This window comes from Oncorhynchus kisutch, linkage group LG5, assembly GCF_002021735.2.
Source record: "Oncorhynchus kisutch isolate 150728-3 linkage group LG5, Okis_V2, whole genome shotgun sequence".
NCBI lineage: Eukaryota > Metazoa > Chordata > Actinopteri > Salmoniformes > Salmonidae > Oncorhynchus > Oncorhynchus kisutch.
In genome coordinates, this window is record NC_034178.2 from 62,525,179 (window position 1) to 62,669,357 (window position 144,179).

The 144,179-nt window shown below is 43.4% G+C and overlaps 2 protein-coding genes across 2 annotated transcripts; both read right to left on the minus strand.

Moving 5' to 3' along the window:
• Positions 1–1,002: 1,002 nt before the first annotated feature.
• LOC109890292 (V-set and transmembrane domain-containing protein 2-like protein) lies at positions 1,003–60,915 on the minus strand. The gene is made up of 4 exons (XM_020482273.2): positions 60,557–60,915; positions 4,591–4,757; positions 3,139–3,180; positions 1,003–2,986 (listed from the first exon to the last, which is right to left on the minus strand). Exons 1-4 carry the CDS (start codon positions 60,672–60,674, stop codon positions 2,672–2,674), a joined length of 642 nt encoding a protein of 213 aa, XP_020337862.1. The 5' UTR covers positions 60,675–60,915; the 3' UTR covers positions 1,003–2,671.
• A 70,350-nt stretch (positions 60,916–131,265) lies between these two features.
• Positions 131,266–132,365, minus strand: LOC109890293 (CD209 antigen-like protein E). Its single transcript, XM_020482274.2, has one exon. The coding sequence runs from the start codon at positions 132,283–132,285 to the stop codon at positions 131,473–131,475; it is 813 nt and encodes a 270-aa protein (XP_020337863.1). The 5' UTR covers positions 132,286–132,365; the 3' UTR covers positions 131,266–131,472.
• Between the last annotated feature and the right edge of the window lie 11,814 nt (positions 132,366–144,179).

Sequence of the window (144,179 nt, forward strand, 5' to 3'; positions counted from 1 at the left end):
CGGACCTCTATTGTATAAACAAGGAAGTGCAATGAAGCAGGCTGAGGAGCACTGGTCATTGTAATTCATTGTTAGGACTGTGTGTGGCAGTAGTGCACTGCAAATAGAGGATAAGAAGATAGGAAGAGTGAAAAAGGGGGATGTGTAACACTTTATATTCTGTTGTTGTGTCCTCAAACCAACATAGACCAATTGAAGGGACCAAGTATATATATTAATAAATATGACAGGAATAGTTCCATATATTTCCTAAAATATTTCGCAATGGCAGCATAACATTGATGATGTTGCATTCCACATCCCATCTTTCCTTTTAAATGTATATAACCATCACCTTACCTTCCAATGATATGTAATGAATGGTTTAACTTAAAAAAAAACATAGAACTCTGTCCTTCAGTGTACAGTGACAACTTCATTGTCCTCCAAAGCTACTTTTAAGAGAAGTGTAAAAAAAACAATCAATTGATCCACACCTCGTATATTTGGATGCACTAATTGTAAGTCGCTCTGGGTAAGAGTGGGTGCTAATTGTCTAAAATGTCATTGGATTGTACAGTTAATATATCATTCATGGATTATTCAGGGTTTTGTTAAATATGTACCTGTCCGTTTATCTTGTAAATACTAACAGGTGGTACATAGTCTGTCCTAAAATCTCAAAACACTGCAATAATGAAGCTTCTATTTTCCTTACATGTAATTCATGACAACCATATCTGACAGATGCTTCAAAAGGTGTTTGCTGGTGTATTCCTGATCACAGCAAAGCAGATGAAGAATAATACAAGCATCCAGGGTCCTGTTGTGCATTTAAGACCTCTCTTTTCTTCGCACATTTCAAACAGCGCACTCCGCCTATTGAGAATCAACTGTTTCATCAACCATCAAGTTCAAATGTTTTGATTTCTGTGAATTACTTTTTTTCCTCTGACAGGAGAACACGCAGACATAACAGTACTTTAACTGAAACAATAAAATAAATCATCTAAAGACCAAAGGTTTCCCATCAAATGAATGTATTTAACAGAATAGATATCAAACAGCAGCATTTAGATTGAAGAACAAACACTGTCAAGAAGACCAACATGAAAAGAGTTGAAAAAAACATACCTTAACTGTCATTTTAACTCTACTGATGAAATAGTTGCACAAAAAAGCCCAACACTAGTTGGAAATAGAATGACAAAAAAGCAAGGATTAACATACTCTGGGGAGGTTTCTCTGACACAGATTAAGCCTAGTCCAGGACTAAAAATCAATCTCAATGGGGAATTTCCATTGAAAGTGCATTTTCGTCCAGCACAGGCTTAATCTGGGTCCAGAAAGCCAACCCACTATGTGCCATATGATTCATTTGGTTACTTAGCACTGAATAAATTGTGTGGTGTTGATAGGAAAAGTGTGTGTGTGTGTGTATTGTGAAGACAATATTATACCATTTATTCCAAGTAATGAAGGCATACATGTATGTTTGGATTTCCATTAGACATTCTAGAAGTGGTTTAAATAGTTCCATTTTGCTTTATCGAAAGGGTGTAAGTACAAACCAAAAAAACAACTCTCAAAAGTACTTTCACGGACCTTGATAAAATACAAAGTGTAGTTTGCATGTAAATACTGTAGCTTTTTTTGGCATACATTTCCATAAAACACCACTGAGGAACGAGGCATTTCAATGTATACATCACTGAGAGCAAAATCTCCCTATCCAATCAATCTATCATGGGGTGTGTTTCTCTCCTTGTCTCCTTTACTTTATAAATACAGATAGGGAAAGATCTGGATTGGTTCCTACTATATTGCCTTGTCCCTTTCCAGTCATTTCATATCAGTGCTTAAGAAGGAAAGGAGACAAGGGAAGGAAGAAAATTCAGACTTTTGAGACACAGGCCTTACCTCCATCTCCTCTCCAGCCAACAATATCCTCATCTTCACCCATCACAATCCCAGAGTCAGAAATCATGGACAAAGCATTTAAAGGTCAAATATAGACATATTTATCTCAATGTCAAATCATTTTTGGGTAACAATTAAGTACCTTATTGTGATAGTTTCCAAATAAAATTGTAAAAAATAAACAAAAATAGTTTCTTAGCAAAGAGCAATTTCTAAACCAAGAATGTTGATAGGACTGTCTGGGAGTGGTCCGAGTGGGGAGGGGAAACTATCTGCCAGAGAGGTCTGGAACTCTTTCTTATCGGTCCATTATGATGTCACAAGGCAGGCCAAACTCCATCCCACCGAAACAGGCAGAAATTTCAGTCAATCTTTTCAAACAGCTATTACACTAAAAGGGCACAATCATCATTTTGACAATTTCACAGTATTAATCAAACCTCATGGTGTGGAAACATATATAAAACACAGGAAAACACGTTTTTGACTGCACTGGGGCTTTAACGAAAGCAGCGAGAAATAACATTACATTGAGAACCAAGATAACGTACGATCATGCCCTCTGGTGGTCTCTGACAATCCTAATCCAAACAATCATAAATAAATGTAAGACAAACAAACAAGCCAAACAAATCGATTCATAAATGAACATATAAATTAAGCAGAAAGAGGCCTGTTTTTGTCCAGGCCTCTCTGTGGGTGTTAACAATCATCCTTCTTATGATAATCGGGAACATGCACTCCTGTTCTTCCCATCTGGACACAATAACCTCTAGAGCACACAGCTCTCAGTGCAGTCCGTGGTGCTGTCATCGGCCGAACGCCTCTTCAGTTCCCGGCCCTCTGTTTGGTGTAGGTCCGACTGGCTCCCCTGTCCCCTGTGCCGAGGCTCCTGAGGCAGGGTGTCTGCCGAGATGTGGCCCAGGCTTCGTTCAGCCTCCACCTGCAGGTAGGCTCGGACGCGGTGGTGTTGCGCCACGCTGCCGCTGAAGTCGATGACACGGCACTCGTACGTGCCCTCGTCCGACCGCTTGATGTTGGAGAGACGAAGCTTGTGGGAGATGTTGCTCCCGGCCACTTTTACCACCTGTGGCAGAAGATAATGTATTTGTAAATCTTAAGCATATTAATCCTATTCCTCGGTATCAATAGTATGTACGTTGACAATGAGTTAATCATGTTTAGCTTACAGTCAATTTAGTTTCCAGTGCAGTACTGTACACTGATGTGTCTACTCACACTTATTTTGGCGGCATCTTTAGACATCTCCATGGGAACCACCTATAAGGAATTTATGGAAAGAAGTCAGGCACATGGCTGAAATAACAATAGCAAGTGACATACAGTATCAGTATAGATAAGAATCAAATATCACTTGAAATATGTCGACCCTTTCAAATATGTTACACGTCAGATCATCAACAAATGAAAATGTGTTACAGTCCACCACCTAAAAATGGTATGTAGTACTGTGTACATATTCACACATCTGCAATTCGTAACCTTTAGTACTGTGATTAAATAAACAATTTCCTATCCACACGGGGAAGTCCAATATCTTGGTTGTTATGTCACTGGGTAGCCAAATATCTTGGTTGTTATGTCACTGGGTAGCTTAATATCTTGGTTGTTATGTCACTGGGTAGCTTAATATCTTGGTTGTTATGTCACTGGGTAGCCTAATATCTTGGTTGTTATGTCACTGAGTAGCCTAATATCTTGGTTGTTTTTATGTCACTGGGTAGTCTTATATCTTGGTTGTTTTTATGTCACTGGGTAGCTTAATATCTTGGTTGTTATGTCACTGGATAGCCTAATATCTTGGCTGTTTTTATGTCACTGGGTAGCCTAATATCTTGGTTGTTTTTATGTCACTGGGTAGTCTTGTATCTTGGTTGCTGTTGTGTCTGATAGCTAGCTATTTCGGGGCATCAAGTGAATAAAATATCTGGGAAAGTTGGGGAGGGGAAGGAATTATTTTGGGGCATAGGTATGCATTATGCATCGAACAGAGATGTGGAAAATCTATTTCTTCCTTTGTGCCAATTATAGTGTCTAGTACCACAGCAGGAGCTCTAAGTTTCCCTAAGTTAGAGAAGTCAACCTGCTCCCACAGTGCTAGAAAAATGCTAATCAGCAATTATCTATTCTTTCCTGTGCCAAGGGCTGCAGCTAATGTTTTCCTCTGCCTGCTGTATTGTAGGCTAATGTGGATTCAGTCAATTCAGTTCTGTCCACAGTCATGTACATTATCTCTTTGTATGGTAATAGTGCGTTAACAAAGTCTATGTGGGCTTAATGAATGTTTTTTGCATGATGATGATAATCAGATACAGGGCTCCTCTTTTAAGAAACAAGCACATAAGTCAAGTGAATAATGCATTGACCTGTAAGGGAGGAGGTTATACACATGCCGACAAACATATCTCAAATAAGGATTTAGGGCTTCATTTGTAACCTTTCAACAGACAAACCAGGGTTGACAGTTACTAATCTCTTAGTGGCTAGGTCTACATTGTTTCATTGTGCTCATCAAGTCCTGAGCAAACACAAGCACTGCTACTCTATGTCGAGCAGAATCACAGACAGTTACTCGGATTCAATAACTCATCGATGTCACCCCCGGGCCAATAAAACTCTCCCTTGAATAAAATTCTCCCTGCGACCATGACATTTCTCTCAGCGGCTCACCTGATTGGTGGTCCAGGTGGGTTTCTCTGGCCAGTCTCTGTGGTTCTTCATGTACCACCACTGGATCTCCAGGGAGTAGGAGGGGCCCGCCCCCCGGAACGAACAGGCCATCTCCACGTCCTGACCGCTCTGCGTCGTGATGTCATGAGGAACCTCCGTGAAGACAGCTGAGTGAAGAGAGGGAATGAAAAGAGAGAGAATAGTATTTATGCACCTGAAAAGTGACTAAAAAATGTGACCGACCAATCAAGCAATCAATGAAACAAATGACTCTAACATCTGTACAATCTGTAACTTTCCTTCCCAGTGAAGAAAAGCCCCCAAAGCTTACAAACAGGTGATGGCGTACCACTGGAAATAACGGTTATAGATCAAAGGTTAAAAATCCAAATCTTTCTCCTGAGACGGCCTCTGAATGTTAAATGTTGCCAAACATTTTGCTACAGAAAATGAAAAAGACTGTTTCTTATTGGACAAGTCCGGGTAGTCCCTTCATATTTCAGTCCCATTTCTTCAATTTGGTGCCTAATGAATAGGACCCAGCTCTGTTGACTCAGACAACGTCATGTGTGGGCTTTTTTTGTTTTCCGTTCCTAATCCTTCAGGGGGCCAAAGTAGCCTGGGACATTTCTCAAACGAAAACATCACTCCCCCATATCCCTTATCTATCCTCACACATCTAGCTATTAGGCTAAGTCCTCTTGCCAGTTCTGTTTAAAACACATTGCTAATTCAAGAGACTAATCCTCCTTTATAACTTCACCACCACAGAGACTTCCTCCACCGAGAGCTTCAGTCTTATAGACACGTCTATGAAAGATAAAGTAGTCAATGGTATTTTGTTTAAGCGATGTGCTGTTGTTTAAGATGCACCATCTGCCGACTATTACGAGGATAAAACTTCAGCAAGAAACAACAGGCGGATGAAGATAATTAAGTTGAAGGGCACTTTGGGGATTTTAGGGAGGATTTGTTTTTGCATGTGGTTGGGAGATGTGTCTTCAAGAAAGGGAGATATGTTTTGTGTGTCTTAGTTCATTTGTATAGACATTGGAAATGTATCAGACAAATGTTACTTTACTGGATAATGTAATTATATTTTTGAATCATGCTTCTTATGGATGTTGTCCTTCAGGTAATGAGAAGCATGAGTACAAAATGTATCATAATACATAACTACTTCCATAGATTGTGAGAGGTGGTGTCAGAGGAAGGCCCTAAAAATGGTCAAAGACCCCCGACACCCCACTCATAGACTGTTATCTCTACTGCCGCATGGCCAGCGGTACCAGAGTGCCAAGTCTAGGACAAAAAGTTTTTACCCCCAAGCCATAAGACTCCTGAACCGGTAATCAAATGGCTACCCGGACTATTTGCATTGTGTCCCCCCCCAACCGCTCTTTTTACACTGCTGCTACTCTCTGTTAATCATATATGCATAGTCATTTTAACTATAAATTCATGTACATACTACCTCAATTGGCCCGAACAACCAGTGCTCCCGCACATTGGCTAACCGGGCTATCTGCATTGTGTCCCATCTCCCACCCGCCAACCCCTCTTTTATGCTACTGCTACTCTCTGTTCATCATATATGCATAGTCACTTTAACCATATCTACATGTACATACTACCTCAATCAGCCTGACTAACCGGTGTCTGCATGTAGCCTCGCTACTTCTATAGCCTCGCTCTGTCTTTTTACTGTTGTTTTAATTTTTTTACTTACCTATTGTTCACCTAATACCTTTTTTGCACTATTGTTTCGAGCCTGTAAGTAACAGTCTACACCTGTTGTATTCGGCGCACGTGACAAATAAACCTTGATTTGAGATGTGTCTTATCTAAAAGATATAGCATGATCGAAGTGTTACATCGCACAATCCTTCTCCTTGAAAGCCTATTGTTTTCCTAACTGTCATACAGCTACCCCTTGTGTTAGAACATGTAAGGAAACATTATACCTGTCATATAGCATCCTTCCACACAGTATCACTGTATCAGGCCTCTATCAATTCAAGGTATTTTCCAGGGGTCTCCAAATCTCATCCAGGGTGTGCAGGCTTTTACTCCAGCCCAGCATAACACACCGGTTTCAAATATTCAATTAATCATGATCTTCGATGTGGACCATGATTAGGTGAATTAATTGAGTTAGTGTTGGGCTGAAACAAAAGCTTGCACACCCAGTAGCTCTCCAGGGCTGGACTTAAGAGTTCCCTGGTCTATGCAACGCCATGCAGGGAAAACGGTTAATTTTGTGCCACATCCATCATGTTGATCTATTATCATACTGTACTAATGCAAGTGGTTAACAATGTGTGGTGAAACTATATGCATGTTCAGTACATTCAGTTCCTCATCTACAAAGTGTAGAAGTTGAGCCTGAGGTCATGTGGTGGTAATCTCATCACACCCCATTGAGTCTCACATTTTAGACTGTAAATGTCTCTCTCTCCCTCTTTCACCATATTGATTTTATATGACTATGTACTTGCAGTGGTGAAGTATTGTGGAAGTGAGTGTTTTGTCCTGTATAAGTGGGTCTCTCCTATTTGTTCACCTTATACTCTTGCACAAATGTTGTTTTTCATTAAAGAGACCTTGCAGAGTAGCTCTAAGCAAATAACATTTTGCAAAGGACACAAAAGGAGGACAAAAGTAAAAGGTCTGTAAGCTAAAACGTACATAACCACTGCTGTACTTCAAAAGCCAAATGTTTTAATCCTGAGAGGAAAGCATGTGTTCTGAATTCCATGTCCATCTGGGACCATAAAACAGACAAGTGTGAGAGCGCCACAGCAGCAGCCAATGTGTGGTGTTCAAATTAGGCCTACATTCCATGAGACTTTTGAAAAAGAACATGTAGTGATTGACATTAACCTGTTTATCCACTTGTCCGTCAGACAAGGAGGTGACTGAAAATGTTGTGTTGTTTGATGCAAGTAACCACTTTACAAAATAAAGTTAATTAGTATTCCCATACAATTATTACAGAGAAACAGGCAAATTATGCTACCCTCTGCCTATTGGCTACTTAGCTTATTCAAGCCTGTCACAAAATACAACACTGACCCTTTAAGACAGAAAAGAAGCTCTTTACCTGACTTCTTTTTCAAAGATGGCTAAAAAAGAACACGTTTTGTGCTCTTGTAGGAAGCAATCACTCCCCCATTGTTGACTAGACATTAGCTATAACTGGGCTAATAACTCACTTACTAGCAAAGAATATGAACAAATGTGCAAACATGGCTACATGCAGCTCTCACTTTGATTTCAAAACAAGACCACTCATGCTATAAACATTGTCCAGTTCATAGTGAATGGCACAGATCCATATATGGCAATGGTCTATTTGTATATAGGGATACTGCAGCTCTGATTGGTTATGGTGCACCGGTCTCTGTAGATTATGGGCCTGTCATGCCTGTCAATGCAATAGAATCTTATTCCAATGCACTCTGCATACAAGAAAATCTCTTGCATAGTTCGTTTTTATTTCGGTATGTTACATTGAAAGTTGATTCAATCACAATTCCCACAGTAGAGGGAAACATTTATAGTGTTAACTAAAGAGGACAACTAGAAAGTTCAATCTCATGCTTCTCTGTGCAGGCTGATATTTCATCTGCGCACGCGCAGCTTGGAGGGGACATTGCTCCACATATCTCTATTGGGGTACCACAGTGTTCAATCCTCTGGCCGACTCTTTTTTCTGTATATATCAATGATGTTGCTCTTGTTGCGGGCGATTCCCTGATCCACCTCTACGCGGACAACACCATTCTGTATACTTCTGGCCCTTCCTTGGACACTGTGCTATCTAACCTCCAAATGAGCATCAATGCCATACAACACTCCTTCCGTGGCCTCCAACTGCTCTTAAACGCTAGTAAAACCAAATGCATGCTTTTCAAACGTTCGCTGCCTGCACCCGCACGCCCGACTAGCATCACCACCCTGGATGGTTCCGACCTAGAATATGTGGACATCTATAAGTACCTAGGTGTCTGGCTAGACTGCAAACTCTCCTTCCAGACTCATAACATATCCAAAATCAAATCTAGAATCGGCTTTCTATTTTGCAACAAAGTCTCCTTCACTCAAGCCGCCAAACTTACCCTCGTAAAACTGTCTATCCTACCGATCCTCGACTTCGGCGATGTCATCTACAAAATAGCTTCCAATACTCTACTCAGCAAACTGGATGCAGTTTATCACATCCGTTTTGTTACTAAAGCACCGTATACCACCCACCACTGCGACCTGTATGCTCTAGTCGGCTGGCCCTCGCTACATATTCGTCGCCAGACCCCCTGGCTCCAGGTCATCTACAAGTCCATGCTAGGTAAAGCTCCGTCTTATCTCAGTTCACTGGTCACGATGGCAACACCCACCCGTAGCACGCGCTCCAGCAGGTGTATCTCACTGATCATCCCTAAAGCCAACACCTCATTTGGCCGCCTTTCCTTCCAGTTCTCTGCTGCCTGTGACTGGAACGAATTGCAAAAATCGCTGAAGTTGGAGACTTTTATTTCCTCACCAACTTAAAAAATCTACTATCTGAGCAGCTAACCGATCGCTGCAGCTGTACATCTGTAAATAGCCCACCCAGTTTACCTACCTCATCCCCATACTGTTTTTATTTATTTACTTTTCTGCTCTTTTGCACACCAGTATCTCTACCTGCACATGACCATCTGATCATTTATCACTCCAGTGTTAATCTGCTAAATTGTAATTATTCGCCTACCTCCTCATGCCTTTTGCACACAATGTATATAGACTTTTTTTATACTGTGTTATTGACTTGTTTATTGTTTACTCCATGTGTAACTCTGAGTTGTTGTCTGTTTACACTGCTATGCTTTATCTTGGCCAGGTCGCATTTGTAAATGAGAACTTGTTCTCAACTAGCCTACCTGGTTAAATTTAGGTGAAAAAAATAATAAAATAATCCTCAGACCCTATTGGAGGAGAAGGTCAGAGGGGCGGGACCTCTGGCTTTCTCATCCGATGGCATTTGAGAAGGAGATGAGGAGAGAGGGCTCGAGGAGTATGCAACTGAGATCTTGGCCTTGACCTCAAACCAAACCCTCACGCGTTTATGAAAGAGAAGTGAAGTTTGAAATGTGAAATTCTGTTAGCCTGCTGCTGTTAGCTAATTGGTGATAATTAAGTTTGCTAATTGGTGTTAGCTAAGTTGTTTGCTAATTGGCATTATCAAAGTTTGCTAATTGACGCTAGTCATTCAAAATAATTGCATTACCCATGCAATTAGATCACTACAGATGCTAGTATTATGAAGCTGTAATGATGGTTATTTTTTGGTGCATATAATTTCTGTTCCGTAATTAAGACAATTAGGACATGCTTGTTTGCCAGCTGTATTTTATACAGGCATAATCAAGAGCAGGCATAATCAACATGACACTGAATCAAGGTTGAGACAAGCAGTTTCTTAACTTGATGTTAAAATATCTAGTGTTACGATATAAAAATGTTAATTTGTTCGCCATTTAGAAAGAATTTTAGCAGCAATCAGGTCTTCAGAAAGGGATTGATCTATGGACACACCAATATAAGTTACAATTAGTTTAGATTCAATCTCCTTGCCTGCACAGTTTATCTTCATCTTGTGAGCCCTAAGCAATCTACGTTTTGTTCCAAACAAAATCGATTCAGTTTTTCCTAAATGTAGCAACAATTTGTTGTCAGAACCAATCTGTAACAAAACCCAATTCCTTACTCAGGGTCTCCTCTATGTAAACTGTATCCTTCCCTGATATGCCTTTGCATTTGCATTTTAAAGTCTGATGTTACTGAATAGAGTCTTTTTATGTAGCCATTTCATAACCTGATCAAATTTAGGACACACATTCCACCCCACGTGCACTTATTAAGGTGCACTTATTTTATTATGTCTGTTAACTGAGAGTAAGTACCATGTCATAAACAGCAACAATCGGGGGAAGAGTTGCTGGGGAGTGGAGAGAATTTGAATGAGCCAACTTGAAGCTATGGATGATTAGAAGGCCATAGTAAGTGAGTGGTCAGTTTCTGAGTTTCAGACAGGTAGATCTTGACATGCATTACAACAAAAATATATAGGCCATATATAGGCCTTAATCCCCAAATGAATGGGAGAGCTTGGCACCATCTAATAACATGGCAATAAGAATGAAAGTTTGGCTCCAGTATGGTCCACTATAGTTAAGTTATAGGTGTATAAACATCAGACAAACTCAGATTTTGGGGTGCACTTCCCCTTTAAAATGACAAACTGTATATTTAAAGGTGATTAGAGGGGTGGTGAATCAGGACAGCTGTATTTCTCATCCTCATTCTCATCAATAATAATCTTTCTGAGAGCCTCTGCTGATCAAAAACACTAGAATCTTTAGGCTGCGGGAGAGAGAGAGAAAGGCCCAAATGTGTAATTGATATTCCATCAGGCCTGTGGATCTGTGACACAGCTGGGAGGGAGGGAGTTAAAGAAAGAAGGAAAGAGAAAGGGGGGGGTGAGGACTGACTGAGGTCCCACGAGTCGTGCCCTGGATGCTCCACTGCTCACGGCCAGGCAGTGGCCTCATTTGTGAGGAGAGAGAGAGGGAAAGGGACAGAGGGCGAGGAGAGTGGGAAAGATGAGATACACCCAACAACACTTACTGAGGGCATTGTACACAACGATTGTATAAAACTGTGTGAAAACGGCTCACACATGAATAAGGGCTGCCTACACACACTGGACATACTCCAAAGGGTGTATAACACCGTGACACTATCATTCTCGTCTTCTGAATCATGAGCAGTGTGCAGGCAGGTACCTTCCTTTTGAAAAGTTGTTTAGCGGGACATCCAAATTCATGTGTAGCCTAAACCCAAGATAGGAACAGTGATTGTGGCAGTCTACTGACAAGAGCGTTTGTTACACAATACAGACAATTGTAGGCTTAGCATATCCATTTCACTAACTGGCTGTAAGCTAAACATTAACATGAATAAACAGGTGAAGGATGGTGGTTGATTGAAAGAGAAGATTAACAATAATCATCATAGCAAAGACAGACACAGTGTATAACATATTTTTAAACAACAAACTACATCTTGGGTTCGTGATCATTTTCATATGAGCAGAGAAACAAAAGCAATGAATGTAGTTTTGATCGGATTTCAGAAATCGGATAGAATTAAATGCATAGAAATATCATGAATTGAAAGGACGTACCATTGACTTGAATTGGGACGCCCGTTCTATTGACATATTTCTATGCATTTCATCCTATCCGATTACCGAAACCCGATCAGATCACTTTTGAAAAACTGGACCCTGGCGGTATAGCCTAACAGATAAAACCCTAAATCAAGGTAATCTCAAGGACAGCGCTATACATGGAGCCCTGTGTGAGGCTTAGATATGGGATTCCGCACCACAGTAGGATGGTCTTATAAGATCCTGTACTTTCAATTCCCACCGCCCAAAAGAGACGTACTAAAAAGACTCATTCTGCAGACTCAAGCTTTTTCACTCTCTTTCCCCTCCCTTCCTCTCTCTCGCTTCCCATCTTTCACTCTCTTTCCCCTTCCTCCCTCTCTCTCACTTCCTATCTTTCACTCTCTTCCCCTCCCTCCCTCTCTCTCGCTTCCTATCTTTCACTCTCTTTTCCCCTTCCTCCCTCTCTCCTCGCTTCCTATCTTTCACTCTCTTTCCCCTCCCTCCCTCTCTCTCGCTTCCTATCTTTCACTCTCTTTCCCCTCCCTCCCTCTCTCTCGCTTCCTATCTTTCACTCTCTTCCCCTCCCTCTCTCTCGCTTCCTATTTTTACTCTCTTTCCCCTCCCTCTCTCTCTCGCTTCCTATCTTTCACTCTCTTTCCCCTCCCTCTCTCTCTCTCGCTTCCTTTCTTTCACTCTCTTTCCCCTCCCTCTCTCTCTCTCGCTTCCTATCTTTCACTCTCTTTCCCCTCCCTCTCTCTCTCTCGCTTCCCATCTTTCACTCTCTTTCCCCTCCCTCTCTCTCTCTCTCGCTTCCCATCTTTCACTCTTTCCCCTCCCTCTCTCTCTCGCTTCCTATCTTTCACTCTCTTTCCCCTCCCTCCCTCTCTCTCGCTTCCCATCTTTCACTCTCTTTCCCCTCCCTCTCTCTCTCTCGCTTCCTATCTTTCACTCTCTTTCCCCTCCCTCCCTCCCTCTCTCTCGCTTCCTATCTTTCACTCTCTTTCCCCTCCCTCTCTCGCTTCCCATCTTTCACTCTCTTTCCCCTCCCTCTCTCTCTCTCTCGCTTCCCATCTTTCACTCTCTTTCCCCTCCCTCTCTCGTTTCCCTATCTTTCACTCTCTTTCCCCTCCCTCTCTCGCTTCCCATCTTTCACTCTCTTTCCCCTCCCTCTCCCTCGCTCGCTTCCCATCTTTCACTCTCTTTCCCCTCCCTCTCTCTCTCTCGCTTCCCATCTTTCACTCTCTTTCCCCTCCCTCTCTCTCTCTCGCTTCCCATCTTTCACTCTCTTTCCCCTCCCTCTCTCTCCTCTCGCTTCCTATCTTTCACTCTCTTCCCTCCCTCTCTCGCTTCCCATCTTTCACTCTCTTTCCCCTCCCTCTCTCGCTTCCCATCTTTCACTCTCTTTCCCCTCCCTCTCTCTCTCTCGCTTCCCATCTTTCACTCTCTTTCCCCTCCCTCCCTCTCTCTCTCACTTCCTATCTTTCACTCTCTTTCCCTCCCTCTCTCTCTCTCGCTTCCCATCTTTCACTCTCTTTCCCCTCCCTCCCTCTCTCTCGCTTCCTATCTTTCACTCTCTTTCCCCTCCCTCCCTCTCTCTCACTTCCTATCTTTCACTCTCTTTCCCCTCCCTCCCTCTCTCTCGCTTCCCATCTTTCACTCTCTTTCCCCTCCCTCTCTCTCTCTCGCTTCCTATCTTTCACTCTCTTTCCCTCCCTCTCTCCTCTCTCGCTTCCCATCTTTCACTCTCTTTCCCCTCCCTCTCTCTCTCTCGCTTCCTATCTTTCACTCTCTTTCCCCTCCCTCCCTCTCTCTCGCTTCCTATCTTTCACTCTCTTTCCCCTCCCTCTCTCTCTCTTGCTTCCCATCTTTCACTCTCTTTCCCTCCCTCCCTCTCTCTCTATCTTTCACTCTCTTTCCCCTCCCTCCCTCTCTCTCGCTTCCTATCTTTCACTCTCTTTCCCCTCCCTCTCTCTCTCTTCCTATTTTTCACTCTCTTTCCCCTCCCTCCTCTCTCGCATCCTATCTTTCACTCTCTTCCCCTCCCTCTCTCTCTCTCGCTTCCTATCTTTCAACTCTCTTTCCCCTCCCTCTCTCTCTCTCGCTTCCTATCTTTCACTCTCTTTCCCCCCTCCCTCTCTCTCTCTCGCTTCCCAACTTTCACTCTTTCCCCTCCCTCTCTCCTCTCTCGCTTCCTATCTTTCACTCTCTCCCTCGCTTCCCATCTTTCACGTCTCTTTCCCCTCCCTCTCCTCTCTCTCGCTTCCTATGTTTCACTCTCTTTCCCCTCCCCTCCCTCTCTCATCGCTTCCTATCTTTCACTCTCTTTCCCCTCCCTCTCTCTCTCTCTCTCGCTTCCCATCTTTCACTCTCTTCCCCTCCCTCCCCTCTCTCTCGCTTCCTATCTTTCACTCTCTTTCCCCTCCCTCTCTCCGCTTCCCATCTTTCACTCTCTTTCCCCTCCCTCTCTCTCTCTCGCTTCCCCATCTTTCACTCTCTTTCCCTCCCTCTCTCTCTCTCTCGTTTCCTATCTTTCACTCTCTTTCCCCTCCCTCTCTCGCTTCCCAATCTTTCACTCTCTTTCCCCTCCCTCTCCCTCGCTCGCTTCCCATCTTTCACTCTCTTTCCCCTCCCTCTCTCTCTCTCGCTTCCCATCTTTTCACTCTCTTTCCCCTCCCTCTCTCTCTCTCGCTTCCCATCTTTCACTCTCTTTCCCTCCCTCCTCTCTCTCCTCGCTTCCTATCTTTCACTCTCTTTCCCCTCCCTCTCTCGCTTCCCATCTTTCACTCTCTTTCCCCTCCCTCTCTCGCTTCCCATCTTTCACTCTCTTTCCCCTCCCTCTCTCTCTCTCGCTTCCCCATCTTTCACTCTCTTTCCCCTCCCTCCCTCTCTCTCACTTCCTATCTTTCACTCTCTTTCCCTCCCTCTCTCTCTCTCGCTTCCTATCTTTCACTCTCTCTCGCTTCCCCATCTTTCACTCTCTTTTCCGCCTCCTCTCTCTCTCTCTCGCTTCCTATTTTTCACATCTCTTTCCCCTCCCTCCCTCTCTCTAGCTTTCCTATCTTTCACTCTCTTTCCCTCCCTCTCTCGCGCTCTCTCTCGCTTCCCATCTTTCACTCTCTTTCCCCTCCCTCTCTCGCTTCCCATCTTTCACTCTCTTCCCCTCCCTCTCTCTCTCCTCGCTTCCCATCTTTCACTCTCTTTCCCCTCCCTCTCTCTCTCTCGCTTCCTATCTTTCACTCTCTTTCCCCTCCCTCTCTCGCTTCCCATCTTTCACTCTCTTCCCCTCCCTCTCCTCGCTCGCGGTCCCATCTTTCACTCTCTTTCCCCTCCCTCTCTCTCTCTCGCTTCCCATCTTTCCACTCGCTTACCCCTCCTCTCTCTCGCTCCGCTTCCTACTTCACTCTCTTCCCCTCCCTCCCTCTCTCTCGCTTCCTATCTTTCACTCTCTTTCCCTCCTCTCTCTCGCTTCCTATTTTTTACTCTCTTTCCCCTCCCTCTCTCCTCGCTTCCTTCTTTCACTGCTCTTTCCCCTCCCTCTCTCTCTCTCTCTCGCTTCCTATCTTTCACTCTCGTTGCTTCCCATCTTTCACTCTCTTTCCCCCTCCCTCTCTCTCTCTCGCTTCCCATCTTTCACTCTCTTCCCCTCCCTCTCTCTCTCTCGCTTGCTATCTTTCACTCTCTTCCTCCTCCCTCTCTCTCTCTCGCTTCCTATCTTTCACTCTCTTTCCCCTCCCTCTCTCTCATCTCTCGCTTCCCATCTTTCACTCTCTTCCTTTCCCCTCCCTCTCTCTCTCTCTCGCTTCCTATCTTTCACTCTCTTTCCCCTCCCTCTCTCGCTTTCCCATCTTTCACTCTCTTTCCCTCCCTCTCTCTCTCTCGCTTCCCATCTTTCACTCTCTTTCCCCTCCCTCTCCTCGCTTCCCATCTTTCACTCTCTTTCCCCTTCCCTCCTCTCGCATCGCTCGCTTCCATCTTTACTCTCTTTCCCCTCCCTCTCTCTCTCTCGCTTCCCCATCTTTCACTCTCTTTCCCCTCCCTCCCTCTCGTCTCGCTTCCTATCTTTCACTCTCTTTCCCCTCCTCCCTCTCGCTCGCTTCCCATCTTTCACTCTCTTTCCCCTCCCTCTCTCTCTCCTCGCTTGCCTATCTTTCACTCTCTTTCCCCCTCCCTCCCTCTCTCCTCGCTTCTATCTTTTCACTCTCTTTCCCTTCCTCTCTCTCTCTCTCTCTCTCGCTTCCCATCTTTCACTCTCTTTCCCCTCCCTCTCTCCTCTCGTCGCTTCCCATCTTTCACTCTTTCCCCTCCCTCCTCTCGCTTCCATATCTTTCACTCTCTTTCCCCTCCCTCCCTCTCTCGCTTCCCATCTTTCACTCTCTTTCACTCTCGTTCACCTCCCTCTCTCTCTCCTCGCTTCCTATCTTTCACTCTCTTTCTCCCCCTCCCTCCCTCTCTCCTCGCTTCCTATCTTTCACTCTCTTTCCCCTCCTCTCTCGCTTCCCATCTTTCACTCTCTTTCCCCTCCCTCTCTCTCTCTCGCTTCCCATCTTTCACTCTCTTTCCCCTCCCTCTCTCTCTCTNCTCTCGCTTCCCATCTTTCACTCTCTTTCCCTCCCTCTCGCTCTCCTCGCTTGCTATCTTTCACTCTCTTTCACCGACCTCTCTCTCTCTCGCTTCCCATCTTTCACTCTCTTTCCCTCCCTCCTCTCTCTTCCCATCTTTCACTTCTTCCCCTCCTCCCTCTCTCTCACTTCCTATCTTTCACTCTCTTTCCCTCCCTCTCTCTCTCTCGCTTCCCATCTTTCACTCTCTTTCCCCTCCTCCTCTCTCTCGCTTCCTATCTTTCACTCTCTTTCCTCCCTCCTCTCTCTCGCTTCCTATCTTTCACTCTCTTTCCCCTCCCTCCCTCTCTCTCGCTTCCCATCTTTCCTCTCTTCCCCTCCCTCTCTCTCTCCGCTTCCTATCTTTCACTCTCTTCCCCTCCCTCTCTCTCCTCTCGCTCCATCTTTCACTCTCTTTCCCCTCCTCTCTCTCTCTCGTTTCCTATCTTTCACTCTCTTTCCCCTCCCTCTCTCTCTCGCTTCCCATCTTTCACTCTCTTCCCCTCCCTCTCTCTCTCGTTCCCATCTCACTCTCTTTCCCTCCCTCTCTCGCTTGCTATCTTTCACTCTCTTCCCCTCCCTCTCTCTCTCTCGCTTCATCTTTCACTCTCTTTCCCCTCTCCCTCTCTCTCTCTCACTTCCTATCTTTCACTCTCTTTCCCCTCCCTCTCTCTCTCTCGCTTCCCATCTTTCACTCTCTTTCCCCTCCCTCCTCTCTCTCACTTCCTATCTTTCACTCTCTTTCCCCTCCCTCTTTCTCTCTCGCTTCTATCTTTCACTCTCTTTCCCCTCCCTCCTCTCTCTCGCTTCCTATCTTTCACTCTCTTTCCCTCCTCCCTCTCTCTCGCTTCCCATCTTTCACTCTCTTCCCCTCCCTCTCTCTCTCTCGCTTCCTATCTTTCACTCTCTTTCCCCTCCCTCTCTCTCTCTCGCTTCCCATCTTTCACTCTCTTTCCCCTCCCTTTCTCTCTCTCGCTTCCCATCTCACTCTCTTTCCCCTCCCTCCCTCTCTCTCGCTTCCCATCTTTCACTCTCTCATTCTGTGTATCCTTTTCTTGTTCTGATCAATTTTTTCCCTCTCCCCTTTCTCTCTCTCTCTCTCTTCCTCTATCCCTACCCTAAAAGTTTAAAAAATCACACGCGTTGATGTCTCCTCTCAAAAAGACCTCATCGTTCTCTTCTTGGTTCCCCTCCCTTCTCGCTTCGCATCTTTCACTCTCTTTCCCCTCCCTCTCTCTCTCTCGCTTCCATCTTTCACTCTCTTTCCCCTCCCTCCTTCTCTCGCTTCCCATCTTTCACTCTCTTTCCCCTCCCTCTCTCTCTTCTCGCTTCCTATCTTTCACTCTCTTTCCCTCCTCCTCTCTCTCTCTCGCTTCCATCTTTCACTCTCTTCCCCTCCTCTCTCTCTCTCGTTCCTTCCCATCTTTCACTCTCTTTCCCCTCCCTCTCCCTCTCTCTCGCTTGCTATCTTTCACTCTCTTTCCCCGACCTCTCTCTCTCTCGCTTCCCATCTTTCACTCTCTTTCCCCTCCCTCTCTCTCTCTCGCTTCCCATCTTTCACTCTTTCCCCTCCTCCTCTCTCTCGCTTCCCATCTTTCACTCTCTTTCCCCTCCCTCCCTCTCTCTCGCTTCCCATCTTTCACTCTCTTTCCCTCCCTCTCTCTCTCTCGCTTCCTCTCTTTCACTCTTTCCCCTCCTCTCTCGCTTCCCATCTTTCACTCTCTTTCCCCTCTCTCTCCTCGCTCGCTTCCATCTTTCACTCTCTTTCCCTCCCTCTCTCTCTCTCACTTCCCATCTTTCACTCTCTTTCCCTCCCTCTCTCTCTCTCGCTTCCCATCTTTCACTCTCTTTCCCCTCCTCTCTCTCTCTCGCTTCCTATCTTCCACTCTCTTTCCCCTCCCTCTCTCGCTTCCATCTTTCACTCTCTTTCCCCTCCTCTCTCTCTCTCGCTTCCCATCTTTCACTCTCTTCCCTCCTCTCTCTCTCTCGCTTCCCATCTTTCACTCTCTTTCCCCTCCCTCTCTCGCTTCCATTCTTTCACTCTCTTTCCCCTCCCTCTCTCTCTTCACTTCCTCTTTCACTCTTTCCCCTCCCTTCTCTCTCTCGCTTCCCATCTTTCACTCTCTTTCCCCTCCCTCCCTCTCTCTCGCTTCCTATCTTTCACTCTCTTCCCCTCCTCCCTCTCTCTCGCTTCCTATCTTTCACTCTCTTTCCCTCCCCCCTCTCTCTCTCTTCCCATCTTTCACTCTCTTTCCCTCCCTCTCTTCTCTCGCTTCCTATCTTTCACTCTCTTTCCCCTCCCTCTCTCTCTCTCGCTTCCCATCTTTTCACTCTCTTTCCCCTCTCTCTCTCTCTCTCGTTTCCTATCTTTCACTCTCTTTCCCCTCCTCTCTCTCTCTCGCTTCCCATCTTTCACTCTCTTTCCCCTCCCTCTCTCTCTCTCGCTTCCATCTTTCACTCTCTTCCCTCCTCTCTCTCTCTCGCTTCCCATCTTTCACTCTCTTTCCCCTCCTCTCTCTCTTCGCTTGCTATCTTTCACTCTCTTTCCCCTCCCTCTCTCTCTCTCGCTTCCCATCTTTCACTCTCTTTCCCCTCCCTCCCTCTCTCTCGCTTCTATCTTTCACTCTCTTTCCCCTCCCCCTCTCTCTCGCTTCCTATCTTTCACTCTCTTTCCCCTCCCTCCCTCTCTCTCTTTCCCATCTTTCACTCTTTCCCCTCCCTCTCTCTCTTCGCTTCCTATCTTTCACTCTCTTTCCCATCCCTCTCTCTCTCTCGCTTCCCATCTTTCACTCTCTTTCCCTCCCTCTCTCTCCTCGTCGCTTACTATCTTTCACTCTCTTTCCCTCCCTCTCTCTCTCTCGCTTCCATCTTTCACTCTCTTTCCCTCCCTCTCTCTCTCGCTTCCCATCTTCACTCTTTCCACTCCCTCTCTCTCTCTCGCTTCCCATCTTTCACTCTCTTTCCCCTCCTCTCTCTCTCTCCTCGCTTGCTATCTTTCACTCTCTTTCCCCTCCTCTCTCCTCTCTCGCTTCCCATCTTTCACTCTCTTTCCCCTCCCTCTCTCGCTTCCCATCTTTCACTCTCTTTCCCCTCCCTCTCTCTCTCTCTCGCTTCCCATCTTTCACTCTCTTCCCCTCCCTCCTCTCTCTCACTTCCTATCTTTCACTCTCTTTCCCCTCCCTCTCTCTCTCTCTCGCTTCCCATCTTTCACTCTCTTTCCCCTCCCTCCCTCTCTCTCACTTTCCTATTTTCACTCTCTTTCCCCTCCCTCTCTCTCTCGTCGCTTCTATCTTTCACTCTCTTTCGCCTCCCTCCCTCTCTCTCGCTTCCCATCTTTCACTCTCTTTCCCTCCCTCTCTCTCTCTCGCTTCTATCTTTCACTCTCTTTCCCTCCTCTCTCTCTCTCCGCTTCCCATCTTTCACTCTCTTTCCCTCCTCTCTCTCTCTCGCTTCCCATTCTTTCACTCTCTTTCCCTCCCTCCCTCTCTCTCGCTTCCCATCTTTCACTCTCTCATTCTGTGTATCCTTTTCTTGTTCCTGATCATTTTTCTCCCTCTCCCTCTTTCTCTCTCTCTCTCTCTTCCTCTCTCCCTACCCTAAAGTTAAAAAAATCACACGCGTTGATGTCTTCCTCTCAAAAATACCCTCATCGTTCTCTCTCTTGGTTCCCCTCCCTCTCTCGCTTCCCATCTTTCACTCTCTTTCCCCTCCCTCTCTCTCTCTCGCTTCCCATCTTTCACTCTCTTTCCCCTCCCTCTCTCTCTCTCGCTTCCCATCTTTCACTCTCTTTCCCCTCCCTCTCTCTCTCTCGCTTGCTATCTTTCACTCTCTTTCCCCGACCCTCTCTCTCTCTCGCTTCCCATCTTTCACTCTCTTTCCCCTCCCTCCCTCTCTCTTCCCATCTTTCACTCTCTTTCCCCTCCCTCCCTCTCTCTCACTTCCTATCTTTCACTCTCTTTCCCCTCCCTCTCTCTCTCTCGCTTCCCATCTTTCACTCTCTTTCCCCTCCCTCCCTCTCTCTCGCTTCCTATCTTTCACTCTCTTTCCCCTCCCTCCCTCTCTCTCGCTTCCTATCTTTCACTCTCTTTCCCCTCCCTCCCTCTCTCTCGCTTCCCATCTTTCACTCTCTTTCCCCTCCCTCTCTCTCTCTCGCTTCCTATCTTTCACTCTCTTTCCCCTCCCTCTCTCTCTCTCGCTTCCATCTTTCACTCTCTTTCCCCTCCCTCTCTCTCTCTCGTTTCCTATCTTTCACTCTCTTTCCCCTCCCTCTCTCTCTCTCGCTTCCCATCTTTCACTCTCTTTCCCCTCCCTCTCTCTCTCTCGCTTCCCATCTTTCACTCTCTTTCCCCTCCCTCTCTCTCTCTCGCTTCCTATCTTTCACTTCTCTTTCCCCTCCCTCTCTCTCTCTCGCTTCCCATCTTTCACTCTCTTTCCCCTCCCTCTCTCTCTCTCGCTTCCCATCTTTCACTCTCTTTCCCCTCCCTCCCTCTCATCTCGCTTCCCATCTTTCACTCTCTCATTCTGTGTATCCTTTTCTTGTTCCTGATCATTTTTCTCCCTCTCCCTCTTTCTCTCTCTCTCTCTTCCTCTCTCCCTACCCTAAAGTTAAAAAAATCACATGCGTTGATGTCTTCCTCTCAAAAATACCCTCATCGTTCTCTCTCTTGGTTCCCCTCCCTCTCTCGCTTCCCATCTTTCACTCTCTTTCCCCTCCCTCTCTCTCTCTCGCTTCCCATCTTTCACTCCTTTCCCCTCCCTCTCTCTCTCTCTCGCTTCCCTCTTTCACTCTCTTCCCCTCCCTCTCTCTCTCTCGCTTGCTATCTTTCACTCTCTTTCCCCCGACCTCTCTCTCTCTCGCTTCCCATCTTTCACTCTCTTTCCCCTCCCTCCCTCTCTCTTCCCATCTTTCACTCTCTTTCCCCTCCCTTCCCTCTCTCTCACTTCCTATCTTTCACTCTCTTTCCCCTCCCTCTCTCTCTCTCGCTTCCCATCTTTCACTCTCTTTCCCCTCCCTCCCTCTCTCTCGGCTTCCTATCTTTCACTCTCTTTCCCCTCCCTCCCTCTCTCTCGCTTCCTATCTTTCACTCTCTTTCCCCTCCCTCCCTCTCTCTCGCTTCCCATCTTTCACTCTCTTTCCCCTCCCTCTCTCTCTCTCGCTTCCTATCTTTCACTCTCTTTCCCCTCCCTCTCTCTCTCTCGCTTCCCATCTTTCACTCTTCTTCCCCTCCCTCTCTCTCTCTCGTTTCCTATCTTTCACTCTCTTTCCCCTCCCTCTCTCTCTCTCGCTTCCCATCTTTCACTCTCTTTCCCCTCCCTCTCTCTCTCTCGCTTCCCATCTTTCACTCTCTTCCCCTCCCTCTCGCTTGCTATCTTTCACTCTCTTTCCCCTCCCTCTCTCTCTCTCGCTTCCCATCTTTCACTCTCTTTCCCCTCCCTCTCTCGCTTCCCATCTTTCACTCTCTTTCCCCTCCCTCTCTCTCTCTCGCTTCCCATCTTTCACTCTCTTTCCCCTCCCTCCCTCTCTCTCTCTCACTTCCTATCTTTCACTCTCTTTCCCCTCCCTCTCGCTCTCTCGCTTCCCATCTTTCACTCTCTTTCCCCTCCCTCCCTCTCTCTCACTTCCTATCTTTCACTCTCTTTCCCCTCCCTCTTTCTCTCTCGCTTCCTATCTTTCACTCTCTTTCCCCTCCCTCCCTCTCTCTCGCTTCCTATCTTTCACTCTCTTTCCCCTCCCTCCCTCTCTCTCGCTTCCCATCTTTCACTCTCTTTCCCCTCCCTCTCTCTCTCTCGCTTCCTATCTTTCACTCTCTTTCCCCTCCCTCCTCTCTCTCGCTTCCCATCTTTCACTCTCTTTCCCCTCCTCTCTCTCTCTCGCTTCCCATCTTTCACTCTCTTTCCCCCTCCCTCCCTCTCTCTCGCTTCCCATCTTTCACTCTCTCATTCTGTGTATCCTTTTCTTGTTCCTGATCATTTTTCTCCCTCTCCCTCTTTCTCTCTCTCTCTCTTCCTCTCTCCCTACCCTAAAGTTAAAAAAATCACACGCGTTGATGTCTTCCTCTCAAAAAGACCCTCATCGTTCTCTCTCTTGGTTCCCCTCCCTCTCTCGCTTCGCATCTTTCACTCTCTTTCCCCTCCCTCCCTCTCTCTCGCTTCCCATCTTTCACTCTCTTTCCCCTCCCTCTCTCTCTCTCGCTTCCTATCTTTCACTCTCTTTCCCCTCCCTCTCTCTCTCTCGCTTCCCATCTTTCACTCTCTTTCCCCTCCCTCTCTCTCTCTCGCTTCCCATCTTTCACTCTCTTTCCCCTCCCTCTCTCTCTCTCGCTTGCTATCTTTCACTCTCTTTCCCCTCCCTCTCTCTCTCTCGCTTCCCATCTTTCACTCTTTCCCCTCCCTCTCTCGCTTCCCATCTTTCACTCTCTTTCCCCTCCCTCTCTCTCTCTCGCTTCCCATCTTTCACTCTCTTTCCCCTCCCTCCCTCTCTCTCACTTCCTATCTTTCACTCTCTTTCCCCTCCCTCTCTCTCTCTCGCTTCCCATCTTTCACTCTCTTTCCCCTCCCTCCCTCTCTCTCACTTCCTATCTTTCACTCTCTTTCCCCTCCCTCTCTCTCTCTCGCTTCCTATCTTTCACTCTCTTTCCCCTCCCTCCCTCTCTCTCGCTTCCTATCTTTCACTCTCTTTCCCCTCCCTCCCTCTCTCTCGCTTCCCATCTTTCACTCTCTTCCCCTCCCTCTCTCTCTCTCGCTTCCTATCTTTCACTCTCTTTCCCCTCCCTCTCTCTCTCTCGCTTCCCATCTTTCACTCTCTCATTCTGTGTATCCTTTTCTTGTTCCTGATCATTTTTCTCCCTCTCCCTCTTTCTCTCTCTCTCTCTCTTCCTCTCTCCCTACCCTAAAGTTAAAAAAATCACACGCGTTGATGTCTTCCTCTCAAAAAGACCCTCATCGTTCTCTCTCTTGGTTCCCCTCCCTCTCTCGCTTCCCATCTTTCACTCTCTTTCCCCTCCCTCTCTCTCTCTTGCTTCCCATCTTTCACTCTCTTTCCCCTCCCTCTCTCTCTCTCGCTTCCCATCTTTCACTCTCTTTCCCCTCCCTCTCTCTCTCTCACTTGCTATCTTTCACTCTCTTTCCCCGACCTCTCTCTCTCTCGCTTCCCATCTTTCACTCTCTTTCCCCTCCCTCCCTCTCTCTTCCCATCTTTCACTCTCTTTCCCCTCCCTCCCTCTCTCTCACTTCCTATCTTTCACTCTCTTTCCCCTCCCTCTCTCTCTCTCGCTTCCCATCTTTCACTCTCTTTCCCCTCCCTCCCTCTCTCTCGCTTCCTATCTTTCACTCTCTTTCCCCTCCCTCCCTCTCTCTCGCTTCCTATCTTTCACTCTCTTTCCCCTCCCTCTCTCTCTCTCGCTTCCCATCTTTCACTCTCTTTCCCCTCCCTCTCTCTCTCTCGTTTCCTATCTTTCACTCTCTTTCCCCTCCCTCTCTCTCTCTCGCTTCCCATCTTTCACTCTCTTTCCCCTCCCTCTCTCTCTCTCGCTTCCCATCTTTCACTCTCTTTCCCCTCCCTCTCGCTTGCTATCTTTCACTCTCTTTCCCCTCCCTCTCTCTCTCTCGCTTCCCATCTTTCACTCTCTTTCCCCTCCCTCTCTCGCTTCCCATCTTTCACTCTCTTTCCCCTCCCTCTCTCTCTCTCGCTTCCCATCTTTCACTCTCTTTCCCCTCCCTCCCTCTCTCTCTCTCACTTCCTATCTTTCACTCTCTTTCCCCTCCCTCTCTCTCTCTCGCTTCCCATCTTTCACTCTCTTTCCCCTCCCTCCCTCTCTCTCACTTCCTATCTTTCACTCTCTTTCCCCTCCCTCTTTCTCTCTCGCTTCCTATCTTTCACTCTCTTTCCCCTCCCTCCCTCTCTCTCGCTTCCTATCTTTCACTCTCTTTCCCCTCCCTCCCTCTCTCTCGCTTCCTATCTTTCACTCTCTTTCCCCTCCCTCTCTCTCTCTCGCTTCCCATCTTTCACTCTCTTTCCCCTCCCTCTCTCTCTCTCGCTTCCCATCTTTCACTCTCTTTCCCCTCCCTCCCTCTCTCTCGCTTCCCATCTTTCACTCTCTCATTCTGTGTATCCTTTTCTTGTTCCTGATCATTTTCTCCCTCTCCCTCTTTCTCTCTCTCTCTCTCTTCCTCTCTCCCTACCCTAAAGTTTAAAAAATCACACGCGTTGATGTCTTCCTCTCAAAAAGACCCTCATCGTTCTCTCTCTTGGTTCCCCTCCCTCTCTCGCTTCGCATCTTTCACTCTCTTTCCCCTCCCTCTCTCTCTCTCGCTTCCCATCTTTCACTCTCTTTCCCCTCCCTCCCTCTCTCTCGCTTCCCATCTTTCACTCTCTTTCCCCTCCCTCTCTCTCTCTCGCTTCCTATCTTTCACTCTCTTTCCCCTTCCTCTCTCTCTCTCGCTTCCCATCTTTCACTCTCTTTCCCCTCCCTCTCTCTCTCTCGCTTCCCATCTTTCACTCTCTTTCCCCTCCCTCTCTCTCTCTCTCTCTTGCTATCTTTCACTCTCTTTCCCTGACCTCTCTCTCTCTCGCTTCCCATCTTTCACTCTCTTTCCCCTCCCTCCCTCTCTCTTCCCATCTTTCACTCTCTTTCCCCTCCCTCTCTCTCTCTCGCTTCCCATCTTTCACTCTCTTTCCCCTCCCTCTCTCTCTCTCGCTTCCCATCTTTCACTCTCTTTCCCCTCCCTCCCTCTCTCTCGCTTCCCATCTTTCACTCTCTCATTCTGTGTATCCTTTTCTTGTTCCTGATCATTTTTCTCCCTCTCCCTCTTTCTCTCTCTCTCTTCCTCTCTCCCTACCCTAAAGTTAAAAAAATCACACGCGTTGATGTCTTCCTCTCAAAAAGACCCTCATCGTTCTCTCTCTTGGTTCCCCTCACTGTCACCACCTATAAATCCATGATAATTGAGAATTTCAATAAGCATTTTTCTACGGCTGGCCATTTCCACCTGGCTACAAGCCCCCTCCCAGATCTCCTTTACCCCTATATGGTTACTAGGGGGATCATTCAGCAAATACCTGATAAGATTATTTTGCATGACCTACATTCTCCCATGACCTACAGTCTTTGTAAGCCAAGTTAACAAACAGATCACCGATCATTTCGAGTCCCACCGTACCTTCTCCGCTATGCAATCTGGTCATGGCTGAATCTCAGCCACGCTCAAGGTCCTAAACGATATCATAACCGCCATCGATAAAAGACAATACTGTGCAGCCGTATTCATCGACCTGGCCAAGGCATTCGACTCTGTCAATCACCGCATTCTTATAGGCAGACTCAACAGCCTTGGTTTCTCAAATGACTGCCTCGCCTGGTTCACCAACTACTTCCTAGACAGAGTTCAGTGTGTCAAATCAGAGGGCATGTTGTCCGTTGTCTGGACCTCTGGCATGCTCTATGGGGGTGCTACATGGTTAAATTCTCGGGCCGACTCATTTCTCTGTATACATCAATGATGTCGCTCTTGCTTCTGGTGATTCTCTGATCCACCTCTACACAGACGACACCATTCTGTATACTTCTGGCCCCTCTTTGGACACTGTGTTAACCAACCTCCAGACAAGCTTCAATGCCATACAACTCTCCTTCCGTGGCATCCAACTGCTATTAAATGCAAGTAAAACTAAATGCATGCTCTGCAACCGATCGCCGCCCACACCTCCAGCATCACTAATCTGGACAGTTCTGACTTAGAATATGTGGACAACTACATATACCTAGGTGTCTGGTTAGACTGTAAACTCTCCTTCCAGGCTCACATTAAACATCTCCAATCCAAAATTAAATCTAGAATTGGCTTCCTATTTCACAACAAAGCATCCTTCACTCATGCTGCCAAACATACCCTCGTAAAACTGTCTATCCTACCGATCCTTGTCATTTACAAAATTATATATATCAACTTCTCTACATATATATATATATATATCAACCTCTCTCTCTATATTTTTCTCAACCTCTCTCTCTCTATAAATATATTAACATCTCTCTATATATTTTAACCTCTCTTTATATATATATTAACCTCTCTCTCTATATATATTAACCTCTATCTATATATATATTAACCTCTCTCTATATATATATTAACCTCTCTTTATATATATATTAACCTCTCTCTATATATATATTAACCTCTCTCTATATATATATTAACCTCTATCTATATATATATTAACCTCTCTCTATATATATATTAACCTCTCTATATATATATATTAACCTCTCTCTATATATATATTAACATCTCTCTATATATATTAACCTCTCTCTATATATATTAACCTCTCTCTCTATATATATTAACCTCTCTTTATATATATATTAACCTCTCTTTATATATATATCAACCTCTCTTTATATATATATCAACCTCTCTCTATATATTTTTCTCAACCTCTCTCTCTCTATATATATATATTAACATCTCTCTATATATATTAACCTCTCTTTATATATATATTAACATCTCTCTATATATATTAGCCTCTCTTTATATATATATTAACCTCTCTCTATATATATATTAACCTCTTGAATGTGCTGACAACAAAATCACACAAAAATTATCAATGGAAATCAAATGCATCAACTCATGCAGGTCTGGATTTGGAGTCACACTCAAAATTAAAGTGGAAAACCACACTACAGGCTGATCCAACTTTGATGTAATGTCCTTAAAACAAGTCAAAATGAGGCTCTGTAGTGTGTGTGGCCTCCACGTGCCTGTATGTTCTCCCTACAACGCCTGGGCATGCTCCTGATGAGGTGGCGGATTGTCTCCTGAGGGATCACCTCCCAGACGTGGACTAAATGGAGCGAGACATGATGTCCCAGATGTGCTCAATTGGATTCAGTTCTGGGGAACGGGCAGGCCAGTCCATAGCATCAATGCCTTCCTCTTGCAGGAACTGCTGACACACTCCAGCCACATGAGGTCTAGCATTGTCTTGCATTAGGAGGAACCCAGGGGCAACTGCACCAGCATATGGTCTCACAAGGGGTCTGAGGATCACATCTCGGTACCTAATGGCAGTCAGGCCACCTCTGGCGAGCACATGGAGGGCTGTGCGGCCCCCCAAAGAAATGCCACCCCACACCATGACTGACCCACCGCCAAACCGGTCATGTTGGAGGATGTTGCAGGCACCAGAATGTTCTCCATGGCGTCTCCAGACTCTGTCACGTCTGTCACATGTGCTCAGTGTGAATCTGCTTTCATCTGTGAAGAGCACAGGGCGCCAGTGGCGAATTTTCAATCTTGGTGTTCTCTGGCAAATGCCAAACGTCCTGCACGGTGTTGGGCTGTAAGCAAAACCCCCACCTGTAGACGTCGGGCCCTCATACCACCCTCATGGAGTCTGTTTCTGACCGTTTGAGCAGACACATGCACATTTGTGGCCTGCTGGAGGTCATTTTGCAGGGCTCTGGCAGTGCTCCTCCTGCTCCTCTTTGCACAAAGGCGGAGGTAGCGGTCCTGCTGCTGGGTTGTTGCCCTCCTACGGCCTCCTCCACGTCTCCTGATGTACTGGCCTGTCTCCTGGTAGCGCCTCCATGCTCTGGACACTACGCTGACAGACACAGAAAACCTTCTTGCCACACCTCGCATTGATGTGCTATCCTGGATGAGCTGCACTACCTGAGCCACTTGTGTGGGTTGTAGACTCCGTCTCATGCTACCACTAGAGTGAAAGCACCGCCAGCATTCAAGTGACCAAAACATCAGCCAGGAAGCATAGGAACTGAGAAGTGGTCTGTGGTCACCACCTGCAGAACCACTCCTTTATTGGGGGTGTCTTGCTAATTGCCTATACTTTCCACCTGTTGTCTATTCCATTTGCACAACAGCATGTGACATTTATTGTCAATCAGTGTTGCTTCCTAAGTGGACAGTTTGATTTCACAGAAGTGTGATTGACTTGGAGTTACATTGTGTTGTTTAAATGTTCCCTTAATTTTTTTGAGCAGTGTATATATATATATATGTGTGTGTTAATCTCTCTCTCTGAGTGTACAGCCCCTTGTTCTGCTCTCCGGTTTTGGCATACAGTGATGCTCTCACACTACCAGTGGCACACTAGAGCTGGGTTTCCCAAACTCCGTCCTGCCCCTCCCCACTGGGTGCACGTTTAGGTTTTCGCCCCTGCACTACACAGCTGTATATGTGTGTATGTGTGGGACTGCAATGTGTGTGTGTGTTAGGAGGGTTTGTTGGTGTGTGTGTGTTTGTGTTTGTACGCGTCTGCGTTTGTGTTTGTGTAGGTGTGTGTCTGCGCAGAGTGGGAAGGAAGTCTCTAGGTAGGAATGCCATCCATGATGTCCTTTGATACTGTGAGAGAGGATGGATGTATGCAGCCATGGCCTTGCCAATTGACACCCACTCCACTCTCAACCCCCTCCTCTTCCCACCGACCCCTATGACTCTGTACTCGCTAATCCCACAACATGCTCCTTCTCCACAACACCCCCAGCCCCACAAACAATCCTGGATTCAGGAAGCTGGCAGATAGATTCATCCAAGCACAGAGAATTATAGCCATTTCAAAGATCAAAGATGAAAACAAGAACCGTATCCTCTGTGCAGAGAAAGGAAGGGAGACAGGGACAGAGTACATCTGAGAAAAAAATTACACGGAAGAGTGATTCTCTACGCAATGACTACATGCAAGGAAAACAGTGTATTCCTTTGCAAAAACAACAACGTGGTTAAGTTCTTAATTAGAGTCGTTGTTTTTCTTAATCATACAGTGGTTGAGAGAGTGTTGTCATGTGCTGTTGTTTTAAGTCAGCGAATTAGCTGTTTCTCAGTGTTGTTTGTGCTTGTTTATGCCTGTTTTAGAAACGTGAAAATACCTGGGTTTCATATCAATATAATTCAAAATGTAAATACAGAGTAAGAAAGAAAGACTATAGATCTATAGTATCAAGATAGAAAGACAGACACACAGAGACACATGGTGATGATAGAAAGAAAGACTATAGATCTATAGTATCAAGATAGAAAGACAGACACACAGAGACACATGGTGATGATAGAAAGAAAGACTATAGATCTATAGTATCAAGATAGAAAGACAGACACACAGAGACACATGGTGATGATAGAAAGACAGACACACACAGAGACACAAGGTGATGATAGAAAGAAAGACTATAGATCTATAGTATCAAGATAGAAAGACACACACAGAAACACACAGCGATGATAGACAGGCAGACAGACACAGAGACATGGCGATGATAGACAGGCAGACAGACACAGAGACATGGCGATGATAGACAGGCAGACAGACACAGAGACACATGGTGATGATAGACAGGCAGACAGACACAGAGACACATGGTGATGATAGACAGGCAGACAGACACAGAGACACATGGTGATGATAGACAGGCAGACAGACACTGAGACACATGGTGATGATAGACAGGCAGACACACACAGAAACACACAGCGATGATAGACAGGCAGACAGACACAGAAACACACAGCGATGATAGACAGGCAGACAGACACAGAAACACACAGCGATGATAGACAGGCAGACACACACAGAAACACACAGCGATGATAGACAGGCAGACAGACACAGAAACACACAGCGATGATAGACAGGCAGACAGACACAGAAACACACAGCGATGATAGACAGGCAGACAGACACAGAAACACACAGCGATGATAGACAGGCAGACAGACACAGAAACACACAGCGATGATAGACAGGCAGACAGACACAGAAAAACACAGCGATGATAGACAGGCAGACAGACACATAAACACACAGCGATGATAGACAGGCAGACAGACACATAAACACACAGCGATGATAGACAGGCAGACAGACACAGAGACACATGGTGATGATAGACAGGCAGACAGACACAGAGACACATGGTGATGATAGACAGGCAGACAGACACAGAAACACACAGCGATGATAGACAGGCAGACAGACACAGAAACACACAGCGATGATAGACAGGCAGACAGACACAGAAACACACAGCGATGATAGACAGGCAGACAGACACAGAGACACACGGTGATGATAGACAGGCAGACAGACACAGAGACATATGGTGATGATAGACAGGCAGACAGACACAGAAACACACAGCGATGATAGACAGGCAGACATACATACAAACACACAGCGATGATAGACAGGCAGACAGACACAGAAACACACAGCGATGATAGACAGACAGACACAGAGGCACACAGCGATGATAGACAGGCAGACAGACACAGAAACACACAGCGATGATAGACAGGCAGACAGACACAGAGACACACGGTGATGATAGACAGACAGACACAGAGGCACACAGCGATGATAGACAGGCAGACAGACACAGAAACACACAGCGATGATAGACAGGCAGACAGACACAGAAACACACAGCGATGATAGACAGGCAGACAGACACAGAGACACACGGTGATGATAGACAGACAGACACAGAGGCACACAGCGATGATAGACAGGCAGACAGACACAGAAACACACAGCGATGATAGACAGGCAGACAGACACAGAAACACACGGTGATGATAGACAGGCAGACAGACACAGAAACACACAGCGATGATAGACAGGCAGACAGACACAGAAACACACAGCGATGATAGACAGGCAGACAGACACAGAAACACACAGCGATGATAGACAGGCAGACAGACACAGAAACACACAGCGATGATAGACAGGCAGACAGACACAGAAACACACAGCGATGATAGACAGGCAGACAGACACAGAAACACACAGCGATGATAGACAGGCAGACAGACACATAAACACACAGCGATGATAGACAGGCAGACAGACACATAAACACACAGCGATGATAGACAGGCAGACAGACACAGAGACACATGGTGATGATAGACAGGCAGACAGACACAGAGACACATGGTGATGATAGACAGGCAGACAGACACATAAACACACAGCGATGATAGACAGGCAGACAGACACATAAACACACAGCGATGATAGACAGGCAGACAGACACAGAGACACATGGTGATGATAGACAGGCAGACAGACACAGAGACACATGGTGATGATAGACAGGCAGACAGACACAGAAACACACAGCGATGATAGACAGGCAGACAGACACAGAAACACACAGCGATGATAGACAGGCAGACAGACACAGAAACACACAGCGATGATAGACAGGCAGACAGACACAGAGACACACGGTGATGATAGACAGGCAGACAGACACAGAGACACATGGTGATGATAGACAGGCAGACAGACACAGAAACACACAGCGATGATAGACAGGCAGACATACATACAAACACACAGCGATGATAGACAGGCAGACAGACACAGAAACACACAGCGATGATAGACAGACAGACACAGAGGCACACAGCGATGATAGACAGGCAGACAGACACAGAAACACACAGCGATGATAGACAGGCAGACAGACACAGAAACACACAGCGATGATAGACAGACAGACACAGAGGCACACAGCGATGATAGACAGGCAGACAGACACAGAAACACACAGCGATGATAGACAGGCAGACAGACACAGAGACACACGGTGATGATAGACAGACAGACACAGAGGCACACAGCGATGATAGACAGGCAGACAGACACAGAAACACACAGCGATGATAGACAGGCAGACAGACACAGAAACACACAGCGATGATAGACAGGCAGACAGACACATAAACACACAGCGATGATAGACAGGCAGACAGACACAGAAACACACGGTGATGATAGACAGGCAGACAGACACAGAAACACACAGCGATGATAGACAGGCAGACAGACACAGAAACACACAGCGATGATAGACAGACAGGCAGACAGACACAGAAACACACAGCGATGATAGACAGGCAGACAGACACAGAAACACACAGCGATGATAGACAGGCAGACAGACACAGAAACACACAGCGATGATAGACAGGCAGACAGACACAGAAACACACAGCGATGATAGACAGGCAGACAGACACACACGGTGATGATAGACAGGCAGACAGACACAGAAACACACAGCGATGATAGACAGGCAGACAGACACAGAAACACACAGCGATGATAGACAGGCAGACAGACACAGAAACACACAGCGATGATAGACAGGCAGACAGACACATAAACACACAGCGATGATAGACAGGCAGACAGACACAGAAACACACAGCGATGATAGACAGGCAGACAGACACAGAAACACACAGCGATGATAGACAGGCAGACAGACACAGAGACACACGGTGATGATAGACAGGCAGACAGACACAGAGACACATGGTGATGATAGACAGGCAGACAGACACAGAAACACACAGCGATGATAGACAGGCAGACATACATACAAACACACAGCGATGATAGACAGGCAGACAGACACATAAACACACAGCGATGATAGACAGGCAGACAGACACAGAAACACACGGTGATGATAGACAGGCAGACAGACACAGAAACACACAGCGATGATAGACAGGCAGACAGACACAGAAACACACAGCGATGATAGACAGGCAGACAGACACAGAAACACACAGCGATGATAGACAGGCAGACAGACACAGAAACACACAGCGATGATAGACAGACAGACACAGAGGCACACAGCGATGATAGACAGGCAGACAGACACAGAAACACACAGCGATGATAGACAGGCAGACAGACACAGAAACACACAGCGATGATAGACAGACAGACACAGAGGCACACAGCGATGATAGACAGGCAGACAGACACAGAAACACACAGCGATGATAGACAGGCAGACAGACACAGAGACACACGGTGATGATAGACAGACAGACACAGAGGCACACAGCGATGATAGACAGGCAGACAGACACAGAAACACACAGCGATGATAGACAGGCAGACAGACACAGAAACACACAGCGATGATAGACAGGCAGACAGACACATAAACACACAGCGATGATAGACAGGCAGACAGACACAGAAACACACGGTGATGATAGACAGGCAGACAGACACAGAAACACACAGCGATGATAGACAGGCAGACAGACACAGAAACACACAGCGATGATAGACAGACAGGCAGACAGACACAGAAACACACAGCGATGATAGACAGGCAGACAGACACAGAAACACACAGCGATGATAGACAGGCAGACAGACACAGAAACACACAGCGATGATAGACAGGCAGACAGACACAGAAACACACAGCGATGATAGACAGGCAGACAGACACATAAACACACAGCGATGATAGACAGGCAGACAGACACAGAAACACACAGCGATGATAGACAGGCAGACAGACACAGAAACACACAGCGGTGATAGACAGGCAGACAGACACAGAAACACACAGCGATGATAGACAGGCAGACAGACACATAAACACACAGCGATGATAGACAGGCAGACAGACACATAAACACACAGCGATGATAGACAGGCAGACAGACACAGAGACACATGGTGATGATAGACAGGCAGACAGACACAGAGACACATGGTGATGATAGACAGGCAGACAGACACATAAACACACAGCGATGATAGACAGGCAGACAGACACATAAACACACAGCGATGATAGACAGGCAGACAGACACAGAGACACATGGTGATGATAGACAGGCAGACAGACACAGAGACACATGGTGATGATAGACAGGCAGACAGACACAGAAACACACAGCGATGATAGACAGGCAGACAGACACAGAAACACACAGCGATGATAGACAGGCAGACAGACACAGAAACACACAGCGATGATAGACAGGCAGACAGACACAGAGACACACGGTGATGATAGACAGGCAGACAGACACAGAGACACATGGTGATGATAGACAGGCAGACAGACACAGAAACACACAGCGATGATAGACAGGCAGACATACATACAAACACACAGCGATGATAGACAGGCAGACAGACACAGAAACACACAGCGATGATAGACAGACAGACACAGAGGCACACAGCGATGATAGACAGGCAGACAGACACAGAAACACACAGCGATGATAGACAGGCAGACAGACACAGAAACACACAGCGATGATAGACAGACAGACACAGAGGCACACAGCGATGATAGACAGGCAGACAGACACAGAAACACACAGCGATGATTGACAGGCAGACAGACACAGAGACACACGGTGATGATAGACAGACAGACACAGAGGCACACAGCGATGATAGACAGGCAGACAGACACAGAAACACACAGCGATGATAGACAGGCAGACAGACACAGAAACACACAGCGATGATAGACAGGCAGACAGACACATAAACACACGGTGATGATAGACAGGCAGACAGACACAGAAACACACAGCGATGATAGACAGGCAGACAGACACATAAACACACAGCGATGATAGACAGGCAGACAGACACAGAAACACACAGCGATGATAGACAGGCAGACAGACACAGAAACACACAGCGATGATAGACAGGCAGACAGACACAGAGACACACGGTGATGATAGACAGGCAGACAGACACAGAGACACATGGTGATGATAGACAGGCAGACAGACACAGAAACACACAGCGATGATAGACAGGCAGACATACATACAAACACACAGCGATGATAGACAGGCAGACAGACACAGAAACACACAGCGATGATAGATAGGCAGACAGACACAGAAACACACAGCGATGATAGACAGACAGACACAGAGGCACACAGCGATGATAGACAGGCAGACAGACACAGAAACACACGGTGATGATAGACAGGCAGACAGACACAGAAACACACAGCGATGATAGACAGGCAGACAGACACAGAAACACACAGCGATGATAGACAGGCAGACAGACACAGAAACACACAGCGATGATAGACAGACAGACACAGAGGCACACAGCGATGATAGACAGGCAGACAGACACAGAAACACACGGTGATGATAGACAGGCAGACAGACACAGAAACACACAGCGATGATAGACAGGCAGACAGACACAGAAACACACAGCGATGATAGACAGGCAGACAGACACAGAAACACACAGCGATGATAGACAGGCAGACAGACACAGAAACACACAGCGATGATAGACAGGCAGACAGACACAGAAACACACAGCGATGATAGACAGGCAGACAGACACAGAAACACACAGCGATGATAGACAGGCAGACAGACACAGAAACACACGGTGATGATAGACAGGCAGACAGACACAGAAACACACAGCGATGATAGACAGGCAGACAGACACAGAAACACACAGCGATGATAGACAGGCAGACAGACACAGAAACACACAGCGATGATAGACAGACAGACACAGAAACACACAGCGATGATAGACAGGCAGACAGACACAGAAACACACAGCGATGATAGACAGGCAGACAGACACAGAGACACACAGCGATGATAGACAGGCAGACAGACACAGAAACACACAGCGATGATAGACAGGCAGACAGACACAGAAACACACAGCGATGATAGACAGGCAGACAGACACAGAAACACACAGCGATGATAGACAGGCAGACAGACACAGAGACACACAGCGATGATAGACAGGCAGACAGACACAGAAACACACAGCGATGATAGACAGACACAGAAACACACGGTGATGATAGACAGGCAGACAGACACAGAAACACACAGCGATGATAGACAGACAGACACAGAAACACACAGCGATGATAGACAGACACAGAAACACACGGTGATGATAGACAGACACAGAAACACACGGTGATGATAGACAGACACAGAAACACACGGTGATGATAGACAGACACAGAAACACACGGTGATGATAGACAGACACAGAAACACACAGCGATGATAGACAGGCAGACAGACACAGAAACACACAGCGATGATAGACAGACACAGATATGTCACAGTGGCTGGGAACAGACCTGGCTCAAAGTAGTATTTGCTTTATTTTATTTATTTTTTATTGAACCTTTAACTAGGCAAGTCAGTTCTTATTTACAATGATGGCCTCAGTTACTATATGTGCGCTTGGGTGGGCAGGGTTTGTACACTTGGGACTATTCCATTGGTGTAATTGCACCAGGGAAGCTAAATCAAGGGCACCTAAAGTGTTTGGAAGGCAATAAATACTATTTTGACCCAGGTCTGGTTGTGAAACTGAGCCTAAATACTAACAGAAAATGTAGCTTGATGTACACTGTCAGTCATAGTTGGCTAGGGGTTAGTTTCATTCTATACCATTATGTTCAGTTGTGGCCAAAAGTTTTGAGAATGACACAAATATTAATTTCCACAAAGTTTGCTGCTTCAGTGTCTTTAGATATTTTCATCAGATGTTACTATGGAATAATGAAGTATAATTACAAGCATTTCATAAGTGTCAAAGGTTTTTATTGACAATTACATGAAGTTGATGCAGAGTCAATATTTGCAGTGTTGACCCTTCTTTTTCAAGACCTCTGCAATCCGCCCTGGCATGCAGTCAATTAACTTCTGGGCCACATACTGACTGATGGCAGCCTATTCTTGCATAATCAATGCTCGGAATTTGTGGGTTTTTGTTTGTCCACCCACCTCTTGAGGATTGACCACAAGTTCTCAATGGGATTAAGGTCTAGGGAGTTTCCTGGCCATTTACCCAAAATATCGATGTTTTGTCCCCTAAGCTACTTAGTTATCACTTTTTCCTTGTGGAAAGGTGCTCCATCATGCTGGAAAAGGCATTGTTCGTCACCAAACTGTTCCTGGATGGTTGAGAGAAGTTGCTCTCAGAGGATGTGTTGATACCATTCTTTAATCATGGCTGTGTTCTTAGGCAAAATTGTGAGTGAGCCCTCTCCCTTGGCTGAGAAGCAACCCCACACATGAATGGTCTCAGGATGCTTTTCTGTTGGCATGACACAGGACTGATGGTAGCGCTCACCTTGTCTTCTCCGGACACGCTTTTTTCCAGATGCCCCAAACAATCGGAAAGGGGATTCAAATCAAATCAAATCCAATTTTATTTGTCACATACACATGGTTAGCAGATGTTAATGCGAGGGTAGCGAAATGCTTGTGCTTCTAGTTCCGACAATGCAGTAATAATCCAACAAGTAATCTAACTAACAATTCCCCCAAAAAACTACTGTCTTATACACAGTGTAAGGGGATAAAGAATATGTACATAAAGATATATGAATGAGTGATGGTACAGAGCAGCTTAGGCAAGATACAGTAGATGAGTATGTAAACAAAGTGGCATAGTTAAAGTGGCTAGTGATACATGTATTACATAAGGATGCAGTAGATGATATAGAGTACAGTATATACGTATACATATGAGATGAATAATGTAGGGTATGTAAACATTATATTAGGTAGCATTTTTTTTAAGTGGCTAGTGATACATTTTACATCATTTCCCATCAATTCCCATTATTAAAGTGGCTGGAGTTGAGTCAGTGTGTTGGCAGCAGCCACTCAATGTTAGTGGTGGCTGTTTAACAGTCTGATGGCCTTGAGATAGAAGCTGTTTTCAGTCTCTCGGTCCCAGCTTTGATGCACCTGTACTGACCTCGCCTTCTGGATGATAGTGGGGTGAACAGGCAGTGGCTCGGGTGGTTGTTGTCCTTGATGATCTTTATGGCCTTCCTGTAACATCGGGTGGTGTAGGTGTCCTGGAGGGCAGGTAGTTTGCCCCCGGTGATGCGTTGTGCAGACCTCACTACCCTCTGGAGAGCCTTACGGTTGTGGGCGGAGCAGTTGCCGTACCAGGCGGTGATACAGCCCGCCAGGATGCTCTCGATTGTGCATCTGTAGAAGTTTGTGAGTGCTTTTGGTGACAAGCCGAATTTCTTCAGCCTCCTGAGGTTGAAGAGGCGCTGCTGCGCCTTCTTCACGATGCTGTCTGTGTGAGTGGACCAATTCAGTTTGTCTGTGATGTGTATGCCGAGGAACTTAAAACTTACTACCCTCTCCACTACTGTTCCATCGATGTGGATAGTGTTCCCTCTGCTGTTTCCTGAAGTCCACAATCATCTCCTTAGTTTTGTTGACGTTGAGTGTGAGGTTATTTTCCTGACACCACACTCCGAGGGCCCTCACCTCCTCCCTGTAGGCAGTCTCATCGTTGTTGGTAATCAAGCCTACCACTGTTGTGTCGTCTGCAAACTTGATGATTGAGTTGGAGGCGTGCGTGGCCACGCAGTCGTGGGTGAACAGGGAGTACAGGAGAGGGCTCAGAACGCACCCTTGTGGGGCCCCAGTGTTGAGGATCAGCGGGGTGGAGATGTTGTTGCCTACCCTCACCACCTGGGGGTGGCCCGTCAGGAAGTCCAGTACCCAGTTGCACAGGGCGGGGTCGAGACCCAGGGTCTCGAGCTTGATGACGAGCTTGGAGGGTACTATGGTGTTGAATGCCGAGCTGTAGTCGATGAACAGCATTCTCACATAGGTATTCCTTTTGTCCAGATGGGTTAGGGCAGTGTGCAGTGTGGTTGAGATTGCATCGTCTGTGGACCTATTTGGGCGGTAAGCAAATTGGAGTGGGTCTAGGGTGTCAGGTAGGGTGGAGGTGATATGGTCCTTGACTAGTCTCTCAAAGCACTTCATGATGACGGAAGTGAGTGCTACGGGGCGGTAGTCGTTTAGCTCAGTTACCTTAGCTTTCTTGGGAACAGGAGCAATGGTGGCCCTCTTGAAGCATGTGGGAACAGCAGACTGGTATAGGGATTGATTGAATATGTCCGTGAACACACCTGCCAGCTGGTCTGCGCATGCTCTGAGGGCGCGGCTGGGGATGCCGTCTGGGCCTGCAGCCTTGCGAGGGTTAACACGTTTTAATGTTTTACTCACCTCGGCTGCAGTGAAGGAGAGTCCGCATGTTTTCGTTGCAGGCCGTGTCAGTGGCACTGTATTGTCCTCAAAGCGGACAAAAAAGTTATTTAGTCTGCCTGGGAGCAAGACATCCTGGTCCGTGACTGGGCTGGTTTTCTTCTTGTAGTCCGTGATTGACTGTAGACCCTGCCACATACCTCTTGCGTCTGAGCCGTTGAATTGAGATTCTACTTTGTCTCTATACTGACGCTTAGCTTGTTTGATAGCCTTGCGGAGGGAATAGCTGCACTGTTTGTATTCGGTCATGTTACCAGTCACCTTGCCCTGATTAAAAGCAGTGGTTCGCGCTTTCAGTTTCATGCGAATGCTGCCATCAATCCACGGTTTCTGGTTAGGGAATGTTTTAATCGTTGCTATGGGAACGACATCTTCAACGCACGTTCTAATGAACTCGCACACCGAATCAGCGTATTCGTCAATGTTGTTATCTGACGCAATACGAAACATATCCCAGTCCACGTGATGGAAGCAGTCTTGGAGTGTGGAATCAGCTTGGTCGGACCAGCATTGGACAGACCTCAGCATGGGAGCTTCTTGTTTTAGTTTCTGTCTGTAGGCAGGGATCAGCAAAATGGAGTCGTGGTCAGCTTTTCCGAAAGGAGGGCGGGGCAGGGCCTTATATGCGTCGCGGAAGTTAGAGTAACAATGATCCAAGGTTTTTTCAGCCCTAGTTGCGCAATCGATATGCTGATACAATTTAGGGAGTCTTGTTTTCAGATTAGCCTTGTTAAAATCCCCAGCTACAATGAATGCAGCCTCAGGATGTATAGATTCCAGTTTGCAAAGAGTCAAATAAAGTTCGTTCAGAGCCATCGATGTGTCTGCTTGGGGGGGAATATATACGGCTGTGATTATAATCGAAGAGATTCATCAGAGAAAATGACTTTACCCCAGTCCTCAGCAGTCCAATCCAAATCAAATCAAAGTTTACTTACAGGCTCTAACCAATAAAAAAGGTATGCGTGAAAAAAAGGAAGGTATGTGTGTGTGTGTTAAGTAAAGAAATAAACAGTAAAAAGACATTTGAAAATAAGAGTAGCAAGGCTATATAGACACCGGTTAGTCAGGCTGATTGAGGTAGTATGTACATGTAGATATGTTTAAAGTGACTATATATGATGAACAGAGAGTAGCAGTAGCATAAAAGAGGGGTGGTGGGTGGCAGGACACAATGCAGATAGATAGCCCGGTTAGCCAATGTGCGGGAGCACTGGTTGGCCAGGCCAATTGAGGTAGTATGTACATGAATGTATAGTTAAAATGACTATGCATATATGATTAACAGAGTAGCAGCAGTGTAAAATGAGGGGTTGGGGGGGGGACACAATGCAAATAGTCCGGGTAACCATTTGGTTACCTGTTTAGGAGTCTTATGGCTTGGGGGTAAAAACTGTTGAGATGCCTTCTTGTCCTAGACTTGGCACTCCGGTACCGCTTTTCATGCGGTAGTAGAGAGAACAGTCTATGACTGGGGTGGCTGGGGTCTTTGACAATTTTTAGGGCCTTCCTCTGACACCGCCTGGTGTAGAGGTCCTGGATGGCAGAATATTACTTTGTCCCTGATGTTTTTCCTGGAGAGAAGTGGCTTCTTTGCTGCCCTTCTTGACACCAGGCCATCCTCCAAAAGTCTTTGCCTCACAGTGCGTGCAGATGCACCTGCCTGCTGCCATTCCTGAGCAAGCTCTGTACTGGTGGTGCCCTGATCCCGCAGCTGAATCAACTTTAGGAGACGGTTCTGGCGCTTGCTAGACTTTCTTGGGCGCCCTGAAGCCTTCTTCACAACAATTGAACCGCTCTCCTTGAAGTCCTGGATGATCCTATAAATGGTTGATTTAGGTGCAATCTTACTGGCAGCAATATCCTTGCATGTGAAGCCATTTTTGTGCAAAGCAATGATGATGGCAAGTGTTTCCTTTCAGGTAATCACTGTTGACAGAGGAAGAACAATGATTTCAAGCACCACCCTCCTTTTGAAGCTTCCAGTCTGTTATTCAAACTCAATCAGCATGACAGAGTGATCTCCAGCCTTGTCCTCGTCAACACTCACACCTGTGTTAACGAGTGAATCACTGACATAATGTCAGCTACTCCTTTTGTTGCGGGGCTGAAATGCAGTGGAAATGTTTTGGGGGGGATTTAGGTCATTTGCATGGCAAAGAGGGACTTTGCAATTAATTGCAATTCATCTGATCACTCTTCATAACATTCTGGAGTATGTGCAAATTGCCATCATACAAACTGAGGCAGCAGACTTTGTGAAAATTTATATTTGTGTCATTCTCAAAGCTTTTGGCCATGACTGTACAGTAAGTACAAACACTACCCAATAGCAACAGATGATGCCAAACACTTTGCTATTAATGCATGACCCATGCATGTATCTATAAACACTTTTTTTGTCATTGTTTTGTCCTACAGCAGGGTTTCCCAAACCTGGTCCTTGTTTCTTTACTATTGTGCAGGAAAGAGTTCAATATATTGGCCACTAAGGCTGACTGAGAAGGCTAACGCTAACCATGAGGCCAGATACTATAGGTGCTCTGGTGTTAGATTAATTAGCATTAGCCTGCCACAATCCACTCATTCCTACTAATGGCTGACTGAGATAAGTGGTAGAGGCTATTAGCGAGTTTATAATACTGGCCACTAAGGCTGACTGAGATAAGTGGTAGAGGCTATTAGTGAGTTTATAATACTGGCCACTAAGTCTGACTGAGATAAGTGGTAGAGGCTATTAGTGAGTTCAATTTGCTGGCTACTAAGGCAGACTGAGATAAGTGGTAGAGGCTATTAGTGAGTTTATAATACTGGCCACGAAGGCTGACTGAGAAAAGTGGTAGGGGTTATTAGTGCTGTCTTCAACTGATCAGAGATCAGATATTTGCCAGAGGCTAACGCTAACCATGAGGCCAGATCTGGTGTTAGATTAATTAGCATTAGCCTGCCACAATCCACTCATTCCTACTAATGGGAGCTAGGTGGCTTTAACTAACACTGCTACTGTGTGGGGTCAGAGCAGAGGAAGTTAGGAAGGAGTTACACGTGCTTTAACTAACACTGCTACTGTGTGGGGTCAGAGCAGAGGAAGTTAGGAAGGAGTTACATGTGCTTTAACTAACACTGCTACTGTGTGGGGTCAGAGCAGAGGAAGTTAGGAAGGAGTTACATGTGCTTTAAATAACACTGCTACTGTGTGGGGTCAGAGCAGAGGAAGTTAGGAAGGAGTTACACGTGCTTTAACTAACACTGCTACTGTGTGGGGTCAGAGCAGAGGAAGTTAGGAAGGAGTTACATGTGCTTTAACTAACACTGCTACTGTGTGGGGTCAGAGCAGAGGAAGTTAGGAAGGAGTTACATGTGCTTTAACTAACACTGCTACTGTGTGGGGTCAGAGCAGAGGAAGTTAGGAAGGAGTTACATGTGCTTTAACTAACACTGCTACTGTGTGGGGTCAGAGCAGAGGAAGTTAGGAAGGAGTTACATGTGCTTTAACTAACACTGCTACTGTGTGGGGTCAGAGCAGAGGAAGTTAGGAAGGAGTTACATGTGCTTTAACTAACACTGCTACTGTGTGGGGTCAGAGCAGAGGAAGTTAGGAAGGAGTTACATGTGCTTTAACTAACACTGCTACTGTGTGGGGTCAGAGCAGAGGAAGTTAGGAAGGAGTTACACGTGCTTTAACTAACACTGCTACTGTGTGGGGTCAGAGCAGAGGAAGTTAGGAAGGAGTTACACGTGCTTTAACTAACACTGCTACTGTGTGGGGTCAGAGCAGAGGAAGTTAGGAAGGAGTTACATGTGCTTTAACTAACACTGCTACTGTGTGGGGTCAGAGCAGAGGAAGTTAGGAAGGAGTTACATGTGCTTTAAGCCCTGTTTTGAAATAAGCTCTTCTGGTCATTATTGGTTTTGTCGTGATCAATATGGTTATTGTATTTCATAGCAATGTAAAACACCATGTAGGTGGGTCCAATCTAAAAAAATAAGCAGGGTTGGGACTGGTTAGTACTTGGATGGGATGACCACATGTTATTATTGTTTGATTATGGTGTAAGGCTCTTGATTGTAGCTAATAACTAACCTAATATTTTTCAATCAAAATAGCACTGCCTACACACCCACACAGAAATACATACAGTGCATTCAGAAAGTATTCAGACCCCTTGACTTTTTCCACATGTTGTTACGTTACAGCCTTATTCTAAAATGGATGAAATCGTTTTCCCCCTCATCTCTCAACACACAATACCCCATAGGGAAAAAGCAGAAACGGCAGGCTAGCCTAGTGGTTAGAGCGTTGGACTAGTAACCAGCAGGTAGCCTAGTGGTTAGAGCGTTGGACTAGTAACCAGCAGGTAGCCTAGTGGTTAGAGCGTTGGACTAGTAACCAGCAGGTAGCCTAGTGGTTAGAGCGTTGGACTAGTAACCAGCAGGTAGCCTAGTGGTTAGAGCGTTGGACTAGTAACCAGCAGGTAGCCTAGTGGTTAGAGCGTTGGACTAGTAACCAGCAGGTAGCCTAGTGGTTAGAGCGTTGGACTAGTAACCAGCAGGTAGCCTAGTGGTTAGAGCGTTGGACTAGTAACCAGCAGGTAGCCTAGTGGTTAGAGCGTTGGACTAGTAACCAGCAGGTAGCCTAGTGGTTAGAGCGTTGGACTAGTAACCAGCAGGTAGCCTAGTGGTTAGAGCGTTGGACTAGTAACCAGCAGGTAGCCTAGTGGTTAGAGCGTTGGACTAGTAACCAGCAGGTTGCCTAGTGGTTAGAGCGATGGACTAGTAACCAGCAGGTTGCCTAGTGGTTAGAGCGTTGGACTAGTAACCAGCAGGTAGCCTAGTGGTTAGAGCGTTGGACTAGTAACCAGCAGGTTGCCTAGTGGTTAGAGCGTTGGACTAGTAACCAGCAGGTAGCCTAGTGGTTAGAGCGTTGGACTAGTAACCAGCAGGTTGCCTAGTGGTTAGAGCGTTGGACTAGTAACCAGCAGGTAGCCTAGTGGTTAGAGCGTTGGACTAGTAACCAGCAGGTAGCCTAGTGGTTAGAGCGTTGGACTAGTAACCAGCAGGTAGCCTAGTGGTTAGAGCGTTGGACTAGTAACCAGCAGGTAGCCTAGTGGTTAGAGCGTTGGACTAGTAACCAGCAGGTTGCCTAGTGGTTAGAGCGTTGGACTAGTAACCAGCAGGTAGCCTAGTGGTTAGAGCGTTGGACTAGTAACCAGCAGGTTGCCTAGTGGTTAGAGCGTTGGACTAGTAACCAGCAGGTAGCCTAGTGGTTAGAGCGTTGGACTAGTAACCAGCAGGTAGCCTAGTGGTTAGAGCGTTGGACTAGTAACCAGCAGGTTGCCTAGTGGTTAGAGCGTTGGACTAGTAACCAGCAGGTTGCCTAGTGGTTAGAGCGATGGACTAGTAACCGAAAGGTTGCAAGTTCTAATCCCCGAGCTGACAAGGTACAAATCTGTTGTTCTGCCCCTGAACAGGCAGTTAACCCAGTGTTCCTAGGCCGTCATTGAAAATAAGAATTTGTTCTTGCCTAGTTAAATAAAGGTAAAAAAAAAAAAAATAATAACAGGTTTATAGTCATTTTCGCAAATGTATATAAAACAAATAAAGATGGCATTTACATAAGTAATCAGACCATTTACTCAGTACTTAGTTGAAGCACCGTTGGCAGCGATTACACCCTTCTTCTTGGGTATGACGCTACAAGCTTGGCACACCTGTATGTGGGGAGTTACTCCCATTCTTCTCTGCAGATCCTCTCAAGCTCTGTCAGGCTGGATGGGGAGTGTCGCTGCACAGTTATTTTCAGATCTCTCCAGAGTTGTTCAATCGGGTTCAAGTCTGGGCTCTGGCTGGGACACTCAAGGACATTCAGAGACGCCACTTCTGCATTGTCTTGGCTGTGTGCTTAGGGTTGTTGTCCTATTGGAAGGTGAACCTTCGCCCCAGTCTGAGGTCCTGAGAGCTCTGGAGCAGGTTTTCATCAAGGATCTCTCTGTACTTAGCTCCGTTCATCTTTCCCTCTATCCTGACTAGTCTCCCAGTCCCTGCCGCTGAAAAACATCCCCACAGCATTATGCTGCCACCTCCATGCTTCACCGTAGGGATAGTGCCAGGTTTTCTCCAGACGTGACACTTGGCACTCAGGCCAAAGAGTTCAATCGGTTTCATCAGACCAGAGAATCTTGCTTCTCATGGTCTGAGAGTCCTTTAGGTGCCTTTTGGCAAACTCCAATGAGTCTGTAATGAGCCTTTTGTTGAGAAGTGGCTTCTGTCTGGTCAATCTACCATAAAGGCCTGATTGGTGTAGTAAGTAAGTTAAGAACAAATTCTTATTTACAACGACGGCTACGCCAGCCAAACCCGGAAGCCGTTGGGTCAATTGTGGGCCGTCCTTGGGACCCAATCATGGTAGGTTGTGATACAGCCTGGAATTGAACCAGGGTCTGTAGTGACGCCTCTAGCACTGAGATGAAGTGCTGTGCCACTCGGGAGCCCCAAGTGCTGCACCCTTCTCCCCCCGATTGCTCAGTTTGGCCGGGTGGCCAGCTCTAGGATGAGTCTTGATGGTTCCAAAATTCTTCCATTTAAGAATGAGCTTCAAGTCTACAGAAATGTTTTGGTATCCTTCCCCAGATCTGTGCCTCGACACAATCCTGTCTCAGCGCTCTACAGATAATTCCTTTGACCTCGTGGCTTGGTTTTTCCTCTGACATGCACTGTCAACTGTGGGACCTTATATAGACAGGTGTGTGCCTTTCTAAATCATGTCCAATCAATTTAATTTACCACAGGTGGACACCAATCAAGTTGAAGAAACATCTCAAGGATGATCAATGGAAGCATGAGCTCAATTTCGAGTGTCATAATTTTTTTTATGAATTTGCTAAAATGAAGAAAAAAAAACGTTATTTGCTTTGACATTATGGAGTAGTGTGTAGATTGATGAGGGGAAAAATAATTGAATGCATTGTAGAATAAGGCTGTGACGTAACAAAATGTGGAAAAAGTCAAGGGCTCTGAATACTTTCCGAATGCACTGTATACCCACAAACTCACTCACTCACACACACCTTAACACTCACTCACTCACCCACCCACCCACCCACCCACCCACCCACCCACCCACCCACACACCCACACAAACACACCCACTCACCCACCCACCCACATCAACACTTCTTCATGCTGAGCACACACACTCTATCTACAAAACATGCCCAAATCATCACCACTAGCAAATCATGCTCGGACAAGGAGCTCTGCCTCTTTCTCTCTCCCAGTCTCCCTGCCTTATCGACCTGACAGTTGTCAAATTGCCTTGCAGCTCAGTATGCAGGCTTCTCTTCCAGCTGCCTATGAAACATGACTTGTTGACAAACAGGCTATATCCCAAGGTGCTTTGTGCCAATATTAGGTTCTGACAGGCCTGCTCAGCAAATATCTGACATGTTCATGACTTAAATCAAATTAGTATGGTGGGAAAATCAATCCGCTAAACTTAGCTGGACGTTAAAACAACATGGCTCATACATCCAGTCTGCTTCAATGGCAACTCGCCGCTGAGAACGAGCACAGAAAACAAGCGGAAACATTTGAATTTCAATACTGTTGAAGGAAAGTCTGCACTCATGAATTTGAGATTTAAAAAAACACCACCTTTATGGTATTTTGAACCACCAGAAAAATAATCCAAGGAGGGAGAGCATTGTCTAACTTGACCCATTCTTTTTCAGTTAACTTGAAAATTGCGATACTCAGCCTTGCTAGCCAACAACTTTAAATTTGATAGATGGTGCAGATCCGAGCATGAAACTAATAAAGGCAGTGGTGTCATAATCCTCCCCCGGCAATGGCAGACGATGCTCGTTTGAAGATGCAGCACATGCATTTTTAAACGCCCTACGCACACATGTAGTTGTTCACTGTATTGCTTGGAGTGCTATGATAGAAATGTGGTTGTGTCACACAGAGACTGCTGGCTACTGTCGACTGAAGCCTCATTAAAAATGAAAAGGGGAGAAATAATGAAATAGAATGGAAAGTGCCGTAGGTAAATAAATATATAAACAAATTCATATATATATAGTGCAATCTCAAGAGACCCTACTCCACATATTCGCTTCCTCCCAGTGAGTCCAGCATGAAATGAGATGGATAAATCCAGATAGTGATCTGTCAATCTTTTTTTCTTTCATTCTCTTTCTTTCTTGTCTCTCTCTCTTTCTCTGTCAGACTCTCCAAAGGGAATTGAATGAGTTAGGCCGAATCACAGGAGTCTAATTAGCATGGGCAAAAGCCCATGGCTAATAAGTGTCTCACCACAGCAAAGAGAGAGTGTGTGTTTGTGTGTGCGTGTTGTTTGGTCGAGTGGGAGTCTGGAACTGAGAATCAGATGCCTAATTAGGCTAAAGACAGACAACAGTGGGGTTGGGGGGGGGGGGGGGGGGGGGGGGTTAGCACCGTGTTGTCCACTCATTCTCTCTATCCATTCACCCCCTGTTCTGCTTCCTTTCTCACACTTGCTTTCTGTCTAAAGGCCTAAATAGTCCTCCGCAGCCAATAGAGTGTAGGGACTGAGTCACTGGGCCGTTCCAATCTCTTCGCCTTTGTGTGTAGTTACTGTGCTTGCAACTTTATAACTGAACTGCCATATCATGGAAAAAAGCACTTTTAAACAGTCGTTTTAGAAACTTGAAGAATCGCTGAAGCTTAATTTGCATGCAGATCCTGTAGTAATATGACATAATAAGTAATGACTTATTACAGAGGTAGTTACCATATTATGCTAACTACCTGAGGCTGCATTCATTGTAGCTGCATTCAGCTGCATTCATTGTAGCTGGGGATTTTAACAAGGCTAATCTGAAAACAAGACTCCCTAAATTTTATCAGCATATCGATTGCGCAACCAGGGGTGGAAAGACCCTGGATCATTGTTATATAATGTTACTTACCCTACATTATTCATCTCATATGCATACGTAGATACTGTACTCTATATCATCGACTGCATCCTTATGTAATACATGTATCACTAGCCACTTTAACTATGCCACTTGGTTTACATACTCATCTCATATGTATATACTGTACTCGATATCATCTACTGTATCTTGCCTATGCTGCTCTGTACCATCACTCACTCATTCATATATCCTTATGTACATATTCTTTATCCCCTTACACTGCGTATAAGACAGTAGTTTTTTTGGGAATTGTTAGTTAGATTACTTGTTCGTTATTACTGCATTGTCGGAACTAGAAGCACAAGCATTTCGCTACACTCGCATTAACATCTGCTAACCATGTGTATGTGACAAATAAATGTGATTTGATTTGATTTGATTTGACCTCTGTAATAAGTCATGACTTATTATTACATATTCATCAGTCTTATACCTGCAGAGAGGGATTTAGGAGCACCATCATTCCACACTTAAATACACTGAGAGGCTGTGAGTGATACACGGCGTAAAGTATTTGATGTAAGAGCAGTGCCTGGAAACAGTGGGGGAATCAATCTCGCCATTAAGTGAAAAAAAAATGATATTGAAATGTACCAACCTGAGGTGAAAGACTGTAAAATCAAAGGGTCTTGAATCATCGCTTTGTGTCACATCCAGAGGGTGAGAGACAGAAAATAGATACATGAAGCTATAAGAAAAGAGATATACACTGAGTGTACAAAACATTCAGAACACCTTCCTAAAATTAAGTTGCACCCTCCTTTGCCCTCAGAACAACCTCAATTCGTCAGGGGATGAACCCTACAAGGTGTCGAAAACGTTGCACAGGGATGCAGGCCCATTTGGGTGGTGGATCATTCATGATACACACAGGAAACTGTTGAGCATGAAAAACCCAGCCGCGTTGCAGTTCTTGACACACTGGTGTGCCTGGCACCTATTACCATTACCCCGTTCAAAGGCACTTCAATATATTGTCTTGCCCATTCACTCTCTGAATGGCACACATACACAATCCATATTTCAATTTTCTCAAGGCTTAAAAATCCTTCTTTAAGCCGTGTCCTCCCCTTCATCTTCACTGATTGAAGTGGATTTAACATGTGACATCGATAAGGGATCATAGCTTTCACCTGGATTCACCTGATCAGTCCATTAAATGGAAAAAGCAGGTGTTCCTAATGTTTTGTACACTCAGTGTCTATCCCAGTTTTCCAGCACAAAGAAACCCTACGTAACCCTGCACCCAGGCGAATGCATATATCCCTTGAGTAGCACCCTTTGGAAATGAAAAATGTGCATTAAAGTGATTCATGAGTTACGGTAGTCAGAAGGGAATAGTTGCTGTAACAAGCTGTTGCTTCTTGTAGATGGGTAATTAATCATATTCAGTGTAGTGTAGTGTAATATTGTGAGGTAAAATTAACATACACTGAGCTTACAAAACATTAGGAACACCTTTATAATATTGAGTTGCACACCATTTTGTCCTCAGAACAGCCAAAATTCATCGGGGCATGGACTGTACAAGGTGTCGGCAGCGTTCCACAGGGATGTTGGCCTATATTGACTCCAATACTTCCCACAGTTGTGTGAACTTGGCTGGATGTCCTTTGGGTGGTGGACTATTCTTGATTAACACGGGAAACTGTTGAATGTGAAAAGCACTTAAATATTATGTCTTGCTCAATCACCCTCTGAATGGCACACGTACACAATCCATGTCTCAATGTCTCAAGGCTTAAAAATCCTTCTTTAACCAGTCTCCTCCCCTTCATCTATACTGATTGAATTGTTAACAGATGACATCAGTAAGGGATCATAGCTTTCACCTGGATTCACCTGGTCAGTCTATGTCATGGAAAGAGCAGGTGTTCCTCATGTTTTGTATTCACAGTGTACATTATATTGTCTATAAACACTTCAAGTAGATAATATATTTAAATGTATTTGTTGTTGTTAAAGACCAAGAGAAAAACTCCCCTAAAGTATGTTATCAACTTGTTATTGTCAATAAACCTTTGGATAGTAGAAAAATCTCAATATCACCCTTCTCTAATGTGTTGAGGGATTTCACTGGAATACAGTTGCTGTCGGACACTCATAACCAAAATATGAGAAAAAGTCATAATACTGATAAATAAAAATCTAGTCTGGGAATTCGCTGAGAAGCCAATAAATGCCAAGGCAGCTTAAGGTCACCGTCGGGTCGAGCTGGCAGAACCTCCTTGGGGAAATAATGGCTTGTTGCAAGACCTTCAGCCTCCATTCAAGCTGGAAGGTAAAATAATGAAATAAGAATGAGCCGGTAATCAACCGAGGAGCTGTCTGTCTGTAGTTGCCGATACTCGGGCCTCGGGAGTGAATTTTTCATAGCCTTGGGGACAGGTGGCTCAGAGGCTATTTCCTCCCTCCTTGCAGTGTATGTGTGTGCTGCGCGTGTGCGTGTGTCGTGCACAGATGTAGCTGCCTGTGTTGACAAGAGTGGCTGGGAGCTAACTGCAGCTCCACATCACTTTTCTCCATCAGAAGACCCTGGGGTACAACGCTGTTGGACTTCATCTCAACACTCTGCCCCTGAGAGGGTTTTTCTGGCACACCTTTTGATGAGCTTAATGGTTGTGCAGTGCAGAATGGTTATACTGCTAGTAATGGACTTAGCATCTAAGTGATGTCTGTCTCTATATCCTTTCCATTGCCTAAGCTCACATGGTTGTTGAACTCAAATTAGGGTATTCCGGCTTTATTCACAACATGGATGCCAAGTCCCATGTTCCTCCAGTAAATATCATGCACAGGTATCAGAGAGTCAAATATGAAGAATTCCATCTCATGGAACTCCTTTAGTTTATACAACTATCTCTTTACTAGATGCACGTGAAGGATTTGGAATAATGGAGTCTTCAAAACCCCTATTTGAGCGAGAGATTCACCAGTTTTGCACAGCGAACCTCTTGAGTTTTGAACCTCAAGGTGAAGCTTTCTATAGCCATGGTGTGAATGAGAATAGATAAGACCTTGCACAAAGCTCAATCCCCCAGGCTCCCTGCTAACTGTCACGTTATGTGGACCTATTCTTCAAAATGTTATACCGCCTGTGATCTTGATTTGCCTAAGACTCCTCTCAACAGATCAAAGGCTCAGAGCATTTCTTTTGATTTTCCCCGCCATTATTCCACTGCCATGTCTAGCCCATACAACTCCTCAGGAACCATAATGTTGCTACACCACATTCAATTGGTAGAGAAGGTAGAGAAGCACCTGCCTATTTCAGAATATGTGTATTGGTCCTACAATACTTGGATGTAGTGGTGTAAAGTACCGAAGTAAAAATAACTTAAAGTACTACTAAAGTAGTTTTTTTTAGGTATCTGTACTTTACTTTTTTTACTTTTTTATTTTTGAACACTTTTACTTTTACTTCACTACATTTCTCAAAAAATTATGTACTTTTTACTCCATATATTTTCCCTGAAACCCAAAAGTACTCATTATATTTTCCATACTTAGCAGGACAGAAAAGTGGTTTACTCACTTATCAAGACACCATCCCTTGTCATCCTTACTGCCTCTGATCTGGAGGACTCACTAAACACAAATTCTTCGCTTGTAAATTATGTCTGCGTGTTGTAGTGTGCCCCTGGCTATCCTTAAATAAATAAGAACAAGAAAATTGTGACATCTGATTTTCTTATTATAAGCAATTTGAAATGATTTATACTTTCACTTTTGATACTTACGTATATTTAAAACCAAATACTTTTAGACTTTTACTCAAGTAGTATTTTTATGGGTGACTTTTCCTTTTACTTGAGTCATTTTCTATGAAGGTATCTTTACTTTTACTCAAGTATGACAATTGGGTACTTTCTCCACCACTGCTTGGATGACCAACTACCATATTGAAATGTACTGTATGTTTTTGTATTTCCAAATTCCTACATTTTGATTAAATATCAGAAAATGTGACACTGGCGACGTAGACTTCTTCCTGGTGTCAGACTAACACTTCGATAGTAAATATTTCACAACTTCTAATTCATGTTCTAAAAACAGTCTATTTCCTCCACAGAAAGTCATCTATAAAACCAGGGTTTCCATTAGCCGGTAATAGCCCGCTTTTGGACGTATAATACAATTCAGTGAAATTAAATTGGTGAGTGTGTACAGGATATTCGTTATGGATCTTATTTTTCTCGTGTCCAGCATAAAGACACAGAGCCGTTGAGCAAAAAAGTCTGTCAGACAGTACGAAGGCCTCTGCAACAGCATCTCAAACAGCAAAGGGTTAGGCAATGGAAGTCAGGCTTCATCACTGTGCCACACAACACTTTGCAATGAGCTGGAGGCAGTCTGCATTTTGAAAACATTTACTTCATTGTTTGAAACCTGAACGTTTTACTAAATATTATGAGGCTTGCCGTTTCAAAGTCTAGCCAAAATCGTATCAAATTAATTATTTTATATAAACGTTAATTCATTGTCCAGTAGCCAAAGGCACAATCCTAGTAATATAAACAACCCATGCTAGTTGTTGCATATTAGATCTCCCCTCCCTCTTTTCAAAATGTTATAATGGATATTTAAATCTCTGTCACATGTAACTGCTGGTATGTGCTGTGCTCTTTTGACAATGGTGTATCCCACTAATTACATTAGGGAACGGACATTCACGCGTAGCCTATTGCCTTGTACGCATTGCTGCACATATAATGTGAAGAAATAATAGTTGATCAACATTTTAAGCTAAACGTTCTGATCTGTTGCATCAGAATCATTACTTCTTAACTTATTTTTTGGCAGCCTAGGCCTAATGGTTGTATGAATGTGGGATCTATCGTCCCATAGTTGTCCCAGAGTCGGTTAGGAATAGGCCATTTCTTTCTCGAGGAGCTGACCAATAGAATAGGTCAACTTTTCTACTATGGGGAATAGTAGATTGACATAGGCAAATTATTTTGCTGTTTGATACTCATCTTATTGGCTGAGGAAAAGTACATTTTATTCTAAAGTGTTCAAAGTACGCATCAGATTTCGTCAAGAAGGACCGCACATTGTTGCATCCTCGACTTGCATGTTCTGTTAATAGGAATTACCATAATCTAAATGTGATTTCTGTCATTCTAAGCCCTTATCAGGTTACGCAACGTCTCAAATGTGCGGTAAATTAAAATGCTGCTGGTCAAATGTCTGGCATCACATTTTCCTAAGAGAAAACCTATATCATACAGTCATATAGTCTTAGAGAACTATTTGTGTGTAGAATTATTTTAAAGTTCAGTCTTAAATACAAAGTGAAGCTCTCACTTCCTGTCATTCCTCTCCACTCACCCACCAGGTCTCTGACATCACCCTCTGCTGTGACAGTGGGAGTGTCCAATCTGTTGGCCCCACCCTCACAGCCAGAGTCATATTCAATTAATGCCAAAGAAAACTGCATTATGAATTCATACAGTATGCCCAGACTGTGAATTTAGTGTAAATACCGATTACATGGTGAAACCATGGTGGTCCCGTGTGGCTCAGTTGGTAGAGCATGGCGCTTGCAACTCCAGGGTTTGATTCACATGGGGGCCCAGTAAGGAAATGTATGGACTCACGACTGTAAGTCGCTCTGGTCAGGTTGTAAGTCGCTCTGGTCAGGTTGTATAGGCCTACAGATGTATTTTGAGATACCTCTACATTATACGTCTACATTTTTGCAGTGGCTGCCACGATTTAGCAGCGGCGGTGCGCCACTGCTTAATGCAAATAGGGGAAACTGCTTCCAGGTACACATGGAGACGCACTCTATATTGTTTTCTACCTTGCTTGTCTCTATACAACCTTCCGAGACCTGAACCTGTGAGATTGACAGGGTTAAAGCAGACCTAGACACGTGTCAAAGAAACCAGGTGTTGTTAGACCTGACCACTTCACCTTGCCTTCCAATGCCAGACAATGTTCCACCTAGCTGCACAGGTGTTCGACCTACATATCTGTACATGAGCTGAGCAGGGGACCATGCAGGGGCAACGGCGCCACGGACGAATGTTCTTATCTGGGGCAGAACCTGGGCCAATTCTAACAAGTGCTTTCTGGAACACTGCATGGGCTTCTGTAATCTACATGAAGGCACAACTCCCAAGCATCTGGGGAATATATCAACCCACCAGTGTATGGGCTGATAGAAAACCTCCCATGGGGCTTACTTAACCCCAAAGGGATGCAGCTCTATTTTCTGTTGAGAGAGACAATCTCACCCAGGAGGGAAACAAAAGGCTATTTTTCCAGGTCTCCAAACGGAGAACATCATTCACGCAAAACTGAAAGCGACAGCCACCGCATTTAATCATGAAAAGAGGTCTGGGAATATGGCCGAATACAAACAGTGTAGTTATTCCCTCGCAAGGCAATCAAACATGCAAAATGTTGGTATAGGGACAAAGTGGAGTCGCAATTCAACGGCTCAGACAGAAGACGTATGTGGCAGGGTCTACAGGCAATCACTGACTACAAAAAGAAAACCAGCCACATCACAGACACCGACGTCTTGCTTCCAGACAAACTAAACACCTTCTTTGCCTGCTTTGAGGATAATACAGCGCAACCAACGCTAAGGACTGTGGACTGTGGGCCCTGCCTCTCCTTCTCCGTTGCCGACGTGAGTAAGACATTTAAACGTGTTAACCCTCGCAGGGCTGTCGGCCCAGACGGCATCCCTAACCGCATCCTTAGAGCATGCGCAGACAAGCTGGCTGGTGTGTTTATGGACATATTCCATCTCTCCTTATCCAAGTCTGTTGTCCCCACATGCTTCAAGATGGCCACCATTGGTCCTGTACCAAAGAAGGCAAAGGTAATCGAACTAAATGACTATAGCTCCATAGCACTCACTTCTGTCATTATGAAGTGCTTTGAGAGACTAGTCAAGAATCATATCACCTCCACCTTACCTGCCACCCTAGACCCACTTCAATTTGAATACCGCCCCAATAGGTCCACAGACGATGCAATTGCCATCATACTGCATACTGCCCTATCCAATCTGGACAAGAGGAATACCTATGTAAGATTGCTGTTCATTGACTACAGCTCAGCATTCAACACCATAGTACCCTCCAAGCTCATCATTAAACTTGAGGCCCTGGGTCTTAACTGCCCTGTGCAATTGGGTCCTGTCAGTCTGTATCACTGCCTGGTACGGCAACTGCACGGCCCACAACCGCAAGGCTCTCCAGAGGGTGGTGGGGTCTGCACAACACATCACCGGGGGCAAACTACCTGCCCTCCAGGACACCTACAGAACTCAATGTCACAGGAATGACAAAAAGATCTTCAAGGGAAATAACCACCCGAGCCACTGCCTGTTCACCCTGCTACCATCCAGAAGGCGAGGTCTGTACAGGTGCATCAAAGCTGGGACAGAGAGACTGAAAACCAGCTTCCCATCTCAAGGCCATCAGACTGTTAAACAGCCATCACTAACATAGAGAGGCTGCTGCCTACATACAGACTTGAAATCATTGGCCACTTTAATAAATGGATCACTAGTCACTTTAATAATGTTTACATATCTTGCATTACTCATCTCATATGTATATACTGTATTTTATACAATCTATTGCATCTTGCCTATGTCGCTCGGTCATCGCTCATCCATGTATTCATATGCATATATTCTTATTCCATCCCTTTACTTAGATTTGTGTGTATTGGGTAGTTGTTGTTGAATTGTTGGATTACTGTTAGATATTACGGCACTGTCGGAACTAGAAGCACAACTATTCCGCTACGCTCACAATAACATGTGCTAACCATGAGTATGAGACCAATAAAATTTGATTTGATTTGAGTACAATCTGAGTTATAGCTATGCCCTTTTATGAAAACCCCCCCTGAGCCATTCTCTTTTGTGGATGGTAAGATGTAGACTGTGGAGAGAACATCACAGTTAAACTCCATTTTAATTAACTCCCTCAGGGAGTGATGCGTGCTAATTGATTTTTCTACCCGTCAAAGATAGTCAATCCATCCAGCGCCAGTATACGTCACACTCATTCTTATTGATTTGGCTAAAGCTAACATGCTAAGGAGAGAGAGCTCCTGGGACCAGCTGGGGATGCACAATGATAAAGTGTTTATCGCACACAATCAAATTAAATCTTATAGCAGCCTGCAGATAGAGACAACCTCCTGGATAAACCTCTTTGTGACAGGGAAATGGCAAAAATGCTGTGCCACAAATACCAATTAGTAAGCTTCTACGGAACTCCATTTTATACTACATGAACAGAAGTATAGAGACACCTGCTCCTTGAACATCTCATTCCAAAATCATTGGCATTAAAATGGAGTTGTTCCCCCCTTTGTTGATGTAACAGCCTCCACTCTTCTGGGAAGGCTTTCCACTAGATGTTGGAACATTGCTGCGGGGACTTGCTACCATTCAGCCACAAGAGCATTAGTGAGGTTGGGCACTGATGTTGGGCGATAAGGCCTGGCTCGCAGTCTGCGTTCAAATTCATCCCAAAGGTGTTTGATGGGGTTGAGGTCAGGGCTCTGTGTAGGCCAGTCAATATCTTCCACACCAATCTCGACAAACCATTTCTGTATGGACCTTGTTTTGTGTAAGGGCCTTCCCCAAACTGCCCCAGACTATTATTCCTCCTACACCAAACTTTACAGTTGGCACTATGCATGGGTTCAGGTAGCGTTCTCCTTGCATCCGCCAAACCCGGATTTGTCCATTGGACTGCCAGATGGTTATGAGTGACTCATCACTCCAGAGAATGCGTTTCCACTGCTCCAGAGTCCAATGGCAAGCTTTACACCACTCCAACCGACACTTGGCATTGCACATGGTGATCTTAGGGTTATGTGCCACTACTCGGCCATGGAAACCCATTTCATGAAGCTTCCAACGAACAGTTCTTGATGTTGCTTCCAGAGGCAGTTTGTAATTCAGTAGCGAGTGTTGCAACCGAGTACAGACGAATTGATGCGCTACAAGCTTCAGCACTCTGCAGTCCCGTTCTGTTAGCTTCTGTAGCCTACCACTTTGCGGCTGAGCCGGTGTTGCTCCTAGACGTTTCCACGACACAATAACAGCACTTACAGTTGACCAGGGAAACTCGAGCAGGGCAGAAATTTGACAAACTTACTTGTTGGAAAGGTGGCATCCCATGACGGTACCACGTTGAAAGTCACTGAGCTCTTCAACTTAAGGCCAAACTACCAATGTTTGTCTATGGAGATCGCATGGCTGTGTGCAAAATGTTATACACCTGTCTGCAGCAATGGTTGTGAGTGAAATTTGAAGGCGTGTCCACATACTTTTGTATATATAGTGTATTTTTAAGCATGTTGGTAATACTGCTGATAGAGGAATACATCAACAGATCAGGAAAGTCCATCAATCTTGATAATATAGATTTGTTTATTCATTTGTTTCTTACCTACTTTTTCTCTATTTTAACAGTGCAATAGGAGCAGCGGTCAGTTGTGATTTAATGTATACGTGTCTCTCTATGTTTTTAGAGTACGCAGTGTGATGGACTGACTGGATTAAATGTTTGTTATGTGACAATGTATGTGTATGTGATCCTTTTAATGGAAGGTGATGCTTAGGGAAAATATCCCTCCTAGATGGACAATATATTATTCTTGTCACGTTCTGACCTTTATTTCCTGTGTTTTGTATTTAGTTAGTATGGTCAGGGCGTGAGTTGGGTGGGCAGTCTATGTTTGATTTTCTATGATTTGGGGTTTTGGTTCTCAATCAGAGGCAGGTGTCATTAGTTGTCTCTGATTGAGAATCATACTTAGGTAGCCTGGGTGTCACTGTGTGTTTGTGGGTGATTGTTCCTGTCTTTGTGTTTGCACCAGATGGGACTGTTTTAGGTTATCTCATGTGTAGTTTCTTTAATAATTAAAGATTATGAATAACCACCACGCTGCGCTTTGGTCCACCTCTCCTTCAGATGAAGAAAACCATTACTATTCTATTCTAACCTAACTTCAGGGTTTCAGGGTAGTGGCCCATGAACATTTTGAAAGAATAACATTATAAATCAATCTTGATCTATAAAGATTTAAAACTATTGCTTTCTATAAATAATGGGGCCGATTGTGTGACATTGGGATAGAAATTTCAAAAACAAAAACATGGCCCATAACTCCATATATAAAGTTGAAGTCGGAAGTTTACATACACCTTAGCCAAATACATTTAAACTCAGTTTTTCACAATTCCTGACATTTAATCCTAGTAAAAAATTCCCTGTCTTAGGTCAGTTAGGATCACCACTTTATTTTAAGAATGTGAAATGTCAGAATAATAGTAGAGAAAAGGATTTATTACAGCTTTTATTTCTTTCATCACATTCCCAGTGCGTCAGAAGTTTACATACACAAATTAGTATTTGGTAACATTGCCTTTAAATGGTTTAACTTGGGTTAGTCTCTATTAGACAGAACACGTCTCCTTCCTGAGTGGTATGATGGCTACGTGGTCCCATGGTGTTAATACTTGCGTACTATTGTTTGTACAGATGAATGTGGTACCTTCAGGCATTTGGAAATTGCTCCCAATGATGAACCAGACTTGTGGAGGTCTACCATTTTTTTCTGAGGTCTTTGCTGATTTCTTTTGATTTTCCCATGATGTCAAGCAAAGAGGCACTGAGTTTGAAGGTAGGCCTTGAAATACATCCACAGGTACACCTCCAATTGACTCAAATTATGTCAATTAGCCTATCAGAAGCTTCTGAAGCCATGACATCATTTTCTGGAATTTTCCAAGCTGTTTAAAGGCACACTAAACTTCTGACCCACTGGAATTGTGATACAGTGAATAATAAGTCTGTAAACAGTTGTTGGAAAAAAATTACTTGCGTCATGCACAAAGTAGATGTCCTAACCGACTTGCCAAAACTATAGTTTGTTAACAAGAAATGTGTGGAGTGGTTGAAAAACAAGTTTTAATGACTCCAACCTAAGTGTATGTAAACCTCCGACTCCAACTGTATATATATATATAACTTCCCAAGCAAGTCACAGAGTAATCCTCAACATATCATACCAAGTGCGTTCACACCTGCCATATCTGGGTCTGAACCACCTGCCATATCTGGGTCTGAACCACCTGCCATATCTGGGTCTGAACCACCTGCCATATCTGGGTCTGAACCACCTGCCATATCTGGGTCTGAACCACCTGCCATATCTGGGTCTAAACCACCTGCCATATCTGGGTCTGAACCACCTGCCATATCTGGGTCTGAACCACCTGCCATATCTGGGTCTGAACCACCTGCCATATCTGGGTCTGAACCACCTGCCATATCTGGGTCTAAACCACCTGCCATATCTGGGTCTGAACCACCTGCCATATCTGGGTCTAAACCACCTGCCATATCTGGGTCTGAACCACCTAACAAGCTGGTTCTGAACCACCTAACATATCTGGGTTTCATACCACCTGCCACAAATCTACAACTCCCTTCCAGAAATATTCTCCTGCCACCAATGTACACCCTTGCCATCCTCGATTTCACAGCAGACAAACTAAGTAAATGTTGGCATCCAGTGTCTCTAGACAATCAATGTACTGTATATCCTCCAACAAACATAAAATGACATGGTTGATTCATAGCTTTGGGACATGAACATCGATTTTCCTCTTACCTGTATTGTTCTGTCAGTAAATTGGCCCAAGATGCACTGCTACCCAACTGGTAATACCATTTACAAAAGCCAACAGCAATTGCTCAAAACAGTTGAGCCAAGTAAAGCATTGTCAGATATGATCTAGCTTGAAATGCCCCTCACAAAATGGCCATTGAGTTCATACAATTGTATTGTACTGTAGGATACATGTAACAGTTGTACCAGGTTGATGTCAACTCTTTCACCTTTTCAGTACTAAAACTTGCCATACAAATTATTATTGCATTAATGAACACATAATTCATTTTATAATAATAACCAAGCAATGTTCACAGAGATAGGCTTAACAGTGTAGGGAAGTTATCTTAAAAGCCTATTTCATTTTTTTTAAACAAGTTAATATTGCTGATCTTGTATTTCATTCATGAACTGTGTTTATTTAATATTCTACTGATATTCATTATTGTAGGGACAAAATGATCTTGTCATAACTTCGTATTCGAAACAATAGCCGCAGATATCATCTCGGCATCAGTCAACCCTGCCCAATCACTCTAGTCGTGAATAATGTATGGGATATATAATTACCGCGACAGTAAACCTACCATTTCCAGATATATGATTGTCCACCTCTGCGGGCACAGCCGGTTTGGAAGCAGCGTTAAGTTGACTATAGAGTCCCATATAATGTAAAATCCCTATTATCACTCGAAATGATCCCATTGCTGTTGTTCTTGTTTCAAGTGGCGGACGAAAATCTCACATTAGGCAGAGCACGTTTACTAATTTGTATCCAATCCGTCCTGGATGACAGTCCCCTCCGAAATGCAAAATAACCCCCGGACAAAAAAGTGCGCTTTTACTGCGCAAGGTGTAGACTGACAGTAGCCTGCCCAAATGTATAAGCACTGTTGGTTCCCTGTGCTTCCGCTAGCAAGCATCTCCAGTTGAGGCGGACGGAGAAAGGCATGGAGGTAAGTGCAGCGGCTTGCTGAGAAAGTAAATTAGGCGGAGGGATCTAGAATAATGATACTGTTCTAAACTTTTATGACAAGTTATATTTAGGTATCAGGCTGTTTTACATCACATTTTATGAATACTCATTATACAAAATATATGTTCAATAGTCAAATCTCCTGTATTGTATTCTTACATGTCTATAAGTCTTTCTGAATTTAGTAGACAGGCAACTCTCAAGATGGGCAAGGTTTACAATTGCATTTTGCAATTACAGTTGATCGTTATGATCTATACTACATTGCGTATAGATAAGATTGCATATAGCAATCTATTTATCCATCATTTTATTTAAGAAGCACGACAACATATCTTCAAATCTGCCAAAATCATTGAGAAATCAAAAGCATTTGAAAATCGTTCCACGATGGTAAGATATACACTGAGTGTACAAAACATTATGAACACCAGCTCTTTCCATGACAGACTGACCAGTTGAATCCAGGTGAAAGCTATGCAGTGTAGATGAAGGGGAGGAGATGGGTTAAAGGAAAGATTTTTAAGCCTTTAGACAACTGAAACATGGATTGTGTATGTGTCAGTCAGAGGGTGAATGGGCAAGACAAAAGATTTAAGTGCCTTTGAACATGTTAGCTGGTTTGTATGAAGAACTGCAACGCTGCTGGGTTTTTCACGCTCAACAGTTTCTCGTGTGTATCAAGAATGGTCCAACATCTAAAATACATCCAGCCAACTTGACACAACTGTGGGAAGCATTGGAGTCAACATGGGCCGGTATCCCTGTGGAACACTTTTGACACCTTATAGAGTTCATGCCCGACACGAATTGATGCTATTCTGAGTGCAAAGGGTGGGTGTGTGTAAGGGGGGGGGGTGCAACTCAATAGTAGGAAGGTGTTCTTGATGTTTTGTACACTCACTGTATATGTGCTTATATGTGGTGGTTTTATTCTCAGCCATACTGTAAGTGGTTTGATTCCATAGGTTACTGTTCTTTTCTGAACCACTGGAGGATTATGTCAACTAACCTGCTGCCATCATAATTACCACAGGGCATTACAGCATTATTAACCTAGGTCTCTGTGCTACAGCTGTTAGCCTAGCACTGCATGTCCTCCTATGGGTCTCGTATTGGCATGCAGAGAGCTCACAGGCTCTTAATGGACATCAAGATTAAATGAATGCCCTGGAATTTTAATGGTCAAGCTGGCTGGCTACTACTCATAGTGTGGTTGAACATCCACACAGGGCATTAATACAATTACACGAGCCTCCTTCATCATACTGAATGAGCTGCATCTGGCGAAGCCATCCTCTATACATGTGAATCAAGCAGGAAATCCTTTCTGGTGTAGAACATGCAAGTGTTTGCTGGTTACTACAGGCTACTATATAGCCTTGGATGTGTGTGAAAGGTTTAGCAATCTACAGTATGGCTGACAGAACTGCTCAAGCAAACACAATTCCTACAGTCACACACAATGCAAGATTGACCTTTGAGTGTAGGCCTGCTTACATTACAATTGGAATGTATTGAATGGCCCAACTCTCACTGCAGCAGGAGTGACCTTGGATAACATAGTCTCCTCACAAGTGGCCCAGCCTCTTTATTCCATCTGGCATGACATGTGCTATCTGTGAAAGCTTTAAAGCATATTGCGAAGAGAAATGTTCCTTGAGTTTTGTCCAGTTTCAGTATAAGAATTCACTGAGGAGGTCTAGTTCAAAGTGTAACAGTATAGGAATTCACTGAGGAGGTCTAGTTCAAAGCGTATCAGTATAGGAATTCACTGAGGAGGTCTAGTTCAAAGCATTTCAGTATAAGAATTCACTGAGGAGGTCTAGTTCAAAGCATTTCAGTTTAAGAATTCACTGAGGAGGTCTAGTTCAAAGTGTATCAGTATAGGAATTCACTGAGGAGGTCTAGTTCAAAGCGTATCAGTATAGGAATTCACTGAGGAGGTCTAGTTCAAAGCGTTTCAGTTTAAGAATTCACTGAGGAGGTCTAGTTCAAAGCGTATCAGTGTAGGAATTCACTGAGGAGGTCTAGTTCAAAGCATTTCAGTATAAGAATTCACTGAGGAGGTCTAGTTCAAAGCTTATCAGTGTAGGAATTCACTGAGGAGGTCTAGTTCAAAGTGTATCAGTGTAGGAATTCACTGAGGAGGTCTAGTTCAAAGCGTATCAGTATAGGAGTTCGCTGAGGAGGTCTAGTTCAAAGTGTATCAGTATAGGGATTCACTGAGGAGGTCTAGTTCAAAGCATTTCAGTTTAAGAATTCACTGAGGAGGTCTAGTTCAAAGCATTTCAGTATAAGAATTCACTGAGGAGGTCTAGTTCAAAGTGTATCAGTATAGGAATTCACTGAGGAGGTCTAGTTCAAAGTGTATCAGTATAGGAATTCACTGAGGAGGTCTAGTTCAAAGTGTATCAGTATAGGAATTCACTGAGGAGGTCTAGTTCAAAGTGTATCAGTAGAGGAATTCACTGAGGAGGTCTAGTTCAAAGCGTATCAGTGTAGGAATTCACTGAGGAGGTCTAGTTCAAAGCGTATCAGTGTAGGAATTCACTGAGGAGGTCTAGTTCAAAGTGTATCAGTATAGGAATTCACTGAGGAGGTCTAGATCAAAGCGTTTCAGTTTAAGAATTCACTGAGGAGGTCTAGTTCAAAGCGTTTCAGTATAGGAGTTCACTGAGGAGGTCTAGTTCAAAGTGTATCAGTATAGGAATTCACTGAGGAGGTCTAGTTCAAAGCGTTTCAGTGATCAAAAGGGTCGTGGTCAATAGGCAGGCACGAAAACAGAAAAAAAGCTCTCTCATTGGACAAGATTAGATATTGATTGAGGCTTGGATACAATATGTGAAAATTAAAATGTATCTGGGTATCAGAGGAGGCTGGTGGGAGGAGCTATAAGAAGACATGCTCATTGTAATGGCTGGAATGGAACTAATGGAACGCAGTGGTGTAAAGTACTTAAGTAAAAATACTTTAAAGTACTACTTAAATCGTTTTTGGGGGTATCTGTACTTTACTTTACTATTAATATTTTTGACTACTTTTACTTTTACGTCACTACATTTCTAAAGAAAATTATGTACTTTTGACTCAATACATTTTCCCTGACACCCTAAAATACTCATTACACTTTGAATGCCTCGCAGGACAGGAAATGGGTCTAATTTATACACTTATCAAGAGAACATCCCTGATCATTGCTACTGCCACTGATCTGGAGGACTCACTAAACACATGCTTCATTTGTAAATTATGTCTGAGAGTTGGAGCATGCCCCTGGCTATCTGTAAATAAATAAAAACTAGAAAATGTGTCCGTCTGCTTTGCTTAATATAAGGAATTTGAAATTATTTCTATTTGTACTTTTACTTTTGATACTTAAGTACATTTTAGCAATTACATTTACTTTTGATACTTAAGTATATTTAAAACCAAATACTTTTAGACTTTTACTCAAGTAGTTTTTTACCTGGCGACTTTCACTTTTACTTGAGTCATTTTCTATTAAAGGTATCTTTACTTTTACTCAAGTATGACAATTGGGTACTTTTTCCACCACTGATGGAACGGAGTAAAACATGTGGTTTCCAAATGTTTGATGTGTTTCAAACCATTCCAAATATTCAATTTCCAGCCATTACAATGAGCCCATCCTCCTATATCTCCTCTGCTGGTTATTTCCAGGTGCTGTGTGAGGACTCAACATTCTCTTTTTAAAAGTTCAACAAATTCAACAAACAAACCTGCTTGTAGGCCTAACATGACTTTAAACGTGTTTAGCTCTACACTTTTCAAAGTATACCACAGTTGATCAAATGAACAGTTAATAACTAATAATGAGACTAATAGCCAGCTATGTGTCTGGGTCTTCAAGAGAGTGTAATCTAGCCTCACTTAATATTCAGACCTCGCACTGATTTGTTTTGCTTGAGAGGGTACTTAATTACCATCAGCAGTAAGGTGGACTATTTCTCCTGTTGACAAAGCTCCACAATGTTCCACTCGGGGGCAGACTGCTAGGAACATAGTTGTGGAGTTCCGGAAAATGCTGCAGTTGGTAATATTATTTCCACATGAAGATGATTCGTCATTTTACCAATCCAATTTTCTATATTGAACTTCCAATTTTATATGAGATTGAACTTTAGAGAGCAATATGAAGATATTACTGGCGTCGAGAGTGAGAGGTCTTTATTTCTATTTATTTATTTCTAACATTTAGCTTTATCAAATGAAGTTTTTCGGTTTGAATATCATCTATTTGAGTATTAAACATACATCTGTCTGTGTTCTATCAAACCTGAAAATGTGTTTTTCTCTCTCAATAAGTCATAGAGAAGGAATGAATCTTTTCAAGGCCTTAAAAAGTAGTTAACCTTTAGGATCTCGTAGAAACTCTCCCTTTTTTACTTTGTGTCAGGTGCAAAAGCATCTCAAACTCCATGTCTTTTCTTCTCCCCAGGAGCTCCACTCCTCTGCTCTCTCCCTAGAGTTGTCAGCTCCAGGCTGCAGCCGAGGAGCTTTGGGGGAAGTGAAGCTAATGTATGCAGACTTGAGTCGCTGAGAAGGACATCACCTGCCTGGCAGCCCTGAACTCCACACCTCCCGGCGCTAAGTGCTTGAGACAGCCCATCCAGAGATGGTGTGTGTGTGTGTGTGTGTGTGTGTGTGTGTGTGTGTGTGTGTGTGTGTTTCATAACTATGACTATAGTCAACTTAGTTAATGGTTTAACGATAAAGCTGGAGTATTTAATTGAAACAATGACCAAGTGTCACCTTGCCTCTGTTTTGGTCAAATGCTAAGGGAAGGGTTTTCTATGGTTTGTTGTGCCTCTCCCTCTTTATATTTACAAACATATTTATTGTAGAATCCTCCCCATTGGTAGGTCTCCTTGGAGACTGAGTTGGCCCAGGTCTGCAAACCTGGACCTGATTGCCTGGCTAACACCTAACTCTCGAAGTCCTCCTGACTTCAGAGTCTGGAATGGCTCTTTGATGTTGTTGGCAAAATTCATTGTTAATGAAGGGGGATGTGCTTTTACTGGTTGGCTCTCCTCTGTGTCTTTCTCGATCAAACACCCACACGCACAGCAAACACCCACAGCCACTCACATCCCCCAGTACTGACAACTTCCATTACAACGAGAGGCCTCAACTCCTGAGGAAAAAAACACATTTGAGAAAACCAATCAAACCCGTTGCTTAATTTCTAAGCAAATATTGCATTAACAAACAACCTCCTTTCCAGACCAGTGTGGTCATAGCTCTCCCTGTTGCCACAGTATGAGTCACATGGGTCACGTCAGCCAGGCTATTATCAAGCTACCAAACAAATGAAAAAGGAGCTTTCAGGTTCCAGCTTTGGCCTGTTGCTGGAGGGAGAACACCAATGCCGTACAGCTGCTGGTGCCACCACTACCACCACCACCTAGTCCACGTCACACCAAGCCACCAATGGTCAACAGCCAGAGGGGGACCAAACGTGTGAGTTTGATTGAATACTTCTGTTCAGAAGGGTTCCCTGCTCATGCATGTTATCCTCTCCCCCTCTATTGTCTGCTTGGACCAGACCATGGGCTGTGTGCCATAGACGCCTGATGACAATGGACAACAAGGACCGACTGCCGAACGACTACTGACAAACGAACAAACAAACGTACCAACGGCAGATGGTATGGCCATTTGGCGACAGCCATTTTGACGATCCTCCAACAGCATGGACATTATTCACTTGGACTGAGTTTGTTGTGCGCGTGTGAATGGTGTTTTCTTTTACATGTACTCCCTTAAAAAAACTTTACAAACTAGTCTGTCTGGTGGCCTGGGATTTAAAAAACCTGTACTTGATGTTTATATGTACAGTTGAAGTCGGAAGTTTTACATACCCTTATGTTGGAGACATTACAACTCGTTTTTCAACCACTCCACAAATTTCTTGTTCACAAACTATAGTTTTGGCAAGTCGGTTAGAACATCTACTTTGTGCATGACGCAAGTAATTTTTACAACAATTGTTTATGGACAGATTATTTCACTTATAATTCACTGTATCACAATTCCAGTGGGTTAGAAGTTTGCAAACACTAAGTTGACTGTGCCTTTAAACAGCTTGGAAAATTCCAGAAAATGATGTCATGGCTTTAGAAGCCTCTGATAGGCTAATTGACATAATTTGAGTCAATTGGAGGTGTACCTGTGGATGTATTTCAAGGCCTACCTTCAAACTCAGTTCTTCTTTCCTTGACATCATGGGTTAAATTAAAAGAAATCAGCGAAGACCTCAGATAAAAATTTACCTCCACAAGTCTGGTTCATCCTTGGGAGCAATTTCCAAACGCCTGAAGGTACAACGTTCATCTGTACAAACAATAGTACATAAGTATAAACACCATGGGACCACGCAGCCGCCATACTGCTCCGGAAGGAGACGCATTCTGTCTCCTAGAGATGAACATACTTTGGTGCGAAAAGTGCAAATCAATCCCAGAACAACAGCAAAGGACCTTGTGAAGATACTGGAGGAAACAGGTACAAAAGTATCTATTTCCACAGTAAAACGAGTCCTATATCGGCGCAGACATCTTTGTTTTTGTCTTGTCTCGACCCATGTGTATATATCTTTTTCTTCGCGTTCTTTTTAATATTTTTCCTAAGCTTGAACTTCAAAATACTCTCACCAAATGTGCTGTGGATCTTTTTTTTTTTTTCCTAAAGTATTTCTATTTACCTCCGAACTGGAATACCTTAACTGAAGCTAGCTAGCTAGCTACCAGCTATCAGTCAGCTAACCACTGCTAGTGGTCATCAGCTAACCTTTAGCTCGGAAAGCTCTCGCCAGTTCGGTACAGGGCACGGAACTCCGCTGATACTCTATGACTGGAATACTGACATAACCTGCCCGAGGATTCCAACAGGCCCCTCAGGCGCGATGCCCGCTGAAGGCCCATTCTGCTAACCTGCTAGGCCTGCTATTTGCCTAGAGCTACCTGGAACCCTACTAATTCCACGACTGGTCTATCAACGTTACTGCACGAAGAGGCAAAAACAGACTTACTTCCATCGCAACATCCACCAAAGGCTAACTTGCTAGCCCCGGTCTACTAACTGCTAGCTTGCCTACCCCGGTCTGCTAAATGCTAGCCCCTGCTAACTGCTTGCTTGCTAACCCGGTCTGCTAACTGCTAGCTTGTTTAGCCCTGGCAAACTACAAACTGTTAGCGTGTTAGCATCGGCCTGCTAACTGTCTGAATCGCCGTGGACCCATATGTTCACTTGGCTACACATGCCTCTCTCTAATATCAATATTTTATTTACCTTTATTTAACCAGGTAGGCAAGTTGAGAACAAGTTCTCATTTACAATTGCGACCTGGCCAAGATAAAGCAAAGCAGTTCGACAGATAAAACGACACAGAGTTACACATGGAGTAAAAACAAACATACAGTCAATAATGCAGTATAAACAAGTCTATATACAATGTGAGCAAATGAGGTGAGAAGGGAGGTAAAGGCAAAAAAGGCCATGATGGCAAAGTAAATACAATATAGCAAGTAAAATACTGGAATGGTAGTTTAGCAATGGAAGAATGAGCAAAGTAGAAATAAAAAATAATGGGGTGCAAAGGAGCAAAATAAATAAATAAATAAATAAAACTTGATGCCCTCAATCTCACACAAATTATCAATGAACCTACCAGGTACAACTCCAAATCCGTAAACACGGGCACCCTCATAGATGTCATCCTAACTAACTCACCCTCCAAATACACCTCTGCTCTTTTCAATCAAGATCTCAGCGATCACTGCCTCATTGCCTGCATCCGTAATGGGTCTGCGACCAAACGACCACCCCTCATCACTGTCAAACGCTCCCTAAAACACTTCTGCGAGCAGGCCTTTCTAATTTACCTGGCCGGGGTATCCTGGAATGACATTGACCTCATCCCATCAGTAGATGATGCCTGGCTATTCTTTAAAAGTGCCTTCCTCACCATCTTAAATAAGCATGCCCCATTCAAAAAATGTAGAACTAGGAATAGATATAGTCCTTGGTTCACTCCAGACAAAAACATCCCGTGGCGTTCTGCATTAGCATCAGGGAAGTTAGGAACAAAAATACACAGGCAGTTAGGAAAGCTAAGGCTAGCTTTTTCAAACGGAAATTTGCATCCTGTAGTACTAACTCAAAAAAGTTGTGGGACACTGTAAAGTCCATGGAGAATAAGAGCACCTCCTCCCAGCTGCCCACTGCTCGGAGGCTAGGAAACACTTTAACCACCGATAAATCCACTATAATTGAGAATTTCAATGAGCATTTCTCTATGGCTGGCCATGCTTTCCACCTGGCTATGCCTACCCTGGTCAACTGCCCGTCACCCTCCACAGCACCCTGCCAAAGCCCCCACCATTTCTTCTTTACCCATGTCCAGATACCCGATGTTCTGAAAGAGCTGCAAAATCTGCACAACCTACAAATCAGCCGGGCTAGACAATCTGGACCCTCTCGTTCTAAAATTATCTGCCGAAATTGTTGCAACCCCTATTACTCGTATCTCGCATCTTCGTATCGTCTAAGATTCCCAAAGATTGGAAAGCTGCCACGGTCATCCCCCTCTTCAAAGGGGGTGACACTCTAGACCCAAACTGCTACAGACCTATATCTATCCTACCCTGTCTTTCTAAGGTCTTCGAAAGCCAAGTTAACAAACAGATTACAGACAATTTCGAATCCCACCGTACCTTCTCCTCTATGCAATCTGGTTTCAGCCACGCTCAAGGTCCTAAACGATATCATAACCGCCATCGATAAGAGACATTACCGTGCAGCCGTATTCATCGACCTGGCCAAGGCCTTCGACTCTGTCAATCACCACATTATTTTTGGCAGACTCGACAGCCTTGGTTTCTCAAATGATTGCCTCGCCTGGTTTACCAACTACTTCTCTGATAGAGTTCAGTGTGTCAAATCAGAGGGCCTGTTGTCCGGACCTCTGGCAGTCTCTATGGGGGTGCCACAGGGTTCAATCCTCGGGCCGACTCTCTTCTCTGTATACATCAATGATGTTGCTCTTGCTGCTGGTGATTCTCTGGTAGACCTCTACGCAGACGACCCAATTCTGTATACTTCTGGCCCCTCTTTGGACACTGTGTTAACTAACCTCCAGACGAGCTTCAATGCCATACAACTCTCCTTCCATGGCCTCCAACTGCTCTTAAATACAAGTAAAACTAAATGCATGCTTTTCAACCGATACCTGCCGTTACCTGCTCGCCCGTCCAGCATCACTACTCTGGACAGCTATGACTTAGAATACGTGGACAACTACAAATACCTAGGTGTCTGGTTAGACTGTAAACTCTCCTTCCAGACTCACATTAAGGATCTCCAATCCAAAATTGAATCTAGAATTGGCTTCCTATATCGCAACAAAGCATCCTTCACTCATGCTGCCAAACATACCCTCGTAAAACTGACCATCCTACCGATCCTTGACTTCGGTGATGTCATCTATAAAATAGCCTCCAACACTCTACTCAACAAACTGGATGCAGTCTATCACAGTGCCATCCGTTTTGTCACCAAAGCCCCGTACACTACCCACCATTGCGACCTGTACGATCTTGTTGGTTGGCCCTCTCTTCATACTCGTCGCCAAACCCACTGGCTACAGGTTATCTACAAGTCTCTGCTAGGTAATGCCCTGCCTTATCTCAGCTCACTGGTCACCATAGCAGCACCCACTAGTAGCACGTGCTCCAGCAGGTATATCTCACTGGTCACCCCCAAAGCCAATTCCTCCTTTGGTCATCTTTCCATCCAGTTCTCTGCTGCCAATGACTGGAACAAACTGCAAAAATCTCTGAAGCTGGAGACTCATATCTCCCTCACTAGCTTTAAGCACCAGCTGTCAGAGCAGCTCACAGATCACTGCACCTGTACATTGCCTATTTCTAAACAGCTCATATATCTACCTACCTCATCCCCATACAGTATTTATTTATTTATCTTGCTCCTTTGCACCCCAGTATCTCTACTTGCACATTCATTTTCTGCACATCTTCCATTCCAGTGTTTAAATGCTGTATATAGACTTTTTGTTTTCTATTGTTCTACTGTGTTATTGACTATGTTTTGTTTATTCCATTATTCCATGTGTGTGTTTACTCTGTGTTGTTGTATGTGTCAAATTGCTATGCTTTATCTTGGCCAGGTCGCAGTTGCAAATGAGAACATGTTCTCAACTAGCCTACCTGGTTAAATAAAGGTGAAATAAATAAAAATAACCTGAAAGGCCGCTCAGCTAGGAAGAAGCCACTGCTCAAAAACCGCCATAAAAATGCCAGACTACGGTTTGCAACTGCACATGGGGACAAAGATCATACTCTTTGGAGACATGTCCTCTGTTCTGATGAAACAAAAAATAGAACTGTTTGGCCATAATGACCATTGTTATATTTGGAGGAAAAAGGGGGAGGCTTGCAAGCCGAAGAACACAATCCCAACCGTGAAGCACGTGGGTGGCAGCATCATGTTGTGGGGTGCTTTGCTGCAGGAGGGACTGGTGCACTTCACAAAATAGATGGCTTCATGAGGGAGGAAAATTATGTAGATATATTGAAGCAGCATCTCAAGACATCAGTCAGGAAGTTAAAGCTTGGTCGCAAATGGGTCTTCCAAATGGCCAATGACCCCAAGCATACTTCCAAAGTAGTGGCAAAATGGCTTGATAAGGACAACAAAGTCAAGGTATTGGAGTGGCCATCACAAAGCTTTGACCTCAATCCTATAGAAAATGTTTGGGAAGAACTGAAAAAGCGTGTGCGAGCAAGGAGGCCTACAAACCTGACTCAGTTACACCTGCTCTGTTAGGAGGAAAAAAATTCACCCAACTTATTGTGGGAAGCTTGTGGAAGGCTACCCAAAACATTTGACCCAAGTTAAACAATTTAAAGGCATTGCTACCAAATACTAATTGAGTGTATATAAACTGCTGACCCACTGGGATTGTGATGAAATAAATCCTTCTCTCTACTATTATTTTGACATTTCACATTCTTAAATTGAAGTGGTGATCCTACCTGACCTAAGACAGGGAATTGTTACTAGGTTTAAATGTCAGGAATTGTGAAAAAATGAGTTTATATGTATTTGGCTAAGGCGTATGTAAACTTCTGACTTCAACTGTACATTGTTTACAAAACGTTGAAGTAAAACACGCTTATATTTTTGGTTCTGATGGGGTACGACAGTGCAACTATGTTCATGAGTTATTTATTTTATATCCTTCAAGAATCAATGGGTATATCATTAATTTATCATTCCAAAAAATTGATTTAGCAAGTAAGAATTCTAGCATTCAATCAAGTTGAGGCATTGGTCACAATAAATTGACCGCTTTCTCAAAGACAGGTTGTCAGTATGTGTAGGCAAAAAATTGCCTGGCAATATGCTAGACTCTTTGCAAATTATTGTAAGTAGTAAGGGTTTTCTGGATGGCTTTGCAGTTCTATGACATCTGTTGATATTCCAAAAAGGGAATTGGAAATGTATCTTGAAAATGCCATCTTTTGATTGTAGTTACTTTTTTCACCACTCTTGTTTATCTTCCATTTTAATGCCGCTAGAACAAAATATATTTTAGCTCCTTCTCGCCTAGAGATCTCAACACCTTCATGAATATTAAAGTGTGCTTCGAGCTTCAGAGTCTTGGAGAAACCAAATAACCAAAGCTTTACTGCACATGGTAACAGCTTAAATGTGGGCAAAGCCATTTGCATGCTCAATCGTTCCCAGTGTTTTCAGGCTGTTTTGGGAAGCTGATGCTATCCTTTACACGATCTGCAGGGATTTAGCTCCGGAGGTGTTTAAGTTCATGGGCTTCTATTTCTCTGATGGCTGAGGCTTTTTAGCATGTAGATAACATGGTTATTTATTTACAACATTTTTGAGTCATGATGTAGGGAGTGGGAAATGTAGATTTGCATAGGTAAGGACATGAAGGGATTTACACTTTGAGGATAGTTTCTCTCGGGGTCAGCGAGAGACTGTACCACGCAATGGAATAGAAACAGGTGTAAATGTGTCGAGGCCTGCTTTTGTCTTTTAGAACCTAGGAAACCATTGTTTTGACGGCACTAAAATAGCACTTGTAACAACTCATTTCTCGTGTTATATTGTAACACGAGTTCTCAACAGAAGAAATACATGTTTTTTCACACCCCAACAGTCCCATCAATTTTCAGTCAGGCGTTTCTCTGGCCAGCCCTTTCCTCTCTCTCCACCTGTCATCCGGCTGACCGTCCAGGAAAATGTATATGATTCTAAAATCTCTCCACCATTTCCTGGTTCACTGACTACGGCTTCCTGCTCCAGTAAATCTTTCGCTGTTCATTTCCAGAGCAATTCCAACCCGGCTACACCGGAGAGCGGAGATGTCAAGAAGCCACCCAGCAGCTGGAGGTTCTGAACATTAACTTGCTCTAACATTCACTGCCTTCCTCCCAGGGGCTAACGTGGCTTGACAGAGTAATGAAATGAATATGGATGCAGGTATGGAGAGAGGCCATTGGCTGTGATGAATGCACCGCACATGACACGCATCAGGCATGATGTCTCCGGCTGTTCGGGGAACATTATGCAATCACATTTGGCATTCCATCACATCAACTGCATTGGGGAGACATGCACAGTCTTGTTTGTCCATATATGAATAGTCAAACACTTTAGGCTCTATTGAAGCCTTGCCTCAGATCATCCCTTGGGCAGTATATCCCTATCCATTTGGCAGTGGGAGGGATGGATAACTGTCAACAGACACAGACTCTCACAAAATTTGACAAGCAGAAGACAGATGCACTAATACAGGCGGTGCATTACAGTGGTAGCGGTCTATGAAGGTCCATGGTAGGCTGCACCACAAGGAAAGAAGTTGTTTCTACACTGCTGTGCTTGATTACAGCACCTAATCTACACTTGGCAATCAATTAAGCTTCGTAAGCACCCATTTAAAATCTCTTCTCTGTGGATTGTCTGTGTAGGGTAGTCTATGGGGAACTCGACCAGCACTTAAAGGTATATTCGCTCTATTAACACATGCGGTGTTAACACACCATTATCAGAGCAAGCATTTTGCACAGGAGGTGATGCAATTTCATTCGCATCCCCACTTTTAGCAGCCTGTGGCATTTCCACACAGTGGGCGCTGATTGCAGCAAACTGCTTTTTAATCTACAACCACTTTTAATCAGGGTCTCTCACCCTTCTCTCTTTCTCTCTTCTGCTTCTGTCTGTTCTTCAACCTCCCTCTAGTCAACTGCTTCAGTGACATTTCATGGCAAACGTGGCAGTTGACAAAAAGATCTGCTTCACATTGTGTGCAGCATCGGGGAGGGAGGGGGGGTGGGCTATTTTATAATGAGAGGAAAACATCAGCTCATCCTCCATCTTATACTTGCCATTTAATCTTGCAAGACTGCCTCAGTCTTTAACATGAATTTCTCTGCAATACTCAACACTTCAATTCACAATAATGTGGTTCAACCAAGGGAATGTATATTTTACCACATACTTTCCCCTGTTCACCCCCCAGTTCATCCCCCGGTTCACCACACTGTTCAACCCCCGGTTAATCCTCCTGTTCATCCCCCTGCTCATTCCAAGAATGCAAAGTGAAACGCACACAGATATGTGTAACAACATTCAATACCTTCACAAGTATGTACATAGAAATTCAAGAGATGGATGTTATTCAAATAGCTTTGAGAAGCAGACCCTCACAAAACGAGGTGTAGCCCAATGTGGAATAATGAGGGGAGAAATGAGGGGATAAGAGAAAGATGGTATATACAGTGCCTTTGGAAAATATTCAGACCCCTTGACTTTTTCCACATTTTGTTACGTTACAGCCTTATTCTAAAATTGATTACATAAAAAAAAAATCTCAGCAATCTACACAAAATAGCCCATAATGACAAAGTGAAAACTATGAGAGCTCAGGTGAGCTCAGGTGCATCGTGTTTTCATTGATCATCCTTGAGATGTTTCTACAACTTAATTGGAGTCCACCTGTGGTAAGTGCATGTCAGAACAAAAACCAAGCCATGAGGTCGAAGGAATTGTCCGTAGATCTCCAAGACAGGATTCTGTCGAGGCACAGATCTGGGGAAGGGTACCAAAACATTTCTGCAGCATTGAAGGTCCCCAAGAACACAGTGGCCTCCATCATTCTTAAATGGAAGAAGTTTGGAACCACTAACACTCTTCCTGGAGCTAGCCGCCCGGACAAACTGAGCAATCGGGAGAGAAGGGCCTTGGTCAGGGAGGTGACCAAGAACCCAATGGTCACTCTGACAGAAATCCAGAGTTCTTCTGTGGAGCTGGGAGAACCTTCCAGAAGGACAACCATCTTTGCAGCACTCCACCAATCAGGCCTTTATGGTAGAGTGGCCAGACGGAGGTCATTCCTCAATAAAAGGCACCACAGCCTGTTTGGAGTTTGCCAAAAGACACCTAAACACTTTCAGAGAAACAAGATGATCTGGTCTGATGAAACCAAGATTGAACTCTACAGCCTGGATGAAAAGTGTAACTTCTGGACACTTGGCACCATCTCCACTGTGAAACATGTTTTTCAGTGTCAGGGACTGGAAGACTAGTCAGGATCGAGGTAAAGATGAACGGAGCAAAGTACAGAGAGATCCTTGATGAAAACCTGCTCCAGAGTGCTCACGACCTCAGACTGGGGCCAAGGTTCACCTTCCAACAGGACAACGACTCTAAGCACACAGCAAAGACAATGCAGGAGTGGCTTCGGGACACGTCTCTGAATGTCCTTGAGTGACTCAGCCAGAGCCCAGACTTGAACTCGATAAAACATCTCTGGAGAGACCTGTGCAGCAACGCTCCCCATTCAACCTGACAGAGCTTTAGGATTTGCAGACAGGAATAGGAGAAACTCCCCAAAAACAGTTATGCCAAGCTTGTAGCATCATACCCAAGAAGACTCAAGACTGTAATTGCTGCCTAAGGTGCTTCAACAAAGTACTGAGTAAAGGTTCTGAACACTTATGTAAATGTGATATTTCCATTTTTTTACATTTGCTGAAAATTCAAAAACCTGTTTTTGCTTTGTCATTATGGGGTATTGTGTGTAGCTTGACGAAGAAAAAAACAATTTCATACATTTTGACGTAACAAAAGGTGGAAAGATCAAGGGTCTGAAAATTGTCTGAATGCACGGCATCCTATACTGAAAGCTAATGGCATTTAAATACAAAGTAGAATCATGCATTTGTTCCTGGAATTCCATGTCCGTTTTTTAGCATCCACAATGGGAGATCCAACACAGTATGAATAGTGGCCTCTAAGTATGAATGCAGTATGATTTTAGAGCCAATCAATTTGGATTGTTAACCGTAGTGAGTTATAGGCCCCCATCCTTCCGCGTCATATATGCAGTTGCGCGGTTGACACACACACACACACACACACACACACACACACCAGGGTTAGTTCTAATTCATGTCACTCAATTCAGGAAGTGATTAGAACAACAAATTCAAAAAGGTTTGAAATAAATAGCTTCTCCTTTTCAGTTTTGAGAATTCATTGAAAGTTAATGCAATATTTTCAATTCTGGAATTGGAATTTCAGTTTATTTCCTAAATTAACTTGACCCCATCTCTGATACGCACGCATGCGCACACACATAAATAAATGTCACCCCTCACCTAAAATCCCTTCAAAATAACAGAAAGTTGGCCACCCTTGGATAGAAGATAGGTTAAGAGAGGAGTCTTTAAAGTGCTGTCAGCCAAATCCTCAAGCACACAGGCTCTGTTCCGTTGGCTCAGCTTCAGTCTTCCAACAGATGGGTTTTTATTACACTGTTTCATGTTCGACAGTGCCAGCCTGGCCCAATGAACTGGCATCCTCTCCAACACCCCTAGCCAACCCCTTAGGGGATTCATGTGTCTTTTGAAAAACAAGGGCCTGGTGTGATGTGCCAAGCTGTAAAAATGCATCACTGGAGAGGAAATGAGTACCGTAAGTATGGCCCAGCTTTCTAAAAAACAATCATAAAAAAGGGTCAACCCTGTTTATAGAGGCCAAATGTTTTCCCCAGGCCAAACTTGACTGATTGCTAATTAGGTGACGTGACTATGATAATGAAAGTGAAAAATGCTATATGAAGGTCAATCTCTTTTCAAGCACACATGGCTGCCAACTCTAATGCTTTATTAGGCTATGAGGAGTTATTTAATTATACAAATTCTTCATTGTGTGTGCTCTACTCTTTTGTGAATTATGACCTATATGTTTTGTTGTGCTGGCAGACCAATGTCTCTCTATTTTACCATGCTGAAGACTGAAGACCATTGCTTTATAGGATTTTCTCTAGCTTGTATTTCCGTTATGTACAGTAAAACAGCAAACGATGAAGCCTGGCTGTGGCAAAGGTAATCAATCCAGTGTCTTCTGTCAGCTGTATGTGGGCAGGCATAATGAACACAACCATGGCTGAGTGCAGAAACAGATGACACAGAGACGTGAGACGCCAATAGCACGGAAAGTCTTTGCTGTCCACCCACTCAAAGCCCTTCTCCTCCAGAGTCCTACTCTCTGATTCTATAGCGCTTAGACACATTTTGTACACATAGGGGGAGGGGGGATTTGTAATTGGACACAGTTCCTTTTCCTTGGCTGGCTGTGTGATCCCATGCAGATCCACTCTGTTATATATGTGATCCCATGCAGCTCCTCTCTATTATAGAGTTGGCAGCTGTAGCACCACACGGGACAGTTTGTCCACATCTGGCTGCCGTCCCTAACAGGAACATGGAACTTGGCATGTCTGAGAGCATGTAATTGTTCTTCCAGAGGTTCTGTGCGACAAAGCGCTTTCTCTTCAGGATGAAAGTAGCAGGCCGCTGATCCCATTATGCGGGAAAGGCTACAGGTTAATTTATATTGTAGCAGAAACTCTACCCATAGAACAATACACAACCAGGAGTTATAAAATATGCCCTTTGATGTGTTGGTCTTCTGTGACATTTAATACAAAACAACGTTTTAATATTAAAATACAGTAGACAGTGTACACTATATGGTATTTAGAAATGTATTTAATGGAAGTTTTGTCAGCCAAAGAGGATATATATGTGTGGGCTTGTGCGTATGCTACATCAACACATTCTGAGGAAGCTAATGAAAGTCTTCATTACAATTTTCTAGACTGTGGGATTGCAATGGAGGAGAATTTAAGACATAGCAACAAATAGGCCAAGAACACATTAAAATGTCTGTAGCTATTAGGCATAGTTTTGGACTAGTTAGTAGATACAAATGGTTGCACTTGTATCTGTGATAGGTGAAACCGATTGGACAAGACAGGCTAACGTATTCAGCGCTTCTTCATCATTTAGGGCGGCAGGGTAGCCTAGTGGTTAGAGTGGTGGACTAGTAACCGGAAGGTTGCAAGTTCAAACCCCCGAGCTGACAAGGTACAAATCTGTCGTTCTGCCTGTTCAGGGGCAGATTACTAGTCCACCACTCTAACCACTAGGCTACCCTGCCGCCCTAAATGATGAAGAAGCGCTGAATACGTTAGCCTGTCTTGTCCAATCGGTTTCACCTATCACAGATACAAGTGCAACCATTTGTATCTACTAACTAGTCCAAAACTATGCCTAATAGCTGCAGACATTTGTTCCTAGGCTGTCGTTGTAAATAAGAATTTGTTCTTAACTGACTTGCCTGGTTAAATAAAGATAAAATAAAATTTGACTGTGAAAGGGTTGACAAAACAAAACAAAATACATAGCAATGACATGTTGGTACTACATATACTGAGGACCGGAACATTTTATTTTTCTTCCTGTGGGTTTGTCAATGCTCAACCACAGATAGAACCTTGAAAATGACATTGATTCAGTCTCTTATTGTATGCTACTGTATTTTCATTAGCAAGGATTCGTGCAAGGATTTGTACAGAATTTAAACCCATAAGTGACCCCTACAAACAAAAGCATTTATCAGACATATCTCATATTGTTATTTTAAAGTACTTGGAATAGTTTTGAGCATTTTCTCTTAATCCATAAGTCTGAGGATCAGTTTGCCTTCAAGGGACTTAACTCAGTGCTTGACGCAGATCCCAGGAGTCTGAATCTGTATTGACAATGACGTCCATGCGAAGAAGAATTACTCTGACACTTGCCAGTTATTTATTTCTCAACAGGGAGTTTCTCTCAATTTAGGTCACTGCTTTTATCTGCAGTTTTCTAGTGCTTAGCACTCTGTGTTTACACGCCCCGTCTCATCTGTTTACTACTGAGACCTCAGCGTTTCCATACTAGAAAGAAACTGAAGCAAGAAGAAATGGGCAGAGTGGAGAGAGAGAGTTCCTCTGAAGGGAGAAAGGCGGAGTGGAGAGGGAGAGAGAGTTCCTCTGAAGGTATATAGGCAGAGTGGAGAGAGATTGTTCCTCTGAAGGTACACAGGCGGAGTGGAGAGACAGAGAGAGTTCCTCTGAAGGTAGACAGGCGGAGTGGAGAGGGAGAGAGAGTTCCTCTGAAGGTATATAGGCAGAGTGGAGAGAGAGAGAGAGTTCCTCTGAAGGGAGAAAGGCGGAGTGGAGAGGGAGAGAGAGTTCCTCTGAAGGGAGAAAGGCGGAGTGGAGAGGGAGAGAGAGTTCCTCTGAAGGTATATAGGCAGAGTGGAGAGAGATTGTTCCTCTGAAGGTACACAGGCGGAGTGGAGAGGGAGAGAGAGTTCCTCTGAAGGTATATAGGCAGAGTGGAGAGAGATTGTTCCTCTGAAGGTACACAGGCGGAGTGGAGAGACAGAGAGAGTTCCTCTGAAGGTAGACAGGCGGAGTGGAGAGGGAGAGAGAGTTCCTCTGAAGGTATATAGGCAGAGTGGAGAGAGAGAGAGAGTTCCTCTGAAGGGATACAGGCAGAGTGGAGAGAGAGAGAGAGAGTTCCTCTGAAGGGGTAGAGCAGAAAGGAGTGTTGAGAGGTACCGGGAGCTGAGATGTGAGAAACTCCACATGCGTGAGTGGCATTTTAAGGCCATCCCAAATTTTAGTGATACAGCCACGCTAAGATGATCCAGAGGTAGGAATACAGCACTTAGTTCCCTGTCAATCAGTCAACAATACATTTTATTAGTGGAATACAGACCTAACATTACCACTGTCAGTTGATAAGAATTGATTGAGTTAGGGGTTAATTACTTTTTAATTCCTACAGTTCAGGATATTTACAGAATCTGATTAACGGATTAGAAAATGTTTATGCTTATTTTCAATGAGGGCTGCTTCAATTAAGCGACTCAACATTGGTCCATTTACTGTGATCGTGTAAATCATATCAATGATCACTGGGAACATATTTAATAATGTTGTTCAAGATTACCCCACAAGGGATACCAGCAATAGATTGGCCAATCAGAAAGGACGAAGGTTGTCAATATCCCTGGTACACAGAGACTGGCCTAATAGAGGACTGAACAACAGGCTCACTTGGGTGATTATGCCTTGAAGCGAGTTAGCATAAAGGACCCCTAGCAGGAGCTCCCGCCAGACGAGAAGTCAGAGATACAACGTCTCGGTATTTGCTCAGTAATTAAATAAAGCTATTTTCCCACCGCATGAGGGCTCAGATAAACAAGAGTCAGAGGTCTGGAAGGGATTAGGATGAATAGGAGAAAGGAATGTCTAAATCAACAGCTGAAATACATTAACATGATATCAGTTTTTCTGAAATGTCCACAGCTTTTCAGAAAGCCATCCCAAATTATAGTAATATAGGTCACAGAACTCGCCACATGCGTGGCTGAATATCATAATGTACCCATGAGTATTCATATAAGCTCTAATTAACTGCCATATCGTGTAATGAAGATACCTGCATGCCTCATATCAGCAAGGCCACGTATTGTCTATGTCTGCAAGCATTTAACAGGCTAGAAGACCTTCTACTGTAATAACATCCACTTCTTCGATTTCCATGAAGTAAAAATACATTTTCTAAAAGGTTCAGCACTAAATCAAATCAAATTTTATTTGTCACATACACATGGTTAGCAGATGTTAATGCGAGTGTAGCGAAATTTTATGTAGGTATTGTAAAACTTCTGAATAAGGGAAAGACCTTTTCAACCGTTCGCTGCCTGCACCCGCACGCCCGACTAGCATCAACACCCTGGATGGTTCCGACCTAGAATATGTGGACATCTATAAGTACCAAGGTGTCTGTCTAGACTGTAAACTCTCCTTCCAGACTCATATCAAACATCTCCAATCTAAAATCAAATCTAGAGTCGGCTTTCTATTCCGCAACAAAGCCTCCTTCACTCACGCTGCCAAACTTACCCTAGTAAAACTGACTATCCTACCGATCCTTGACTTCGGCGATGTCATCTACAAAATAGCTTCCAATACTCTACTCAGCAAACTGGATGCAGTTTATCACAGTGCCATCCGTTTTGTTACTAAAGCACCGTATACCACCCACCACTGCGACCTGTATGCTCTAGTCGGCTGGCCCTCGCTACATATTCGTCGCCAGACCCACTGGCTCCAGGTCATCTACAAGTCCATGCTAGGTAAAGCTCCGCCTTATCTCAGTTCACTGGTCACAATGGCAACACCCACCCGTAGCACGCGCTCCAGCAGGTGTATCTCACTGATCATCCCTAAAGCCAACACCTCATTTGGCCGCCTTTCATTCCAATTCTCTGCTGCCTGTGACTGGAACGAATTGCAAAAATCGCTGAAGTTGGAGACTTTTATCTCCCTCACCAACTTCAAACATCTGCTATCTGAGCAGGTAACCGATCGCTGCAGCTGTACATAGTCTATCGTCAAATAGCCCACCCAATTTACCTACCTCATCCCCATACTGTTTATTTTTATTTACTTTTCTGCTCTTTTGCACACCAGTATCTCTACCTGTACATGACCATCTGATCATTTATCACTCCAGTGTTAATCTGCAAAATTGTAATTATTCGCCTACCTCCTCATGCCTTTTGCACACAATGTATATAGACTCTCTTTTTTTCTACTGTGTTATTGACTTGTTAATTGTTTACTCCATGTGTAACTCTGTGTTGTCTGTTCACACTGCTATGCTTTATCTTGGCCAGGTCGCAGTTGCAAATGAGAACTTGTTCTCAACTAGCCTACCTGGTTAAATAAAGGTGTTCTCAACTAGCCTACCTGGTTAAATAAAGGTGTTCTCAACTAGCCTACCTGGTTAAATAAAGGTGTTCTCAACTAGCCTACCTGGTTAAATAAAGGTGTTCTCAACTAGCCTACCTGGTTAAATAAAGGTGTTCTCAACTAGCCTACCTGGTTAAATAAAGGTGTTCTCAACTAGCCTACCTGGTTAAATAAAGGTGTTCTCAACTAGCCTACCTGGTTAAATAAAGGTGTTCTCAACTAGCCTACCTGGTTAAATAAAGGTGTTCTCAACTAGCCTACCTGGTTAAATAAAGGTGTTCTCAACTAGCCTACCTGGTTAAATAAAGGTGTTCTCAACTAGCCTACCTGGTTAAATAAAGGTGAAATTAAACAAAAAATAAAAAAAGATATACAACTGAATGCCTTCAACTGAACTGTGTCCTCCACATTTAACCCTCAATCAGAGGGGGCTGCCTTAATCAACATCTTCGGCACCTGAGGAACAGTGGGTTAACTGCCTTGCTCAGGGGCAGAACGATAGATTTGGACCTTGTCAGTTTAGGGATTCAATCCAGCAACCTTTTGGTTACTGGCCCAACACTCTAAACACTAGACTACCTGCTGCCCCAATTATGGACTGCTCCAAATGCGCACAGCCATAAAAACGGCAGTGCTGTGACAACACCATTAGCACAGATGAGTGTCGGGAGTTAAGACACTCAGGTGATCAATCCCAAGGACCCGCTGCCCTGCAGACAGACAGATTAGCTTTAGCAGTGGTGCAGCTATAATGACCTATATTGGGCGCTAATCCATTTGCACTCTACCTGGCACTGATACCATCTGGGCAGAAGAGCAGTCACAGGAATAGACACTGACCTTGTGACCCCGTGTTTGGGTTTAAACACAAGGTCGTGACACTGACATGTTTCCACCAAATGTTAAGTGGCCAGGTTTAAATATTTACAAACATATGTCATAATACCTGGGTCAGCTTTGATTGTATACGTTTGCACAGACACACCTGCACACACAGTCATTATTGGCATTACTTTGAGGTTCAAGGATGATCACTAGATCAAAGGTTGTTTAGTTGTTGGTTGTTGTGTCTGCGATAGCTGAGCAGCAACGTTCCCTAAAAAAAAAATTGGCACTGTGCAAATTTATGAAAATAACTTGAACTTTGTGAAAATTCTGTGCAACTTCCAGCGCATGTTTACCATGAACACCGCTTTCATTTACAGTTTTGACAGTGGTCAAGTAGGCCACTGTGGCTATTTGATCATAACGTTGGTCTAAATGATTAGTCTACCATAAAAACAATGGAGAAAATACACCCCATAACATTTTAACATGGAAATAGCTGTTCTATAATTCAGAACTACATTACCCAGGTAGCAGACATTTTCGAAACCACTTGCAGCAACTGTTTGGCACTGCTGGCTTTGCCCTGGCAGCGGCCGGTCCTATGTGGGCCAACAGTGGGACAAATATGACAAATTATTCTGTAGTCATTATGGAAGGTCAAATTTGGCCCGATTGTGGCTTGCGATATAATGCCAACATATATTTCATATTTTTTTATTAAATATGCACTGTACATCTTCTTGCACTCAACATTGTATCCCTCTCATATGTACATACCTATTTCACAGTTCTATTTAATTTATTTTAACTGCCTGTTTGCACATTTTCTGTACCCTTTGATCCATTGTTATTAATCTTTTAGATTGTGTATTAATACATTTTGTACTTGCTGTTGTTGGCCGACATGCAAGTAAGCATTTCATTGTAAGGTATTACTCTAGTTCTTGCATATGACAATAAACGTACTTGACTTGACAATGGATTGCAATTAACCTCGTTCTTTTCTGCTATACAAAGTTTAACCTATTGTAATGACCTGGTTAATCATGAATGAACAACTGTCCAGACAGGTTTGAGTGTACGAATTCCCGGTTTATTAACCAAACTCAACACATCCTACTGTTTGGCCATAGCACACGCCAAATAAATCAAGGATATCCGTATAAAACAACCGTGACCATCTCGTTAAGACCAGATGTAAGAGAGAGGTCTTAAACTTGTAATGCTACACCCCCCCCCCCCCCCCCCCAGATAACTAACCTCATGAAATCGTCAAGTTAGTTATTTTTTCCTATCTGACCTTTATATAACTTAGCTAGCTAGCTATCAAAAATATACGTGTGCTAGCTTGGCAAACATTAGCATGTAGCAGACATTATTGTATAGATGAGAAGGCAGAAAGAGTTTCTGCCACTTGCGGTTTTTAAAAATCTCTTAAGGATCGGACCCTTCTTTTCAATTTCCACCTAAAATGACATACCCAACTCGAACGGCCTGTAGCTAAGGACTTGAAGCAAAGATATGCATATTCTTGATACTATTGGAAAGGAAACACTTTGAAGTTTGTGGAAATGTGAAATTAACTTAGTAGAATATAACACATTAGATCTGGTAAAAGATAAAACAAACAAAAATGTTTTTGTTTTGTTTTTTACATCATCTTTGAAATGCAAAAGCAAGGCCTTACTAGGATGCGTGGTGTAATTTAGATGTTGTCCACTAGAGGGCATCAGTGTGTGTGCAAAGGTTCAGACTGATACATTGAAGAATGACTACCCTACATAATGTTTGTATCAGGTCTCCCAGGTGTCCTGGGATGTACCCAAAATGTACCCAAGTGGCTGAATTGGTCAATTGATAAATTTCCAAGTACATAACTATAGTAACAAAAAATTTAAGTTTACACACTCCCAGGAATGTCATACATGATGGATCATTAGCTCCCCTACATAAAAGGGTACTAACCTTCACACCTCTAGACGGCCGGGCGGGATGGGTGTGGAGCCAGAGACAGCAGAGGGGTCAGGCTGAAGAAGTCAGTTCCTACATTTGAATGGGGGATGGAGGACTTGAATGTAGTTTGTTTCAAATTGGCTTCCAAGGTCATGATACTTTCTACCACTATTGAGGGTAAAAAAATCAGTTAGAACTCAAGTTATTTTATACTTATTTTATTTAACCTCTATTTTAGCATAGGGTGAGCACTGCATCAATACATCAAATACATACAGTTGAAGTCGGAAGTTTACAAACACCTTAGCCAAATACATTTAAATTCCTGACATTTAATCCTAGTAAAAAATCCCTGTTTTAGATCAGTTAAGATCACCACTTAATTTTAAGAATGTAAAATGTCAGAATAATAGTAGAGATAATGATTTATTTCTGCTTTTATTTCTTTCATCACATTCCCACTCAATTAGTATTTGGTAGCATTGCCTTTGAGTTGTTTAACTTGGGTCAAATGTTTCAGGTATCCTTCCACAAGCTTCCCACAATAAATTGGGTAATTTTGGCCCATTCCTCCTGACCGAGCTGGAGCACGCTTTTTGAGTTCTAACCACAACGTTTCTACAGTGAGGGAAAAAGTATTTGATCCCCTGCTGATTTTGTACGTTTGCTCACTGACAAAGAAATGACCAGTCTATAATTTTAATGGTAGGTTTATTTGAACAGTGAGAGACAGAATAACAACAAAAAAATCCAGAAAAACGCATGTCAAAAATGTTATAAATTTGCATTTTAATGAGGGAAATAAGTATTTGACCCCACTGCAAAACATGACTTAGTACTTGGTGGCAAAACCCATGTTGGCAATCACAGAGGTCAGACGTTTCTTGTAGTTGGCCACCAGGTTTGCACACATCTCAGGAGGGATTTTGTCCCACTCCTCTTTGCAGATCTTTTCCAAGTCATTAAGGTTTCGGGGCTGATGTTTGGCAACTCGAACCTTCAGCTCCCTCCACAGATTTTCTATGGGATTAAGGTCTGGAGTCTGGCTAGGCCACACCAGGACCTTAATGTGCTTCTTCATGAGCAACTCCTTTGTTGCCTTGGCCATGTGTTTTGGGTCATTGTCATGCTGGAATACCCATCCACGACACATTTTCAATGCCCTGGCTGAGGGAAGGAGGTTCTCACCCAAGGTTTGACGGTACATTGCCCCGTCAATCGTCCCTTTGATGCGGTGAAGTTGTCCTGTGCCCTTAGCAGAAAAACACCCCCAAAGCATAATGTTTCCACCTCCACCATGTTTGACGGTGGGGATGGCGTTCTTGGGGTCTTAGGCAGCATTCCTCCTCCTCCAAACACGGCGAGTTGAGTTGATGCCAAAGAGCTCCATTTTGGTCTCATCTGACCACAACACTTTCACCCAGTTGTCCTCTGAATCATTCAGATGTTCATTTGCAAACTTCAGACGGGCATGTATATGTGCTTTCTTGAGCAGGGGGACCTTGCGGGCGCTGCTCCTTCACGGTGTAGTGTGTTACCAATAGTTTTCTTGGTGACTATGGTCCCAGCTGCCTTGAGATCATTGACAAGATCCTCCCATGTAGTTCTAGGCTGATTCCTCGAGCTGACATTAGGAGCAATAGCGTTAACGGGACAATTGTCATCAACAACCACTGAATAGCATACTGCTACATTCAATGAATATTACAAAAAATATTCATTGAAATCACAAGTGAAATATAGTGAAACACAGCTTAGCCTTTTGTTAATCACCCTGTCATTTCAGATTTTGAAATTATGCTTTACAGCCAAAGCAAGACAAGCATTTGTGTAAGTTTATCAATAGCCTAGCATAGCATTATGTCCAGTTAGCAGCAGGAAGCTTGGTCACGAAAATCAGAAAAGCAATCAAATTAACCATTTACCTTTGATGATCTTCGGATGTTTTCACTGACGAGACTCCCAGTTAGACAGCAAATGTTCATTTTGTTCCATAAAGATAATTTTTATAGCCAAAATACCTCCGTTTGTTCTTCACGTTTGGTTAAGAAATCCACCGGAAACTGCGGTCACGACAACGGCGAAAAATATTCCAAATTAGATCCATAATATCGACAGAAACATGGCAAACGTTTTTTATAATCAATCCTCAAGGTGTTTTTCAAATATCTATTCGATAATATATCAACCGGGTCAGTTGGCTTCTTAGTAGGAGCGAGAGAAACATTGGCCGCATTTGTTTATTACGCACATATCACTCTGAGAGCCACCAGCTGACTACTGACGCAATGTTGTCGCTCACGCTCATTTTTCTAAATAAAAGCCTGAAACTATGTCTTGTGACACTAGACACATTAGGGAAGCCATAGAAAAAGGAATCTGGTTGATGTCCCTTTCACTGCTCAATAGGGACACATAGGAACACAGAGGTTTCTAAATAAAGTCACTTCCTGATTTGATTTTTCTCAGGCTTTCGTCGGCAATATCAGTTCTGTTATACTCACAGACAATATTTTTACAGTTTTGGAAACTTTACAGTGTTTTCTATCCTAAGCTGTCAATTATATGCATATTCTATTATCTGGTCCTGAAAAATAGCCCGTTTACTTTGGGACGTTATTTTTCCAAAAATGAAAATAGTGCCCCCTAGTTTCAAGAGGTTAAGAACAAATTCTTATTTTCAATGACGACCTAGGAAAGGTGAGTTAACTGCCTTGTTCAGGGGTAGAACGACAGATTTTTACCTTGTCAGTTCTGGGATTAGATCTTGCAACCTTTCGGTTACTAGTCTAACGCTCTAACTCCTAACCACTAGGCTACCTGACGTGTGTGTGTATATGCATGTGTCTATGCCAATGTTTGTGTTGCTTCAGCCTCCGCTGTTTTTTTAATCTGTTATTTAAATCTAATTTTCCTGCTTGCGTCAGTTACTTGATGTGGAATAGAGTTCCATGTAATCATGGCTCTATGTAGTACTGTGTGCCTCCAATAGGCTGTTCTGCACTTGGGAACTGTGAAGTGACCTCTTGTGGCATGTCTTGTGGGGTATGCATGATGTGTGTCCGAGCTGTGTGCCTGTAGTTTAGACAGGCAGCTCGGTGCATTCAACATGTCAATACCTCTCATTAATAAAAGTAGTGATGACGTCAATTTCTCCTCCACTTTCAGCCAGGAGAGATTGACATGCATATTATTAATATTAGCTCTGTGTACATCCAAGGGACAGCCGTGCTGCCCTGTTCTGAGCCAATTGCAATTTTCCTAAGTCCTTTTTTGTGGCACCTGACCACACGACTGAACAGTAGTCAAGTTGTGACAAAACTAAGGCCTGCAGGACCTGCCTTGTTGATAGTGTTGTTAAGAAGGCAGAGCATAACTTTATTATTGACAGACTTCTCCCCATCTTAGCTACTACTGCATTAATATGTTTTGACCATGACAGTTTACAATCTAGGGTTGCGCCAAGCAGTTTATTCATCTCAACTTGCTCAATTTCCGCATTATTTATTAGAAGTCTTAGCTGAGGTTTAGGGTTTAGTGAGTGTTTTGTTCCAAATACAATGCTTTTAGTTTCAGAAATATTTAGGGCTAACTTATTCCTTGCCACCCACTCTGAAACTAACATCAGCTCTTTTTTGAGTGTTGCAGTCATTTCAGTCACTGTAGTGGCTGACGTGTATAGTGTTGAGTCATCCACTTACATAGACACTCTGGCTTTACTCAAAGTCAGTGACATCCATCCAGATTGTCAGACCCCGGTGGCTTGTCATTGTTTATAGACAACAATAATTTTTTCACCTCTTCCACAAAGACTTTACAAAATTCAAAAGTACATTTCTTGTCTTTCATAATTTGGTCCAATATACTTGAATGTGTAGTGTTAGCGTTTGCTGCTGTAATGTCATCCCTAAATTTGCTTATCTTGCCAATGAAAAAGTCATTAAAGTACTTTGCAATATCAGTGGGCTTTGTGATGAATGAGCCACCTGATTCAATTAATTTCCCCAAAATGTCATTTAAGGCCCCAAAGCTTTTTACTATCATTTTTTATATAATTTATCTTTGTTTCATAGTATAGTTTTATTTTATTTTATTTAGTTTAGTCACATGATTTCTTAACATATGAATCACTACAAAACTTCTTGTATGGCCTCTTATACACTATATGAGACCCAGCCTTTGGAACGTTGGTTTTCCTAGATATGGCTATTATATTGTGATCACTACATCCTATGGATTTAGATACTGCTTTAAAGCAAATATCTGCAGCGTTAGTAAAAATGTGATCAATACATGTTGATGATTTAATTCCTGTGCTGTAACTACCCTGGTAGGTTGACTGACAACCTGATCCAGGTTGCAGGCACTGGTTACAGTTTGATGTTGCAGGTGCAGTTAGAGGGAAAAGCAGTCATCCAATGATTTTGTTTAAGTCTTTTGTCCTCTATTGTTTTTCTTAAAGTACTACTTATTATTTGGGGTATCTCTAATTTACTTGACTATTTATATTTTTTGACCATTTTTACTTTTATTCCACTACAATCCATACATTTTCCCTGACACCCAAGAGTACTCGTTACATTTTCACAGGAAAATGGTCAGGTTCACACACATCAAATCAAATCAAACGGTATTTGTCACATACGCCGTCAATAAATAGTCTGGGTGGCCATTTGTTTAATTGTTCAGCAGTCTTATGGCTTGGGGGTAGAAGCTGTTAAAGGAACTTTTTGGTCCTAGACTTGGCGCTCCGGTACCACTTTCCGTGTGGTAGCAGAGAGAACAGTCTATGACTTGGGTGACTGGAGTCTTTGACAATTTTTGGGGCTTTCCTCTGACACCATCTAGTATATAGGTCCTGGGTGGCAGGAAGCTCGGCCCCAGTGATGTACTGGGCCGTACACACTACCCTCTGTAGTGCCTTACGGTCAGATGCCGAGCAGTTGCCATACCAGGCGGTGATGCAACCGGTCAGGATGCTCTCGATGGTGCAGCTGTAGAACTTCTCGAGGATCTGGGGACCCATGCCAAATCAAGAGAACATTCCTGGTTTTCCCTACTGCCTCTGATCAGGCAGACTCACTAAACACAAATGCTTTGTTTCAAAATTTTGTCTGAGTGTTGGAGTGTGCCCGACAAAATAATAATAATAATAAAAGGAATTTGAAATGGTTTGTACTATTACTTTTGATACTTAAGTATATATAAAACCAAATACTTTAAGACTTACTCAAGTAGTATTTTACTATGTGGCTTTCACTTTTACGTGACTAATTTTCTATTATTAAGGTATCCCAGTGTTTAGACCGTTGGGCCAATAACCGGAAGGTTGCTGGATCGAATCCCAGAGCTGACAAGGTAAAAATCTGTCATTCTGCCCCTGGGCAAGGCACTTCCCCCAATGTTCCCTGGGCGCCAAAGACATGGATGTCGATTAAGGCAGCCCCCCGCACCGCTCTGATTCAGAGGAGTTGGGTTAAATGCGGAAGACACATTTCAGTTGAATACATTCAGTTGGACAACTGACTACGTATCCCCCTTTCCCCCCTTAACTTTTACTCAAGTATGACAATTGAATACTTTTTCCACCACTGCATGCCCATTAATAATTGCATAACAGAAGGCTACAACAACAAACTGAAGTTATAGGCTATTTATTAAATCCGTTTGCCAGCTCCAGGTACTGTAAGTTACACAAGTGACACCAATTGAATTGCAATGACTCCAGTGATATCTTCATTTCAACATATTTATTGTATAAAATGGTAACCTACAATGCCATATAAATTAGTAGGCTACTTAAAGGCCAACACAGGAAAATGTATCATTCTCCACATGTAATATCAGTTTAATTTTCTTAAGAGAAATACGATGTTGGCCGCAGTGCAACTTTGAAATAGCCCAAAAACCAAAACATTTTCATCTGCCACAATGTTTTCAACGTAGCCAAATTTGGAAATAAAACGGTGGACATGGCAACCCTACAGGGTGGGTTTGGGTGGACACCTACTGCACAGATCCGCAGCCTCTGCTTTTATTCATTAAGATTTCAGTTTAGAACATCCCCCATCCTCACATATTTGGATTTCAATCATTTCAATATTTCCCACTAATCCTTCAATAATTAAACAACTTTGTTGAGGACTGTCCATTTGTCTGTCTGTAGATATCAGGCCCTTTTCTGTTAGTGTCACTTTGTCTATTTCACACAGATGGGGGAGAGAAATCTATAAGCACTCAGGTGAGGAACCACAGACTTGGCTTTGGATCATTTGAAATGATACTCGGACATAAATGACTGAATCTCTGCTCACACGTCCTTGAAATTTAGTCACCCTGTGAAATCACTTTTCATTAGTTGCACAGCTAAGTTGTTTTCAGAGCCTTCTGGAAGACTTATCAGAAGTAACACATTTAAGTTACATTCTGACATCATTACAATTATAATTTAACTTTGTATTATTATGATTCACACACAATTTTGGATGGAAGAAAAATATAGAATATGCTTATTAGATTTGGGGACCGAGTGGTAAAAAGCAAAGAAAAATGATGGGGACAGAGAGGTAAGGAAGATGGGGAACAGAGCAACAATGAAACTGTAGGAAAATGACCTCTGCTGCACTAAAACATCAATCTAATCAGAGAGTTGTGGATAGAGAGGGGAGAAAGAAAGAGACGGAGGGATGAAGCAAGAGAGAAATATAGCTGGAGAATAGAGACTGATGTAGAGAGCTGAAAGAAGGGTTGAAACAGAGAAATGGACTGAGTGACAGTGCTATCTAACGGTACGAGGAGCATAAACATTCACCAACACATGAGATGGAGAGGAAATCGATTGCGCTTTAGGGCTGAATAGGTAATGCATGCAAGTCAACTGGGGAAACCATGGTGAGCTGGAGAGAAAATCACATACGATGTGCTGCTGACAGAATATCCACAAGGAGAAGGTTGCCTTTACACATGCAATGACCAAGCAGGGCTGAAAATGCTTTTCATTGGTTGTGTAGGTGAAAATACAAGCTTAATACCACAATTCAATCACTCAGCCATTTTTTTATTTAAAGTACCATAAAAAAAATGTAATAAAAGTTGGTTGACAACACACTCTTGGCTCCCCCCGATTGCACACCTATTTACCTATTCATTGTTCCTGCTCCCCTTCTGTGTCAGCCCAGCCAAGGTCAAATGGAGATATGGGGTAAAGCAAAGACCCTACTGGGGCCTATTAAACAAAGTAACGTGTCATAAATCCCACAGGGTGACATCATAGGAAAGGTGAAGCGGGATTGAGCTCCACATAGCCTTCAGCAGCCAGCGATACTTTTTAAAGGCTTGCCTATAAAAAGTGCAGTCAAGGCACTAAATGTCCACCCGGACCACATAACTCATTACCTTTTTGTCCTCCTATCGGAGCTCACCCTAGTGCAAACACAAAAAAAATATAGATTTTTTATTGAACCCTTAAAGAAGAATGTGTGTCTGTGTGGCACGCAGCTTCGCAAGAGGGGATTTTTTTTAAATGTCACAGTGATCCTTTACAGCCTTCAAAGGGAAACAAGTATTGTAAAAACATAGGGATGGATATGAAGCCATGCAGCCTTTAATGGTGGAGGAGTTGGATGGGGCTAGCAGTTTCACAGGGCAAACATTAATATTACAAAGCTGTCTCAGACCATTGATGTATCAATCAGAGAGAGAAATATATAGAGAGAGAGGAGGAAGAGAAATGCAATCAGTCCCACTCAAGAGGACTTCATCATGCTCTTGAGATGAGCCAATCTAGTACTTTAAAAAGAGCCCGCTTTTATTGAATACTTTTTACACTGACATGGTGTAATTAATGCGTGTATAATAAATTAAAATGTACAGGTTCCCTGTTCCTATTTGATCATTGACAGAATTGTCAGAATATCTTATATTCCCTCATTTGTAAAGGAGAGGTATGCTCATCCTATACCAGAGAGGTTTTGTGTAAAGGTTGTCACAGGTTAGAAAAGAAACAGATCTGTCTAGGCATCTCAGGCTGGACACACGGGGATGCCGGGTGAAATACACAATGACTTCTGTCGAGACTGTAGAGCACATCTCCATGTAGATATGCACAAAGCACAGTAGCCGTCAAAGGAACAATAGCCTGCAGATAGACTTACCAGAAAACAAACGGCGAGATAAGCTTCCAAGGGGAATGAAGACGTACTAGCTAAAATCACAGTGGTTATGTAAACAAAACGATAACGTACATGCCGTTGACAACTGGGAGAATGGTAAAGTGACTGGCTGTAATTAAAATTGTAAGTTTGCAACGGTGTGACCCGGAATAAAATTCTGAGATGTTGTGCGGCCTTTAATCACATATTTGTTATGAGGAGCACATCCCTGCTCGGTCGTGATGAACCAAACGGATTAGGGATTTGAGAGAGCGCCGTGTGGTGCCTCAATTGGAATGTGGTGCCTGTCTGCATACGAAACAACTATTGCTCCTCTGTAGGGCGGCTAGGATAAACTGTTTCAAATATCAGCTTCAATCACTGTAGCGCTCTAAAGTCATGTCTGGGTAGCGACTGAAAACATTAAAGGTTAGGTGGAAACCATGCAAATAATGAGGGTTTAGCATTTTTGAGAAAATGCCATGCAAGGAACATAGGTGACTCTTCCAATCCATAGTTTATCAAGAAATATGCAAATGTATGTATGCAATAAATAGGCTGATCCAAAATTCAGCCTGTGCTTTTAGATAGGCACACACAGCACATCACCCACAGACACCTTGCAAAAAAAATAAAACAGGCAGAACGGAATATTTGTATGCAAGCAGAATTTGCAAGATCACTTAAATCACATCCAGCCGTGCCTGAATATCTCCCAGCTAGTCAGTCAGTCAGTCAGCTAGTACGTCAGCACTGCATCAGCACAACTCTGATCTGTTCATTTGAGATAAAAAAAAGACAGCAGGCCATCTCTCCAGGACATTAGCAAGCACTCCTACACCTTCTCACCTCGCAATCCACCTCAATGAACATCTCAATCCTCACTGTGTCATTTCAGTTAGAGACAACTCCGGAAGAAGATACAGCTATGTGCCAACTTTATTAAAGGAACTGCAAATGAACATAACTTCGGCTGTCCATTTTTTGGGTGTCTTTGAATAATTCATAACACTTTCAAGATGGAATATGAAATAATCAGTGTATTCTGAAATCATATACAGTTTTGACAGGGCTTTAATCTACCTCTGGAAAACGAATTAATCTGGGTTTGAAAGAAATAAGAGGTGGATATGAAGAAGGCCTCCAACTATAGAGGGGACTAGGAGTTGATCACTAACCTACAGTCATACACATGTATTAAGTTCTTATTTAGCTCTTGATGTTTCTAGCTGAGGAGCCTGGGTACTTTCCAAATCGAAAAGGAGGTACCACAGCTCTTATTTTACAGCACAGTTTTCCATAATGCTTCATGCTGCACTGTAAGTGTAAACCATGCTATGGCCAACCCAGTTCCAAAGCTGCTTCAGACTATCAAATTCATTGGTACTAAAATATACACTATTGTTTGACGAGCAGGTGTCCACTTACTTTTGGTCATGTAGTGTATATCGTGGACATTTAAGCCACTGCGTCTTAAATATATTTCAAGTGAATCCAAACCGTGGAAGGGGAGGTAGGCTTTATTGTTTACTCTTACTGTGCACTTCTCGCCATAGCCTCTCTGACTCTCTGTGTCCCAACACATCACTAGTACTACTTTGCATGCAACCAAGCATACCGCCAACCCTGACTTTACTCAATACCACAAAGTCATTAGCCTTCCAGCTCATTTGAAAGCAATATTACATCTAATTTTCTGTTTGTCTCAGAAAGAATGCAATCACGAGTTTCGATTCTAAGTTTCCCTATCTAAAGGCTGGGGGGAGGGAGAGGGGGAGGGGGGTAGAGATATAATTGAAGCGTTCTGGCTATTGTTATTTAGTAAACATTTATAATAACATTTGGTTTCATTCTGAAAGTCATTTTCCCTCCTGTTCTCTGTAAAGGAAGATTATGAGCCAATGAAGTGAAAAAGCATGATGAAGCCATTACTACACTATTATTCTTCCATAATGATGACTATATTATGAGTCACACAATTCATAATATCTACTGAATTCTATAAAGATTCTATATGCCAATCTCAATAATGTTGAAATACATTTATACATCTCTTGACTAAGAATCTACTCTACCGAGTCATTATACTTCAACATTGTTGAATCAAGTCAATTTGTTGATTCAATTTCACTTAAATCACCTAAATGTTATGATATCTTTGTACTTCAGCCATATAAATTCAGTTTACACTTACATTTGAGTCATTTAGCAGACGCTCTTATCCTTGCTCAAGGCCTGTTGGTCACTGGCCCTACGCTTTTAACATCTAGGCTACCTGCCGCCTGTAAGTAGTCCACAGTACAACACATATAGCTCAGCCATATACCGATAGTCAGTCTAGTTAGATCCTAAAGGGCCTCTTACTATGGAACACAAATCTTGAACTTCTTCTGGTTCAGTATATACCCACTACCCAGCATATCTTGGTGTGACATGAATCACTTTATTCTAAATGTACTACATTATGAAAAAGTTGCGATTTTAAGACCTCAACCAAACTGAAGTCTATAGGTAGAGATTAAAAACACATGACAGCTACAGGTATTAAAACAATATGAAATTATTAAATGCTCATATACTGTAAATGTCAAGTCTTGATGCCATGGAAACAACTGAAGGCATTCATTTATTTTCAGTCTTTGCTCTGACTAGCTTGTACTTCACAGCTCTGTATTTCCGTGATACTATAGTTAGTGTGCAGCACACAGTAAGTTTAACAAATAGTGAGTTACAACTGACATGAAGATGGTGTTATATGCGTTGCCTCTTAGATTTGAATAGAAATGTAACAAAAATACATTCAATGAATCTTATAAACATGGTGGAAATCTTAATTTCTTGGATGGCTTTGCAGATTTTGTGTTAGGAAACAATCTCTTGTCCCCCAAATAGGCCATGGGACACAGCCAGCTTAGTCACTGCACATAACTGTATCTACTAGCCTAAGGTCAGTACTGCTACCCTTGTAGGTTTAAAACATAAAAGTCACCTTTTTCCTTTGAACAGAATTGAATGTTAAGTCCTCTTCTGGACTTTCTTATATCAATTTAGCAAAGCAACACACAAAGCTTTCTTTTCTGGGGTAGTTACCAACAAGGCTTGTCAGGGAGGCAGAAAATCCCCTTTTCAAGTGTGTCATTTCAAGTTTATGAGCACTGGCTGGCAGTGCCTGCTCCGGTTGTCACCTTCGATTAGTCACAGGACGCACAGCAGCAACATGCAAACAGAAGACGATTGGCAAAGCAGCCATCCCAGAGAGAACATAGAAAATGGGAAGGGTAGAGAGGTAGAAAGAGAGAGACAGAGAGAGGGTGTGGTGTAGAGCGAGAGAGACAGAGAGAGAAATGCAGGAGTCACTGTGAGAGAAGGGGAAGAAGAGGCATACGACTTCCTCCCATACAGTGTATTCAGGAAGTATTCAGACCCCTTCCTTTTTTAGACATTTTGTTACGCTACAGCCTTGTTCTAAAATGGATTAAATATTTTTTCCCCCTAATCAATTTACACACAATACCCCATAATGACAAACAAAAACTGTTTTTTGGAAATGTTTGTACATTCATAAAAAAAAATTTAAACTTAAGTATTCAGACCCTTTGCTATGAGACTCGAAATTGAGCTCAAGTGCATCCTGTTTCCATTGATTCTGCTTGAGATGTTTCTGTGGTAAATTCAGTCAATTGGAATTGATTTGTAAAGGCTCAGAAGACTCTATATAAGGTCCCACAGTTGACAGTAAACATCAGAGCAAATGAGCTGATGTTCTGAAAGAGTTTCAAAATCTGGATCCCTACAAATCAGCTGGGCTAGACAATCTGGACCCTCTCTTCCTAAAATGATCTGCCGCCATTGTTGCAACCCCTATTACTAGTCTGTTCAACCTCTCTTTCGTATCGTCTGAGATTCTTAAAGATTGGAAAGCGACCGCGGTCATCCCCCTCTTCAAAGGGGGTGATACTCTAGATCCAAACTGTTACAGACCTATATCTATCCTGCCCTGCCTTTCTAAAGTCTTCAAAAGCCAAGTTAACAAACAGATCACCGACCATTTTGAATCCCGCCGTACCTTCTCCGCTATGCAATCTGGTTTCCGAGCTGGTCACGGGTGCACCTCAGCCACGCTCAAGGTCCTTAACGATATCATAACCGCCATCGATAAAAGACAGTACTGTATAGCCGTCTTCATTGACCTGGCCAAGGATTTCGACCCTGTCAATCACCGTATTCTTATAGGCAGACTCAACAGCCTTGGTTTCTCTAATGACTGCCTCACCTGGTTCACCAACTACTTCTCAGATAGTTCAGTGTGTCAAATCGGAGGGCCTGTTGTCTGGACGTCTGGCAGTCTCTATGGGGGTGCAACAGGGTTAAATTCTCGAGCCAACTCTGTTCTCTGTATACAGTATATCAATGGTGTCGCTTTTGCTGTGGGTGAGTCTCTGATCCACCTTGACGCAAACGACACCCTTCTGTATACATCTGGCCCTTCTATGGACACTGTGTTAACAAACCTGCAAACTAGCTTCAACGCCAAACAACACTCCTTCCGTGGCCTCCAACTGCTCTTAAACGCTAGTAAAACTAAATGCATGCTCTTCAACCGATTGCTGCCGCACCTGCCCGCCCGACTAGCATCACTACTCTTGATGTTTCTGACTTAGAATATGTGGACAACTACAAATACCTAGGTGTCTGACTAGACTGTAAACTCCCCTTCCAGATGCACATTAAGCAAAGTTACATCTAGAATCGGCTTCCTATTCAACAACAAAGCATCCTTCACTCATGCTGCCAAACATACCCTCGTAAAACGTACTATTTTACCGATCCTTGACTTCGGCGATGTCATTTACAAAATAGCCTCCAACACTCTACTCAGCAAATTGGATGCAGTCTATCACAGTGCCATCCGTTTTGTCACCCAAGCCCAATATACTACCCACCACTGCAACCTGTATGCTCTCGTTGGCTGGTACTCGCTACATATTCGTCGTCAAATCCACTGGTTCCAGGTCATCTATAAGTCTTTGCTAGGTAAAGCGCTGCCTTATCTCATCTCATTGGTCACCATAGCAACACCCAGCCGTAGCACGCGCTCCAGCAGGTATATTTCACTGGTCATCCCCAAAGCCAACACCTCCTTTGGCCGCCTCCTTCCAGTTCTCTGCTGCCAATGTCTGGAACAAACTGCAAAAATCACTGAAGTTGGAGACTTATATCTCCCTCACTAACTTTAAGCGTCAACTGTCAGAGCAGCTTACCGATCGCTGCAGCTGTACACAGCCCATCTGTAAATAGCCCATCCAACCAACTACTTTCCTCATCCCCATATTTGTTTTTGTTTTTCTACTCTTTTGCACACCAGTATTTCTACTTGCACATCCTCATCTGCACATATATCACTCCAGTGTAAATTGCTAAATTGTAATTACTTCACCAATATTGGCCTATTTATTGCCTTACCTCCTTACTTCATTTGCTCACACTGTATACAGAGTTTTCTATTGTGTTATTGACTGTACGTTTGTTTATTCCATGTGTAACTCTGTGTTGTTTTTGTTGCACTGCTTTGCTTTGCTTTATCTTGGCCAGGTCGCAGTTGTAAATGAGAACTTGTTCTCAAATTGCCTACCTGGTTAAATAAATGTCAAATTAAAAAATTAAAAACAAAATATTGACCTAAATGCCAAGGAAGGAAACCTAGCACCACCCTTTGATTTGAAGCATGGTGGTGGCAGCATCATGCTATGGGGATGTTTTTCAGCAGCAGGGACAGGGAGACTAGTCAGGATTGAGGGCAAGATGAACAGAGCAAAGTATGTGCAAAATAAAACGGGTCTGAAAACTTTCTGAAAGCATTATAATTATAATTACGTTTTTTTATTGCTTTTGCTGTATGGATGCATCTTTTATCTGCATCAGCTACAAGTATAACCATGGTAACCATTGAAATGTATGTTCTAGATTAGGTTTGTGTAGGATCACATGACCCACACATGACTCCTATTCATTAGCCAAATCGATGTACCAGTAACAGACAAAACTAATCTTGTCTTCATTCACGACACATATACTGTACTGTGCACATCCAATCACCAACAGTAATGAAATAACTGTATCTGAAACACATTATTGCTCTCCTCTTGGACAGGGTTTAGATGTGAGTCTTCTTGGAGGAAAATGTGGATGTATGCTTACGAAAAGAGAGCGAGAGAGGGGGGAGGGGAGAAAGAGAGAAGTGAAGAGGAGCTAGAGAGAGAACGAGTAAGCTTCCCACCCAAACTGCCACTCTCTCGAATGGAACCAACTCAATTACTGGCACTACTTTGTTCCAAGGACTCCACGGTGTTCCATCTTCTGATTGAATAGCACAGGAAATTCCATCAGCCTGCTCCATCTCAGAAATGAAATGAGAGCCTTCATTCTCCCCAACCCTCACTTTTGTGTGAGAGGTACATCACTTAAAGGTTGGTTTCGCCTCACAAACTCAGCCAGTCCAGGTAACAGAATGTTGTGTTGGTGAATTCAGCCAGCTTGGCGGGTTATTCCATCCCTCACGCATTAATATGGAATTGACGATATTGAAGAAGATTATATTTGGATGGTCGAAAGCCACCCGTTCATGTACATAACAATAGATTTGAAGAATTTGTTATGTTTTTTTACTCTGATCAAGTGTCCATATCTCAGAGTCTTAGCACTTTGGTTTTTTTTAATGATCAATGCCCTTTTTGGACTCAACTGTCAAGACATTTAGCATTTAAATGCATACTGTCATAACTACACTTAACAAAAATATAAACGCAACATGTAAAGTGTTGGTCCCATGTTTCATGAGCTGAAATAAAAGATCACAGACATTTTCCATATACACACAACTTTTTTCTCTCAAATGTTGTGCACAAATTTCTTTACATCCCTGTTAGTGAGCATTTATCCTTTGCCAAAATGGCATATCAAACAACTGATTAAACAGTATGATCATTACACAGGTTCACGTTGTGCTGGAGACACTAAAAGGCCACTCTAAAATGTGAAGTTTTGTCACACAACACAATGCCTCAGATGTCTCGAGTTTTAAGGAAGTGTGCACTTGGCATGCTGACTGCAGGAATGTCCACCAGAGCTGTTGCCAGAGAATTTAATGTTAATTTCTCTACCATAAGCCACTTCCAATATCATTTTAGAGAATTTTGCAGTCCAATTGGCCTCACAACCGCAGACCATGTATATGGCGTTGTGTGAGCGAGTGGTTTGCTGATGTCTACGTTGTGAACAGAGTGCCCCATGATGATGGTGGGGTTATGGTATAGGCAGGCATAAGCTACAGACTACGAACACAAATTAGTTTCATCGATGGCAATTTGAATGCACCAAAATACAGTGAGGAGATCCTTAGGCCCATTCTGCCCTCCCAAGCAAAAAGGCAGGAACTGCTCATAGAGTGGAACGGAGAAAAATGTCTTAATTTAAAAAAATATTGTCCAGACAAATGAATTCTAGGGAGATCATTGGAGATGTAATGATCTGTTGCCTTACTATGAGTACATGTTTTATTCATGTTGACCCTGACCTCTGACCTTTGACGTTTAAACGGCAGTTACTGTCTTCTTCCTTGGCATGATATGTTATAAATTGCAGGGTAATTCCAAAGCAAAGAGCAGAATCTGCCGTTTTCATTTGTTAGTTTACTATACTTCTCATTTATGCTATTAATACAAGAGCAGTGTAACAGAGTTGAAACTGCATCCTTTGTGTGTCTTCCACTAAGATACCAGTTGCATTTACATAGGGATGTATGTCCTGCGTCAGTCACATTACATACTGTGTTTGACAAGTATCCCATGTCTTGTTATGAGAATAAATGTGAATAGGAGCACTGAAATTGTTTGAATTACATGAAATAATGACCTGTCTTGTAATATATAATGATGGAACATGATAGAAGTATGATGTAGGGTAATACAAAAAATGACCATGAGATTGCTAATCGAAAAATATATTTGTATTTTTTCAAATGACACTTTTGAATTAATTAATAACAACTTTAAGAATACATTTTAAAACATATTTACATGTTCATAAGAGGACCCAAATGACATTTAGCTACAATTAATAAAATGTTGAATAGTTACATTACATTTTTAAGTAACATTTCATTTTTAAGTAATACTTCTTCAGTGCTCTTCCATATCACTCTTCATCCTCAGCAATGCTGTTCACAGCCAAGGCATTCCAGAACTGCCTTCGATTTGCAGGCATCAGAGGACACAGCATGGTGATTATGTTAATCTTCTTGGACTCGTCTATCCCTCTATCCTGGGTACGTAGTGTCGAGGGTGTGTCTAGAGTGACTTTTTTCATGATGAAGTCAAGCTCTGTGAAGTCCTTTTCTTCATGGGAGACTTTGTAGAAGAGGCTCCTGGATCCACGCCTCAACTGGATCTCAGCCATCTCTGCCAGCTTTGGTGCTGCGGCCTTATTCAGCTTGACGATGGAATGGCCAGCTTTCCATGCCAGGATGTTTTCTTTTTTCATTTCGACCACCTGCACCTTACCTGCATTGGAAGAGGCGACCACATGGAGGAAGTCCCCAAAGTCGTACACCACACCTCCAGGTCGAGCTTTCATTTCCTGTTCCACGCCATAGTGGAAACTGTCTGCACTCATGAAGGTGTGTCCTGGCTCGAAGAACTTGAGGGTGATGTCCGCCATCAAAGTTGAGTCAGCATTGACATTACTCACCAGCAATGTTAGGAGGCACCAGTTTTTGTTTTGAGAAGTGTAGTTATCCACCCAATACACTGCATGCTTGACATCTCTCTCCCTCTCCAGTGCTGTTACGTAAGATGAAGTAATCTCCTCTGTCTTCCGAACAGCTGTTCCTTCATGCCATACCACAGATTGTTTTCTTCTTCTTTTGAGACTTCTTTCCAAGGGTTGTGAATGTCTCATTATAGGTAACAATTCTTCTTGTGAACAATGCTGTTTTCACACCTGGCATGCGATGGAGAATGATGACTTTTTGCATATCAACGCTCCTCACAGACCAGTCCTCAGGCCAATCTTTCTGTGCATCAGCCTGGTAATGGCTTCTGCTCTGCCCTGCAGACTTCTTATGTTCCTCATATTTCCTACATTGCATGCAGTTGGGGTTGGGGATGGAGAATTCAGGTGCTGCATGGCTGTTGTCTTGGCAGGCTTGGGTTTCCATGGCCTCATTCTCCCTGTGCTCCATCTTCAGATGATGACCCTGCACCAAACAGAGCTCGCACTCCTCCTCTCCAAGCTTCACAAAGCTGATGTTCCTTCCCTTTACCACCTTGCAATAGGTTTCATAACCGCAGCTGGCATCTTTGTTCTTCTCCTTGTAGTCATTATGCATTAACTGAATGTTGACGTCATTATGGAGGTAGAGGCGATGTGGGGCATGCTCTCGTCTGTAGTGGCTGATTTGGGGATGAAAGGACTCCATGAGTTGTAGGATTGGATTCATGTTCAATTTGCTCGTTGAAGCTTTATTTCCCCTCTGATCCTTTGGTGGAATCAGTTTGGTGGGATTGACTTGCCCATCATCGTGACAATCAGCCTGTCATTTTTGGGGTGGTAGCCCAATGTTATCATAAAAAACACTTTGCACACCTGTTGTGCAGAACCGCTCTGGTTTGGAAGATGGTACAGCAACGACCTGCAGCGTCGACTGTCAGCACAAACAGTGATATTTTTCTTAGATTGCTGTGTCACCATGTGGAAGATCCATGTCGTCTTCTCCTTATACTTCATCTTCCAATACTTTTTCCATATTTCCTTTTGCCTACCCTCTGAAATATTCTGAGTACATTGCCTCTTGCATTTGGGACCACATGGCTTACCCATTGGTGGAATCTTGGATTTATTGTTTGATAGGTTGTCTGGAGTTGTGTCCTCGGGCTCAGCTGCCACCTGTGCTGGAACATCCATCTCTGAAGCTGGATGATAATCTTCATCATCATCATCATTGGCAATTGATTTCTCATCTGATAGTCTGATGTCTAAGGAGTCAGAGACCACCCACTGGTTCTCTATTTCTTTAAATAGTGTTGATGTGACAGGTTAAAGGAAATAGTCATAGCCTGTTATACATTAAAAAGTATTAGTAAGTTCATAGTATGTGAGGATCTTAAAACATCTAAGGTTAAAAAGATGCATTCAGTATCAGTTGATAAAGATTGATAACAGTCATATAATTGTGTTAAAGTTCAAATCTGTCAAAGGGTACGAATTGTGAGAGTAATGTGTAAATGTTATATTGATTACTTGATTTTGTAGTGCCTAAAAGTGTTAATCTGTGATCTACGAAATGCTCTTAATCTATGAGCCGGAGATCGATTGCTCTGGTCTCCACCCATATTCCTGGGGAAAATCGCGGTCTTTTTCTCATTCAACTAAACGTTAAATTGAGAATACAACACCGTATCACTCTCGTGATTATTTCTCCCCTGTTTTCAGGTACTTTATTGATGATAAAAATAGTAATTTAAATGTTATAACTCACTAACATGTCAAGAGTGTTTAAGGTGTGTCTTAGTAACGTTTTGAGGAAGTTAGAGTTAAGTTTGAAGAGAGTAATATTAGCCCTGCTCGGTTGAAGTGAAGAATAGCATCGTACTGAGAGTAGCTGCCATTTTATGTCGATTGTGAATGAACATGTACGTTGTTAATAAGATATTTTGCTGTGTTATTTGTATAATGGTTTTTCTGTTGTTTTGTAATGTGTTACTTTTGTGAAATTCATTCAACTAAACGTTAAATTGAGAATACAACACCGTATCACTCTCGTGATTATTTCTCCCCTGTTTTCATGGGCGTAACATTGACACTGTGACTTCAGTTAAAAGGGGGTAGATCAGGAATCTTTGTTGGAATATGGCCCTCAAACTCAACTGAAATAAACAGAGCAAATAATCAGGGACCTGCATCCTAATGATTCTATTCTGTCATGGATGATAATAATTCATACTGACATTTTGTGGTGTGCAAATATACGATCATAATCCTTTTCAGTTATTCTATAAGATAGGATATAATCAAAGTTGATTTTAGCTTTTGCAAACATTATCATAATAATTCTCACTGTCATAACTCAGTTAATTTATGTCATACCTGCTCCCAAAAAGGCCATTAAATGTTCGTCTTTATTTACAAATACAAAAAAGATGTCATAGGTGGACATTGACAGGAATAAAACCTAGTATTGACATGGTTGTACTGTTGTAATAGACCCTCACATGGCAACTTCTATCTGCATAGATACTAATCATCTAGACCACATGGATTGGTGGAAGTCATGCAAAACTGTTTTTTCTGCATTCATGTAATGATGGCACTGAAGCAGACACATTGAGCACACATTTGGAATGTCAAAGCTTGTTGTACTAATTACATACATGTATGCCACCAACAAAGGTGATGGATACAATTTGGGATTTTAACTTTCCTGACCTGGACAGTCACGCAATATTGGAATATAAAAGACAACCAGAAACCCTGAACATGTGAGTAGATATATTATTAATGAATGAATGAATGCTGTGTGTGTGCTCATCCGGAAAACGAGTGTGCGTGGCTTTTGACAATTCAGTATGGGATGCACGTCCAACTGACCGTCAGCTGGCTAGAGATCGTGTGTGTGGTGTAACGTTAGGGATTCAAATAGCCCATTGAATGTCAGAATACAACTAGGGATTATATTAATTCTAGGTATAATAGATTGAAGCTAGTATAAACTGCTGGTCGTCTCTTGTGGGTGCATGTAGCACAAATCTATTGCTTCACGCTAACCCTAGCTAGGTAGGTTTTGACGTTTTGGTAGGGGTGCATCAGTTTTAGCTAGGTGGCTGTCACTGGCTATAAATTGTGTGTATGGTGTACTGATTCAAAGAAACCATCAGATGACATTTCAGAATATAATTAATTATATGGCTAATAGATTGAAGTTACTATCAATTGCAGGTCTCCTCTTATGAGAGCAGGTAGCATTGTTAGGGGAACCAATAAATTTGTGACCAATAAATGTATATATGTATTCCCAGTCATGTGAAATCCCTAGATTAAGGCCTAATGAATTTATTTAAATTGACTGATTTCCTCATATGAACGGTAAATGTTAATAACTTTACAGATCACAAGTTTGTTCCCAGATGAAGACAATTATTTATCATGAAGACAATGTCACTACGTTGGTATCAGAAGTGATATCTTTCAAACTAATGAATCTCATTAAAACGCTATAGCATTCTGGCTTTTTTGCAAATAAGCCTACAAATAAACCTGCAATAACCTACAATATGCAAAAAACAAGATCTCCCTTTTTCTTGCTTGAAAAACACTCAGACGAGACACTTAAGAACATTTTTCTTTAACCAACAGTATAAAAGCCATCCTCTCTGCTTGCCAGTAGTAGAGGCGGGCCATGAGCTATGAGGAGGGAACACATTTGAGCAGGCCCATTGCTGCCAATTGGCCTGGTCAACACTTTGCTGAAAATGGAAATACCAAATCTCATGGTGCTCCTTTATTGGCAAACAGCCAATAAAGATGTGATAAATTGTATACATTTTAATAAGGCTGCCAGGGCTCCCTCTCGCCCCAGTTCCAGACCGTCCCCTGTCCAGCCACATCAGCTGGAGAGCGACAGACACCCCGGGGTTAATCAGTGTCACTAATGGAGGCCCGGATGCTTAGAGCCTTGGCGAATATCAATGGAGAGAGGGCTACGGAATGGTACAGTCAAAATGATTTGAAATCGCTGAGAATGGAGGATGGAAATGTCCACTACTCACTAAATTACTTTTTTTGGAATAGATTATTTTCATGGAAGAAAATTGTCCAGGCTCAATTTAGGTAGAATGTTATCTATTCATTGAAATATAAAGATGATTAAGATGTCTCTCCAAGAGATCAAATACAGTAAAACCAAATACATAAAACATAATATGATTTTTAATACTGTACAGTGATTAACAGAGCCATAATGACATAATTAGATTTATTAGCTTATTTTAGTTACAGTTCAGTTACAGGTAGGCCATTTTCTCATAAAGCATATCCCCAAAAATATGGTATGATCTCAACAAAGGGCTTATTTTGAAAAATTAGAGGAAAAACTCAACTCCAGCCCCATCTGCAGCCCTGTTATCTGTTTAAAGATTGCAAAAGGTCAGATTCAGATCTACAAAATTGTTTATCATACACTGTGATTGGAAGAAGCACAGGAAAGTCATGCTGCTTTAAACATTAATAAACTAATCACACTTAGGAGACAAGTAGGAAAAAAATCTTCCATGGACCCATGCATCGCTTTAATAATTCACATGCAAACGCCCTCCATTATCTGAGCCAATTATGGCTAGCCAGGAAGGATCCCGAATGTCTCCCTATATAGCTCAAGTTCTTTCTCCGTGACGAAACTAGGCTCATAATTTAACATATAACATATATTGCCTTCTTGAAATGTCTTCCTGAACATGTGAACTCTGTATGGGTCTGTAAATAGTTGTTTTTTTAAGTGGCCACCATATGGCATATAAGTGAAATACTTGGTCTTGAACTGGTCTCTCAACCCAGAGCTGGTCCTTCTCTTTTGTCATGGCGTTGTACCTGGTCTGGAACACGGCTCTCTCAACCTGGAGCTGGTCCCTCTCTTTAGTCATGGTATTGTACCTGGTCTGGAATTGATCTTGTTCAGCCGACGAGTTGGTTTTACAAACTAAGATGTTCTCTTCAAAACTGCCCATCTCTCCATTATAATAGACAAACAGGCCTATGATCCCAGCCAGTAGGAGAACACACAGCAGCCCCAGACACACTGCAGCAACTCTAATTTTATTTATTTAACTCGGCAAGTCAGTTAAGAACAATGACAGCCTAGGAACAATGGGTTAACTGCCTTGTTTAGGGGCAGAATGGCAGATTTGTACCTTGTCAGCTCAGGGATTCGATCTTGCAACCTTTCGGTTACTAGTCCAACGCTCTAGCCAATAGGCTACACTGCCACCCCTTGGGTCTCTTCTCAGAACCTGAGTTTGTAGCCTGTGGTCTGCTCTTTGGGGAGATGTCCATTGTCTTGCTTCTGGGGTCATGAGTGTCATAGCTGAATCAGAATTAGTTAGGTAACATTGATAAATAAGATGCTTTATCTACTTTCATAATATGCTTCTCTAGGGAAAAGTCACTTGGGGCCCAGAGAGGGGAGAGGTCAGGCTTATCTTTTACATGTCGATAATAGGCAGAATATCAGAAAGGGAGAAGTCAGGTTTGAACATTGTCTTCTAAATGAATATATCTGTGAAACCATGTGAAGGGCTCCACCATGTCTGTACTCCAGTCACTCCCTCATTTTCCCATTGGGGGGAGGAGTATGGCAGTGGCTGGAACCATTGTATGTCCCCTCTGATGTTGCCCTTATCTTGAGATAGTATATGACCTAGAGGCTCACTACTCTCCGGGAGTTTGTCCAGGAGGGGACAAACTCCACAATGTCAAACTCCACATTGGCATATATCTCATCAGACATCTCCACGGTCTACCACTGTCTCCATGATTTTATCTGACAGATTCAGTACTCTGTCAGAGCTGTACAGTGTTTCTAGCATTACTACATACTGTATGTGTCACTTAAACCCAATGGACACGAAACTGTCATACCAGGAAGTCTAATGAATTACAATGAATCACAATTCATTCAAATTCATTACAATGAAAAAAGTGTGACATCTCACATTTGTGTATTCAGCTGTATTGTTATAGCTGTTTCCTCTGTGCTTTGTGATATTGATTGTACTTTTTGTAACACTTCATTTTTCCTGTTTCTCCAGTTTTGCATTTTGCCTCCAGCACCGTCACTAATGGGTTTTGGGTGTGCAGTAGTTTCTGCCTATTATGTAACTTAATTTGAAATAAAGAATCAGAATATAGGAACAGGAATATAGGAACAGTATTATGTTCTAGTAATGGATTAGGAAGTTGTCAATGCATTTATTCATGTGCTGAATGATTATCTGTCACGCCCTGACCTTGTCTCTATTTTGGGTTTGGTCAGGGTGTGATTTGGGTGGGCATTCTATGTTCTATTTTCTATGATTTTGTATTTCTTTGTTTTGGCCGGGTATGGTTCTCAATCAGGGACAGCTGTCTATCATTGGGAACCATACTTAGGTAGCCCTTGTCCTTCCTTTCTGTGTGGGAAGTTGTCTTTGTTTGTGGCACTATAGCCCTTAAGCTTCACGGTCGTTTTGTATGGTTTATTGTTTTGTTTGCGTCATTTTAAATAAAGGAAAAATGTACGCTAACCACGCTGCGTTTTGGTCCAGTTCTTTCGACGGCAGTCACAGAACTTCCCACCACCAAAGGACCAAGCAGCGTGGTGAAAGCGACTCCCGGACATGGGAGGAGATCCTGGACGGTAAGGGACCCTGGAAGCAGGCTGGGGAATATCGCCGTACAAGGGAGGAACTGGAGGCAGCTAAAGCAGAGCGGCGGCGATATGAGGAGGCAAGTCAGCGAAGCAGGCATGAGGCAGCCCCCCCAAAAAATTTGGGGTGGCACACGGGGAGATTGGCGGAGTCAGGTTATAGACCTGAGCCAACTCCCCGTGGTTACCGTGGGGAGAGAGTGACTAGTCAGGCACCAGGTTATGCGGCTCTGCGCTGTGTGTCTCCAGTGCGCTCTCATAGCCCGGTGCGCTCTCTGCAAGCTCCCCGCAGTTGCCGTGCTAGAGTTGGCATTCAGCCAGGAGGGATTGTGCAGGCTCAGCGCACCTGGTCTCAGGTGCGTCTCTCCGGCCCGGGTTATCCTGCACCAGCTCTACGTACGGTATCCTCAGTTCGCCTGGAGAACCCAGTGTGGCCTGTTCCAGCTTCCCGCACGTGCCGTGCTAAAGTGGGCATGCAGCCAAAAGGAGAGGTGCATGTGGTAAGCACCAGATTTCCAGTGCTCCCCCACAGCCCGGTTCAACCTGTGCCTGCGTTCGGGAGGTGCCGGGCTAAAGTGGGCATTCAGCCTGGAGGAGTGGTGCCAATGCTACGCACCAGATCTCCAGGGCTCCCCCACAGCCCGGTTCATCCTGTGCCTCCTCTAAGGACCAGGCCTCCTGTATGTCTCCCCAGCCTGGTGGGCCCTGTGGCAGCACCAGGCTGTCTATATGTCTCCTCCCATCAGTGAGGGTCTCCAGTCCAGAGAGTCCAGCGGCGGTCTCCTTTCCGGAGCCTCCAGCGACGGTCTCCAGTCCAGAGAGTCCAGCGGCGGTCTCCAGTCCGGAGCCTCCAGCGACGGTCTCCAGTCCGGAGCCTCCAGCGACGGTCTCCAGTCCGGAGCCTCCAGCGACGGTCTCCAGTCCGGAGCCTCCAGCGACAGTCTCCAGTCCGGAGCCTCCAGCGACAGTCTCCAGTCCGGAGCCTCCAGCGACGCTACCCAGTTTGGGGCCCGCAACGAGGGTGCCCAGTCCGGGGCCCGCAACGAGGGTTCCCAGCCCGGGGTCGGCGACAGGGGTCCCCGCACCAGAGGTGCCACCAAAGAAGGGTAAGCCAGAGGTGGAGCGGGGCCTACGTCCCGCATCAGAGCCGCCACCGCGGATAGATGCCCACGGAGACCCTCCCCTATAGATTCAGGTTTTGAGGCCGGAGTCCGCACCTTTGGGGGGGGGGGGGGTACTGTCCCTGATTGTGAACCATACCTGGCCAAAACATAGAAATACAAAAACATAGAAATAGAATGCACACCAAAATCACACCCTGCCCAAACCCAAAATAGAGACATAAAAGCTCTAAGGTCAGGGCGTGATTTGGGTGTGCATTCTATTTTCTATGTTTTTGTATTTCTATGTTTTGGCCGGGTATGGTTCTCAATCAGGGACAGCTGTCTATCGTTGGCTTTGATTGGGAACCATACTTAGGTAGCCCCTCTCCCTCCTTTCTGTGTGGTAAGTTGTCTTTTTTTGTGGCACTATAGCCCTTAAGCTATCGTTTTGTATGGTTTATTGTTTTGTTGGCGTCATTTTAAATAAAATAAAAATGTATGCTCTCCACGCTGCGCTTTGGTCCAGTTTTTTCGACGACCGTGACATTCGCTTTCGCCCTCCATACACGTAGAGGTCGACCGATTATGATTTTTCAACGCCGATAACGATTATTCGGACAATTTATATATATACAGTGGGGCAAAAAAGTATTTAGTCAGCCACCAATTGTGCAAGTTCTCCCACGTAAAAAGATGAGAGGCCTGTAATTTTCATCATAGGTACACTTCAACTATGACGGACAAAATGAGAGAGAAAATATTTGCAAATTATGGTGGAAAATAAGTATTTGGTCACCTACAAACAAGCAAGATTTGTCTCTCACAGACCTGTAACTTCTTCTTTAAGAGGCTCCTCTGTCCTCCACTCGTTACCTGTATTAATGGCACCTGTTTGAACTTATCAGTGTAAAAGACACCTGTCCACAACCTCAAACAGTCACACTCCAAACTCCACTATGGCCAAGACCGAAGAGCTGTCAAAGGACACCAGAAACAAAATTGTAGACCTGCACCAGGCTGGGAAGACTGAATCTGCAATAGGTAAGCAGCTTGGTTTGAAGAAATCAACTGTGGGAGCAATTATTAGGAAATGGAAGACATACAAGACCACTGATAATCTCCCTCGATCTGGGACTCCACGCAAGATCTCACCCCGTGGGGTCAAAATGATCACAAGAACGGTGAGCAAAAATCCCAGAACCACACGGGGGGACCTAGTGAATGACCTGCAGAGAGCTGGGACCAAAGTAACAAAGCCTACCATCAGTAACACACTACGCTGCCAGGGACTCAAATCCTGCATTGCCAGACGTGTCCCCCTGCTTAAGCCAGTACATTTCCAGGCCCGTCTAAAGTTTGCTAGAGAGCATTTGGATGATCCAGAAGAAGATTGGGAGGATGTCTTATGGTCAGATGAAACCAAAATAGAACTTTTTGGTAAAACTCAACTCGTTGAGTTTGGAGGACAACGAATGCTGAGTTGCATCCAAAGAACACCATACCTACTGTGAAGCATGGGGGTGGAAACATCATGCTTTGGGGCTGTTTTTCTGCAAAGAGACCAGGACAACTGATCTGTGTAAAGGAAAGAATGAATGGGGCCATGTATCATGAGATTTTGAGTGAAAACCTCCTTCCCTCAGCAAGGGCATTGAAGATGAAACATGGCTGGGTCTTGATCCCAAACACACTGCCCGGGCTACGAAGGAGTGGCTTCGTAAGAAGCATTTCAAGGTCCTGGAGTGGCCTAGCCAGTCTCCAGATCTCAACCCCATAGAAAATCTTTGGAGGGAGTTGAAAGTCCGTGTTGCCCAGCAACAGCCCCAAAACATCACTGCTCTAGAGGAGATCTGCATGGAGGAATCGGCCAAAATACCAGCAAACAGTGTGTGAAAATCTTACAGTGTGTGAAAAGACTTACAGAAAACGTTTGACCTCTGTCATTACCAACAAAGGGTATATAACAAAGTATTGAGATAAACTTTTGTTATTGACCAAATACTTATTTTCCACCATAATTTGCAAATAAATTCATAAAAAATCCTACAATGTGATTTTCTGATTTTTTTTTTCTCATTTTGTCTGTCGTAGTTGAAGTGTACCTATGATGAAAATTACAGGCCCCTCTCATCTTTTTAAGTGGGAGAACTTGCACAATTGGTGGCTGACCAAATACTTTTTTGCCCCACTGTATGTGTAGTAATGACAATTACAACAATACTGAATTAACTCTTATTTTAACTTAATATAATACATCAATAAAATCAATTTAGTCTCAAATAAATAATGAAACATGTTCAATTTAGTTTAAATAATGCAAAAACAGTGTTGGAGAAGAAAGTAAAAGTGCAATATGTGCTATGTAAGAAAGCTAACGTTTAAGTTCCTTGCTCAGAACATGAGAACATATGAAAGCTGGTGGTTCCTTTTAACATTAGTCTACAATATTCCCAGATAAGAAGTTTTAGGTTGTAGTTATTATTATAGGACTATTTCTCTCTATACTATTTGTATTTCATATACCTTTGACTATTGGATGTTCTAATAGGTACTTTAGTATTGCCAGCCTAATCTCGGGAGTTGATAGGCTTGAAGTCATAAACAGCGCAATGCTTGAAGCACAGCGAAGAGCTGCTGGCAAATGCAGGAAAGTGCTGTTTGTATGAATGCTTACGAGCCTGCTGCTGTCTACCACCGCTCAGTGAGACTGCTCTATCAAATCATAGACTTAATTATAATATAATAACACACATAAATACGAGCCTTAGGTAAGTAATATGGTAAAATCCGGAAACTATTGTAACGACCCTGGGTTTATAAGCGCAGATATCGATGCTTTTGCGGCACAGTCGATAACACACTGGACTTTGGGCTAGAAGGTTGAGGGTTCGAGACCTGCTCCCTGCTGTTTCATTACACTATCATTTCGAAAACAAAACGTATATTCTTTCAGTGAAATAAGGAACCGTTCCGTTTTTTTATCTAACGGGTGGCACCCATAAGTCTAAATATTGCTGTTACATTGCACAACCTTCAATGTTATGTCATAATTATGTAAAATTCTGGCGAATTAATTTCAGTCTTTGTTCGGTAGAAATGGTCTTCACACAGTTCGCAACAAGCCAGGTGACCCAAACTGCTGGATATACCCTGACTCTGCTTGCACAGAACGCAAGAGAAGTGACACAATTTCCCTAGTTAAGAGAAATTCATGTTAGCAGGCAATATTAACTAAATATGCAAGATGATTTTAAGAAAGGCAATTATGTTTATGGTTAGGTACACATTGGTGCAACAGTTCTTTTTTGGTAAATGCGATGTTAAATTGTTTAACTTCTGTCAAACTTTTTGGGTAGCCTACCACAAGCTTTCCACAATAAGCTGGGTGAATTTTGACCCATTCCTCCTGACAGAGCTGGTGTAACTGAGTCAGATTTGTAGACCTCCTTGCTTGCATTCACTTTTTCAATTCTGCCCACAAATTTTCTATAGGATTGAGGTCAGGGCTTTGCGATGGCCACTACAATACCTTGACTTTGTTGTCTTGAAGCCATTTTGCCACAACTTTGGAAGTATTCTTGGGGTCATTGTCCATTTGGAAGACCCATTTGCGGCCAAGCTTTAACTTCCTGACTGATGATTTGAGATGTTGCTTCAATATATCCACATAATTTTCCTCCCTCATGATGCCATATATTTTGTGAAGTGCACCAGTCCCATCTGCAGCAAAGCACCCCCACAAAATGATGCTACAACCCCCGTGCATCATGGTTGGGATGGTGTTCTTTGGCTTGCAATCCACCCCCTTTTTCCTCCAAACATAATGATGGTCATTATGGCCAAACAGTTGTATTTTTAGTTTCATCAGACCAGAGGACATTTCTCCAAAAAGTACGATCTTTGTCCCCATGTTCAGTTGCAACCCATAGTCTAGCTTTTTTATGGCGGTTTTGGAGCAGTGGCTTCTTCCATGCTGAGTGACCTTTCAGGTTATGTCGATATAGGACTCGTTTTACTGTGGATATAAATAATTTTATACCTGTTTCCTCCAGCATCTTCACAAGGTCCTTTGCTGTCGTTCTGGGATTGATTTGCACTTTTCGCACCAAAGTACGTTCATCTCTAGGAGACAGAACACATCTCCATCCTGAGTGGTATGATGGCTGCGTGGTCCCATGGTGTTTATACTTACGTACTACTGTTTGTACAGATGAACGTGGTACCTTCAGGCGTGTTACGGATACAGTTATCCTGTGTGTGTGTGTATCCTGTGTGTGTTTCTTTTCTCTCCTTCTCCCCTCACAGGTGAAAATCATCACTCCCCAATCAGTCAACAATCAATCATCAATCAGAAGACACACCTCCTCCTGTTTCCTACCCTATCACAGTTCCTTTCCCTTGCTTTAAAAACCCCATCAGTTGTTTGCTCTTCAGCTCAATCTCTCTGTAAATGCCATGTATGTAGATCTCTGTGTTTCACTCTCTCTTTGTGTCTTAACCTCTCTTTTGTTTGAGCACCTCCAAATCACTTTGTCATCTCCTGTGAGTATTGTTTTTGGTTATGGTGTTTGTTTGATTGCTGGTGGGAAAAGGGGAAACCAAGACAAGTCGCCCATGGGCATACACTACCCGTAGGTAGACTTTGTTAAAAACACTAGTTAGAACTGGGCGGACCACCCACTGTATTTTTGGTTAGTTAGCTGTTAAATTAGGCTAGTCTAGTTTAGGGGTGTTTTGGATGCTTATTGTTTCTTTCCTTGGGTCCAGCTCAGCCCCTTTTTCTGCTCCCCCCATTACCGTGTGTATTACAATAAACCCTGAGTTTGACGGTAATATTTCAGTTGTCCTGGTTATTTCGTTCACACTTTTACTTTGTCACAATTATAATTTGCATGAGTTATGTTACGGGTCTCATTACCATCCCCCCTAGACTGTCGGGCCAAAAGGGATTCATAACAAGGCGTTTGGAAATTGCTCCCATGGATAAACCAGATTTGTGGAGGTCTACAGATTTTTTTCTGGGGTCTTGGCTGATTTCTTTTGATTTTCCCATGATGTCAAGAAAAGAGGCACTGAGTTTGAAGGTATGCCTTGAAATACATCCACAGTTACACCTCCAATTGACTCAAATTATGTCAATTAACCTATCAGAAGCTTCTAAAGCCATGACAATTTTCTGGAATTTAAAGGCATAGTCAACTTAGTGTATGTAAACTTCTGACCCACTGGAATTGGGATACAGTGAAATAATCTGTCTGTAAACAATTGTTGGAAAAATTACTTGCACACAGTAAATGTCCTAACCGACTTGCCAAAACTATAGTTGTTAACAAGAAATTTGTGGAATGGTTGAAAAACAAGTTAATGACTCCAACCTAAGTGTATGTAAACTTCCGACTTCAAATGAATGTAAATAAGGTATTTCTGACTAATAACCTGTTTTGCTTTGTCATTATGTGGTATTGTGTGTAGTTTGCTGAGAATTTGTATTTATTTAATCCATTTTAGAATAGGGCTGAAATAATCTCTGTAAACAGTTGTTGGAAAAATTACTTGTGTCTTGCACAAAGTAGATGTCCTAACCGACTTGCCAAAACTAGTTTTAACTTCTCCGCGCACTGAACCCATTAGCGGGATTAGATTTGACAACATACGGTGATCGCTACATAAATTGTCATATTAAACATTCATGAAAATACAAGTGTCTCACATGTTTCGAAAGCCTAGAATCTTGCTAACCCAACTGCGTTGTCAGATTTAAAAAAGGATTTACTGCGAAAGAATACGATGCGATTATCTGAGGACAGCCCCATTAAAAAAAACTATTTCAACCAGCACAGGCTTAACAATATCAAATTGCAATAAAATAAACTTTACTTTTGACGATCTTCCTCTGTTTGCAATCCCAATGCTCATTGTTACACAATGAATGCTCTTGTTTGATAAAATCCATTTAACACGAAACATTTTGTGAACCGCTTGTGTCGTGAATTCCGTCTCATTCAATTTTCGACGACACATTCGATGTAAATACACACTAAAAGTGACTTTTCCAGTCATGTTTGGTTCATTGCAATCAACTGGTTGTTTGTAACACAACCAAATGTGATGGGTCATTTCGCGGGACGTATTGACTGAAAGAAACCGATTTGAAGACAACAAGTAATGACATCATTGTGCACCAATGATATGACCGCTGTTTCTATGATTGACTGTATTTTAACGCAATGACCACTGATCGTCTTGAAATGTAGCTTGGTCAATAGCCAATGAGCTGAGGTAAACGGCAATATGTAATGTTTGTGTTGGAAGACCAACCCATGTAGTAAACTCCGGCGTAAAGAAGGTCATTCGCCATTGAAGATTCATACTGGACGGCGACGCGCATGTTACGCACAGAGGAGAGGAGAGGCGAGAAGGATCAGAGGACCAATATGCAGCGTGGTAATTGTCCATGTTTCTTTTAATAAGAAATACTACACATGAACACGACTGAAATACAAAAACAATAAATGTGGAACGAACGAAACCCAAAACAGTACCGTGTGGTGAAAAACACAGACACGGAAACAAACACCCACCAACAAACAGTGAAACCCAGGCTACCTAAGTATGATTCTCAATCAGAGACAACTAATGACACATGCCTCTGATTGAGAACCATACTCGGCCGAAACATAGAAATCCCCAAATCATAGAAAAACAAACATTGACTGCCCACCCCAACTCACGCCCTGACCATACTAAATAATGACAAAACAAAGGAAATAAAGGTCAGAACGTGACAGGTAAAGCGCATCTTCAGCTGTTTATATATCAATCAGTATGGCGAAAAAGTCAGGAAAAGCTAAATCTAAGTCTAGGTATACAGATGTACACACAATTTTAGAAGAAATTGATTGGGAAAGTGAGAGAGATTGTTGGAGGACGATTCATTTAGCTAGCATAGCTTTGATTCCCAAATGGAGGAATATTTTTTTGAACGGAGAGGACATCGTTGGACTGAAGTTCTTCTCATGCTAATGCCGTTGTTTGAAATTAATAATATAACATTATTTGTGCTATTAATTTTTTAGTAGCAATATATAAAAATGTAATGACATGTGTAAAGTACACGTTGGCTATACATTGTGGGTGGGGGTATGTTTGTATATATGTGTATGACCCATAGCGTATGTTTGTGTGTGAATATATACATATTGTGGATTAGAGGGAGCATGGCCGAGATGCGTGTGTCTGCCGCTCCACCCCACCCCCACATGAAATAGCCTATTTGAGGCTGTTGAGGAGAGGGCAGGCCCACAAAAATGGCCAAAGTGAAATGGAGACAGTAGATCTAGCTGGTCTGTCATAATATAATAGAGACAGTAGATCTAGCTGAATGGGTTCAGTGCGCGGAGAAGTTGACAAACTATAGTTTTGGCAAGTCGGTTAGGACATTTACTGTGTGCAAGTAATTTTTCCAACAATTGTTTACAGACAGATTTCACTGTATCCCAATTCCAGTGGGTCAGAAGTTTATACACTAAGTTGACTATGCCTTTAAATTCCAGAAAATTATGTCATGGCTTTAGAAGCTTCTGATAGGTTAATTGACATAATTTGAGTCAATTGGAGGTGTAACTGTGGATGTATTTCAAGGCATACCTTCAAACTCAGTGCCTCTTTTCTTGACATTTTTTTATTTTTATTTATTTCACCTTTATTTAACCAGGTAGGCTAGTTGAGAACAAGTTCTCATTTGCAACTGCGACCTGGCCAAGATAAAGCATAGCAGTGTGAGCATACAACAAAGAGTTACACATGGAGTAAACAATTAACAAGTCAATAACACAGTAGAAAACGAAGGGGGGGTCTATATACAATGTGTGCAAAAGGCATGAGGAGGTAGGCAAATAATTACAATTTTGCAGATTAACACTGGAGTGATAAAAGATCAGATGGTCATGTACAGGTAGAGATATTGGTGTGCAGAAGAGCAGAAAAGTAAATAAATAGAAACAGTACGGGGATGAGGTAGGTGAAAAGGGTGGGCTATTTACCAATAGACTATGTACAGCTGCAGCGATCGGTTAGCTGCTCAGATAGCTGATGTTTGAAGTTGGTGAGGGAGATAAAAGTCTCCAACTTCAGCGATTTTTGCAATTCGTTCCAGTCACAGGCAGCAGAGTACTGGAACGAAAGGCGGCCAAATGAGGTGTTGGCTTTAGGGATGATCAGTGAGATACACCTGCTGGAGCGCGTGCTACGGATGGGTGTTGCCATCGTGACCAGTGAGCTGAGATAAGGCGGAGCTTTACCTAGCATAGACTTGTAGATGACCTGGAGCCAGTGGGTCTGGCGACGAATATGTAGCGAGGGCCAGCCGACTAGAGCATACAAGTCGCAGTGGTGGGTAGTATAAGGTGCTTTAGTGACAAAACGGATGGCACTGTGATAGACTGCATCCAGTTTGCTGAGTAGAGTGTTGGAAGCCATTTTGTAGATGACATCGCCGAAGTCGAGGATCGGTAGGATAGTCAGTTTTACTAGGGTAAGCTTGGCGGCTTGAGTGAAGGAGGCTTTGTTGCGGAATAGAAAGCCGACTCTTGATTTGATTTTCGATTGGAGATGTTTGATATGAGTCTGGAAGGAGAGTTTGCAGTCTAGCCAGACACCTAGGTACTTATAGACGTCCACATATTCTAGGTCGGAACCATCCAGGGTGGTGATGCTAGTCGGGCATGCAGGTGCAGGCAGCGACCGGTTGAAAAGCATGCATTTGGTTTTACTAGCGTTTAAGAGCAGTTGGAGGCCACGGAAGGAGTGTTGTATGGCATTGAAGCTTGTTTGGAGGTTAGATAGCACAGTGTCCAAAGACGGGCCGAAAGTATATAGAATGGTGTCGTCTGCGTAGAGGTGGATCAGGGAATCGCCCGCAGCAAGAGCAACATCATTGATATACACAGAGAAAAGAGTCGGCCCGAGAATTGAACCCTGTGGCACCCCCATAGAGACTGCCAGAGGACCGGACAGCATGCCCTCCGATTTGACACACTGAACTCTGTCTGCAAAGTAATTGGTGAACCAGGCAAGGCAGTCATCCGAAAAACCGAGGCTACTGAGTCTGCCGATAAGAATATGGTGATTGACAGAGTCGAAAGCCTTGGCAAGGTCGATGAAGACGGCTGCACAGTACTGTCTTTTATCGATGGCGGTTATGATGTCGTTTAGTACCTTGAGTGTGGCTGAGGTGCACCCATGACCGGCTCGGAAACCAGATTGCACAGCGGAGAAGGTACGGTGGGATTCGAGATGGTCAGTGACCTGTTTGTTGACTTGGCTTTCGAAGACCTTAGATAGGCAGGGCAGGATGGATATAGGTCTGTAACAGTTTGGGTCCAGGGTGTCTCCCCCTTTGAAGAGGGGGATGACTGCGGCAGCTTTCCAATCCTTGGGGATCTCAGACGAGATGAAAGAGAGGTTGAACAGGCTGGTAATAGGGGTTGCGACAATGGTGGCAGATAGTTTCAGAAATAGAGGGTCCAGATTGTCAAGCCCAGCTGATTTGTACGGGTCCAGGTTTTGCAGCTCTTTCAGAACATCTGCTATCTGGATTTGGGTAAAGGAGAACCTGGAGAGGCTTGGGCGAGGAGCTGCGGGGGGGGCGGAGCTGTTGGCCGAGGTTGAAGTAGCCAGGCGGAAGGCATGGCCAGCCGTTGAGAAATGCTTATTGAAGTTTTCGATAATCATGGATTTATCAGTGGTGACCGTGTTACCTAGCCTCAGTGCAGTGGGCAGCTGGGAGGAGGTGCTCTTGTTCTCCATGGACTTCAGTGTCCCAGAACTTTTTGGAGTTGGAGCTACAGGATGCAAACTTCTGCCTGAAGAAGCTGGCCTTAGCTTTCCTGACTGACTGCGTGTATTGGTTCCGGACTTCCCTGAACAGTTGCATATCACGGGGACTATTCGATGCTATTGCAGTCCGCCACAGGATGTTTTTGTGCTGGTCGAGGGCAGTCAGGTCTGGGGTGAACCAAGGGCTGTATCTGTTCTTAGTTCTGCATTTTTTGAACGGAGCATGCTTATCTAAAATGGTGAGGAAGTTACTTTTAAAGAATGACCAGGCATCCTCAACTGACGGGATGAGGTCAATGTCCTTCCAGGATACCCGGGCCAGGTCGATTAGAAAGGCCTGCTCACAGAAGTGTTTTAGGGAGCGTTTGACAGTGATGAGGGGTGGTCGTTTGACTGCGGCTCCGTAGCGGATACAGGCAATGAGGCAGTGATCGCTGAGATCCTGGTTGAAGACAGCGGAGGTGTATTTGGAGGGCCAGTTGGTCAGGATGACGTCTATGAGGGTGCCCTTGTTTACAGAGTTAGGGTTGTACCTGGTGGGTTCCTTGATGATTTGTGTGAGATTGAGGGCATCTAGCTTAGATTGTAGGACTGGCGGGGTGTTAAGCATATCCCAGTTTAGGTCACCTAACAGAACAAACTCTGAAGCTAGATGGGGGGCGATCAATTCACAAATGGTGTCCAGGGCACAGCTGGGAGCTGAGGGGGGTCGGTAGCAGGCGGCAACCGTGAGAGACTTATTTCTGGAGAGAGTAATTTTCAAAATTAGTAGTTCGAACTGTTTGGGTATGGACCTGGAAATTATGACATTACTTTGCAGGCCATCTCTGCAGTAAACTGCAACTCCTCCCCCTTTGGCAGTTCTATCTTGACGGAAGATGTTATAGTTGGGTATGGAAATCTCTGAATTTTTGGTGGCCTTCCTGAGCCAGGATTCAGACACAGCAAGGACATCAGGGTTAGCAGAGTGTGCTAAAGCAGTGAGTAAGACAAACTTAGGGAGGAGGCTTCTGATGTTGACATGCATGAAACCAAGGCTTTTTCGAACACAGAAGTCAACAAATGAGGGTGCCTGGGGACATGCAGGGCCTGGGTTTACCTCCACATCACCCGCGGAACAGAGAAGGAGTAGTATGAGGGTGCGGCTAAAGGCTATCAAAACTGGTCGCCTAGAGCGTTGGGGACAGAGAATAAGAGGAGCAGGTTTCTGGGCATGGTAGAATATATTCAGGGCATAATGCGCAGACAGGGGTATGGTGGGGTGCGGGTACAGCGGAGGTAAGCCCAGGCACTGGGTGATGATGAGAGAGGTTGTATCTCTGGACATGCTGGTAGTAATGGGTGAGGTCACCGCATGTGTGGGAGGTGGGACAAAGGAGTTATCAGGGGTATGAAGAGTGGAACTAGGGGCTCCATTGTGAACTAAAACAATGATAACTAACCTGAACAACAGTATACAAGGCATATTGACATTTGAGAGAGACATACAGCGAGGCATACAGTAATCACAGGTGTTGAATTGGGAAAGCTAGCTAAAACAGTAGGTGAGACAACAGCTAATCAGCTAGCACAACAACAGCAGGTAAAATGGCGTAGACTAGGCAACGGGGCCAACAGATAAAACAAACAAGCAGAATGGAGTACCGTGATTTATGGACAGTCCAGCGTGCATCAGCTATGTAGCCAAGAGATCAGTGTCCAGGGGGCAGCGGTGGATGGGGAAGGGAAGCTGGACTGGCGAGTGTTATCCAGGTTAAAAAAACGAACAATGACTAAATAGCTTGTAGCTAGTTAGCTTCTGGAGGTTCTTGAGTGTGTTCTAAAAATAAATAAAAAATAATAGCGATTCCGTATCACATTGGGTGAGGCAGGTTTCCGGAAGGTATAAACAAATTAAAAGTCAAAAGAGATAGAAAGTAAATATGGGTCCGGTGGGCGTTTGGGACGCGGCGATTCAGGCGGTTAGCAGGCCTGTGCTAACAAGCTAACAGTTTGTAGGCCCGGGCTAGACAAGGTAGCAGTTAGCGGACCGGAGCTGGACAAGCTAGCAGTTAGCAGGCCGAATTAGCAAGCAGGGAGATAGCGAGGGCTAGAGAGTTAGCCTTTGGGGGACGTCGCGATGGGGTGAGTCTGTTTATTCCTCTTCATGCGGTGACATCGATAGACCGGTCGTGGGCCCGGGTATTGTAGCTCAGGAGTATGCTACGGTGGTAGCGCAGGCCGGGCTAGCTTCAGGCTAAGTGGGTGGAAACGCTAGCCAGGGGTAATCGTCCAGGGTTGCGGTTTAGCTAGATAGCTAGTTGTGAAGATCCAGCGTATTTGGAAGCTTAGGTTTAGCAAAATGTTTTTAAAGGGATAGCTATGTAAAAAAACGAAAAATATGTAAAAAAACGAAAAATAAACAAAATATTAACAAAATATACAGGGACACGACACGAGAGTATAATAAATATTATTATTTTACCGTTATTTAACCAGGTAGGCAAGTTGAGAACAAGTTCTCATTTACAATTGCGACCTGGCCAAGATAAAGCAAAGCAGTTCGACAGATAAAACGACACAGAGTTACACATGGAGTAAAAACAAACATACAGTCAATAATGCAGTATAAACAAGTCTATATACAATGTGAGCAAATGAGGTGAGAAGGGAGGTAAAGGCAAAAAAGGCCATGGTGGCAAAGTAAATACAATATAGCAAGTAAAACACTGGAATGGTAGTTTTGCAATGGAAGAATGTGCAAAATAGAAATAAAAATAATGGGGTGCAAAGGAGCAAAATAAATAAATAAATAAAAATTAAATACAGTTGGGAAAGAGGTAGTTGTTTGGGCTAAATTATAGGTGGGCTATGTACAGGTGCAGTAATCTGTGAGCTGCTCTGACAGTTGGTGCTTAAAGCTAGTGAGGGAGATAAGTGTTTCCAGTTTCAGAGATTTTTGTAGTTCGTTCCAGTCATTGGCAGCAGAGAACTGGAAGGAGAGGCGGCCAAAGAAAGAATTGGTTTTGGGGGTGACTAGAGAGATATATCTGCTGGAGCGTGTGCTACAGGTGGGAGATGCTATGGTGACCAGCGAGCTGAGATAAGGGGGGACTTTACCTAGCAGGGTCTTGTAGATGACATGGAGCCAGTGGGTTTGGCGACGAGTATGAAGCAAGGGCCAGCCAACGAGAGCGTACAGGTCGCAATGGTGGGTAGTATATGGGGCTTTGGTGATAAAACGGATTGCACTGTGATAGACTGCATCCAATTTGTTGAGTAGGGTATTGGAGGCTATTTTGTAAATGACATCGCCAAAGTCGAGGATTGGTAGGATGGTCAGTTTTACAAGGGTATGTTTGGCAGCATGAGTGAAGGATGCTTTGTTGCGAAATAGGAAGCCAATTCTAGATTTAACTTTGGATTGGAGATGTTTGATATGGGTCTGGAAGGAGAGTTTACAGTCTAACCAGACACCTAAGTATTTGTAGTTGTCCATGTATTCTAAGTCAGAGCCGTCCAGAGTAGTGATGTTGGACAGGCGGGTAGGTGCAGGTAGCGATCGGTTGAAGAGCATGCATTTAGTTTTACTTGTATTTAAGAGCAATTGGAGGCCACGGAAGGAGAGTTGTATGGCATTGAAGCTTGCCTGGAGGGTTGTTAACACAGTGTCCAAAGAAGGGCCGGAAGTATACAGAATGGTGTCGTCTGCGTAGAGGTGGATCAGGGACTCACCAGCAGCAAGAGCGACCTCATTGATGTATACAGAGAAGAGAGTCGGTCCAAGAATTGAACCCTGTGGCACCCCCATAGAGACTGCCAGAGGTCCGGACAGCAGACCCTCCGATTTGACACACTGAACTCTATCAGAGAAGTAGTTGGTGAACCAGGCGAGGCAATCATTTGAGAAACCAAGGCTGTCGAGTCTGCCGATGAGGATATGGTGATTGACAGAGTCGAAAGCCTTGGCCAGATCAATGAATACGGCTGCACAGTAATGTTTCTTATCGATGGCGGTTAAGATATCGTTTAGGACCTTGAGCGTGGCTGAGGTGCACCCATGACCAGCTCTGAAACCGGATTGCATAGCAGAGAAGGTATGGTGAGATTCGAAATGGTCGGTAATCTGTTTGTTGACTTGGCTTTCGAAGACCTTAGAAAGGCACGGTAGGATAGATATAGGTCTGTAGCAGTTTGGGTCAAGAGTGTCCCCCCCTTTGAAGAGGGGGATGACCGCAGCTGCTTTCCAATCTTTGGGAATCTCAGACGACACGAAAGAGAGGTTGAACAGGCTAGTAATAGGGGTGGCAACAATTTCGGCAGATAATTTTAGAAAGAAAGGGTCCAGATTGTCTAGCCCGGCTGATTTGTAGGGGTCCAGATTTTGCAGCTCTTTCAGAACATCAGCTGAATGGATTTGGGAGAAGGAGAAATGGGGAAGGCTTGGGCGAGTTGCTGTTGGGGGTGCAGTGCTGTTGTCCGGGGTAGGAGTAGCCAGGTGGAAAGCATGGCCAGCCGTAGAAAAATGCTTATTGAAATTCTCAATTATGGTGGATTTATCAGTGGTGACAGTGTTTCCTATCTTCAGTGCAGTGGGCAGCTGGGAGGAGGTGTTCTATTCTCCATGGACTTTACAGTGTCCCAGAACTTTTTTGAGTTAGTGTTGCAGGAAGCAAATTTCTGCTTGAAAAAGCTAGCCTTGGCTTTTCTAACTGCCTGTGTATAATGGTTTCTAGCTTCCCTGAACAGCTGCATATCACGGGGGCTGTTCGATGCTAATGCAGAACGCCATAGGATGTTTTTGTGTTGGTTAAGGGCAGTCAGGTCTGGGGAGAACCAAGGGCTATATCTGTTCCTGGTTCTAAATTTCTTGAGTGGGGCATGTTTATTTAAGATGGTTAGGAAGGCATTTAAAAAAAATATCCAGGCATCCTCTACTGACGGGATGAGATCAATATCCTTCCGGGATACCCCGGCCAGGTCGATTAGAAAGGCCTGCTCGCAGAAGTGTTTCAGGGAGCGTTTTACAGTGATGAGTGGAGGTCGTTTGACCGCTGACCCATTACGGATGCAGGCAATGAGGCAGTGATCGCTGAGATCTTGGTTGAAGACAGCAGAGGTGTATTTAGAGGGGAAGTTGGTTAGGATGATATCTATGAGGGTGCCCGTGTTTAAGGCTTTGGGGAGGTACCTGGTAGGTTCATTGATAATTTGTGTGAGATTGAGGGCATCAAGTTTAGATTGTAGGATGGCTGGGGTGTTAAGCATGTTCCAGTTTAGGTCGCCTAGCAGCACAAACTCTGAAGATAGATGGGGGGCAATCAGTTCACATATGGTGTCCAGAGCACAGCTGGGGGCAGAGGGTGGTCTATAGCAGGCGGCAACGGTGAGAGACTTGTTTTTAGAGAGGTGGATTTTTAAAAGTAGAAGTTCAAATTGTTTGGGTACAGACCTGGATAGTAGGACAGAACTCTGCAGGCTATCTTTGCAGTAGATTGCAACACCGCCCCCTTTGGCAGTTCTATCTTGTCTGAAAATGTTGTAGTTTGGAATTAAAATTTCTGAATTTTTGGTGGTCTTCCTAAGCCAGTATTCAGACACAGCTAGAACATCCGGGTTGGCAGAGTGTGCTAAAGCAGTGAATAGAACAAACTTAGGGAGGAGGCTTCTAATGTTAACATGCATGAAACCAAGGCTATTGCGGTTACAGAAGTCGTCAAAAGAGAGCGCCTGGGGAACAGGAGTGGAGCTAGGCACTGCAGGGCCTGGATTCACCTCTACATCGCCAGAGGAACATAGGAGGAGTAGAATAAGGGTACGGCTAAAAGCTATGAGAATTGGTCGTCTAGAACGTCTGGAACATAGAGTAAAAGGAGGTTTCTGGGGGCGATAAAATAGCATGAAGCTATAATGTACAGACAAATGTATGGTAGGATGTGAATACGGTGGAGGTAAACCTAGGTATTGAGTGATGAAGAGAGAGATATTGTCTCTAGAAACATCATTGAAACCAGGAGATGTCATTGCATGTGTGGGTGGTGGAACTAATAGGTTGGATAAGGTATAGTGAGCAGGACTAGAGGCTCTACAGTGAAATAAGCCAATAAACACTAACCAGAACAGCAATGGACAAGACATATTGACATTAAGGAGAGGCATGCTTAGTCGAGTGATCAAAAGGGTCCAGTGAGTGGAGAGGTTGGTTGGTGATTTAGACAGCTAGCCAGGCCATCGGTAGCAAGCTAGCATAGGATGGAGGTCTGTTATTAGCCACCTCTTGCGTTCCGTCAGTAGATTAGTGGGGTTCCGTGTGGTAGAGGGGATTAATCCAAATCACACAACAACAACAAAAATAAAAACAATAGATATAGTTATAGAGGCCCAAGAAGAAAACATAATAATAATAAAAATAAATAAATTGTCCGATTGTCTATTCAGATAGCAGCCGGTAAGACAGCTAACGGTTAGCAGGCCGCAGATGGGCGATCAGGTAACGTCGCTACGGAGGAGCCAGCCGGATCTCCTTCGGGTAGATAACGTCAGCAGTCCAGTTGTGAAGGCCCGGTGGGGCTCCGCGTAGGCAGTAAAACGGGTCCGGATAGGTGACTGCAGCCCAGGAGTGATTGATGGAACTCGGGAGTGATTGACGGCGCTGGCTAGCTCCGGAATAATTTATGTTTGCTCCGGAATCGACGAAGGCCGATAGTCACACGGATAGCAGCTAGCTAGCTGTGAGATCCGGGTATGAATGTCCAGAGAGCAGTCGAAATCCAGGGACATGGAGAGAAAAATTGGTCCGGTATGTTCCGTTCCGAGCCGCGCTGCGCCGTACAGAACTGGCGATAGATTTTCGAGCTAAAGGATAGCTGATGACCACAAACCGTGGTTAGCTGAATACTAACGATTTGCCAGTAAAGGAGCTAACTAGCTTCTGGCTAGTTTCAGGCTAGCTTCTTGGAGTTTCTGGCTAGCTTCTTGGAGGATTACAGATTTGAGGTAAATAATACTTTTTTATAAATATAAATTGGTGAGGCGGGTTGCAGGAGAGTGTTTTGAAGATGAGTTGATGGAAAATAAAAATAAAATGTATGTGAAAAAAGTTGTAAATATATATATATATATACACAGGACACGACAAGACGAGGACAAAAGACGTCTGAACTGCTATGCCACCTTGGAGATTGAGTCTTTGAATGAAGAGATTGAGATAAAACTGTCCAGTTTGAGTGTTTGTTAAAGCTCGTTCCAGTCGCTGGCTGCAGCAAACTGAAAAGAGGAGCTACCTAGGGATGTGTGTGCTCTGGGGACATTTAACAGAATGTGACTGGCAAAACAAGGGTTGTATGTGGAGGATGAAGGCTGCAGTAGATATCTCAGATAGGGGGGAGTGAGGCCTAAGAGGGTTTTAGAAGCATCAACCTGTGGGTCTTGCAACAGGTATACAGAGATGACAAGTTTACAAAGGAGTATAGATTGCAGTGATGTATCCTATTTTTATTTGACCTTTATTTAAATAGGCAAGTCAGTTCAGAACAAATTCGTAATTACAATGACGGCGTAGGAACAATGGGTTAACTGCCTTGTTCAGGGAGGGAACGACAGATTTTTACCTCGTTCATTCAGGGATTTGATCTAGCAACCTTTCGGTTACTGGCCCAATGCTGGTGGCGAATCTGATGGCCAAATGGTAAAGAGCACCCTTACCTGCCGATCTTTAAATTACGTCTCCGTAATCTAGCATGGGTAGGATGGTCATCTGAATCAGGGTTAGTTTGGCAGCTGGGGAGAAAGAGGAGTGATTACGATAAAGGAAACCAAGTCTAGATATAACTTTGATATGTGCTGAGAGAAGGACAGTGTACCGTCTAGCCAAACTCTCAAGAACTTGTATGAGCTGACTACCTCAAGCTCCCCTCCCAGGTTCTCTCCTCAGTAGAGGTAAAGTAAAAAGTGGACTTGTAATTCCTTCATCCCTGTTGTGTGTGTTGTTCTACCACAGAGACCTTTGCTTGAAGATTGTCTCTTTCAACCTGGAGCTGGTCCCTATCTTTAGTCATGGTATTGTACTTAGTCTGCAACTGGTCTTGTTATAAACTAAGATGTTCTCTTCAAAACTGCCCATCTCTCCATTATAATAGACAAACAGGCCTATGATCCCAGCCAGTAGGAGAACACACAGCAGCCCCAGACACATTGCAGCATCTCTGGTGGATCTCCTCTCTGAGCTCTCTGTACCTTGGTTTGTAGCCTGTGGTCTACTCTTTGTGGAGACGTCCTTTGTCTTGCTTCTGGAGTCATGAGAATTGATGGTCTCTTTATTGGTATAAATATCCTCAACATTGTCATTATCAAACTCTACGTTGGCATAGATTTCATTAGACATCACAATTGTCAATAACAGTTTCTGGGATTGTACCTGACAGACTCTGTGCTCTAGTTTCAAGCTGTACAGTGTATCTGAGACTTAACATATGGACAGGAAAGTGTCGTATCAGGAAGACTATAAATAGCAATGTTTGTGCAGTCAAACAAAAGTGTGACTTTCTTCAGATGTCTTGTGTGACTTCTCTGTTGTCATTTAATATCTGATTCCTGTATGCTGTTGTAGTAATGGACTGAGATGTTGTCAATGCATGTGCTTTTGTAACACTTCATTTGAAATTAAGAAATGTTATTCTGTTGTAGTAATGGACTGAGATGTTGTCAATGAATGTGCGCTTGTAATTCATTGCTGTATGATTGCCTTGCTCCCTCTATAGTTCTTTTTAAAGCTTCAAAATAACTGACAGTGGGCCAAGTCAGTTGTCTCTATAACAGTATTTGCCATTGCAGTATTTGCAGTATTTGCCATATTTGTTGTTGATATCACTTCATCCACTTTAATTATCATAAATTATCCTTAAGTTTGACTTACACAACTTTAGCTTCAGTGAGGGTGGCAGGTAACCTTGAAGTTAGAGCGTTCCGGTCAGTAACCAAAAGGTCGCTGGTTTGAATCCCATGGCCGACAAGGTGAAAAATCTGTCGCTGTGCCCTTGAGCAAAGCACTTAACCTCTCTAGGGTAGGTGAGACGTTCACGTCCCACCAGGCCAACATCCGGTGAAACTGCAGAGAGCTAACATTCTAAATACACCATTCGCTGTTTTAAACATTCTTGTAAATACATGTATCTTACATCATTTAAAAGATGAACATCTTAATCCAGCGCTGTGTCAGATTTCAAAAAGCCGTTACTGCGAAAGCAAACATGCTATTTTCTGAGGACGGTGCCACACACACACACAAGTATTACTAGCATTTTCCAACCAAGCATTAGCGTCATGAAAGTCAGAAATAACAATAAAATAAATCGCTTACCATTGAAGATCTTCCTCTGGTGGCAATGCCAAGTGTCCTAACTTCACAATGAATGTTCATTTTGTTTGATAACATCCCTGTTTATATACGAAACATTTGTAAACCGCTTGCGTCATGATTTCCGTCTCATTCAACTTTGTAAGATGCTTTCGTGGTAATTACACACACTAAACAAACGTTTATCCAGTCATGGTTGGTTTCATTGCAATCCTCTGGTTGTTACTAACACAGCCATACTTGATGGTTCTTTTCCCGGGACACATATACCGATTTGAAGACACCAATCAATGACATCATTGTGCACCAATGGTAGGACCGGTCTATTGTTGATTGACTGTATTTTGGCCCAATGACCACTGATCATCTTGAAATCTAGCTTGGAAGATAGCCAATGAGCTGAGGTAAACGGCAATATGTAACGGTTATACGTTTGAAGACCAACCTTTGTCATAAACTCTGGCGTAAAAGAGGTTCATTCACCATTGCAAATCCTACTTGACGGAGCCACGGGTGTTATGCATAGCATTACATCGTCAATAGCATTTTCAACAAGTTTATTTATTTAAAATATGGCGAATAAATCAGGAAAAGCTAAAACAAAGTCTAGGTATACAGATTTAACCCAAATTATAGAGGAAATAGATAGATACGTCGTCAGGCGCGTGAAGGACGGTGCCGGGGCATGGACCACAAAAAATGTCCCCATTCCAGCTGCTGTGAAGGACTACAACAAGAGCATGGGAGGTGTGGACCTGTCAGATGCGCTGATAGGATACTACAATGTTCTCCACAAGACCATGAAATGGTACAAGACATTTTTCTATCATTTCATTGACATTACTGTGGTGAAGGCCTTCATCCTCCAGAAGGAAATGGCTAAGAGCTGTGGACAGTCCCCCATCTCACAGCTAGCCTTCAGGGAGCTGCTCATCCAGGAGCTTGCAAGCTACAGCAAGTCCACTGTAGCACCTTCTATCCCCTCTACCTCTGTCCCTTCTGCTCCAACCAGTAGTGTTCACCTGCCCAGATTAATCTCTGCAGGCATGAATGTGCCTCAGGGCAAAAAGGGCACAGTAGGGAGACGTCGTTGTGCCCTTTGTCACAGGAAATGCCCCATCACCTGCACCACCTGTTCAGTAAGCCTTTGCTTTACAGCAGAAAGAGACTGCTATGGGCCATGGCACCAGCAGCACAATATTGTGTAGAGGACCGAGGGTCTTCACAATATTGTAAATAGAAAATATGTAAATTGTTACCCTTGTTAATTGTTTGTATTATTATTATTATTATTATTAATATATATATATATATATATATATATATTGTGTTAGAATAGCATTTATGTATTTTGTATATAGTTATTTCCTTCAAAATGTATTACTGTACCAATTCGGCCATTTGGGTACATTTGTGTGGGACACCTGGGTGACTTCATGCTCAATATCATGTTGCTCGCTAATTTTTGAAGTTATCTGTCCAAAACTTTGCTCAGCTATTGTTGCCACCGTATGTTCTTCATTCAAATCATCCTCAGCATCCTATCTGTATGTTTGGCTGTTCTTGGTCATTTGAAAGATGATGCAGCAACAATAAAAAACTGAAAACGTGTTTATTTCCTTGTATTTTCTTCTAACAGATCTATTGTGTTATATTCTCCTACATTCAATTCACATTTCTACAACATTCTGAGTGTTTCCTTTCAAATGATACCAAGAATATGCATAGCCTTGCCTCTGGGCCTGAGCTTTAGGCAGTTTGATTAGAGTATGTCTTTAGCAGGAAATTGAGAAGAAGGGGGAGATACTCCAAAGAGGTTAACCCATTCCCTGCTGGTGTCTTAGGGGGAGTTGGGATATGCAAGAAATACTTGTACAAGTGTGTAACTGGAAAAAAATGATCACCCCTGTGTCACACCCTGACCTGAGTATTCTTTGTTTTCTTTATATATTTTGGTTAGGTCAGGGTGGGACATGGGTGATGTATGTATTTTTCACTGTCTAGGGGTTTTGTAAGTTTATGGGATTGTTTACCATCTAGGTGTTTATGTATGTCTATGGTTGCCTAGATTGGTTCTCAATTAGAGGCAGCTGTTTATCATTGTCTCTGATTGGGAACCATATTTAGGCAGCCATCTTCTTTGGGTATTTCGTGGGTTATTGTCTATGTCTAGTTGCCTGTCTCTGCACATTGGTAGTATAGCTTCACATTAGTTTTATTGTTTTTGTAGTTTGTTTAGTGTCCGTCGTCATTAAATATATAACATGTATTCAAATCACGCTGTGCCTTGGTCTCCTCCATTCAACGAACGTGACACCCTGAAATTATTATTATTACATGAAAATCAAGGATCTGATGATTGTTGTAGATGTAGTAAAGGATTAAAAAGTTGACATCAGACATATTTGTTTAGATAAGAAAAGTGTCCAGACTCAATTTTTGTATATTTTTTAATTGAAAGAATAAAATTATTAAGATGTCTCTCCAAGAGATCCAATACAATAAAACCAAATACATAAAACTTTAAATCTTTAAACAACTTTAAATGTTGATTAATGCGAAAACATAAGCACTGGTATTTTGTAATGGAAATCAATGTGACAGAGCCATAACTTTCCTTTTGGCTTATTTTAGTTATAGTTCAGTTACAGGAAGGCAATTTTCTCACATATCCAAAAGTGCAATTCGTTGCAAGGTGCATCATGCCAGCCGTTGTCTGTGGTAGAAAGATCGGACCATCGCGCAGCACAATCCTCCTCCATTCCGTTCTGATTATTAGGCTGTTCTCTGCCCCAGTACGCTGTGGTCAGTGGTGTCCTGTCCACCCACTTCCAGATCCCCTCTTCAACTCGGTCAGTCAGACCAATCCAGAACGTCTTGTTGTTCAATCCATGGATAAATACATATTCCTCTCTGCTGTTTATTACCACCAGATCTGCTTCTCTTCCCTGACAGTCCTCTCGGCTCCCCTCCCAGGTTTTCTTCTCAGTAGAGGTAAAGTAAAAAGTGGACTTGTAATAGCTCCATCCCTGTTGTGTGTGTTGTTCTACCACAGATAACTTTTCTTGAAGATTGTCTCTTTCAACCTGGAGCTGGTCCCTATCTTTAGTCATGGTATTGTACTTGGTCTGCAATTGGTCTTGTTCAGCTGAGCAGTTGGTTTTATAAACTAAGATGTTCTCTTCAAAACTGCCCATCTCTCCATTATAATATACAAACAGGCCTATGATCCCAGCCAGTAGGAGAACACACAGCAGCCCCAGACACATTGCAGCATCTCTGGTGGATCTCCTCTCTGAGCTCTCTGTACCTTGGTTTGTAGCCTGTGGTCTACTCTTTGTGGAGACGTCCTTTGTCTTGCTTCTGGAGTCATGAGAATTGATGGTCTCTTTATTGGTATAAATATCCTCAACATTGTCATTATCAAACTCTACGTTGGCATAGATTTCATTAGACATCACAATTGTCAATAACAGTTTCTGGGATTGTACCTGACAGACTCTGTGCTCTAGTTTCAAGCTGTACAGTGTATCTGAGACTTAACATATGGACAGGAAAGTGTCGTATCAGGAAGACTATAAATAGCAATGTGTGTGCAGTCAAACAAAAGTGTAACTTTCTTCAGATGTCTTGTGTGACTTCTCTGTTGTCTTTTAATATTCTTATTCCTGTATGCTGTTGTAGTAATGGACTGAGATGTTGTCAATGCATGTGCTTTTGTAACACTTCATTTGAAATTAAGAAATGTTATTCTGTTGTAGTAATGGACTGAGATGTTGTCAATGAATGTGCGCTTGTAATTCATTGCTGTATGATTGCCTTTCTCCCTCCATAGTTCTTTTTAAGCTTCAAAATAACTGACAGTGGGCCAAGTCAGTTGTCTCTATAACAGTATTTGCCATTGATCTAGTTTATATCTACTTTAACTTCTTACGGATAGGCGGGACAGTCGCATCCCACTTGGGCAAAAAATAGTGAAAATGCAGCGTGGAAAATTCAACAAAGAAGGCTTTTCGGCGAAAGCATAAGAAGCTATTATCTGATGATAGCACAACCAGTAAACAAAGAGGGTAGCATATTTCCACCCTGCAGGCGCTACACAAAACGCAGAAATAAAATATAACACATGCATTACCTTTGACAAGCTTCTTTTGTTGGCACTCCAATATGTCCCATAAACATCACAATTGGTCCTTTTGTTCGATTAATTCCTGTCACGCCCTATTTTGTGTTTATCTTCATGTATTGGGTCAGGCCAGGGTGTGGCATGGGGTTTTGTATTGTGGTGTGTTTTGTCTTGGGGTTTTGGTGTGTATGTATTGGGATTGTAGCTAGTGGGGTTATCTAGCAAAGTCTATGGCTGTCTGGAGTGGTTCTCAATCAGAGGCAGGTGTTTATCGTTGTCTCTGATTGGGAACCATATTTAGGCAGCCATATTCGTTGAGTTTGTCGTGGGTGATTGTCCTATGTGTCCTTAGTGTCAGTTTGCACCAGTTTAGGCTGTTTCGGTTTTCACATTAGGTTTATTGTTTTTTTGTAAAGTTCGTGTTTCATTATTCTTTAATAAACATGGATTGCAATAGCCACGCTACATTTTGGTCCGACTATCCTTCACACCTAGAAAACCGTAACAATTCCGTCCATATACAGTGCCTTGCGAAAGTATTCGGCCCCATTGAACTTTGCGACCTTTTGCCACATTTCAGGCTTCAAACATAAAGATATAAAACTGTATTTTTTTGTGAAGAATCAACAACAAGTGGGACACAATCATGAAGTGGAACGACATTTATTGGATATTTCAAACTTTTTAACAAATCAAAAACTGAAAAATCGGGCATGCAAAATTATTCAGCCCCCTTTAAGTTAATACTTTGTAGCGCCACCTTTTGCTGTGATTACAGCTGTAAGTCGCTTGGGGTATGTCTCTATCAGTTTTGCACATCGAGAGACTGAATTTTTTTCCCATTCCTCCTTGCAAAACAGCTCGAGCTCAGTGAGGTTGGATGGAGAGCATTTGTGAACAGCAGTTTTCAGTTCTTTCCACAGATTCTCGATTGGATTCAGGTCTGGACTTTGACTTGGCCACTATTTTTTAACCATTCCATTATAGATTTTGCTTTATGTTTTGGATCATTGTCTTGTTGGAAGACAAATCTCCGTCCCAGTCTCAGGTCTTTTGCAGACTCCATCAGGTTTTCTTCCAGAATGGTCCTGTATTTGGCTCCATCCATCTTCCCATCAATTTTAACCATCTTCCCTGTCCCTGCTGAAGAAAAGCAGGCCCAAACCATGATGCTGCCACCACCATGTTTGACAGTGGGGATGGTGTGTTCAGGGTGATGAGCTGTGTTGCTTTTACGCCAAACATAACATTTTGCATTGTTGCCAAAACGTTCAATTTTGGTTTCATCTGACCAGAGCACCTTCTTCCACATGTTTGGTGTGTCTCCCAGGTGGCTTGTGGCAAACTTTAAACAACACTTTTTATGGATATCTTTAAGAAATGGCTTTCTTCTTGCCACTTCCATAAAGGCCAGATTTGTGCAATATACGACTGATTGTTGTCCTATGGACAGAGTCTCCCACCTCAGCTGTAGATCTCTGCAGTTCATCCAGAGTGATCATGGGCCTCTTGGCTGCATCTCTGATCAGTCTTCTCCTTGTATGAGCTGAAAGTTTATAGGGACGGCCAGGTCTTGGTAGATTTGCAGTGGTCTGATACTCCTTCCATTTCAATATTATTGCTTGCACAGTGCTCCTTGGGATGTTTAAAGCTTGGGAAATCTTTTTGTATCCAAATCCGGCTTTAAACTTCTTCACAACAGTATCTCGGACCTGCCTGGTGTGTTCCTTGTTTTTCATGATGCTCTCTGCGCTTTTAACGGACCTCTGAGACTATCACAGTGCAGGTGCATTTATACGGAGACTTGATTACACACAGGTGGATTGTATTTATCATCATTAGTCATTTAGGTCAACATTGGATCATTCAGAGATCCTCACTGAACTTCTGGAGAGAGTTTGCTGCACTGAAAGTAAAGGGGCTGAATAATTTTGCACGCCCAATTTTTCCATTTTTGATTTGTTAAAAAAGTTTGAAATATCCAATAAATGTCGTTCCACTCCATGATTGTGTCCCACTTGTTGTTGATTCTTCACAGAAAAATACAGTTTTATATCTTTATGTTTGAAGCCTGAAATGTGGCAAAAGGTCGCAAAGTTCAAGGGGGCCGAATACTTTCGCAAGGCACTGTATATCCAAATGTCAATTTATAAAGCGCGTATGATCCAGAAAAAAACAGCTTCCAAAAAACACAACGTCACTACAAAATATTTCAAAAGTTGCCTATAAACTTTGTAAAAATATTTCAAACTGCTTTTGTAATACAACTTTAGGTATTTTTATACGTTAATAATCCATCAAATTGTAGATGGGTCTATCTGTTGTTCAATACAGGAAGACAACAAATCAGCGCTACCTTTTCACGTCTTGCACAACTCTCAACAGTGTTACCCAGTTCCTAGTTGGCCTACTTCTTCATTGCACAAAGAAATAACCTCAACCAAATTCCGAAGACTGGTGACATCCAGTGGAAGAGGTAGGAACTGAAAACCAGTTCCTATTGTTTGCCAATGAGAATTCACTGAACAGACAGAGACTTAAAAATAAAATACTGAATGGTTAGTCCTCGGGGTTTTTCCTGCTACATATGTTCTGTTATACTCACAGACATGATTCAAACAGTTTTAGAAACTTCAGTGTTTTCTATCCAAATCTACTAATAATATGCATATCTTATGTACTTGGCATGAGTAGCAGGAAGTTGAAATTGGGCACGCTATTTATCCAAAAGTGAAAATGCTGCCCCCTTGCCCCAAGAGGTTTTATCTATCATCAGCGAATTTGATATGTGAAAAAGCTCTGACGAAGACCAAAAAGCTAACAAGTAAGCTTAAATAAAAGAAACATATACTAGCAAGAGCAGTCTGCGGGTTTGGCATTGTTGCACCTGTAACAAGATAACTCAGATGTGAGAGTGCTTGTTTTAATTGTATATCTGACACTTATTTTAAGTTCTGCAAATGGGAAAATTTGAAAAGTCGAGAGGGCCTCCAAACCAGCTGGTTGTAATTAAAACATTACTCTTCTCAATTAAAATCCATTCATCCGATGGTGATGGTATGCTTTGGGCATTCACTGTTGTCCCTATTAAAAAGTTCCGGAGATGAGTCCTTCATCAGCCATAACAATCACAGTGTTGCACGTTGAATGTTGAGTAAGTACCAGGGCCTTCATTGAAATGCAGGGTAGCTGGCTACTACTGCTCTGGAGCAGCTAAAACAGTTGTTGGCTGGCTGCAGCTGTTGTGCGCGGGGCTCTGTATTAATCTAAATCAGTTTGTGCCAAATTAGCTTCACCGCAGTGAGCAAAACCACTACGTTCAAGAGAACTGGTTACAGATAAGGGATGAGATACAGATACAGACATGTATAGTAGCACGCATAGTAAAAATGTAGTGCTGCAATTTATTGCCGTTGTCGACAAAGGTACAGATAGGCTTGACTAAAAGTTAAGGAGTCATGTAAATCTTCAGACACAAGTGCTGTTACTATCGTCTATCATCTCAAACCCCAGATATTTGACGTGTCTTGGCAAGTCACATTTAAAATGTCTGTCTCGTGGCCTGAGTGAGTGGGTGTCTGAGAGCTTTAAGTTTAATTAGGTTCTCCTTCACAACACACACACACACTCCACCCCAATGATAGGCTATTGATATGCTCGGTAATTAAAATGAATTGACCTGTGAAACGAACGTGGCCTTCAGCAGGCCTGAGATGGATGGGATGAGATCAAAACGCTAATATAAAATGAGAGAGTGAATAGATGAGAGATAGTGTAGTTATGGAAAGATTGGCAGGTAACCTAGCTGTTAAGAACAATGTGCCAGTAACCAAAAGGTCACTGGTTTGAATCCCCTAGCCGATTAGGTGAAAAATCTGTCCATGTGCACTTGAGCAAGGCACTATACCCTAATTGCTCCTGTAAGTCGCTCTGGATAAGTGTGTCTGCTAATTATTAAAATGTGTAAATGGTTATGGAAAGGTAATTAACTCTCCTGTAGTCATGCTGCCAATCAATCCAAGATGTATACAATTTTAGAAATACAGTATATCAGTATACCGTTGAATATTTTTTTATTTGACCTTTATTTAACTAGGCAAGTCAGTTAAGAACAAATTCTTATTTTATCTCCAAGGTGGCATAGCAGTTCAGACGTCTTTTGTCCTCGTCTTGTCGTGTCCTGTATATATATATATTTACAACTTTTTCACATACATTTTATTTTTATTTTCCATCAACTCATCTTCAAAACACTCTCCTGCAACCCGCCTCACCAATGTATATTTATAAAAAAGTATTATTTACCTCAGATCTGTAATCCTCCAAGAAGCTAGCCAGAAACTCCAGGAGGCTGGCCTGAAACTAGCCAGTAGCTAATCCAGAAGCTAGTTCAGAAGCTAGTTGGCTCCTTTACTGGCAAGTCGTTGGTGTTCAGCTAACCATGGTTTGTGGTCATCGGCTATCCTTTGGCTCGAAAGTCTATCGCTAGTTCTGTACGGCGCAGCGCGGCTCGGAGCGGAGCATACCGGACCAATTTTTCTCTCCATGTCCCTGGATTTCGACTGCTCTCTGGACATTCATGCCCGGATCTCACAGCTAGCTAGCTGCTATCCGTGTGACTATCGGCCTTCGTCGATTCCGGAGCAAACATCAATTGTTCCGGAGCTAGCAAGCTCCGTCAATCACTCCTGAGTTCCATCAATCGCACCTGGGCTGCAGTCGCCTATCCGGACCCGTTTTGCTGCCTTCGCGGAGCCCCACCGGGCCTTCACAACTGGACTGCCGACGTTATCTACCCGAAGGAGTTATTCGGCTGGCTCCTCCGTCGCGACGTTACCTGAACGCCCATCTGCGGCCTGCTAACCGTTAGCTGTCTTACCGGCTGCTATCTGAATAGACAATCGGACAATTTTTTTTTTTTTTCCTTTTTTTTCCTTCACTTTTTTTTCTATTTTATTATTATTATTATTATTTTTTTAAATATTTTTATTATTATTATTATGTTTTCTTCTTGGGCCTCTATAACTATATCTATTGTTTTTATTTTTGTTGTTGTTGTGTGATTTGGATTGATCCCCTCTACCACACGGAACCCCACTAATCTACTGACGGAGCGCAGGAGGTGGCTAACAACAGACCTCCATCCTATGCTAGCTTGCTACCGATGCCCTGGCTAGCTGTCTAAATCACCAACCAACCTCTCCACTCACCGGACCCTTTTGATCACTCGACTAAGCATGCCTCTCCTTAATGTCAATATGTCTTGTCCATTTCTGTTCTGGTTAGTGTTTATTGGCTTATTTCACTGTAGAGCCTCTAGTCCTGCTCACTATACCTTATCCAACCTATTAGTTCCACCACCCACACATGCAATGACATCTCCTGGTTTCAACGATGTTTCTAGAGACAATATCTCTCTCTTCATCACTCAATACCTAGGTTTACCTCCACCGTATTCACATCCTACCATACATTTGTCTGTACATTATACCTTGATGCTATTTTATCGCCCCCAGAAACCTCCTTTTACTCTATGTTCCAGACGTTCTAGACGACCAATTCTCATAGCTTTTAGCCGTACCCTTATTCTACTCCTCCTATGTTCCTCTGGCGATGTAGAGCTGAATCCAGGCCCTGCAGTGCCTAGCTCCACTCCTATTCCCCAGGCGCTCTCTTTTGACGACTTCTGTAACCGTAATAGCCTTGGTTTCATGCATGTTAACATTAGAAGCCTCCTCCCTAAGTTTGTTCTATTCACTGCTTTAGCACACTCTGCCAACCCGGATGTTCTAGCTGTGTCTGAATCCTGGCTTAGGAAGACCACCAAAAATTCAGAAATTTTAATTCCAAACTACAACATTTTCAGACAAGATAGAACTGCCAAAGGGGGCGGTGTTGCAATCTACTGCAAAGATAGCCTGCAGAGTTCTGTCCTACTATCCAGGTCTGTACCCAAACAATTTGAACTTCTACTTTTAAAAATCCACCTCTCTAAAAACAAGTCTCTCACCGTTGCCGCCTGCTATAGACCACCCTCTGCCCCCAGCTGTGCTCTGGACACCATATGTGAACTGATTGCCCCCCATCTATCTTCAGAGTTCGTGCTGCTAGGCGACCTAAACTGGAACATGCTTAACACCCCAGCCATCCTACAATCTAAACTTGATGCCCTCAATCTCACACAAATAATCAATGAACCTACCAGGTACCTCCCCAAAACCTTAAACACGGGCACCCTCATAGATATCATCCTAACCAACTTCCCCTCTAAATACACCTCTGCTGTCTTCAACCAAGATCTCAGCGATCACTGCCTCATTGCCTGCATCCGTAATGGGTCAGCGGTCAAACGACCTCCACTCATCACTGTAAAACGCTCCCTGAAACACTTCTGCGAGCAGGCCTTTCTAATCGACCTGGCCGGGGTATCCTGGAAGGATATTGATCTCATCCCGTCAGTAGAGGATGCCTGGATATTTTTTTTAAATGCCTTCCTAACCATCTTAAATAAACATGCCCCATTTAAGAAATTTAGAACCAGGAACAGATATAGCCCTTGGTTCTCCCCAGACCTGACTTCCCTTAACCAACACAAAAACATCCTATGGCGTTCTGCATTAGCATCGAACAGCCCCCGTGATATGCAGCTGTTCAGGGAAGCTAGAAATCATTATACACAGGCAGTTAGAAAAGCCAAGGCTAGCTTTTTCAAGCAGAAATTTGCTTCCTGCAACACTAACTCAAAAAAGTTCTGGGACACTGTAAAGTCCATGGAGAATAAGAACACCTCCTCCCAGCTGCCCACTGCACTGAAGATAGGAAACACTGTCACCACTGATAAATCCACCATAATTGAGAATTTCAATAAGCATTTTTCTACGGCTGGCCATGCTTTCCACCTGGCTACTCCTACCCCGGACAACAGCACTGCACCCCCAACAGCAACTCGCCCAAGCCTTCCCCATTTCTCCTTCTCCCAAATCCATTCAGCTGATGTTCTGAAAGAGCTGCAAAATCTGGACCCCTACAAATCAGCCGGGCTAGACAATCTGGACCCTTTCTTTCTAAAATTATCTGCCGAAATTGTTGCCACCCCTATTACTAGCCTGTTCAACCTCTCTTTCGTGTCGTCTGAGACTCCCAAAGATTGGAAAGCAGCTGCGGTCATCCCCCTCTTCAAAGGGGGGGACACTCTTGACCCAAACTGCTACAGACCTATATCTATCCTACCGTGCCTTTCTAAGGTCTTCGAAAGCCAAGTCAACAAACAGATTACCGACCATTTCGAATCTCACCATACCTTCTCTGCTATGCAATCCGGTTTCAGAGCTGGTCATGGGTGCACCTCAGCCACGCTCAAGGTCCTAAACGATATCTTAACCGCCATCGATAAGAAACATTACTGTGCAGCCGTATTCATTGATCTGGCCAAGGCTTTCGACTCTGTCAATCACCATATCCTCATCGGCAGACTCGACAGCCTTGGTTTCTCAAATGATTGCCTCGCCTGGTTCACCAACTACTTCTCTGATAGAGTTCAGTGTGTCAAATCGGAGGGTCTGCTGTCCGGACCTCTGGCAGTCTCTATGGGGGTGCCACAGGGTTCAATTCTTGGACCGACTCTCTTCTCTGTATACATCAATGAGGTCGCTCTTGCTGCTGGTGAGTCCCTGATCCACCTCTACGCAGACGACACCATTCTGTATACTTCCGGCCCTTCTTTGGACACTGTGTTAACAACCCTCCAGGCAAGCTTCAATGCCATACAACTCTCCTTCCGTGGCCTCCAATTGCTCTTAAATACAAGTAAAACTAAATGCATGCTCTTCAACCGATCGCTACCTGCACCTACCCGCCTGTCCAACATCACTACTCTGGACGGCTCTGACTTAGAATACGTGGACAACTACAAATACTTAGGTGTCTGGTTAGACTGTAAACTCTCCTTCCAGACCCATATCAAACATCTCCAATCCAAAGTTAAATCTAGAATTGGCTTCCTATTTCGCAACAAAGCATCCTTCACTCATGCTGCCAAACATACCCTTGTAAAACTGACCATCCTACCAATCCTCGACTTTGGCGATGTCATTTACAAAATAGCCTCCAATACCCTACTCAACAAATTGGATGCAGTCTATCACAGTGCAATCCGTTTTATCACCAAAGCCCCATATACTACCCACCATTGCGACCTGTACGCTCTCGTTGGCTGGCCCTCGCTTCATACTCGTCGCCAAACCCACTGGCTCCATGTCATCTACAAGACCCTGCTAGGTAAAGTCCCCCCTTATCTCAGCTCGCTGGTCACCATAGCATCTCCCACCTGTAGCACACGCTCCAGCAGGTATATCTCTCTAGTCACCCCCAAAACCAATTCTTTCTTTGGCCGCCTCTCCTTCCAGTTCTCTGCTGCCAATGACTGGAACGAACTACAAAAATCTCTGAAACTGGAAACACTTATCTCCCTCACTAGCTTTAAGCACCAACTGTCAGAGCAGCTCACAGATTACTGCACCTGTACATAGCCCACCTATAATTTAGCCCAAACAACTACCTCTTTCCCAACTGTATTTAATTTTAATTTATTTATTTATTTTGCTCCTTTGCACCCCATTATTTTTTATTTCTACTTTGCACATTCTTCCATTGCAAAACTACCATTCCAGTATTTTACTTGCTATATTGTATTTACTTTGCCATCATGGCCTTTTTTGCCTTTACCTCCCTTCTCACCTCATTTGCTCACATTGTATATAGACTTGTTTATACTGCATTATTGACTGTATGTTTGTTTTTACTCCATGTGTAACTCTGTGTCGTTTTATCTGTCGAACTGCTTTGCTTTATCTTGTCCAGGTCGCAATTGTAAATGAGAACTTGTTCTCAACTTGCCTACCTGGTTAAATAAAGGTAAAATAAAAATAAAATAAATAAATAAAATGACAGCCTAGGAACAGTGGGTTAACTGCCTGTCAGCTCGGGGATTATGAACTTGCAACCTTCCGGTTACTAGTCCAACGCTCTAACCACTAGGCTACCCTGCCGCCCATCTTCTGTAATGTTTGCTGTATCATCTTGATGTCTATTTGTGAATACACTGTATATGTTCAACAGATATTCTCTGTTGATTTGAAAGATTTACCAAAGAGACGCATGAAATTAAGCTCAACAAAAACTCTATTCAGGTATGATTTGAAATTGAGCAACTTGGTTATGTAACCAAATTCTGTGTCTTGAGGGGAGAAACACACAGGTTTCTGCTGCTTCTCCACTAAGGTTAACATTGTGCTTGAACACACACACACACACAGAGGAGAGCAATTATTTTTACACTACAGTGGAGACCTCCCAGAGAGTTGGACCAGAGGCTTAGGCTGCCCATATGATTGATGCTCGGTAGTTGAAGAAGAACAAATTAACTTTCTATATTTGTTGCAGGACCCAAAACTGTTCTCTGTCTCCCAGGTATACGAGACAATGGGAAAGCAGTCTAGTGGCTAGGCTAAGCTATTGGCATGTCATGCACAGAGACTTCATGGCATTGACAGAGATCCCACTTCTCTTTCTGACCCTGGGCTAGATCTTTGCATCTTCTCTTGCTGTTTTATTAGTTCCTGTGCTGAGGGGAGGTGGTTTATTACTACTTTATTACATAGTTTCATTAGAAATAGTGACACTTAGTTATATTGCCACCTATGCAGATGTATTAGACAGCTCTAATTCAACAGTGGCCCTTTTATTGCAACACACCGCACTAGGAGGCTATTTCAAAATGATGCATTAACCAGTCAGGACCTTGAAGTACACAGCAAATGACTGTGTTCTAGACCAGTGTTACACTGTTGAATGTGAACAGTGTGAAAAACATTAACATGCATTTCAATTACATGAATCATACAAACACATGTCAGGTAATAGCCTAGGTTAGAGATAATCAACTAGATTCAGCCATGGGCCAATGTTTTTTCTTGAGCGGATGGTCAGGGGGCTGGAACATAATTATAGACCCAACAATAGTTGGTTAAAGCTCATTGGTTGAACCACATATCAGATTTTTTAACTGTGTCATTAGCAATTGAGTTTTACAACCTCTCAGGGATAGAAGTCAAGTTAGCGGGACAACTTCCGGTGAAACTGGAGGGCGCGCTATTCAAATAAATAATCATAAAAATTATGGTTATTAATTTAGGTACATACAAGTGTCTTATATCAGTTGAAAGCTTAAATTCTTGTTAATCTAACTGCACTGCCCTGATTTACAGTAGCTATTACAGCGTAAACATGCCATGCGATTGTTTGAGGACAGCGCCCCACATCACAATATTTTTTCACCAGCACAGGTTTCATAAATTCACAAATTGCAATAAAATATTCACTTACTTTTTGAAAATCTTCCTCTGAATTGTCATTCAAAGGGTCCCAGTTATAACATGTAGTGTCATATTGTTAGATAAAATCCTTCTTTATATCGCAAAAAGTTTAGTTGGCGCCATTGATTTCAGTAATCCACTCGTTCATGCAGAGAAAGGAATCTGAAAGTCTACCCATAAACTTTGTTTCAACAAGTCAAAATACGTTTCTATCTACTCCTCAGATACCCTAAAATGTAATCACACTATAATATTTCTTACGGAAAGAAGTATGCTCAATAGGAAAACGATTTAAGCAGGTGCAGCTTGTCTTCATCTCTCTCCCAAACACGAATTTCCAAGACTGTGTCCCTGTACTAAAACTGATATTTCTTATTCATTTTGGAAGTTACAAGCCTGAAACCTTGAACATAGACTGCTGACACCCTGTGAAAGCCATAGGAATTGCATCCTGGTAGCTAGAATTCAGTATGCCCCTATACTTTCCATTGTAAGAGCATGGTTTCTCATAAAAGAAAAAGGCAAAAGGCCTCCTGTGGGGACTTGGGCTGGGATAAAGAAAATATATAGGACAAAGCACACATCACGACAAGAGAGACAACACGACATAAGAGAGACCTAAGACAACAACATAGCATAGGAGCAACACATGACAACACAGCATGGGAGCAACACCACATGACAACAACATGGTAGCAATACAACATGGCAGCAAGTGACCATTGGACTTAAAAAATGCCGGATTGACAAAATGTGTAGGTGCAACAATTTTTATTGCATTTATAATTTATTGCTCTCACATGCACATTTCCATCGACTAAAAAACAACAACTAACATATTTTCTAGACAAAG

Bases quoted from the DNA above. Each gene is read 5' to 3' on its own strand.
- LOC109890293 (XM_020482274.2), bottom strand. From the start codon at position 132,285: ATGTCTAATGAAATCTATGCCAACGTAGAGTTTGATAATGACAATGTT.
- LOC109890292 (XM_020482273.2), bottom strand. From the start codon at position 60,674: ATGGGATCATTTCGAGTGATAATAGGGATTTTACATTATATGGGACTC. The intron at 4,758-60,556 runs GTAGGTTTACTG...CTCTTCACTCAG, and splicing joins CAATCATATATCTGGAAATG to CTGTCTTCACGGAGGTTCCT. The intron at 3,181-4,590 runs GTGAGCCGCTGA...AATTCCTTATAG, and splicing joins CCACCTGGACCACCAATCAG to GTGGTTCCCATGGAGATGTC.